Below are 121,593 nucleotides of genomic sequence, written 5' to 3'. Positions count from 1 at the left end.
ACAAAAGCAGATATTTTAAAGAAAGCTGAAACACAGTAACCACTTGACTACAGCTGTTCAGCTTACTTCAAAATATCTTTTATGTTCAACAGAAGAAAGTCCAATAGGTTTGGAATAAGTAAAATATAAGTGAATGATGACAGAATTTTCAGTTTTCTGTAAATTATAAGCCTTTAAGACCTTTAGGGCTGGTTTAAACAGAATTTGCATGCAGAGATGAGGATTCTTGTTTAAATAGTAAAATGATTTGTTTACAAGCGCTGCACACTAGAGTTTGTGCAAACGAAATTCTGTTGTGCGGCACTGCGAAAAGGACTGGATTAAACAAGATGATTAGACATTTTAAAAAGTTAAAAAAATGTTTTAAATTTCAATCCAGAGAGGTCATGTTTTAATCAACGATTGGTCTCACGCTGTCAAGTGATGCGATTTTGCAGTCAGAGTTCATGAAGCTTAACTTTCCAACGCGGCGACCTGCGAAACTTGCCGCATGAGCTTGCGTCTCCAGTCTGACGTATTTGTGTGTATGAATGGAAGTCTATGGGGAGAAAAGTCCAGTGTGACCGCAGTTTTAACCTCAAGCTAAAGTTTAGGTATGATAATGGCCAGTTTGTTTACAATACACACTATAAGTGACAGCTCAATCAGAATAGACTGATACATCTCATCTCAATCAGATCAGAGAAAGCTCTCTGTAGTCAGCTGATTCAAATGTTATCACTTGATTGAATGGGCGTTATCAGTGGTTATCAGCTGATAGATATGGGCCAGTAGGGGCCTTCTACTCCTACTGGTAGGCTCAGAAGGCTGTTATCATCCATCCACTTGGTTAATCAGCTATAGATCACATACAGCTGCGGCAGGAAGTTAACAAGAAATATTTATATTATTTATTAAATTTCCCATAATTTTTAATATTATTAAAGTCTACCCCTATCCCAACCCTAAACCCAATCGTCACAGTAATGTAAAGACAGGAGTTTTTTTCTATTAGTATAGCTGATTAACCATGCGGATGGATGATAACAGCCTTCTGAACCTACTAGTAGGTGTAGAAGGCTTCTACTGGCTCATATCTATCAAATGATAACCAGTGATAATGGCCATTCCATCAAGTGATAACATTCGAAGCAGGTGGTGTTGTTGGGCGCTATTTGTAAATGTAAAGATTCTTTTTTTGGGATAAATCTATAATGGTCTAAATTGACTTTTTAAAATTTAAATAAATTTGTATAAAAATTTTATACTCAACTAAAAGTTTTTTTATTGACTTATTCTATCTCCTCTTCTGGGCTGTTTTAAAAGAGTCAAAATTTTGTTTGCAGACAAATACTTTAGACTGGTTTCTGAATCAACCAATGTGTTGAAAAGGTTCAAGAATCAAATGAATGATTCATCCAGGAAATGGACATGACCAATACTTTCAGGAATGTGGCAAGGAAAATAATTTTCAGTACATAATGATCTAAATTTTGGTCTGTTCCAATGCTAGGCTTGAGCAGATGTGGAATAACGATTGACTCATGTTTTAATACTTGTTTTTTGTCATTTTGGAGATTGACAGTCCTTGTTCTTTTCATTATTATGGTAAAATGTGACTGGATGGATGTGTGTCCCACAATGAAGAAAGTCACAGGTTGGGAAGGACATAATGGATTGTTTTTTTTGCATGTCCTATCACTTAAAGTTCAGGACTATCAGCTAAAGTCACATTGAGCATCAGAGTAAAACATGGGAGTTTTGATGTTTCGTTACATTGACTGAGGTGGTTAGAAGACTGAATAACATTACGGCTCCCCAGGCTGTTGAGGTAAACTGTCAAAATATTTCACTTGGTAACCCCCAGGAAATCATGCAAGCAGAGAACAAACCTACAGCCGGGTTTTCTTATAAGGGGTCCCTCTTTGGCTTCTCCGCTCACCATAAAGCAAGCTCTTGGGACATGCCAGAGCCAAGTCGGGGCCCATAGAATCCAAATAGATCTCACGGTAAGACAATAGCAGCTTTACAGGTAAAACACTATTCCAGAGTCTCACTGATGCCGTCTGGAAAATAAAAATGATCCAGGGCTGAAAAATGCATAATTTTTCACGCTTAAACCAGGGTCAGCCTGAGATTCATTAAAATGTATAATTTTGTGGTTTTATGAGGTTCCAGGTCACTGCTGACAGGACCAAATTTGACCCGTGCTAGTGCAGACATTTCCTGCAATATTAACACAATTTCTCTTTAGGCGGAAATCAAATCACAGGTAACATGTTCTGAGTGTAAAACATTTAATTGAAACATATGCAATGTACTAATGCTAAAACAGTATTCAGTATACAATAGTTTCTCTTTAATTACTCAATATTCTTTTTTCAATTTTTTTATATGAAATTATTATAGAGATATTTAAAATACAAATGTGAATTCAGAAGATGTATAAATATGAAATGTGATTTTTCTAAAACTTTCAGAAATTCATTGCAAAAAACGACTAAAACTCGCTAATTATATTAATCACATTTTATTGATACCGCTGCATGATTTTTGAAAAAAAAATTCTTTGAACAATTTTGGTCCTTTTGGTCTTTTAGTATTTTAATTAAACCATAGCAGATGCATTTTCTATCTTATTCTATTTTCTGTCTTATGTTTTTTATATTTATATATAAAATTATATAATTTTTTGCTAATAAAAAACTTCCCCACATTCAGAGCACAGTGTTTTCATGTCAGGCTGCGGAATCTTTTTAATCATGTTATTTTTTTAGCTTAAGAAATTTTAATGTTGAATAAAAAAAAAAAAGAATAATAACAATGAATTGATATTAATTAAGGATGCTCCACGCTACATGCCATTTCTTCACTTCATGTACTTGGTGTTTGCTGCACACTGTTGATAGATGAGGATTTGTATAGCGCTTTAGCCCCAAAAAATGATACTTAGCACTCCTTAAACATTTAACATTAGGTCTATTGAGTTGTACACACATTTGTAATGGATTTAGTCCCCTTTAAATGTAATATAAAAATGGAGGCAGATTTGGGCTCCTCTCCATCTTTTAGCTCATTCTTCATTTAATCCACAGACCTCAGCAGCGCAGAGCAAATAAATGTGTGTGTTTATCAATAAGACTGTTATATTATCTGCATATTCGCAATTCTTTATTATAGATACAGCTTACTGTCATGTCATGGGGGAGCCCTCTGAAAAATGCTGGTAAGGTATGTTTTGATGCTTTTTTCCCCAATTCAGGACCACTCACAGGTACTATGAATACATTTGTACTTTTTAGCTTTTAATATACACCTTTAAAAGAACACTCCATGTTTTTAGAAATAGGTTCATTTTACAAGTCCCCAACAGTTTTTCTTTTAATAATTAATATTTTCAGATGTGACTGGAGCACTTTTAGCTTAGCTTAGCATAAATCATTGAATTGGATTAGACCGTTGGAATGCTGTTTTAAGGTAGAAATGTGGACCTGTTAGGTACTAAAAGTACCTTTTTAAAAGGTGACAGGTTTTGTACCTTTAATACTGAGAGTGTAGTGGAAGAAATGATTCGTCAAGTGCTCACAGACAATGTTTTGATAATTATACTAGGCTGGAAAGCTTACGTATAGCAGCCCATAGAAACAATCGATAAAGAGACATATGTGTTTATAAATCTATGAGTAATGTTCTTAAAAAACTCATAGGGGGCCCAGGTACAATTTATAGCCTGCAGACATTAAAGTGGTTAAAATGCTAAATGTTTAGCCACTGTCAGAGCGTCCTGAGGTCATCTGAGATCCACTCTGCTGTCATTTTAGCCATTTCCTCCCCTGCATCCAGGACGAAAGCATGCCGGATGCCTCTTTCACATAGTCGAATGTCCCCTTCAGGAAAGTCCTTCCTGATATCATGGCAATACTTTACTGGACACCAGTGATCCGTGGCTCCATAGTAAAAAATAATCTGATGGAGGAAAACACAAAACGAACAGCCCAGTTAAGACTTTAACTGACGTAATTTAGGTTTGTTTTATAGCGTTTGTTAACAAAACATTAAATAAATCATAAGGTTTTCTGTTTTTCTGTCAGCCACTGTAGAGAGTGCTGCTTAATAATAATAATAATAATAATAATAATAATAATAATAATATTATTATTATTAATAATAATAATAATAATACATTTCCTTTTTAAAAGTACAGTATGTGATGGCAGAATAAAAAAAATTAAAATAAAACAAATCTGCCCTCAGATGTTATTTACACAATAACTTTAACCACCACTGGAGTATCTTCTTTTATAGCACAAATCAAGATGTTAGAAATAAATGATCAGTGAATGACATAAGTCTTCATTTGAAGCTCCAAACCTTTTTCTTTGAAGAAAATAATTAAAACCAAGAATGTCAAATGATTTAATAAATCACATTATCAAAAATAAATGTAAACTTTACTAAATAAACTTTATTAAATAAACTTTAATAAAAAAATAAAGACAAAATTAGTAAATGCCCTTCTAAAAAAGACTTTACATTTATCTTTTTAGACAATAACATAAAACATTTATTAAATGCAATAAAAGCCTTACCAACGATTTAAATGCATAAAATAAAAAATAGAAAAAATAGAAAAAAATATGAATACACTGTAAAACCCAACAGTCAACTTTATGAAATGAAATGAGTGTAGTTAACTCAAACTTTACTGAAAGTTAATTCTACTCATTTGAAAAGTGTTTTGAACTCAGTGTTGAAGGAAATCCGTTAATGAATACCTCATTACTTCAACTTAAATAGAGTAAGTTCACAGTACTCATAGAGATTAGTTTTTTTTACTGAAATGGTTTGTAGCAATCGGTTCCCCAAATGGTTTGAGTTACCCTAACTTATTAGGTTTTACAGTACTTAGTTGGTTTGAGTTCTCTTCATTTATTGGTTTTTACTGTGTTCAAATTGTTTCTTTAAACAGTTCACAGTACTCATTAGGATTAGTTTTTGAACTTAAATGGTTTGTTGCAATTGGTTTCCTCAAACGGTTTAAGTGGTCTTAACTTATTGGGTTTTACAGAGTAAAATAAAATAAAATAAAGTAAAATAAAATAAAATAAAATACTTTGGTGGTTCAGACGGCACGAACAAATCTGTCGTTTTTATGAAATTATATTTTAATTGTATGAATTAGAAACAAGAATAAATTATTAAATTAGAGACTTTGCATAAATCTTAAATTAATGAGAAAAGTCCCTACATAAAATACATTTAACATTAATTAAACAATTTTAAAAGTAAAATACGCTTTTACAAAACAACAAAATATTTTTTTTTGTACAAAGTAATCTGCAAAAAAAGCAACCAAAAAAAAAAGAAAATACAAATTTGTTTGGTAAGTCAGTATTTCATTTCATTTCATTTCATTTCATTAATTGTACCAATTAAAGCAAAAAAAAAAAAAAAAAAATCTCTATAAATCATCTTGTTATATTTAATTTGTCCAATAAACATGAATTAAATTAGACCATCCATCATGTGCCATGAATCTGTAAAGCGGAATAACTTCATAAATCACGGAGAAAATCGTCAGCAAAGGCATAGCAAAGCGAGTTCTTCACACGGGATCCAAATGGGAAAACAATCAAGATTGCATTTCAATAAAACAAAAATATAAGAAAGATTGACATTAAATCCGCCACGTCCCCCCGGACAGAAGAGCGGGACACTTGAAGGGTATTTCCTTCAATAACCTCTGCTCGATGGTGCCAATAACATCAAACCACCCGTGCTGATTTCTAAAGGCTATTTATTGGTGAGACCTCAAGAGCCGGACACAATAGAAAGATCAAATTCTCTTGTCAGCTGCTTTGCATGATTTCTCTGACAAACTGCATAATGTTTGGCCTTTGCCGACTGTACCAGTTAATCGTGATGGCTTCTACATCTGTCGGCCTGATCGATTTCACCACAGCCCATAAATCTAATCGAGGAGTCAGATGCATGCGGTTTAAGGCTGAGAGGGGTTTAAACGTATGACCTCCTGTCTTCACCTTCGGCGTTTCTCGAAGAAAATGATTCTAGCATCGCTATTGGCAAGCAGGACGGACTGCAAAGCTGATACCAAGGAACGCTACACACTCTGACACCCATGCAGACCAACAGACAGTGGATGTTGGATGGAAAAGAAGGAGCTTCCTTCCTCTGTGGGATTATGGGTGGGATGCACAGATCAGACAGGGCTAACATTCGATCAGTTTGCGGGCTCAAGAGTTTTCTAAAGCTTTGACAAGGAATGGCTGTTTCCATCCACCTATTTCTATCTGCATTTTAGGATGTTACATTAAAATATGGCATTTGAGAATGAGGTATATGTACATAGACTTTGATTATTCAGAAACCAGCTCACACACTTCCGGTTAACTAAAATTGCTGTTTAAGATCTGCTTTCTTCAAAATCACTGATCTTCACTGCCTGACTGAGATACGATATAAAGTGTGTATCAGACCGTAGAAGAAGCACTTAATTAAATTACATTGTTCCTAGACATGTCTTTAAAATATAACCATTTATTTTATCACAGTATTTTCAATGATTTAATTTGATTTGATTTATTTATTTTCGAACAGAAATATCATACATAAAATATCATTAACAAAAAATACATTTCAACATGGTCTAAAATAAAGTGGGATGAAGCACAAGCTTATTATTTTCCAACCCCATTACCACATACATCATTCGTCTATTACTTAAACTTATTTCTTCTTTTTCTTATCTCTTCTTGTAACATTGGACATATTTATCCTTTTGGCAACTTTCACAAATTATATGTTTGATTTCATTTGTACCTTTACATTTTGTAACATAGAATCTAGAATCTAGAATTAGTCACAAACAAATTGGAGACTGCGCACAGTACAGTTTGTTTAAAGTAAATTGATCAGTTATAATAATAAATTGTAATATTGTATTCAAACAACATTCTAAATAGTGCTTCTTCCTTCCTGCCGGCCAAAATCTGTTAGTGGAAACACTTAAAAGACATTTGAATAATAATGATGATAAAAGAATGATAATAATATTACAGGGAAAGAAATAACTTTTCCCAATTTTTTATAGCTTTCATTAAGTCCAGAATTTTTAATTCCTGTTTTTTTTTTTTTTTTTTTGGTTTTTCGCTCTGGTCTGCTGTTCAAATGGTTTGTGGTTATTACCTTGCTGAGGTGTTGATGTATGGTTGCGTTGTCTCTTTCAACAACCAATCTCATTTCTTGGCTCCCCATGTACATACCGTTGGCTGCAGAAACAGAGACAAAAACAGCCATGTGGATTAGCATGTTGCAGAATTGCAATAAATGACAACTAGGTAAACATTTGCATAACACAGCAGCCATGAAACTCATCCAAAACAAAAAAAAAAGCCGTTACTAGCTCAAAGGCCAGTGTTTGTACAAACACAAAAACAGCAATCATGAAGATTACATCAGGTCCCATTCACATTTACTGGACATACAGTCCTAAAAGTTTAATGATGGACAATAATGTCATTGCTTTGCAATTCAAACTGTTTTAGGATTTAACTGGAATATACTGTTGGAAGTAGTTCATAAAGAGTGTGTTCCTGGGTGCCTAGATACACAGCAAATCCCTGTGAATTTATAGTTGTCTATATACCCTTATATACCTTTTTTAAAACAGGAATCATTTGGTGTCACTTTAAAATTCTTTATTTAAAGGGGTAGTTCACCCAGAAATGTATATTTTGTCATTTACGCACCCTCCCCTTGTTCCAAACCTTTTTACGTTTCTTTTGCTGGACACAAATGAAGAAATACTCAATAACGTTGGGAAAAAACAACCACTGACTTTCATAGTATGAACAAAAAATACTACAGTGGATGTCAACGGCTGTTTTTTTTCTAACATTAATCAGAAAAAACAGAAGAAATTTCTAAAAGTTTAGAACCACTTGAGAGTGAACTATTTTACGTTGTGTCAGTTTAGTGGCTAATTTGTATGAATTTATATGAGTTCAGTCATATGAAAATGTAGGTGTGATACCCAACCCCACCCCTAAACCCAAGCGTCATTGTGTGATAAGCAAACCATACTAAATTTTAAGAATGAGATTGTACAAATTCATACACATTCATTCATCCCACAGGTTTAAAATATCCTTATGGTGGTAGCTGGATTGAAACACACCTTTTACCCACGGCACATGGTTACCTATATGCAACAAAATAAGTGATTTTTAACAATATTTGTATTTATTGTACACTATTTCTTTTCAATAGGTTGAAGTTTTTTTTAATAGCTTAAAATAATAAAAAAAGACATCCACTATTTGTTTTACTTTTATTCTATTCAGGAGCCATGTGCACCCACTGAAAGGTAAAATCTGCTGCTGACATTTTGTACAGTAAATGAGAAACAAATGACTTAATGGAATAAAAACATCTATGGAATAAAAATCCAGTAATTACAAGAATAAAAACTGTAGATTATTTAAATAAGGCAAATGATTATATATATATATATATATATATATATATATATATATATATATATATATATATATATATAATTAGCCATTTCTAATAGTGTACATACTTTGCTGTTATATTTTTCCAGTTTAGATGTAATTTCGCCCTCTCTAAGTAAATAGAAAAGTTTATCTGAGTCGTTTAGATCAAAGAATCTCAGTCTTGCAGCTGTGCACGCACTTTCAGCTGTGAAGGTAAGTGAAAGTAAATCAGGGTTAAAATAAAAATGATGTCATTATTGAGCTTAGAAAGCTAACCCAAAAGCCGAATGTTGGATATTTTAGAAGATTTTTAGAAACCTTGAACAAACAAATTTTTAAGTTCAAAAAAGGCACGTCTCTGTCGGTCTCTGCAGAGCACTTGAGAATGTCTGTGGAAGTGATGACAGATCTTGCGCACAAAAAAAAAAAAAGTAGGAAACGTATAGGGCAAGACGAGATTTTCCAGTAGTTAATTGATCGTGGATGCTTGGCTATTGGGCTTATACATAAAAAAAGTGTAAAATATAAATAATAATAAAAAGAAATGTCATCAAATATACTTGGGCGGTCGTCAATATACAGTGCATACAGAAATATTCATAGCGCTTCACTTTTTCAGATTTTTTTATGTTACAGCCTTATTCCCAAAATGGATTAAATTAATTTATTTTCTCAAAATTCTACACACAATACCCCATAATGACAATGTGAAAAAAAAATAAAATTTAAATTGTTGCAAATTTATTACAAATAAAAAACCTAAAAAAATCACATGTACATAAGTATTCACAGCCTTTGCTCAATACTTTGTTGATGTAACTTTGGCAGCAATTACAGCCTCAAGTCTTTTCGAATATGATGCCACAAGTTTGGAACACCTGTCTTTTCTGAATTTTTGCCTATTCCTCTTTGCAGTACCTCTTAAGCTCTATCAGGTTGGATAAAAAGCAACAGTGTATAGCCATTTTCAGATCTCTCCAGAAATGTTCAATACGATTTAGGTCTGGGCTCTGATTTTCCAGATGCACTGTGTGTCTGCGGTCGTCTGGGTCTATTGGCCCGTTTCCACTGAGTGGTTAGGTACAGTTCGGTTCACTTCGGTACACTTATATGGCCATTTCCACTGTCAAAGGGTACCTAAAAGCAAACTGAATCATACCACTTTTTGGTTACCCTTTGCAAAGGGTACCTAGCATGAAAAAGGGTACCAAAAGGCGGAGCAAGCTATTGATTTACAGAGATACGTCACTCGCACAAGCAGGAGAATGAAAACAAAGAAAGTGCCATTTTATAAAATATACATGTAATAAAAAGTTATGGTCGACCTGAGCTCAAACAAACCTTGTCGTCGTCTTGATGAACAGCCACAAAGCCAAGAAGAACAAAATCTGCTGTGTCATGTTGTTTTTTATGAGCCTGTCTATGTGCGGGAAGCATTGCACTAAATCAAAAAGTTACGAATTGCTGTGAGATAGAATATTGTGGCTGAAGCTGTCAAACATCAACTAAGAAGAACCGCCACTCCAAACGAAGAAGCAAATGGTCAGACTTTGTTTGAAGATTACCAAAACAAACATTTTTTCAATTAACTTGCATGGATTAAATGTTCACCTAAAGAATGACAAAGTGTGCTAAAATTAAAATGGTATTAAATTTGAAATAAAATTTGTAGCTTTGGTAGCTGCTCCACACCACCACTAAGCACACACACACACACACACACACACACACACACACACACACACACACACACACACACACACACACACACACACACACACACACACACACACACACACACACACACACACACACACACACACACACACACACACACGCACACACAGACATACGTACACGCACACACACGAAAATACGAGCTGCTTGACCTTGATGACCTTGGCAACTATTCAAACAGGCTGATTCTGATTTTGCACATGGCTAAAGATTTGGCCAAGAGATGTGTTAATATCCTTTCTCATCAGGACATTCCTCGCATTGACGACTGTTCACCCTCAAACTGGAGGAAGTGTGTACACATGTGTGCGTAAGGAAAAACCGCTCAAATGACTTGCTTCCACTGAGTGAAGAGGAAGTGTGGGTATGATCACACATCCGCACGGCTCTACCGCTATCATATTAATCACGGCCGGTGCACTATATCATCCAGCCCTGTTAACACATTTCACAAGACCGAGAGCCTCGCACTAAAAAGGGAAAAAGGGCAAGTAATCAATTTCATCCCTTTCTCATAGAAGAAAAGCATGGAGGAACTGTTTTAAATAATTTCAACTTCCGCCATGTTTCATTAGCAAACTCATTCTTAATGTTTGCTTGGAGAGTTTAATTCAGCAAGGAAATGATTTTTGGAAATGAGAAAAAAAACTGAATGAAAGCCTTCTGTGTACAAAATGAAAGGGGTTTTCCCAATGTTCATGAGTAGTGGTGAGTTCACTACAAAATACGGATCTATGATTATTCATTAAAATTGTTATTTATTATTTTAATACATTAAATCATAACCTGCATTCAGTGACACAAGAAAAATGATCCCATTCATTTCAAAGGAAAGCTGGTGATCTCCGGTGAGCATTGGTGACCAGAAGGAGATGTGTGTAGGTAAGAAAAACATTAACATTGTGCAAATTAGCAGCACATTTTACAAGAAACATCCAATAGGATCGAAGAGTATGTCAGAGGAGCTCACACATTAATGTCTTGAGTGCAGCAAGAGATGACATGCTTGTATGATTTACTGTTATAGATACAATAAAATGATGCATGGAAAAGAAGCTGTTGGCAGTCATTGTAACTTTGATTTATATACTGACTAATATGATTATCATTTTATTATAAATGTAATAAAATGATACACAGAAAATAAACTGTCGGCTGTCATAAAGACTTTAATTCATATTGACTGTGTATAAAGCAAATAGCAGTTAGCACTGCTGCAGTTTATATTACAGTTTTCTCTGCATAATCGCCATCATTTATCATATTCAAACAATGTTTGAAGTGATATGTTGTCAGAGTTCTTATTGCTAACTACTGTTTAAGTAGTTTACAACAAGAAAACCTGTTAATAAACTGAAAAAATATAAAGATTAATCACAATTAATAACATCCTAAATTAAAGTTTGTTTTGAAACAATATACTGTATGGATATGTATATATATATATATATATATATATATATATATATATATATATATATATATATATATATATATATATATATATATATATATATATATATATATATATATATATATATATATATATATACACACATGCATGCATATATTTGAGAAAGTATTTATTTATATTTAGATATTAAAAAAATATATGTGTAAAATATAAAATAAATGTAAATATCTATGTAACAAAATTATTTTATATAGTTTTGTTTATATGTATGTGTCCCACAATAACAAATAAACAAAACATGTATATACACACACACACACACACACACACACACACACACACACACACACACACACACACGTGTATATACACTCACTAGCCACTTTATTAGGTGCATTTGTCCAACTGCTTATTAACGCAAATTTCTAATCAGCCAATCACAATCAGATTGACATCATGGATGTGCAACTGACAAATCTGCAGCAACTGCGTGATACTATCATGTCAATATAAACCAAACTCTCTGAAGAATATTTCCAGTACCTTGTTGAATCTACTGTATGCCACGAAGGATTAAGACAGTTTTGAAGACAAAAGGAGGTCCAAACCGGTGCTAGTAAGGTGTACCTAATAAAGTGCCAGTGAGTGTTTATGTATATATAATATACACACATATATTACAAACTTTTATTTTGGATGCAAATAATCTGAATAAATTTTTGCCCAGCACAAAATACGGACATTTTTTTTATAATGTGGAGTATTTCTAACAATCCCTACAATTTCTGATAATATTTTGTACAGAGATGTCCAGACATTCATTGTAAAGATAATGTTCACTCAAACACAATGAATGAATGAATGACATGAGACAAAATATTTTTTTTAGTAATATGAACAATTCCCAGTATAAACAATTTTGAGTATTTGAGTAATTTACCATCATTTATTCACTCATTCATTTTCTTTTCGGCTTAGTCCATTTATTAATCAGGGTTGCCACAGCGGAATGAATCGCCAACTTATCCAGCATATGTTTTACGCAGCAGATGCCCTTCCAGCTGCAACCCATACACTTAGCCATTCACACACACTCACACTACAGCCAATTTAGTTTAACCAATTCACCTATAGCGCATGTCTTTGGACTGTGGGAGAACCGGAGCACCCGCAGGAAACTCATGCAAACACAGGGAGAACATGCAAACTCCACACAGAAATGCTAACTGGCCCAACCAGGACTTGGACCAGTGACCTTCTTGCTGTGAGGCGACAATGCTAACCACTGAGCCCCCATGCACCTAAACACTGATGTCCAAGGTAGAAATCAAAATTGAGTAAATAACTTTTTGAAAAGAATTCATCAAATAATTACTTAATTAATATGTACATAATTACAATAGTTCATCTGGTGGACAAAACAAAATGAATGAAGAATATCTCATTCGAGAATGGAACAAGCATAGACAAAAAATAAAATAAAATAAAATAAAATAAACAAAGAACCCTTTATTATTTGGGTCAGCCTTCATTATGAGATCATTAATCCTTTTTTCAAAAAAAAAAAAAAAAAGGAATCTAATTCTGATCATTAAACTTGCTAAAAGCACACTTCACAAATAGTAAAAACGAAATAAAAGGAAAACAAATAGTGCCAGTCATATTTCAAAGAAATGTCCAAGAGGAACTGATGGTATAATGTGTCCTTTATTCCCAGCATCAGAGAGATTTCAGAGTCATTTAAGTGTTTGGGTTGGCTGCTGTTGGCTTCTAAATAAATGTTAAAGTTATATGCCAACTTTCCTTTGCATTTTGATGCGTGCCAAAGAGAGACTTAAGTCACTTGAGATGAAGAGCAAACAAATATTTACTACTGAACACAATGAACAGATGGAGACGGACTAAGGCATCTAATTTTATTACACTAAACACATCCATAACAACATCCAGCCACCGAAGTAAACTGCATTAGAGGATGTTTAAACTAGAGGGTTTCACAGAAAAAGAACATTCACTGCGCTTCCACTACCTTTAGCCTTGACTCAAAGACAAGAATCTTTGTCTGTAAGTACATACTCAGGTAGGCAAGATATTCAGTCAAATTATGATTATGGGACACAATGTATTGCACACTTCAATATTGATTACTTTTAGAGTACTGTATATCCAAATATGTTTAAGTGAAAATATTTCTGCCATTTTCCTTCAGCTTACAAAAATGATAACGATGTTGTAAAAGCACAGAAATTAATATCTAATGAAAATATAAAATGCAACAACTACAGTACAACTAGAATGAGTTGGTCAGAGCATTTGTCTAGAATTGACTTATTTTCTTAATGGGAAAATAAAACAAAACAAATTAAAAACAGAATTGCTGCATTTTAATCTTATTTTCAATAACTATATAAAAAGATATAGGATTCTGATTAGTCTGATTGCTAAAAACACAAAGCAATCCACTTTTTTACATTCATGAAAGCTAACAAATTAGCCAATCAATCAATCTTCTATGATGGTAAAATTCAGGTGTGTATGATACAAAAACTAAAAATATGAACAATTAAAATATCACTCAGAAGTTGTAATATTTATTTATTTATTTATTTATTTATTTATTTTTGTAATTTTATGTTCTAAATAAATTTAGAATACATTTGTTGTAATTTTCCCCATTAAATATTCATGGGAGATCATAACTACCACATCATAGAAATAAAAGTGTGCTTATGAGACAAACTTCAGACTTTTAAACAATCTATAATATATCTTACAATTGCAAATTTAATTTTCACAAATCTGACTTTTTTTAAAAAACTACTTCAATTCATGTAATCCTCCTAAACAAATTACTTTGGTCACACTTAATTTTGATGGTCCGTTTGTTGAATTTAAGGTACATTGTATCTACTGTACATGCCAACTAATTCTCATGATAAGACTGTTAGGTTGGGGTTGGGGTTAGTGTTAGTTGACATGTACTTGCAAAGTTTCATCTAGTCAGTTAAATGCATGTTGAAGGAGCAGTATCAACAGATATTAAGCAGACAGTCTACTAATACTCAAATGGACCATAAAAACAAAGTGTTACCAAGACTTTTACTCAAGATGTAGGTCTGTGTAGTGATTGTGATAAGAGAGCCACACAATTTAATCCTTATTTTCATCAGAATATTATTATTACAGTCATTTGATTTGAGGAATAAAAAACTTGTGTTCTGGTCTAGGCTCCAGTGCAATTGGAATTGAATTATACACTTTAAATAATAACTTCACATTGAAATAACCTTTAGCAAAAGGTATGATGACAGACAGGAGGACAGTCCTTCAGGGAGAAGGCAGAGGTTTGGTGATAGAGATGGGTGTGCCAGTCTTGGGGCAGTGATCTGCCAGACATCCCCTGCTCTATCTCACTTATCTCCAGGGGGGCATCGGGCTGGGGGGTTTGGCGGGGCACAGCATTCCAGTCAATTTTACACATCCTCACACATGCACCTAGTTAACTACTGACTGAAGAGGTAGAAACGATGGATCCGGGGTGCAAAAACGCAGACACAGACGCACAAACAGACAAACACTTGCAGATATATCAGAGTGTTCTGGATGCAGCAAGGCATAAAATCAGGACGGATTGTTTCATTTGTGATTATGTCATAAAAGCTAAACATGCAATAATTATGAACCTTTTAAATAGCTTTAGTCATGTATATGCTGAAATATGTGACCACGGACTACAGTCTTATGTTACACGAGTTGCACATTGTATGGGTCAAATTATTGTTTTTAAATTTTATTTAAAAAAAAAGTAATTTTCAGTAAAGATCAGGTTTAATGAAGATATTTTATACATTTCCTAATGTAAATATATCAAAACTTTATTTTGATTGCTATTATTCACTTTTAAGTACTTTCTCAGTATTTTGATTTCAGAATGTCAAATAGTAGCATCTTGATTGAATATTGTCCTCTCCTAATGAACCAGACATCTAATAAAAGTTTATTTATTCAGCTAATGATGTATAAATCTTAATAAAAAATGTAAATAAAATACAATTATGACTGGTTTTAGTCACATGTGTTATGTTAACAATATGTATAATGCAATTGTGGATTATAATTTCTCCTAATTAGCCAAGTGCAAGCTTAACGACTGTCTAATCATCAAAGATTTATAGAAGAAAATCAACTGTAAAAGCCTGTGGTGATTTAAGGAGCAGACTAAGCCTTGCAAACAAACAAAAGCTTTTAAATGCTTCATCCTGTTCAGTTCAAGATGCAGATGTGGAACAAAAAGGTTTCTTCTTCCACTGGGCCAAATGTGACTCTTTATGCTCTGTAGTTGCTCCCCAATTGTATTGTTGATATTCATTTTACACCACACAATCTTCTACTGCCACTAAATCCCATCTATTTACGTCTTTTCACCAGTCACTTTTCATTAGTAGCACAAAGAAGACAATTTCAAGCTCGCGTAATTTCAAAGTGCAGCGTATCATCCAGTTTCTCCACCATTTGCACGGACCGAGGCAAAATGTGCTTCTCTTTATTTCATTTCCCTTTAAAAGAGCTAAACGAATGTGACAATTATATTCTTCCTTCCAATTCAATAACATATGTTGTAATAGAAAGCCACATCAACTTTTTTTTTTGCATTAAAAGAACACAAGGTGGGTGGCCGTGATCAATTGCACCTTAAATAAACCCAGTTTGGACAGCAGAAATTTTGGAGAGTTCTACTGATAAAGGAATAAACAAACCTTACGTTATCATCTGTCAACACTTTTTCATTTGTACCCCTAATGAACAGGATATTCCTATTCGGCCCTTTGGGGGTGGTTTGTGCTTTCTTTTTTTCCTGACAGATCACACCTGATGTCTAGATCATGAACTATTATTACTGTGGTTTTGACTGTGCAAACAAGTTCTAGAGAACATACAGTTTCAGCATGGCTCTGTTATTAGGAAAGGTCAACTATATATCAAAAACCACAATGCGAAAATAACTGTTGTTACATACTGGACGAGGGGGAAAAAAAGCTCACATTTTTAGGGGATTTTTACTACCCTCTGGGCAAACACAAGAATCGCAGATGTGGTTTTTGGATCTCAAGTAAAATAATAATATAAAAATAATATAAATGACTAGCCCATGGACACAATGTCATAAAATGACAAACCTTCAATATCAGGCAGCAAGGCACTTTACAAAGTGTGGAAAATCAGGAATCTATGTATTTGGATTTGACATGATCAAGTCGCAACACTCTATTTTATTGTATAACTATTTTCCAATGGTAAAATGTTTTAAAAATCCTTATGTTTTAAATCTTTAACAGATATATAATCAAACATCAAACAACATAACAATAAATACCATCCAGAGCAGGATATTCAAAAAACAAACCAAATACACAGCAGTATAAAACTGAAGATGTAGCAAGTTTACACACTGTAAATGCAATCAATAAATTAATTTACGTTTAAGTTTGAATACATTCCTAGAAGTCTCATCAGAGAAGCTCATTTGAAGCACAATTGCAGGAATTTTTCAGCATCATTTTGAACACAGCATGTGTTTGATTGTATCCTGCTCCATCTAATGGTGATGTTCAGGCAAATACTAGCACAGATTCTATGGTTATATTTAAGAGTACATCTTGGTTTGACTTCTTCAGTTATTTAATCAATTTGTCTGCTAAAACAAAATGCACCATTTGAGCGGTTTTCACGTCTGCAAGGATATTCAAAATCTGTGGTGGAGCATTATAGTTATCATGCCTGATCTTGTAAAATGCAAAATATTTGGAATGACTGCTTTTTTCATTTCTTTTATACATATACAGTTGAAGTCAGAATTAATAGCCCCCCTCCCCCCTTTGATTTTTTATTCTTTTTTATACATTTCCCATATACTGTTTAACATAGCAAGGAAATTTTCACAATATGTCTGATAATTTTGTTTCTTCTGGTTAAAGTCTTATTTGCATTATTTCGGCTAGATTAAAAACAGTTTTTAATTTTTAAAAAAACATTTTAAGGTCAAAATTATTAGCCCCTTTAAGCTATATTTTTTTTTCGATAGTCTACAGAACAAACCATTGTTGTACAATGACTTGCCTAATTACCCTAACCTAGTTAATCTAGTTAAATCTTTAAATGTCGAAAAAGCTGTATAGAAGTGTCTTGAAAAATATCTAGTCAAATACTATGTACTGTCATCATGGCAAAGATAAAATAAATCAGTTATGAGAGATGAGTTATTAAAACTATTATGTTTAGAAATGTGTTAAAAATACTCAGTTAAACAGAAATTGGGGAAAAAAATAAACAGGGGGGCTAATAATTCTGACTTCAACTATATGTAATGTGTTCTTAAATAACATGAGTATATGATGACAGAATTAAGGAGATTAATTAAATAATTAATTATTTATTGTTTGGATAGAACTTGGATAGAACATAACTAATATTTTTTTACATTTACACATGCACAAAAAAACCTAATAGAAGTACACTTTTGAAATGTTTTGCACATTTCTTTACATGACACACATTTGCACGTTTCTTTTTTCAATCTGAAAATACAAAATCTTGAAAATGTGTTTTAAAAATGTATGTTATAAATGGATGTTATAGTCCCCTTAAACTAGATTTTAAGAAAATAATGATTCAAGCACATGCATTTTACACATTCAATATATATACTGTGTGTGAGCACTTGATAAGAAAAAATAACAATGGCTGTCTACAGGCCTGTTCATGTTACATTTACACAACAGACATCGCCACCTGCTGGACTGGCATCCATATGTTTTGGTGTCATTTTGTGTGTATATACACGCTTTTGACCAACGCTTTCCACTTTTGATGGCATTTCCAGCAAGAACTGCCTAAGCTTCCGGACACAGCCATAGATTACCATCAAAAATGCAGTTGCCATTCACAACCATTTCCTTTCCATGCTTTCCAGCTCGTTCATGAGCCACTTTAGGTGGGTTCATTTAAAAGCATTTGCAATTGCAATTGATGTAGAGCATAACGAAATAAGAGCAAAGGGTCTCAACAAAATCTGAACACAAGTCTTCCCAAGAGATGCACTTGAACCCAAGTTAATACCAGGTGGATATAGTAATGCATCATGCCTGACCACTTGTGATTGGATTACCAAAAACACATGCTAATACCAAGTGGAAACAGGTCCAAAGACACAATTTGATCAATGGCCAAATACTTTGTATTTTGTTCAATTTCAAGTCTACCAGTGTAAAGGTGTTCCACATATTGGCCGACTTTCCAAGCAGAAACAGGTGGCCGGAGGAGGAAGTGAATGTGACTCAAACGTAAGGTGGAAGATAAAAAGTTCATGACTTTAGCCTCTAGGTTCCAAAATCAGGTCGAAGTTAACTTAGTTCCATGATAACAGGAAAGGGAGCCATTTGCCGCTACGCTCTGGTTTCCCACCTTTCCCCTGTGAGACAAATGATGAACAGCAAAAGGCACTAAAGGAACTGATGCAGGGACGAATCTTCCGGTTCTCGTAAATTAGGCCAACAGAAGCCTGGATAGAAAAACGCAAAAGTGTTCAATCATAAAAAACATGGCATAAGAGGTTAGGTGAGTGAAAACAGAAGCTGTGTGAAGTGGAGTGTTGCAGCCTACTGAAAGGATAAAGCATATTAGAGAGCGTTACAGCGGCATGATCCCAGCGGACCTCGAGCAGGCACGCCTTATTGACGTTTACGCTCCTAGATGCAGAACCTTGATGTCTGCATGACAGACATTGTGTGCATGCTCCACATGCAGTTAACATCAAAATATCAACATTCTCAGTTTCAAGGAAAGGGATTTCTGAGCAAATAAATCCTTAAATGTGCCCAGGAAGTTCCAGCTAATAGCAACATGCTTTCTTAATTAAGTCTGTCAACTCACCATTAATTACGGACGTAATAAAAGACAGAGCTGCTTTTCGTATGCGGTCACGGGCCAGCACTCAATGGTACAAAACGCACGCATGCACATGTGTACATACAAGACCACCTGGCCTTTTCGATGAATAACAACGGATTAAACTCCCTCGCGGAAACGTATTCCAACATTTGATGGTATTTAATAAGGAACGGGAAAGAGAGCTGCAATTGAACATTTTGTTCAGAAGAAAGAAGAAACTAAATCCATTCCAATTGACACTCCGAGAGATGTGCTAATGATTAAAAGCATGCTTACAAGCCTTGTCAGGAGCGAAACTCCAATTCCCTGCGCAACAGGGGGAGAAGAAAACTAAAGGTAAAACTGACAAAACAGACAGAGAGGAGAAAAGAAGAGCGAGCGAGTGAGAAAACTGGTTCTTCGGAGCGACTAGAGAGTGGAGCTCACACTAATGCCTCTGGGCTCTACTGAGGCCTCTTTGGCAGAGACTCTCCGGCCATCACAACATCCATCACTCTCCCTCCAGGACAGACAGGGGAAACACTCAGCCTTTCACCTAGAGAGAGAGAGTCTAAGCTAGCGGTCCCTTCGCTGGAGAGGCCTCTTAATTACTCCTACTCACAACACTTCATCTGCACCATTAGTTCATGTACTGAACGCCCAGGAGATTATGTATATGAGTTATGATAAATAAAATCTTAATTCAAAACATTGTGAGGCACCACACTCTTGGCTGCCACTCAAACATTATTTGCGTTTACCCCCTCTTCTCTCTTTTGGTCTTGATTTTTTATATTCAGCTGAATCATCTTTGAAGTGGTGATATACTTCTTCTCGTCTGATAAAAAAGAGATAGCTATGCATCTGTACAGTGGAGGATTGGAGGGATGCCAGCATGTGAACTTTTGAAAGGTTTCAGCACCTCATTGAAGTGAGGATTAGATCTCTGGAGCAGAGTCCAAACTGAGAGATGGAAATGGAGACACGAGGGGACATCGCTGATGGGAAAACTTAAAAGTTGCCTGAGAGTTATGCTTTAGCTGTGTTTATTAGTGCTTAGAGTATTGAAGACTGAACTATTTTAGATAAATCATAACAAAATGAAAATATGGTCACTGCTAAAAACATATTATTAATAAGTCTGACACTTACAGCACAAGAGGCAATACACTTATTATAGGAAGAGTAATCCAGAAGGAACTTGAGATATAACATTTTGTGGACGGCAGGTGATAAATAAGCTTCAAATAAGGTCCAAGATTAAAATTAAAATCACTATCTGTACAATCACACAATCAAACAGACATTTGTCTTGATATTTTCTCATTCTGAACAAATAAATTTAGTCTCCAGCTATAAGTATTTCGGCTTTTTACTTGATTAGGAGCTTTCCTTCAAAGCACATGTAGCAAATTTGATTTGCAAACTAAGAGTTAAGCTTTAGTTTCACCATTGAAATGAATCCCGCTTTTCTCTTAAAGCTCGTAAACATTTTGGTGTCTGCAAAATGTTAACCATTGCTTAACTATGGTGATGTTCTATATTTGAATGCTTCAACCAAATGTCTTCAGCCTTTATACTTTGTTTATCATAGCGCTTGTTGCAGGCTGTCGTAGACTAACTCACCATTGTGAACTGTATGCCAAAGCTGAGTGGCCTTCTCTGAATGTAAGAAGGTACACCCACTGGATGACTCTGGTCTGCAAGGCTCTTCTGGGTCTGGTGCCTTTATACCTATGTTCCCTTCTTCATAGGTCAAAAAGCCAGTATGCCCTACATTCAAGTGAATCTTATGATTTGCCTGTTCCCTGGCTTTAAAATGAAATAGGGAAGCGATACTTTAGTCATGAACTAAAAATGTCTGAGCTCATACCAATTAAATAATTTCGCTCCTTCCTTTATAACAAACAACAACAGTCCATTTGTCAATGCATGTATTTTTAGCATTTATTATTATATGTATTATTATAACTTTTTCCTTATTATTATCATTTTCATAAGTCGTGTGCTGTGGAAGGTCACCCTTGTAAATGATATCTTTATCTCAATGTTTTTGTTTTTTATATGGTTAAATAAAGAGACGCACATATATGCAGCTGAATTCAGAATTATTAGACCCCCTTTGATTTTTTTCTCTCTTTTTTAAATATTTCTCAAACAATGTTTAACAGAGCCAGAAATTTTTCACAGTATGTTTGATAATATTTATTTCTTTTTAGATAAAGTCTCTCTCTCTCTCTCTCTCTCTCTCTCTCTCTCTCTCTCTATATATATATATATATATTTACCTCTGTATATGTATGATTCAAAGTAAAGTGCAAAGATTTGTGTAAAGTGACACAGTTATTTTTAATATAGTTTAAAGACTACACTAAATTACTAATACTACAGAAAATATTAAATTACACTGAATTAAACATTCATTCAGTGGATACGTTCAAGAGATAATTTAGAAATTTTTGAAAATATTTACATAATACTTCCCAAATTTCATTTTCAGATGTATTGTTCTATAAAGAAACCCCTTGCAATTCAGTGCAAATAAATGTATCCATAATATATAACAATCATATGGAGCTGTATAATTCATCTTTATATTTAATATAAGTTATTACTAGCCATTTATAGGCTATCCATCCACTTTTGCCTTTTTGTTGGTTCTACAAGAAATTGACGACACATCTTCTATACAGTCTCTATTGTAACTGCATGCCCTGCAGACCAACAACACCTTGATTTGTGATGTCATATTCTCTATGCGCTTGTTAAGTCGTGATGTATGGAATACTGTTTCCAAGTCCAAGCCGCTACTCAAATAAATTGGGAAAATATAAATTTACGTCCATTTTTTCATCATATCACACATTAAAGTGAATTTTATATAAAATCATGGTGTACACAACAGTATTTGGACTTGCTGCATCACTGACACCAATACTTTTACAATTTATGTATTAGAAATGCATGGATATATATTGCGGCCATGATTTTCTGAAGTATTACATCGCTTTGTAAACGTTTGTTATTACTATTTGTTGAGCCTGCCTATACAGTTTGGTATAGCGCTTGGATCTGGAATCTGCATGATGTCACACTTAACAAGCGGATAAAAATACACCAAGACATGTTAAAGTTACTTTTTATAGCTTGTTCTATCTAAATAATAGAGTGCAAAGTTCACTCACCAGCACAGTCTACATTGATCAGGCTGACGGTGGCTGGGATGATGGAGTTGTCCAGTGCATATAAATTCCTCATGGCCAGATGCACTATGCCGACCTTCAGCCTCTCTGGAAGGAGAGAGAGCAGGAAGATGGGCAAATAGAAGGCATATCGCAGGCGGCAGAGCACAGGGGTCATGACTTTTCCTTGAGGACTGCAGGCCATGCGCTCAATTGTGGGGAAGAGCATCACCGCCTTCACAACCTGAGGGTGACAATATAGATTTCAATTACTGCTTTTTCTCTTGACACATTTTGATTTATCACGTAATTGACACAGAAAAAAGAAAAAAAAATGTTCAGAAGTGCATATTTATGACAGGAAAGTGAGCAGTTTTAATCCTAACCAATTAAGTATCTTAATTTCAATGCTTAAGAGATATCAAGCTATAAAAATGACATGTGCTTTTGCTGTGCTGTGAAATCAATAGGATAGACGAGAGTAGGAGGGAACAGAGAGAGGGAGAGAAAGAGAGAGAGAGACTTCCAGAAACAGGAAACACCTGCCTCTGTTTGGCCATTGAGCAGAAGGCAGCGAGACTCATTCAGTGAGTAAGACAGAGTGGATGTGCTTCATCTGTCTCTACAATCCTTTGCAGTTTCGGCCAAGTATTTTTCAATGAAACTAAACAGTGCAATATCTTCAATTCTCCTGTGCAAAATAAGTGATAGCCAGCACAATTCTTTGTCAGCAGTGCCAAGTGCAATCTATTCAGCTTCAAACCACGAAACTTCAAACTCAGCTAGTTCTGCAATCCTGAAAGAGGGCTGGTTTCATCCCGCCCTGACAACAGGCGAACAGGCAAAGTTCTGCTGCCGCTGAATTCATCATCTAAACGGGCCTTAAGGAGCTAAAAAATATCCATTTCTGTCAGTGGGAAAGATATCAGAATCCAAATGAATGAGGAATTCTCATACCAGAGTTCCTCTGTCTAAACAATTACAACGGTACAACACTTTTAAGTTAGTTGTTCTGCTTACTTATACAAAGGAAAATATATACAAGTTTCTGACATCTAAACCTCACCTTCTGTAATGAATGTGAACGGAGCTTGTAGTGCAGAGTAAATCCAGCCACTTAGATACAATGGTATTCAAAGTGCTGTGCTCAAATGCTGTTAAGCAGGTTTTTTGGTTGTTTGCTAGAGGGTTCCAAACATTTGCTACCAAAAAAGGGTTGCTAAGTCAGTTCCTTCACAATTGTTATGATGTTTGTCATTTTTATGGTGTGGTATAATATGGTAGTTTTTAAAACCTTTTATCAAAGTTGACCTAAAGTTATTAAACAAAGCCCATTGTCAGAGGACAATTTCTTAAATCTTTTTTGATCCACTTCAAATGACTACTGTATATATACACTGCCTGACAAAAGTCTTGTTGTTGTTCCCAGTTGTAAAAGCAACAAATAATAACTTGACTTCTCATCATTTGGAAAGTGACAGAAGGTAGATTTTTCTGATGAATCATCTGCTGAACTGCATCCCAATTATCTCAAATACTGCAGAAGACCTATTGGAACTTCCATGGACCAAGATTCTCACGGAAATCCGTCAAGTTTGGAGAAGGATAAATCATGGTTTGGGGTTTCGTTTAGTATGGGGCACTCAAGAGATCTACAGAGTGGATGAAAACATCAACAGCCTGATGTATCAAGACATTTGTGCTGCCCATTACATTACAAAGGGCAAATTATTCAATAGGATAGCGCTTCCTTCTCATACTTCAGCCTACACATCAAAGTTCCTAAAAGTAAACAAGGTAAAGGTGCTCCAGGATTGGTTAATCCAGCCTCCAGACATGAACATTATTAAGCATGTCTGGGGTGAGATGAAGGAGGAGGCATTGAAGATGAATCCAAAGAATCTTGATGAACTCTGGGAGTCATTCCAGATGACTTTAAGTTTTTTGAGTCATTGCAGAGATGTATGGATGTAGTCCTCCAAGCTCATAGGATTCATACACAATATTTTTTTTTTCCACTGCACCATGACTTTCTATTCTATACTGTACATTATTTCTATTAAGTGACAAGACTTTTGTTTAAGCAAAGTCAAACCTTACTGTCCAAATTCATTCATTTTCTTTTTGGCTTAGTCCCTTTATTAATCTGGGGGCGCCACAGCGAAATGAACCACCAACTTATCCATCATGCCCTTCCAGGCGTCCATACACTCATACACTCTCATACACTACGGACAATGTAGCTTACCCAATTCACCTATACCGCATGTTTTTGGATTTGTGGGGTAAACCGGAGCACTCGGAGGAAACCCACACGAAGGCAGGGAGTACATGCAAACTCCACACAGAAATGCCAACTGACTCAGCCGAGGCTAGAACCAGTGACCTTCTTGCTTTGAGGCTGGGGCAGTACCTTTTCAAAGAGTCCATATTGGTACCTCAAAGGTACATTTGGTTATTGATATATACCACTGAGGTACCACTAAGCACTCTTTAGGTACAAATATGTACCTTTTGAAATGTGATTAATCAAAGGCCATTTTCATGCCATTTTGTCAGTTAAGCCAGTTCAAGTAAATCTCTAGCAAGTGCTTTCAGGTAGAGCTGGGTTTACAACACAGAGTCATAGTACACTGACAAGCTACAGTGCATTTAAAATCAAATAATTCAGACCTAATGGGATCAAGATAAACATTCTGTGACAATGACTGAGGTTTGTGTAGCTTCACTCAATTTGTCCAAATGTGTATTTACTGTGCTTTGCCTTTGGATGACAGTATAGTGTATAATTGCAGAGTATGTCTTTTGGGAGTCGACTTTTGATTTTTAATGACAAGTTGAATGTCTCGAATGTGTGGAAATAGATGTTCCAAAACAGTACATACAGAGGGTATGCATGCAGCATCAAAGTGGGAGTGTACAGGCATGTTCACCTACCCTCTTATCAGATTACCATCAAATACCATCTATGAATACATTTTTTATAGTTGTTAGAACATAGCTCTGCATGTGCTAAGGTAACACTACTAGAAATAGAAGCCCCTACAAACCCATATAGTGCATATAGAGCTCCAGGAAGTGCACAACCTTTTTACATAATGCTTTTCATCTGCTATTACACTGCTCATCCTGATGCTCATCATTTGTCAGACAGAGAGAGAGAGTGGAAAAGAGGCAGTGAAAGAGAGAGGGAAAGGTGAAGAAGAAGGAGTGTGTGCTGAGCAGGTGATTTTTGATGTGCAAGCAGTGCTTTTGACAAGAAGCAGTTCCTCTTCCTGGAGGTCACAGGAATGTAACAGAGAACACAGAACAATCCGACAGAGTCTCTGGGAGTGGCTCTTTAATCAGAGAGACAGACGGCCAGTCACACACGCTTCCACTTCGAGAGGGTTTCTTCTCTGGTACTGCTGAGGTCAGGAAGGGGGAAGGAGTACTCTGCATCTGGAGAAGGGGCGAAGAGAGTTTAAACGTCACAATCTGACTTCCACGGATCTGAGATGTGAGAGTGCGATCTGATAGTGGAGGAATGTTAATGATGCACAGATCTACTGGAGCTTCAGACAGCATGATGGATCATACGGCAGTCCAGACCACAGCTCTTTCAACTCAACCACTTACAGTGAAGATGGGAATGTGATGCAATGATCGCCTTCCCCTCACGTCAGCACCGTTTCGTCCTTTCCATCACTACCTTGCAGCCAGGCTCCTGATTGAAACGAACACAAATGACGAAAGGCAGTAGCTGGAAGTGTGTTAAAGGCCCATCTGATGTTACTAACTTCAAACGGCAAGTGTTTCTTGAGATTAAAGGTGTTAAGGCACTTTCAGAATTCTTCTTTCTCAAAGTTCCTCAGGAAAAGAGTGATTATTTCCATACAGGTCCATCGGGAAACAAAAGAAAAATCCCACAACATCAACACTATGATGACAGGTCAGAATCTCAGCTTTGGAACTTTCCCAATCTTGCCCCCCTCTTATAATGCTTCTCAAGCCTCATTCACACAACAAATGACTTGCAGTGACTTTTCAACGGAGAGTGAGCGACTTCCAGCAACCGTTGGTAACCAGGTGGGCGTGTTGAGTGACACTACAAAATTGAAAATCCTTCAACTTTATGCAAATGAAGAGCGACAGCCAATAGGAACACCAGTAGAGCTCACGTAATCCTCTCTCAGCTCGCTCAGAGGCAGGTTGTATTTGTGCTGTATATATCTACACAGACCTGAGTTTGAAGCAGGTCGCCACTCAGAGCTACAGGCAGCTACAAAGTCACTGCTAGTCTGAATGAGGCATCATCAGTCCATACCCTGGTATCACACCTCACTCCTGAAAAGATTCCAAAAGAGTTTACTTGTGCGGGTAACCGGAGCACCAGAGGAAACCCACGCGAACACTGGGAGAACATGCAAACTCCACACACAAATGCCAACTGACCCAGCTGAGGCTCGAACCAGTGACCTTCTTGCTGTGAGGCGACAGCACTACCTACTAAGCCACCGCGTCACCCCATCATCATCATTATTTTTAATATTATTTTAAAATTTCCTAATAAATAATAAATATTAAATTTAATTTCTTACTAAATAGCCTCATTATTCATTTATTTAAATGATTTATATATGAGATTAGAATACGTGTTAGCTTTTGTAAGTGATTTTATGTTTTAGAATAGAATATGTAATGTTCTCAATAATGTTTGTAAAGGAAACATGGGCTCTATATGTGCCATTTACATATATTTCAATTACCATGGAAAACGAGTGAATGTTTTTACCAAAACTAATATTGGAAGTTTTTTTTTTATGTGTGTAGATGTAAAAAAAAATTATGGGGTTCTTCTCTAAAGAAGTTGTTACCACCCCATTTAGAGCATTATTATGGGCGTTTTACATTATAATAAACGCTAATGTGGTTCAAACGATGGATCTGCGACAGAGAAACTACGGGTTTTGGGAAACACTCGTCACTACATAGTTCTTTTCCCAAACGATGCATCATACTATGATAGTTCAGCTGCGAGTTATGTCGCTGTTTAGGAAACACATGCAAACACATTATTGCGTCTAAAAATGCAATACACAACATTTGGGAATGGATTTTTTTTTAAATTAATGATCTTGTGACGACTTTGCTAATGTCAAATAAAATAGTTTTCTTGCCAACTACTAGAAACAGAAGCTTGCAATGCTTTCCCCAAGTTATTCATTCAAGTTATCCCCATCTTATTCTCTGTCCTCTGGTAAAATACAAATAGCCTTTTGGTACATTTAAGGGCACATTGTGAAAGAGATGCCATTAGTTGGGGCATTACAATCAAGAGTAGACATTTTAATCGCTTCATGAAGGAGCCTTTTAAACGCCAGTTAATGAAGGAAACATCTAATGGTCCTGTCTTACAACATTGAAAGACCTCACCTTAAGGGATCTGTTGTTAGTAGTGCATGAAGATGCTCACTTCCATTTAGAATCTGCCCTTAAAAGCTGCAGCCAAATTAGCCTTTAGTTGGCCCAAAGCCTTGGCCTAAAGCCCTAGTCTATACTGTCTTATCAAAATAGCAGTAGAAAAGGCAAAAATAAAACATCAGTAAATAAATTTGAGGATCACACTTCCAGGCCAAGGAAAACCATTGGCCATCATATTTCAGATCGAGTGATAAAAAAGATCTTGTAATAGTTTTCTCAACTGTGTGTCTGCATGTCCAATGGGTTGGACGGTCTGTGGTCACGTCTGGGAGCTTTAAAATCTGGAGAGGTTGTGAGGGTAATCCGAGCCATGGCTGTGTGCTGTAATGTTTATGCTTGTGTTTGGCTCATGCTGTGACTGTAACGATATTTTATTTGAGAAAAGTATGAAATCACACCAATACTTCAGGACTGTCAGTCTGACCTCTGCCCCCTGAAATGAGGCCCACCCAGAATGCTGTGACACATCCTCGCCCACTTAACACACACACTGTACAGGAAGAGAAAGACACAGTGTGTCGGGGGAACTTGAGCATATCATTGTTTCACAGAGGAGAATGACAAGACTTGTCAAGAATTGTTTCTTGCAAAAATTTGCCAAAATCTTAAAGAATGTCTCACAGAATGCATCTCTTTCAGATTAGGGGGTATATTTTTTAATATCTCACTGAATGTGTATCTCATCACGATGTTATGATTTGTGACTAAAAATTAGAAAGTTGACCTTAGAGTAAGAATTTGTGACTATTAGGGATGTATCAATTCACCGTGAGATGGTAAAAAAACGATTCATGTGATGACTCAAACCGGTAGAAATGTTGAAAGAATTGTGATATATTTTTTGAACAGAGGGGGCGCCAGACAAAACACAAACTGTGTGCAAATACTGCAAAAAGACGTTTACTTACACTAACAGAACAACTAACATGATGCACATAAACCATCAGCACAGTGAAAAACTACTGTCACAGACGTCTATACATATATACTGGATGATTTGCAGCTCCACTTGCTCCGACGAGTGCTACAGAGATCACACTGTGCATCAGTGTTTTATAGCGAAAGTGTGAAGATGTTTTTCAGACTGAAAGAGAAAGTTGTTCTGTTACAGAAGCAGGTATTAGATTATTTTTACAGTTTCTTATTATTACTGAATAATTAAAAATATTCAAGATGATCTCTTCTTAAGTGTAACACACTGATACTATTACTAATTAATTAAACAAGTAATAACAATCCTGTTTAACTCCTGTCTCTCCTACTAGATAATTAGTAATTTTATAATTAGTTTTTTAAGCCAGTGCCAGTCCCCTGGATCAGAGGGCCCATTGACCACCTCTTTACACACTGAGCTCTGGTTTGGGAAAGGTTTACCTCTCCACACCAGCCATCTAAGTCCCCAGTGAAAGAGTTTTTTTTTTTTTTCAGCTTAGGTCTTTGTAAATGAGCAAAGACCTCAGCTTATGCCAGAAATGTTTTGCTGATATTTCTTTTAAAAATTTAAAATCCCAGCAGAGTCACTTTTAGTTTGTTTATATTAATCAGTCTTCTTCAGATTGTATTTTTTATTTATTTTTTGGAATTTGTTTTTAAAATAGCAATTTAGTTATGGCAGAAATTATTATTTTGCAAAAAGTGCAGCATCTAAGAAAAAAATGAAAGAGCTCTTTACCCTCAATTTGTTTTAAATAATTTTGTTAAAAAGTTGTGACTAAACAGTATCGTGAACCATATCGAATCATGAGTCAGGTGAATCATTACATCCCTAGTGAACATGGACACAAATTCTTATGATTCACAGGTATATGTCAGACAAAAACTGTATTGGTCAAAATAATTGCCTTTTCTTTTATGCCAAAAATATGTTCCAGGAATACATTAAGTAAATTTCCATATTAAAGTGTATCTAATCTCAGCTTTTTATTCGTAATTTAAATTTTAATTTTTTCAACCCTCACATCCCAGCACTACCTACTGCGCCACTGCATCGCTTCATTCCAGATGTATAAATTTCAATTTCAAACCTGACACTTTTAAATGGTTTTGTAATTCATGGTAAAAAATTTTTTAAACAGATCAAGAGGTTTTTTTTTTTACTTCAGAAGAATTTGAGATACACTGATTATTTAACAACTATAAGATGATGATGTGTAATGTGAAATGACAATAATTGTAAGGGTAGTGTTCACTCAAACACTGAATGAATGAATAAATGAATGAATGAATGAATGAATGAATAAAAGATTTAATTAATGACATGAGACAAAATATGGATTTTTAGTAATATGATCAATTCCCAGTGTAAACAATTTTTGATTAATCAGAGTATTTGACCATCATTATCTATGACACCAATAAAAGGCAAAGCCACACTTTACAGCCAACAGATGTTGAACCAAACTATACATCTGTGGAAACTAGGAAATGACATCACCTTCCAAGGGCACATGGCAAGATAGCTGCTGCAGAAGGAAGCATAAAGCACTTCCTCACCAAAGCGCTCGACCTCAGGCTGAAGCGTCGACTGGAAAACAGCCTGCAGATTTCCAGCCCCTGCTGTGGCCTTGCATATGAGCGACAAATCAAAAGCTCTCTTCGGACTGTCTATTCTACAACTGGCACATATACGGCATCACTTTGTTAAAACGACCAAGTACTTCAAACGCAACAGGGAAGGCTACAGTGAACTGGACTCATGACAGAGACAAACAATTGAGCACCTCCATGTGCAGTGAATCAAACTCTTCCTCTGGTTTTAGGGAGGCTTCCAGGCTACCTCATGCTGCTTCTGGTCTAAAGCTGAAATCTGCAAACCTTCTCCTCCAGAAGTGCACTAAAGAAACCCCGGCCATCATTTACAACGGCTGCTCTCTTCTGCTCCAAAAGAAATATCAAGTGCAAATAGTAACAGTTTCTGATTATCACACATCATATGTTACCAGACATAATCGCTAGGTTGGCTTCCTGGCAGCTAGCAATCTAGAGCAAGAGAGGAAATCTTTCCCTCCTTCGTGCATGTTTGCTCTGAGCCATGCCATATCTGACTATATCATACAGGGATTTAGCAGGCCATCATTTGAAAAAAATTTTGCTGAATTTTTAAAGAGACAAAAGGTCAACATGGCTGGCAATAAAACATAAATAGATCACATTGATGGTGATTTCTAAGGCTGTCACCATTAACTCTTTCCCCACCAATTTTCTTCATTTTTTAGTTGCCAGCCACCGCAAGCATTTTTGATGACTATGGGCTCCATTTTGACGGTCCATGCGCAAAACGGAAAGCGCAGGGCGCAAATGCTTTCAGGGCATGTCAGAATCTATATTTGCTAATTTAAGGATGGGAAAACCCGCTTTGCGCCGTGGCGCAAGTGTTGAGTTTATTTTCTTAATGAGTTATAGGTGTGTTTTGAGAATAAACTAATCAGAGTCTCATTGCCCATTCCCTTTAAGAGCCAGCTGCATCGCACCATAAGTGCATTTGCTATTTACATGACGTAAAGTAAGTGTAAGTGGAAAAACTGAGCATTTCACAAGCAAACTGTTAACAGTGAACAGTTTAAAATAAAAAAAAAAAAAAACAGTTAAACAGAGCATCTACAGCTCAAGAATGAGAGATAATCGATCTACTTTCACTTTCGCTCTTGGATAGGGAAACCTTTACGCACAGACATCAATTAGCCTATAAATAATTAATTTCACTTGTTAAGCGCAAATATTTGTTTCAAAACTATTTCTAAATTCAGTTCTAATTTCCAGCAAACGAATAAATGAACAATAATAACGAAGTGTGCTCAAAAACTTGAGTTATATACTAAAACACATGCTGTGCCCCATATGGTCTAAAACCTGCAGGTGGGCAAATCTAAGCTTGACTTTAATAAAAAAATATATAAATATGGATATAAGAAATAATACTGCTAATAATAATAACATTATACAAAAGCAAATTGTTATGAATGAACTGAAAAAGCCTCCCGAGATGCAGAAGGATTTAATGCAGTGGTTTTTCATATTCATGTAGGCTAGAAAATATGAAAATATGATAGAAATAGAAAATATGTTTTGTAATCCTTTAATCCTTTATATTTATATCCTATATATATTCTTATTATATCCTATATATATCCTTAATATTTTTATTTTTTCATATGTAAAGATATTTGCGTACTGCTCTACATCTTGTGTGTACGCTATTAAGCAGTGTGTAAGCGAGGCGCAACTCAGCGCTGGAGTTTAGACCGGGTTTGTTTTGGTCTAATGAAAAATCTATTATAGTTTCTCAAAATAGCAACACGCCAGCAGTGCGCCTCAGAACGCCTTCCTTTTTAGACCAGAACGCCTAGGGGCGCACATATGAGCGCAAATGCATTTGCGGTTTAAAGAGCGTAGTGCAACGCCTCAAAACGGCTCTTGCGCCAAGCTGAAACTAGCAAACAAGTATTGCACCACGCTTTGCACCACATTGCGCTGGGTGTATGATAGGGCCCTATAACTATATGACCATAATATATACACTGCTCAGCAAAATTGAGTACACCCCATTATAAAAATTAATATGTTTCTCCATTTCTCAGTAAATATAGGCAATGTATTTTGGTGCATTTAAACAAAACAGATTTCTTAAACAGATATATTTATTAAAATAATATTTTAGTCACCAAACATATTTAGAAATTTAAAGATAATGCAATTAAATTCAAGCTAAATATTGCAAAAGTAAATTACAACCTATAAAATTTCAAATAAATTTTTAAATTTTTTGATTTTTTACATTTTTCTCTTTTTTAAAATTTGTATTAATATGTTTTCATAACATATAAATTTCAATGTATTAGTTTTGGGGCCGTTATCTTTCATTTATTTTGTTAGATAAGCTGCAGGTTTGGCTTCTGTACTGACTAATCTATTGTATATGCACAAATATAATATTGTATAGCTTCCTATTAAAAATATTAATGTAAAACATAAATTTGCAAGGGGTGTAAGAACAGCATTTCATTATATCGTCACTTGTTTGTGTTTAATCACCACTTGAATGCAGATCAGTTTAATCAAAAACACAACAATTTTGACAAAAAAAAAAGTTTTTTTTTACCCAAAAAATAATACAAATAAAATACAAAATATATATAAAAAGATGGGAGTACGCTGAAGAAAAGTTGTATAACTCATTTTTATGTGTGATCTGATTTACATTTACACTGATTCTTTGTATTTTACGCACAACTATCTGTCCAGGTCAGTGTCCTCAGCAGTAAATACATGGGCCACTTTTAAACAAATGTTATTGTAAAGAAAATAATTAAACCATTATGATAAATAGTTAAAAATTACCCATTTAAACAAAAAGTTTAAAGTTTTATTAAGATGGATTGTTGGTGATTGTTTGGCCAGACTAGGTAGCAATAAATGAGCAAAGGAAAATTAAGGTTTGTTTTAAAAAGATTTAAGACCTACAACACAATATCGCAGTAAATTTAATTTTTCTTTAAGGCCTAAGATCTTGGTTTTAGGATTTGAGACATTTTAATAATTTTTAAGACTCCACGGAAGCCCTGGTGTCGCCACGGGCTTGCTTGATTAGGGACTTGTGGAGCTTCACATCGATTGATTTGCTCTTCAGTGTTTGGACTTTCAGCAGTGAAATTTAACCCACACTGAACTGAACTAACTGAAATCTGAAAACTGGACTGACACTGTTCCAATTTAAAACTTCAATGTTAAGCTGCTTTGACACAATGTACACTGTATAAAAGCTCTATATAAATAAAGATTAATTGAATATACATAAAACACAGATTGCTGTGTATCTCTTCAAAGGCAGGGAAAGAGTTAATGAGAAAAAAAAACAAACTTTCAGATTTTTAAAAACAAGTTTATTGATTCACATTTCAGAACTAAATCACTAAAAGTGGTTGGGAAGTGGAGTGTCTCCAAAAGTATCAGAACATATTTTCATCAAAATTTAAAAGACTGCACTGGCCCCATTATTGAAGCTAAAATACATTTCTCTTTGCCAGGAGGAAAATACGCCCCTCAACCAAAGGGAAATACTAAATAAGTGGTTAAGAGAGAGAAAAAAAATTATTTTGGGGTAGAAAAAAATGCTTGAAAGTAAAAATGATAAAGAGGACATCTCAGAGCAGGAAAACCCCAGAGACAGAAAAAAAATCAAGGTTCTTTTCCATGTTATTTAATCTTCTGACCTTTTACACAGCAAGTACAGGGAACAGAAGTATCTCATTATGCTGCTGATTGGCGTTGTCTCGCTGAGGTGACAATGCCAAGTTGCAAATCTCTGAGGTGGTCTGTACTGAACTGTAGCTGTTATTTATACAGCTTTATGTGGGGAATCAGACAGACCTCAGATCTCTAGAGAGGGAAACTCTGAAACTCTTTAGATATGGAACAGGGAAGATGTTGTGGGTCACTGGTCATTGGGGACTTGTTATTTAAAACAAAAGAAAAGAGTCCAACTACTGCAGCAAAAGAAATAATAATAATTTAAAAAATGCTTTTCTTATGCATTTTCTAGACAAGCAAAAAACTTTGACTTATTTTCAGAAACATTATGTCATGAATGTCATATTATAATGTTATTAATTAAGTGAGGTTTTTTCTTAAAACAAGCAGAATAATCTGCCAATAAGGAAATCAAAATAATCTTGTTTTTGATTTGAAATATGTTTATTTTGCTTACCCCTTTGGAAGATTATATTGCTTGTCGTCTAGAGCAGAAATATACAGTGCTGTTACAAATACAGGTAGCCTCCATAAAATATGAGCAGTTGAGGTTTTAATACTAAAAGCTTTCCCCCAAGATTTCATTAGAAAAAGAAAATGGGGTAAAAGTCCATTGGTATAATAAATGTTTTTCTCAAATTGATGCTGACCAAAATTATTGGCCCTAGAAATTATGAAAATATCACTGAAGTATATTCATAGGTACCTAATTAATTTTGAAAATAATAAATACATTTAACAGATGAGGAATTTCTACAGAAGAAATAATATAACATAATGTAATGTAATAATGTAATATTGTGCATTTTAATGTCCGATTGTGAATGTACACTGTAAAACCCAGAAAGTTAAGGTAACTCAAACCAACTGAGTAATGTAAAACCCAATAAGTTAAGGCAACTCAAACTGTTTGAGGAAACTGATTGCTACAAACCATTTGATGTAAAAACTCATTTATATGAGTACTGTGAACTTACTCTATTTCAGCTGAAGTAATGAGGTTCTTTTCAAAAGAGTAGAATTAACTTCCAGTACATTTTGATAAAGTTGACTGTTGGGTTTTATAGTAGGATTCAGATAAAAGTCTTTATTGGTTAAAATGCAATGTTATTAGCCCTCCTGTGAAATGTTTTTTTTTTTTCAAATACTCAAGGGAAAAAGAGCAAGGAAATTGTCAGAATAAATCCAATAATATGTTTTCCTTCTGGAGAAATTCCTATTTCTTTTAATTTGGCTGGATTCAATGCAGCTTTTACATTTATTAAAACAAATACAAGGCAACACAGTGGCGCAGTAGGTAGTTCTGTCACCTCACAGCAAGAAGGTCGCTGGTTTAAGCTTCGGCTGGGTCAGTTGGCATTTCTGTGTGGAGTTTGCATGTTCCCCCCGCATTTGCATGGGTTTCCTCCGGGTGCTCCGGTTTCGCCCACAAGTCCAAAGACATGCGGTACAGGTGAACTGGCTAAGCTAAATTGTCCGTACAGTATGTGTGTGAATGAGTGCGTATGGATGTTTCCCAGAGAAGGGTTGCAGCTGGAAGGGCATCCGCTGCATAAAACAATATGCTGAATAAGTTGGCGGTTCATTCCGCTGTGCCGACTCCAAATCAATAAAGGGACTAAGCCGAAAAGAAAATGAATGACTGAAAACAGATATTAGGGTCAATATTATTAGCCCCCTTGAGTAACTTGACTGACTACAGAACAAATCGGGTTAGTCCAATGAGTTGCCTAATAAACCTAACTTGCCCAGTGAACCAAATTAACCTAGTTAATCTTTTAAACTGCTCTTTAAAACCAACACTACTGAATACAAGTATCTTGCAATATACTTTTAAAGAGAAAGAGAGATAGAGAGAGATAGAGAGAGAGATATGATATATTATTTATATTTTTATTTAATTATTATATGTATATATCTTTTTTTACTACTACTACTGTTTACAGTGTTTTTTTTTATTATAAATGTATGTTCTTTTATTTTTATGTAAACTTTATAACTGCATTGGCAATACATTTGTAGCGTTTGTCATGCCAATAAAGCAGTTATTGAATTGAATTGAGAAAGAGAGAGAAAGAGAGAGAGAGAGACTGAGAGTCAGAGAGAGAGAGAGAGCATAATGTAAATTGCTAGATGATGTGCAGAATAGCTTTAACTTAATGTTACTTTCTCACCCAGTCGCTCATACCTTTAGTTCTGGGTCTCTCTTCATCATCTCTAGGATGATATAGCAGCCAATAGAGTGGCCAATCAGAAGCAAGTTGGTGCCCTGAGGCACATGCTTTCGTAGGAAGGCCAGCTTGTGTTCAATCTGCCCGTCTAATCCGAAAACATCCTCCTTCTCAGTCACAGATGCATCTTTGAAAAAAAAAACAAGTGGAGAAAAAAAATAGCTTTCACCGCAAATCCAGAGCACATCATCACATGGTGGTCAGGACCATTGCCAGCGCTTTCATCATGACCTAGAACTAATAAATACAGCAAATAATATAATTAGACAAAGCTGCCTAGTTTGATCGATTGTGGATTTCCGATCACAGCTGAACGTGGACTGTAAAAGATCCAGAAGGCACTTTAAATTGTTAAGAGCTCCATATAAGACATTTTCTTTCATCATCTTGATCTTGTTCTTCATTATTTCTTTGGAAAGGAGTACAATTACGCTCTATTGAACTCTATCGCAGTAACCAGAGATCCCGATAACGCTTGGAGGGCTTTGATATGAATATCTTTCTACAGGTGCTCAATTCACCTGCATGAACCTGAGAAAGGCTGAGAATTAGAAAGACAATGGAGAGTCCAGAAACAAAAGGCTGAGAGAAGAAGCCGGGCCGAGGTGAAGCTCAGGCATTTATCATTGTGATGAGTTATGAGAGCAGAACTGTTAATGATGAGACAGGGGGAGAGAGAGGAGTACCAGAGGGGAGAGAGAAATAACTCATTTTAGCTTCAAGACTTAAAGAGACAAAGTGCTCCTTCATGAGACATATCGCAATATATGGTTCTTGGAGCACACAGCATCTTCTCCTCTTGCTAAAATAATAAAGATATCTCAACTGACGTAGTTGCACATGGCTAATTACTTAGACCAGTTTTATGATGAGAAGTGCTGGAATAACAAATCCTAAGGGCCCCGTAGATTATCTAGAATTGGACTATTGTTGAAAGGCAAATTAATGTATTTTTAAGCGTCTTTTGTTTATTTAGAGTTTTTGCTTTTAGAATTTATTTTATTTGTTTTTTCCCAAGGAAATTTATGTTTTTACATTCATAAAAAATAGAGTGCAACAGAGTGAAAAGATATGCTACTTCCTTATTCACACAAAGATATACACTCACCGGCCACTTTATTAGGTACACCTGTTCAACTGCTCATTAACGTAAATTTCTAATCAGCCAATCACATGGCAGGAACTCAATGCATTTAGACACGTAGACATGGTCAAGACGATCTGCTGCAGCTCAAATTAAGCATCAGAATGAAGAAGAAAGGTGATTTAAGTCACTTTGAACGTGACATGGTTGTTGATGGCAAATGAGCTGATCTAAGTATTTCAGAAACTGCTGATCTACTGGGATTTTCAAGCACAACCATCTCTAGGGTTAACAGAGAGAAGAATGGCCAGACAGACATAGAAAGGCAACAGTAACTCAAATAGCCACTCGTTACAACAGAGGTATGCAGAAGAGCATCTTTGAACACACAACACATCAAACCTTGAGGTGGATGGGCTACAACAGCAGAAGACCACACCAAGTGCCATTTCTGTCAGTTACAAACAGGAATCTGAGGCTACAATTCACACAGGCTCACCAACACTGGACAATAGAAGATTGGAAAAACGTTGCCTGGTCTTGATGAGTCTTAATTTCTGCTGCAACATTCGGATGGTCATAATATCCCATCAACAACATGAAAGCACAGTGTCTCTATATTCTGATGGCTACTTCCAGCAGAATCATCTCAGACTGGTTTCTTGAACATGACAATGAGTTCAATGCACTCAACTGGCCTCCACAGTCACCAGATCTCTACCCAATAGAGCACCTTTGGGATGTGGTGGAACGGGAGATTCACATCATGGATGTGTAGACAACTGTGTGTTGCTATCATGTCAATATGGACCAAAATCTCTAAGGAACTTTTCCAGTACCTTGTTGAATATATGCCACAAAGGATTAAGGCAGTTCTGAAGGCAAAAGGGGGATCAATCCGGTACTAGTAAGTTGTACCTAATAAAGTGCACGTATATATATATGCATTTCCAATATATTTTTCTAAGGTTAGTATTTTTAACCCCCATAAAAAAAAAAGAAATTTGTTTTAGATTAACTACTGAGTAAATTAGTAATATACCATGAACAAGGATTAATAACTTGCCATGTTAACCTAATTGACCCGCACTTAAGCTGAATATTAGTATTTTGCAATATACTGTAACTAGTAAAATGTTATGTACTGTCATCATGGCAAAGACAAAATAAATTTGTGATTAGAAATTAGTTATTAAAACTAACATGATTTAATAATAAAATATGTTAACTCTTAACTTATATATGTATCTCAACAATATGTGTATAGATATATAAGATAAAAACATTCATAAGATAAAAAAACAGCTCAAAAAACGGAAAAGGGTGAAGGAGCAAAGAAGAAATGCATGTGACCTTAAGGTACAGACACATGCAGGGGAGATAAAAAGGAAGCCGAAAAGAGGAGGAACTAATGAAACCCATTCAGAAAGTTCAAAACGCTAAATCATTTTCATTGCATAAAATACCAGTGGATGAACATGAATGATAAGATAAGACAGAAAAAAAGACATGCACATCAAGAGGGGCCTGAGACAAAACACAAGATTCAAAACTTTCTTTCCCATATGCAGCACAGCTTAAAGTTGGGTTTGATGCAGAATTTCTGTTAACTATAAGGCCAGATTTACTGCCAAATATCAATATGTAAAGGTCATATGGCATGTGATTTAAAGAGAGAAAAATAAGATTTTATTATATATTCATAGACATTATTACATTTTTAAAAATATTTTATTTATTTATTTATTAAGACTTTATTAAATGTCTCAGTCATAAACGTTAATTTAGAGATGTTTTCAACACAAGAAAACCTCATAGAGCCAAGAAAACCAGATAATGTATTAAACGTTATGATTATTTTACAAACAACTGTCTGATTGTGCTCTATTGGGCCCTGGTTACATCTGCTATAAAGATGCATTTTGCTCGATCGCATCACAAGCAGATTTGGTAGATGCATTCCTGTTTACACCTGGTGTTTTAATCCCCCTCTTCTGTCTGTGAAACAAATGTGTATAAAATGTTTCTGATCTTTTGATTGATCTGTACAAATTACTGACAATGGAAAATAAAGCAGCTACAAAAAGTATAGTCTCTCGTTTCTGCTCTGACAGCCATAAACAACACTAACATGTCTGGCCAAATGTGCTTTACATTACTTCTGTATGTTTTTAAAGGTGGACAAGCTTAAAATTACAGATTAAGTTTACAACTATATTTACACCCAAACCCTTTTGAACCCCATCTTCTCTCCCTACTGCATGACAACCTCATAACATGTGCAGTTCTGAGTGTGCCTCACACAGGTTAGTGGGCTTGACAAACCACCTGTAGGAATCACTGTTTCATCTCGCGGACACTTGCACCAGTACAATTTGCACCAGTTTTACACATTTGCACACTTTCTTACAATCCAAAAAATAATAAATTGTGCATTTATGAAGTGTGCTTTACATAGGTGAGTGGGCTTGACAAACCACCTGTAGAAGCACTCCTTTTTTCTCTAAAAAAAAAAAGCACTTGCCCCTCCTTACACTAGCACTTAATTCTCTGAGCATTAACAGTTTGTATCTCAAACTTTGTATAATTAGCACTTCTTGTGTTTATTGCTGTCTTGTTGAATTACCGAATGACTCAATTGTAAGTCACTTTGGACAAAAAGGTCTGCTAATTAACAGCTTCAAAATCATGTTTAAATTTTTTGACATGCACACGCTGCACAAAGTGCAGAGTTTACCTACTGTGTTTGTGTTCTTCCATCCTTATTTTATTTGTTTTCAAAAATTAAACTTCATATTCATCTTCTTGTGTCCTGGCTATAGGAGACAGCGAGCACACAAATTTTTGCAATGAAGTTAATATAAATCAAGTAGTAAAAATGCAAATTCCTATACTGAAAATATTGTTTATCACATCCCTATTAATCTGATTCATATCTTTAGATGTGTATTTCTTTCACATCAATTGTAATGTAAATACAATGCTTGGTTTAAATGCAACTAGGAACTTAGCTAAAACTTAAAAATATTCAAAATGATTATTGTTTTTACATTTTTTTCTGATCAAATAAATCCAACCTTGGTGAACATAAGGGTTGCCGTTATGATAACTATTTATTAGTTATGACAGTTTTGGGATGCGAAGTAGGACCATAAAAAGGAAACCCAGCTCTACAGCATACACATAATTTCCGAAAATCTATTTAACCAATAATATTTTCGTAAAAGTACTGACAGGCTCTCAATCCAGGGCTATTTTCATTCATGAATATAAGCGAGAGATCAGACACTGAGCCGTGAAGTCAGTGACCTGTGCAAGCACACACATTTAGCTCTCCCCAACCACTCCTTACACCTCATTTCCCATTTTCCAAATCTGATCTTGATTTTTTCCCCCCAAGTTTCCCACTGAAGTTTGCCTACAAAGGGGCCCTACATGTTTATCTACCAGCACAGAGGGGCACTATGAGCTCAGAGCCAAAACACCAACAGCACCAGTTCACACACTGAATGGCCTCTCAGGATTACCTCATGAACATTTAAGACTATCCTATACACATTAAACATACTGTACAATACGTGCCTATGACCTTGCTCACCACCTATATTAAAACAATTCTTAACTGTGGGAAAGATGCTTTAAAAAGTCATTTATATTATATTATATAATATTATATTATATAATATTATATTATATTATATTATGTTATATTATATTATATTATATTATATTATATTATATTATATTATATTATATTATATTATATTATATTATATTATATTATATTATATTATATTATATTATATTGTATTATAATTATGCTATATTTTATCATCTTATGTTATGCTATGTTATATTATATTATATTATATTATATTATATTATATTATATTATATTATATTATATTATATTATATTATATTATATTATATTTTATTTTATTATATTATGATGATATTGAGATGATTATAATAATATATACCATTATAATATTATATTAATATGACCATATGAGCATGATACCACTGTAAAAATGCTGGGTTTCACACAATCAATTTGTGTTGGGACACCATAAAAGAAAATAAGTTAACTTATTAGTTGTTACATAATTAAGTGGACTGAACATAAAACAAGTTGGTGGGGGGAAAAACCCTCAAGAATCGTAATGTTTCAGCTCATTTTGAAAAGTTTAAACAAGCAGCAAAACAATTTTTTGATTGTATAGCATCATGCAAATCTATATTCAATAATGATTTCTCTTTCTTTTTTTGGAGTCTGGATCACTCTCTGTAAACCCTAAAAATGTTTTGTGCATGAAAATCTCAGCAGTAATGTGTCATTTCTGAAATATTCCTGTCTGGTACAATCAATCACATTTAAAGTTCACAAATTCATTCAATGATGTGTTTGGCTAATTATTCAGTTTTTTTTTGTATTTGATTATGTGCATGTTTGAATTGTGCGCATTACGTTAAAGAATGTGTATTGAGAAATTGGGCTTGAATTTGAGACTATAAAATACTAGCAACACAAAAGACATTCTATTTGGTAAAGAAGAAAAATGACAGCAACCTGTAATGGGCCCGAAAACGCATTTATGCAACATATGGCAAACACAAATTCCTCAATATAAAATAACGATCTGTTGGCAGGAGCGAGCGATGTATAGGGAGCAGACTGTTAAGTGATTATATCCCCCTCTCAAAAATGTGCAATAAATATGTGGTGTATGTTTCATCTAGGGATCAGGTTGCTGAATATTAATGTCACAAGGAACCACAATAAGTGGTGTTACTGATTAAAACTGGCTTTATAGAGAGGGCTTTTTGAAAGTATTTTTTAAAAAGGTACATATTTGAAACATATGAATGGTGTTTGCATACAAAGAATGCATATATGCATAAGTATAGAACATGTACAAGGCTCCGTGAAAATGGAGTTGGTTTCATCTTGGTTTATCTGGATTTAAAATGTTTATTTATTATTTTAATAATGTAATAACCCAAATTTCAAATTTTGCCAAGAGCCATTTTTGAGGCAATAAGACCATTGATCAGGATATCAAATGTTTTTCTTTATGTCGTAATTGAAAATCACTGGTGTAAAGTAACAAATTACAGACACTCAAATTACTGTAACTGAGTAGTATTTCTCAGGAATTGTGATTTATTAAGTAGTTTTAAAAATGTGCACTTTTACTTTCCCTTGAGCACATTTTAGTGCTGTATCTGTACTTTTACTCCACTACTTTCCTTCAACATGCAGTTACTACTTTATTTAATCTTGTCTACAGGCATTGACTGAGTAAAAATCAGTCCTGTGACTCCTGTCCAATCAAATCACACATAGAAAAGTAAATCACATCATACTAAACAAACTCAAGGCATGGGCGCTTTATAAATTCAGCAAACCATTAGGAAGCCTTAAAAGTGTCCAAGAAGATGTCCAAAATCTTTACAATCAATGACCCAGAGGCTGTTACTGATGAGAAGATGACTACTGTATGACGAATGAAATTGCCAAATAGCCTTAAACAATCACTAATGCACTACAGAATGTTACGTTTACACACACACTAACAAACATAATACATGTAAATGCATCACCTTTTCACAGCATAATACTCAATGCTAACTACTCTTGAGTGGTTTTAAAAGGGTTACTTTTAATTCATAGCTTGAGTGATATTATACAGATACTTTTACTCGCAGTACATTTGTGGGCAAGTAATGGTATTTTTTCTTGAGTATGATTTTTCAGTACTCTTGCCACCACTGCTAAAAAAGAGGGTTATTCCACCAAATACTGATTTCTTAACTATTCTAAAGAAACAGTGGTGTTGTGTGGTCTAAAAATAAATACATAAAATAGTTTTTTGTTATTTTATTATGTTCTAATTTTATATTTTTATATGCATTGCTCTAATTAAAACATTTTTTATTTAAAATTACCAAAAAATATATCTGCATCTTACAGAATAAAACAAAAGTATGTTTTACTCAAACACATAACTATAGACTGTAAATTCAAGTGGTCTGTCATTTATCCCAGCTATGATGTAAAAAAGTGATTAGTTACTTTACTTAAAAAATGAGTAAACCTGTTGCCTTAAAAGCAACAGACTTTTCTTTTAAAAAATGAGTAAAGCAGTTAAAACTTGGTACTGCTAAGTTAACTTAATTTTAATAATTATGCCATGCTTTGTTTACTTAAAAGTTTTAAAGCAACATGTTAATTCACTTTAGTAAAGTCAAGTAATTGCTTTAAAAGCTGGAATAGTTGGTGGTTCATTTTGCTGTGGTGACGCCTGATAAATAAGGGACTAAGCTGAAGAAAGATGAATGAATTTTATGACCATATGGAAATACAAATTTAAATTGAATGATTTCTCTTTTTTGGAGTCTGGGTCATTGTTTGTGAACCCTAGAGATGGTTTGTGCATGAAGCTCTCAGCAGATGAGTAATTTCTGAAATACTCCTGTGTGGTCCAATCAATCATATTTAAAACTCAGCAATTCACTCTTTGAACATTAAAGAGCATCAGAACAACAGAGTGATCAATGAGTGTGTATGGCTAATTATTATAACAGGTTTATTCACTCTTTAAAGTCAACTAATTGCTTCAAAATTCAGAATAGTTGGCAGTTCATTCTGCTGTGGCCACCCCTGATAAATAAGGGACTAAGCCGAAGGAAAATGAATGAATATTATGACCATATGGAAATGCAAATTTAAATTTAATAATGAATTCTCTTTTTTTTTTCTAAGTTTGGGTCATTCTTTGTAAACCCTAGGGATGCATGTATGAAGAGGTGCATGAAAATACTCCTGTCTGGTCTAATCAATCATATTCAAAGTTCAGCCATTAACTCTCTGAACATTAAAGAGCATTACAATAACAGAGTGACCGATGAGTGTGTATGGCTAATTATTATAACAAGTTTAAAGTCAACTAATTGCTTTAAAAGCAATGGGATTACTCTCTCTTTTTTAAAGTAAAATCAACTAATTCTTATGATCACACAATCTACATCAGTCTCGAAAGCCAAATGACAATCAATATCCAACTAAACTGAACAATATTATCCTACACACAAAAATATGAGACCAATTTATTTAAATATAAGCACCCATGTGCAGCCTGCTAATGTATATGCCTCTAATCAGCAAGACAAACATGAAACCCAATATGACTATAACTGGTCATAAAGGGTCATACCAACCAAACCACTTGGAACAATCAATTTCCTTTTTACTACACCCCAGGCAGTCCCACAAGAACGATGGAAATTCCTTTTTTATGCATGCTTTAATAGCCTGGGCATAAACAGAGGGTAATTGAGTCATATCAGAGAAGGGAAAGTAGATTTTGACTAGTGACTCTCTTACAAAATGACTGAGACTTGTAGGTCTGGCGGACAGCTTGACCCAGGGCAGGGTTATTGACATTGGCAGAGTCCAAAATGTTTCCCCCGTGTTTGCATTAACAGATATTTTTACTGTAATCAAAAGGCATCAATCACAAATCGCAAAACCACAGAAACAGTTCCTCCACAGAGATTTGGCATGTTTACCCCACTACCGTTTCCCTTTGCTTTTGTTTATGTTTCCAAAACACGGGGATGTAATATCACTTAATATATGCCGTTAAATACAACCAGGCCTGTAATGCCAAAGGGACTGAAGTGTTTGGCGGTGGAAGTTTAAGATCTCATCAATGAACTCTAAGTCTCTCTGTGGCTGCGCTGGACTAGACCAAAGGAGGTTTCTGCGGGTTCCCGAATGGCTGTGCTGGCTGCTGACCGCTGGCTGACCAAGTGCTCTTTGAACAGTAGTCCATCAATGGGCAGCATTCACATGAACAGCCAGTAGTGACTTCTGGTGGAGGAAGTTGAATTTGAAAACTTTAAGTTGTTTGATAGGTCAGCTAAAGAAGAAACCGCAAACCAGATCTGATGCCACCGGGTTACGGAAAACAGCAAATAGAAAGACCACTAATTCTACTACCAGCTTGGCTTTTTAAACCCTTAAATTATCACAATGTTTTGGTCAAATTTATTAAATAATATTTATTTTAAGCCAGTGCTATTTTAATGTTTGTACACTATAATCGTTTAAATACGCTTGTATTTTTTTTTCAAAGGAAATGAAACATAAATATAAAATATTTGTTTTTAAACTATAGTGCTATTTTAATATTTGCAAATTAAACATTATAGCTTGTGTTAATATTGTTAATTAACGTTTATTTTTATTTGTATGAAATAAATTCTAAATAAATTTATTTTTATATTATTTTATTTTAGCCATTTTTATTATAGTTGTTATTTTATTATGTTTTTCAAAATGTCAATTTTTTTAATTACATTTTAATTAATCTAATATTTATCACTATTTATTTCAGCTTTATTTAAATGAATAATGATTTTTATTATTATTATTATTATTATTATTATTATTATTATTATTATTATTATTAATTCATTCATTCATTCATGTTCTTTTAGGCTTAGTCCCTTTATTAATCTTGGGTCACCACAATGGAATAAACCGCCAACTGCAACCCATAACTGGGAAACACCCATACACACTCAATCACACACTACACTACAGGCAATTTAGCTTACCCAATTCACCTGTAACTCATGTCTTTGGACTTGTGGGGGAAACCAGAGCACCCGAAGGAAACCCAACACGGGGAGAACATGCAAGCTCCACACAGAAATGTCAACTGTGCCAGCTGAGGCTCGAAACAGTGACCTTCTTGCTGTGAGGCGATTGTGCTACCCACTGCGCCACTGCATCGCCTTACTATTATAATAATTATAATATTTTTTTATGATTTAATATGAGGATTATCTACCCCACAATTCTGCATTTGATTGTCTTTTGTTATTGTATTCAAGCTTCAAAAAGAAATATTAAGATTTGTATTTATCTGCCTATATACACTTGTTTTCGCCTTTTCAATATCAGCCAAAAATTCCATATCAGCGCATTAGTACCTAGTTATTAACGTTGTAAGTGTTTGACTCTTCTAAAGCATTAAAAATACCATAATATGTTTGCAGATATTTAAGAAACATGCAAAGTGAACATACAGTAATTATTATCTGAAAAACAATGCTGAAGTCAGATATTCTGCTTTGAACATGTGCATTCTGTGCCAGAAGGTCTGTCTTGTTTTGGTCATTTAACCCACCCAATGCCAGTTTAGCCAATTATATTTTAGTACTTCAGGTTGCCTTGTTGGAAAACCATATTTTATTCTTTCAGTCTGGAAGGCTGTCAGAGTATGCGTTCACAACCGAAAATGTGACCTCCAGTGGACAGTAGCAGCCCCCAAAATGAGATGCAGATTCAGAGTTCCACATGAGGTGGTTATTAATTAGCAAATAATATAAATATTACAAATTTAAACAATAGGTGGACAGTTTAAATTGTAACCCCTTGTGTTAACAATACGCTTTGAAGAAATTTGCAGTTACAAACAATTTGGCTGTTTGCACCAGACGAAACTCAACAGAAATTTAAATACAGCCGATCAGAAGCACAGAATATACACTCACTGCACTTTAATGAAATGATTTATAATCTAATTAACACATATTAAACTTCTTTACCACTATTAAATGTACATTCTGAATCACTATATGTTGGTTTTGAGTCACAGCTCTAAAGTTCAATTTCAAACCGTTAATTTTATTTCCAAGACCTGGGGCCTCATGTACGAAGACTTGCGTGGAAATCTTACTAAAACATTGCGTACGCACAAAGCTGTAAATGTGCGTACGCAGAAAAAAATTCAGATGTATGAAACACTGGGTACGCCGAATCTCACGCATATTCTTTTGTACATCCGAATGAACGTGAAACTAAGCACAACATGCACGAGCACAAAACCCCTCCCTGCCTCCTCTCCCGTATGAATATGCTAATGACTCTACTTTGGCAAAACCCAAAGAAAAAGCAATGGCAAAAGCAAGCAAAAAGAGTAACTTTGAACAGAATGTGAATTGGAGGTGCTGCTTTCGGAGGTAGACCCTCAACAGCCTTAGTGGCGCAGCTCGTAAGACGCATGTCAACATGTTTTGACACGTTCGAGCATGAACTTGGTTCGAATCCAGCGTCTGATGAACTCTTTCTTCTTTTTTCCCCCGCTACATATCAGATTTTGCCTACTATTTATCACGAGAAAGACAAGTAGGAATCATTAATAAGTCTGTACATCATATTTTATTTGCACATTTAATGAATGGAAATGTTTCTGATTCACGCATGCAAATTCATCTTCAGATAGTGTCTTTATAGCAATGTGCGTGCAGTAGATAGCTCAGATTACATTGGCAAAACAGGCGACCGCTGCAAATTGTGCTTTAACGTTTAGCTGGTCAAATGTATGGTATGGAAACCTTATATACCTGCTATATGAACCCGTCTCATACAGCTGCCATTGCAAGGCTCAGACACTTTGTAGAGAGGAATTTAACACAACTGCCTCTAGGAGTTGCCAATGGAAATAAAACAGACACGCACAAAAAATCTGCGTACGCCAGCCATAAAGCTGGCGTGGAGCTGCGCACATTCCCACGTTCAGTTCATTGTTAGTAAATCCAAACGTGAGTGATTATGAGCGTGAAACCTGGCGTACGCAAAGTTTTTGTGCATACGCAGCGTTGATACATGAGGCCCCTGATGTAAACTATCTACTGCTGCTTTCAGTAGTATTGCAATAAATGTCATGTAAAATGACTTTCAAACTTACATTCTTAGCATTTAACACAGAATAAAGCACATGAGGTTTAACTGAGTTGATCCTTGTCAGTTTTCTGTTGTTCAGCTGCAAGAAATATAAGGCATTTCTAAAATATAAATTTCAGGTGTTAGTTACGATAAAAAAAATCCTATTAATATGGAAAGTATTCCTTCTATAGCATGCCATTGCTTTTATTTATACCAGGATTTAAATCAGCCTTAAAGGCTTGAAACAGTGTCGTCAGTCTGTTAACCTGTGCTTGCTTGTGTTTTGAACCAGGAGTGCAATACCTAGTTCAACCACTGGGTGTCAAACTTAAATAGTACATCTTTAATTAATGATAATTGACAATAAGTGCATAATAACCAATTCATTAAAATTCTAACAGCAAATAAAATTCAAAATAAAATAAAAAATAAAAAACACACCCTTGAGCATATGGCCCCGTCCTCAAACCATGCAATTGGTTGATCCAGCACTTATGTTAAAACTGCAGAGAGCATCTAAGTAATTCCAGAAAGAAACACAGGAATATCCAAATTATAAATCACTAAAGCCATTTGTTTAATCTAACATTATAAAAAAGGTTCTGCACATGCCCGCATGATAAAAACAACGTTTCTAGAATCTATTTAGCAGATTTTACTTGATTACACCCTGATATGCTACATCTTGAGAAGCAACACGAGCAGCTATTTCCTTAAACAGGGGCATCTGCGAACCAAATGGCAGAACATGATGAGGGATGGATCATTGAGATGAACAAGACAATATGGCGTGGAAAGAAAAGCCCAGCATATCTGATACCTCAGCCCCCTGATGGTAATCAAGAATGTCAGTCAAATAGCGATATTGAGGAAATGAAATATAACTTTTAATTGCATCCCTTCTTTCATCTTGGCTGCTTTGGCAAACGGCTGCCGCTTTTTGTCATCTCTTGGCACATTTGAATCCGCTGCTGAGTTTTGACTTTTAATCATTCAGCTCATGATTGCATGACATGATATGAACAGCAACGGATATCATCATCTGTTGTGCGAGCCAGAGATCAGCTGCGTGTCACTGAATACTTTAAGACTGTGATTCTGGTCAAAAGTAGTCCACGTGTTCACAATAAATGAGCAATTGTGTGATGCTTCAGTTTGATGATTATTCATATAAACAGGATGATTTAAAGGGCACCTATAACGCCCCTTTTTACAAGATATAATAGTGGTCTTCGGTGTCCCCAGAATGTGTCTGTGAATATTCAGCTGAAAATAAACCACAGATCATTTATTAAAACACATTTTTTTGGGGGGGTGTATGTCTAAAACAGTGCATTATGAGTATTTAGAACATCTACTATTCAATTTAAATCATCTTTATTTCTATAGTGCACTTTTACAACATAGATTGCGTCTAAGCAGTTTTAAAATAGATGTCATAGTAAGTTGAAATTGTGTCTATGGTATGTGGAACTATGATATAGTACATTTTATAAGGTTATATGGGGGCCAAAATTGTACAGCACAATCAAACAACTCGATAATTGCAGTAAATATACCAATGCAGGATTGTCAGTCATTGGCTTGTAGGTGGGGCCTAAAAATTGTGATGTCACATTTCTTACAGAATCAAAACTGCTTGTTTAATAAGGCAGTTTAGGAGTTTTTTTTTATCAGTGTATAGGACAAATGTAGGAAATATTTATCTCATTTATTTTTAGGATGTTTTATTGTGGATCTACCAATTTAATTCTGGCTTTTTTGGTGATCTTGTGGTAACTACACTATAAAAATGTTTATTAATGGATGTGAATTGCATTATGGGACCTTGATCTTTACTCTGTCAATGAAAATTCAACTCTACAGTTTAACAAAGTCACTTTTATTGACATTTTAATAATTTCAAATGATATTAGAAATAATATTTATAGAAATAAGTTTGTAGAAAATGTAGTGGCAGTTTGTTACAATGCTTTTGTACTGTAATATACACCAACCTAGACAATAAATTATTTTAAACTATTAAAAATGTTAATAAAAGTCACCTTTTCAAACTTTTCAAGGATAAAAAGGTTAAAAGAGAAGAAAGATCAAGGTCACATAATTCAATTTAAAACATAAACAAACGGTGGTAGAAACATGAGTCACAAAATACCTAAACCTACAGATATTTTTAGAGTGTATAACACAAAATGACATACTAATAAGTGCAAATCTTTGTATGTCGTTTGTCCAGATAATACAATCGATGAGTCCAGTGTTTATCTTTCCAATCCATCAAGCAAGCCAGAAGAATTGCTGTTTTTGAGATGAAGACATCTGCATGTGGTTTGTCCTACAACAGGTGAGGGCTTGGTAATGTTTTTCCCACGTAGCAAGTTCAATAAAAATGTCCATGCTGCTTTATGGATGAATATGCTGGACTTTTATACACTGGTTCAGACAGAGGAGGAGGTGCTTGGCTCTTTGTCAGTCTTCAATGTATTCCATCATACTGTGCATCTCGCATCTGACAGACACTACTGTACAAACCAGCATATAAGACAGAACACTCTATTTATATGTATAGCTGTGTCTGAAACTCTCAGTCAATGACTTCACAGGAAGTATTTGTTGGAGATTTGGAGATATAAAGTTATGCAGTTGTTTCAAAGAGGCTTCATAATGTCCAGTTAAATTTTTAAATCAAATTAAACGGAGGTCTAACAATAGCTAAGACTGGTTAAATAAATCATAAATGTAAAAATTAAATAAAAATACTAATAATATGACCTTAGACATCAATGCAATGCTGTAAAAAATTAGAAGTGATTTATTGCTTATCCTACACAAAAAAGTAACAGTAATTCAAATGTTATATGAATAAGACTAGCCATTAATAATGGCATTTAATAATAATTAAATTAAACTATAGGACTATTACCAACATAATGTTTAAATGAAATAAAAATAAACCCCTCATAAATATTATTAGTGTAAAAGAATGATGAATAATTTATCTCTGAATAACTAAAGTCACTTAATTATCTGCTGCCATCTACTGACTCAATTATAACAGTGGTGACGACATCACACTGACTCACTGGACAGCACACCGCCAGTGGTTTCTACAGATGACCTATGATGTCACTCTACACTTTTACACTGCTTTCACTATGACATTTATGTAAACACAAGTTCAAACTGTTTAAAGAAGTCCATAACTGTAAGCTCACTATCTGCATACAGATATTTGTGATAACACTGACACTCATTTAAGTTACCCTTTAAAAAGGCAAACTCTTTTAAAGTCCATGGACAACTTGGAGAAAAGGGGGCAGATGATACAGTAAGTTAACCAACTACATGACTATCCACCTTTTGCCTCTATACAGTTGATCAGTAAGTTTTACATCTTCAGAATGACTTATATACAGTGAACTTGTTAGTAATTTTACAGCCAAATCTGGACATTTATAAAGGCTGTCCACATACTTTTGCCCATAGTGTATGTAAAGAGGAAAATGTCTCACCCTCAATCATATCAAAGCTTTCTGGAGGCATACAGTGTCCAGCATGGCTCACAGCCCACACTGGATATCTCTGGAGAAACTTCTGATACAGTGTCCACATGTATGTCTTGTAGAAGCCCACCACACCTGGGTTACCTGTGCAAGGGTGAAAACATCATTTAGCCAAATTGTAGTTATTCTCACTTCAATATAAGGACAGTGAGACATTGCCGTCATACTATATATAAAGCACAAACCCAATCGTATGTTGCATGAAAGATTTGTAGAAATAAACAAAATACATTATATGAGTAAAATTATTGACTTTTCTTTATGCATAAAATCCTTAAGATGTTTAGTAAGTGTTCCATTAGGACATTTGGTAAGTTTTGTATACAGTAAACAAATCAAAACTCAATTTTGGATTGGTAATATGCATTGCTAAGAACTTAATTTGAACAACTGGCAATTTTTGTGATATTTTGAGTTTTACTGAACCCTCAGATTTTAGATATTTAAATATATGTGTCTCAGCCAAATGTTTTTTCTATCCTAACAAATCTTACATTAATGGAAGGCCTATTTATTCCACTTTTGAATTATGTATACATCTCAATTTCCAATAATTGACTCTTAAGACTGCTTTTGTGGTCCAGGGTCACATATAGTTTATTTGTATTATTATTGTGGCATATGGTTCTCCTAAAAACAAAACTAAAAAAAAAAACTAAATTGTTTAAGCAACTGGACTGCATTGTCTTGAATTCTCATTTAGACAAGAGCAGACGTGTGTTCCAGGTCTGCTGACGCAGCTCTGCTGGTTCTCCACAGATGAGGTTAACTGCGAGTGAGGGGAGATAAGGAGATAAATGGCATCTCCGATACCCAGCTGCCTCCAATCCAGAACAATGGGCACTCTGTGTGGTCACAGGGAATTCGGTCTCTCGCTGTAAAAGTATCGACGGGACGCAGCCTCACAGACCCTTTCATTTACCATGCTGTTGTATGTAGTGAAAGTGAAGTGAGATTACACATCTGAGGTGAGAATACACAAACACTTCACACTTACGTTTAAATATTAATGTTTGAAGTTTTACACAGATTGTTAAGTGTTAAAGATTCCAACATCCCTTAAAATTAACTAACTTTGGGACTATTGCAAGTTATGTAAATGTAAGTCTGAGGATGTAAAAATCAGGATAAATTGTAAACAAAACTTATTTGCTATGCTGTATTCAAACTAACAAATAAAACATAATATGCTCTGATTAACAAAGTAATGTAAAGCCTGTATTTTCCTATTATTAGTTAAATTGACCAGTTAAAAAAATCTGAATAATAAATTGTGCTCCAATTCTGATCTTAATTCTAGATTTGTGTAGAGCAGACATTGTAGAGCAAAACAGCAAATTCCTCTATTAGGCTTTGATGTCACGTGACAGACTTTTCTAAAAAACTTTTCGTAACATTTATTTAACGTTTATTTTGATGGTCCATTTGAGTATTAGTAGACTCTCTGCTTAATATCTGCTGATACTGCTCCTTCAACAGACATTTAACGAGAGGGTGCTCGCTGCAGAGCCATTTGAGGAGAGGTGAGCTCCAGAGAGGGGGAGCATGAGCTGTCGCTCCTCCTCCTGTAAGCTGTTTTAATGCGTACACCAACCCCACCCCTAACCCTACCCCCAGTGACATCACTCGTAGAAGAAGTGCAAAAAAGGTGGAGCTCAAGCTTATGCTCCCCCTCTCTGGAGCTCACCTCTCCTCAAATGGCTCTGCAGCGAGCACCACTTGCATTTAACTGACTATAAGTAACTTTGCAAGTACATGTCAGCTTATACTAACCCCAACCCTAACCCCTAACAGTCTACTTATATTAATAAGATATAATTTAATGAAAATTAGTTGGCATGTAGATACAATGTAACTTAAATTCAACAAACGGTCCATCAAAATAAAGTGTGACCAAACCTTTAGCAGAAGGCAGAAGGCATGTACGCAACATGTTTTTCAGCACAATTCATTAAGTTGATCACTTAAAAGCCTATAAAATTCATGTATCAAATAAGAAACAGTAGGCTTTCCAGTATTAAAAGAGAGCTTTCTATCGTGCCGGTCCTCACAGCAGGGGCAGTGTACATTGAGATCTGCTTCACCGATACGAGCGGCCAGGGCCAACAGCAGCCCTTCCGAGCTCTTTTCAAACTGATTAAATCCATTTGTATGTTTTTATTCATGCTGAGGGTTCCCAAATCTCTTTCATATGGGACTTGACATGCTCAAAGTCCGAACTGCTTCAAGCCAGCGTTATTAGAAATGGCAGGTTTTTCCCAACCAGTCACCACAATAAAGTCCCAGACTCTCTCGCTCCAAAGGCAGATGTAGTCAAAGAATGCACTGTCACACATGGCTTCGCAGATAGATTTCATCCATAGGGGCAGAGGAGGTGGAAGAGGAGACAAGTGCTCTAGCTTTAAACACTGCTGCACCCTTGATCTGGCTGATAATTACACAGCTTTCTCATTTTTCTGTCCACGCTGAAGGTGAAAATGCTGCACAAAGTTGAAAGCAAATGAACCACAGACCGTCTATTTCAACTTTTTTTGGAAGGACCGTAATAAGATTTTACTGTGGACAAGATTACTCAGCTTAAAGTGACACACAGAGGAACCAAGCAACCAGCTAAATGCTTGTCTCTTGATATGATGCAGATTTTAAGGACAGAAAGTCAAATTCAAGGGAAAAGTTTGTCATTGTTTATTCACATGTTCCAAACTCAAACTCACTACTTTCTCCCATGCAATGAATATTGAAGGGAACTGTGAAGCTCCATTAATGTCGGAAAAAGAGAAAAAAATACACCAATAAATAAAAGCAGGCCACAAAGATTCTGTGGTATAGCAAGTCTTTTGAAGAGGCTCTTTAACTTTAATGTGTTCAAAAAGTAACTGGCTGTCTAGTGCAGTCACAACAACCTGGAGCTCAACACGCTCAAAATAGTGGAGATGATAGTGTACTTCAGGAGAAACCCCCCTGGTCTCCCCACTGAGCATCATGGACAGCATTGTGGCAGCAGTGGAATCATTCAGGTTTCTGGGCACCATCATCTCTCAGGACCTGAATTGGGACACTCACATTGACTCCATTGTCAAAAAAGTTGACAGATAATATACGTTTCTGGTAGAATGTCCAACCTACATTTTTTCAGTCTTAAACAACAAAACAAAAGTGAACTAAATCAAAAAGAAAATAAGTTGACAAACTGAGCATCCACACCAAAGGGGTATATGCACACAAACTTTTAATTTTCAGCCAGGCAGACCAAGGGCTTCAGGTGAACATTTCATTACAAAATTGTCACGTTTAAAATCAGATTTCTTTAAAATTCAGCGATCTTTACTGCCTGTTAGATATACAATATGAAGTAGGTCTCAGACTGGACAAGAAGCACTGCATTAAATTCGTTTCCCCCCACCATGTCTTCAAAATATGACAGTTTATTTTACCCCAGTATTTTCAATGGAATTTCTGTGCTAGCCTGTTGCTACTGACAATGCCAGCGGTTACAGTGGTCTTTCATCTTGTTTTACACTTGAACAACTAAATGAAGTCTATTTAACTGAATGTATTGTAATTACATTACAACATCGATGCTGTAAAAACAACCGTGTGAAAATAGTCACATTAAGCTTTCACCGGAAGTTTATCGTTGGCTTTAAAATTCTAGCTAAGCATAGAGCCCATTGACAATATCATTCTGTTTATTGTTTATCTTATGGTCACAGTTATCATCATTATTCTGGCCCTTAACTGATTTGTTAATATCTATTTTTTGGGAGCATTAACACACATTTTTCTACTATTTTTCTGCATTGCTCCGGGTTAAGAGGCATACATCAATAAAATTTTAATGAGACACAGCGATGACTCTATTATCCCTTTTTTAGTGTGTTTGTAACACCAGAAAGGTAGAAAGTCTCCTCCTTTTTGCGTCATGTCTGTTTCATCCCTATCCATGTAAAAAAAAAATATCATAAAGCTAAAAGTGCGGCCAAAATAAAAGCGTCTGAAAGAATGCAAAGGAGGCATTCCAAGCAGAAGAAAAGGACAGAAGCATGAGCGATCCTCTCCTCTCCCACACGTTATCATTTCCCCCTCTCCCCGAGTTCATAAATTCAGGCCTGCTCACCGGGACATTAAACAGATACCCTGCCTGCTGTCTCTGACCCCAAAACTACCACACCACTGACGTAGCCCTGCAGGTGCAGAACACACACATACACACTCTTGCACACATACACACACATGCCTTTCTCGCTTAAACATACGTCCTTCTTGCTTACCAACCACACAGACTCACAAATACACACGAGGGAAGCCACTAAATCATACATAAACACCAGGAGTTATGTAGGGCCCTAGTGGATATCATAAAAATAAAATACTGAGTTCAATTTGGCAATCGGATAAAGACATGCCTTCTGGTTTAGTCAGTGAATCAGTGTCATTTTGTTTTACTGAGGAACTTTTATACTGTGAATTCGCTTTAATTTAAATTTAAACCTGATTTAATTGCCATATTTAATGTTTTGGTTGTATGTTTTTGCCATTTTTATTAGTTATACTGTAGGGTTAGGTTAATATAGTGCATTCAAAAAGTATTCATGACACTTTACTTTTTCCACATTTTTTATGTTACAGTCTTATTCCAAAATGGATCATTTGTATTTATTTCCTCAAAATCCTACACACAATACTCCATAATCACAATGTAAAAAAGATTTTTTGAAATTCATTAAAAATAAAAAAAACTGAAAAATCACATGAACATCAGTTTTTACAGCCTTTGCTCAATACTTTTATTGATGCACCTTTGCCAGCAATTCCAGCCTCAAGTCTTTTTGAATATGATGCTACAAGCTTGGCACACCTGTCTTTAGGAATGTTTGCCCATTCCTCTTAGCAGTACCTCTCGAGCTCTATCACGTTGGATAGGAAGTAACGGTGTACAGCCATTTTCAGACTTATCCAAATATGTTCAGTAGGATTTAGGTCTAGGCTCTGGCTGGGCCACTCAAGGACATTCGCCGTGTTGTTGTGAAACCACTCCATTGATATTTTAGCTGTGTGCTTTGGGACACTGTCCTTCTGGAGGATGAAGTCGTCCCAGTCTGAGGTCAAGAGCACTCTGAAGCAGGTTTTCATTCAGCATGTCTCTGTACATTGCTGCATTCATCTTTCCCTCTATCCTATAGTCTTCCAGTTTCTGCTGCTGAAAAACATCCCCACAGCATGATGCTGCCATCACCATGCTTTACTGTGGGGATGGTATTAGCCTTGTGGTGAGTGGTGCCTGTTTTTTTCCAAACGTAATGCCTGGCGTTCACTCCAATGAGTTAAATTTTAGGCTTATCAGACCAGAGAATTTTGTGTCTTATAGTCTTAGAGTCCAGGGCCTACTCACACTATGCCATCCGTACCATGCCAGGCCCGTTTCCTGGATTGTTTGAGAAGTGCGAGTGCGCTGAATCTGGCTCAAGCACGGTTCACTTGGCCGGCCCTGCTCCGGTTGGAAGAGGTGTGCCTGAGCCCGGTTCACGCTTGTGTGTGAGTGCAAAACGCGCCAAAGCCCGAAACTAAAATCGAGACGTGACTTTTAAGGGGCTGTTTCATATGGATTTATTAATCATTCTTACTGTTTAGTGAACGCAAACTGCCGTAGTTTATTAAAGACGCAAACCTCTCACTGCACGACAGCTGCGCACCTTCAGCAGACCTCCTCATTCCTGCAGCATGAGAGCATTATGATTATGAGCACCAAAAGTGGCGGATCTGTTCGGCGAAATATCTGACTGCGTCTCACCGCATCTCTAAGGACTGTTTGGCGAAATATTTGACTGCATGTCACTGCATAACAAACGACTGAAACAATATAACTAGAGAAATCACCACTGTGCTGCTGAGTGAGAGAGCGCTTCTCACTGAACAGCGCAGCAGCGATGACGTAAGCGTGCCGAGGCCCGTTTGTGGTGTGAGTGCGGGCCGTCGGGGGAGACGGGAGGGGGGACAAGCGTGCTTTGGCCCGGTTCGAGGCAACTGTACCTAATGTGAGTACGGCCTTAGAATCCTTCAGATGCCTTTTGGCAAATTTCAGATGGGGAGTGGCTTCCGTCTGGCCACTCTACAATACAAGGCTGATTGGTGGATTGCTGCACAGATGGTTGTCCTTCTGTAAGGTGTCCTCTCCTCACAGAAGAAAGCTGGAGCTCAGACAGAGTGATCATTTGTTAATTGACCACCTCCCTGACTAAGGCCCTTCTCCCCTGATCACTCAGCTTAGATGGCTGTCCAGGTCTATGACAAGCCCTGGTGGTTCCAAACATCTTCCACTTAAGGATTATGGAGGCCATTGTGGTCATTGGAACTTTCAGAGCAGCAGAAACTTTTCTGTAACCTTCCCCAGCTTTCCAATCCTGTCTCAAAGGTCTACAGACAATTCTTTTGTCTTCATGCTTGGTTTGTGCTTTGACAATCACTGTCATCCCTGGTACCTTATACTGTATAGACAGGTGTATCTGTCCAATCATGTCCAATCAACTAAATTTACCTAAGGTGAACTCCAATTAAGCTGCTGAAACATCTCAAGAATGATCAGTGGAAACAGAATGTACTTGAGCTCAATTTAGAGCTTCACAGCCAAGGCTGTGAATACTTGCGTACATGTGATTTTTCAGGTTTGTTTTTTTTAATAAATTTGCAACAATTTCAAAAAATCTTTTTTCACATTGTCGTTATGGGGTATTGTGTTTAGGATTTTGAGAAAAATAAATGAATTTAATCCATTGTGGAATAGGGCTGTAACATAAAAAAATTTGGAAAATTGAAGCGCTATCAATACTTTCCAGATGCACTGTATATATAATATTTATATTATTTATTTTGGTAATAACATTAATAATAATAATAATAATAATAATAATAATAATAATATGCATTATTTTAAAGATATCTATATAGGTTAGTGCAGTAAGATAAAATAAACTAAATTCAGGTTTCTTAGTTTATTTGTTTTTTATAAAACTGAAACATTTGTATTTTTATGGTTTAGGGTTGAGTGTACTATAATACCCCTGCAATAAAGCATTTCGAATTTTGATCTTTCGTAAAATGGTCAAACAAGAGACCCCCATTTAGTAGCATATAAGTACAGACAAAAAAGGGAATGGAGTTAAACAGGTTAAAGAGACCTGCCTTAAGGAAGGCATTAGCAAGCACTGGAATTCGTTCATGCAGACAGTGTGTGAAGTTGTCTTTAACTTATTAGCTCCAACATGCCATAAAGCTGATCCAGTCTGCAGAGGGAGAGGAACAAGTGAAAATGCTTATTGACTCTGGCAAACATGCAGACACAAGGGTGACTATAGCCAGATCTCCTGACAGATTGCCCTGTGAGGCTTGTTCCAATCTATTCAAGAGGTACAGTAATCCAGGATAAAAGGCAGTAGGGGAGTTGTCAACCTCAGGAGGTGGAAAAGTTGAAAAGCTTGGATGGATGAAGAACAATTTAAGAATCAATAGAGAATACCACTCCAGGTATTTTTAATATAACAGAGAGCTTTAACTCAACTGGCCCAGTAAACATGCCTTATTGTATTGTTTTATGTTAGAAACATTTTACTAATTAAATGTACATACACAACACACACTCACGCAAGCACACACACAAATAAAAAAAAAAACTCACTAATACTTATAGGTCCTGTTATAAATGAAAATTGTATGTTTTCAAAATTATCAAAAAGATGCACAGATGAAATAGATAGATGGATGGATGGATAGATGTTAGCAAATGATTTACTATATACCACTCCTTGTTTGTTATTTAAAATGAACAGCTCTGCACTTATGTTTCTTAACTGCATTATTCTAGTTCCGGGGACAATTCTTACTATCGGATATAATGAAAACTCAGATCCAAATTCACCCATTACTCTTTGTCCTGCTGGAGAATTCATCACTCCCATTATCTATTAACCAAAGAAGGATTCTGTTGGTTGTTCTGACTGCTACTGCTGCTACAAAAATGAAATGATGGCTGGATCCATCTACTCCAGTTGAACTGACTTGAAGACTCTACTTTTTGGACATTAGGGGCCATATCATACAGTACACCCAGCGAAAGGCGCGACACAATTGCTGTTTGCTAGTTACAACTTGACGCAATGAAAAATAAAATGAAAAGTATCATTTTAACGTTTTGCACTGTTTAAATAGCAAATGTATTTGTGCTCATATGTACACCCATAGATGTTCTGGTCTAAAAAAGGAGGTGTGTTAAGGCGCATTGCTGGCACGTTGCTATTTTGAGAAACGAAAATAGACTGCACAATAAACCAGCTGAGAACAGGTCTACAGTACAGTGCAGAGCGCGCTAGTTGTGTGCCTCTACGTAAATATAAAAACCACTACCTCCATGCCTTTTTCTTTTTATTCATGACAATTTGCTTTTGTATAATGTTATTATTATTAGCAGTATTATTTATTAAATGCATATTTATATTTGTTTTATTAAAAACAAGCTTTGATTTGCCCGCCTGTCTGGTTTCAGACCATATGGGGCACAGCATGTGTATTTGGATAGAACTCAGTTTTTTGACCACACTTCGTTATTATTGTTCATTTATTCATTTGCTGGAAATTATAACTGAATTTAGAAATAGTTTTGAAACAAATCTTTGCGCTTAACAAACAAAACTAATTATGTAGCCTTTTGGATGTCTGTGCGTACAACATGTTTCCTTATCCATGAAAGAGAGTGAAAGTGAAAGTAAAGAATGAGGAGGCTCATCTCATTGTCAGGCTGCAGATGGTCTGTTTAACTGTTTTCTCCCCAGTGAAGAGCTCAGTTTTTCAACTTACAAAGTCTGCCATATAAAATGGCAAATGCGCTATGGTGCAACACAACTGACTCTTAAAGGAAATGGACGATGAGACTCTAATTGGTTTATCCTCATAACACACCAATAACTCATTAAGGGAATAAGCTCAACCCTGTTAGACCATGCGCCACGGCGCAAAGCAGATTTTTTCATCCCTAAAAAAACAAAAGTGGATTCAGACATGCCCTTAATGCTTTGCACCCTGAGCTTTAGACTATGTGCCTAGACCGTTAAAATAGAGCCCTACTAGTTTAGAATAAACATCAGCCAAAATAAACAGAGCCAGCAAGAAAACTATACACTGTTGGTCAAACTTTGGTGAGACTGTAGACATGTTTCAATCCTGATTGTGTACCTATCATATCCCTATTATTGTTTTTATTATAATCTACCTTTCTCTGGCATGTTAGACACATGCAAAATGTTGCTGAATAGTATTTGAACAACTATTGTGCATGCAAAAAAAGTGATGACTTATCTGGATGATCAGTTTCTTAAAAATAAATTAATTAAAATAAAGCATATAGATAAACATAAAACATAATCTGATGTCCCCATTCATTTCTGTTCTTAAAAAATTCCCAGACACCTGTAGAAACAACAAAATCTAACCATTTAACAATTAAAATGTGTCAAAATTTGACAATTGTCATGACATTTAAATAATTAATTTACACCAGTCTAATAATATGGCAATATATTTACACTACAACACATAGTAATAAAATTTTCAGCACATTAAAGGTCACTCGGTCTCATTTTGCCCATGTGGGACAAGTTGCAATGTGTGCTTTGGCCATTGAGTTAAAGGACTCGCGAGACTAAAGTAAAGGTAAAAGGTCAGTGCTGGACCAGCAATCAAATACAACCTCCGGGTAACATTCCTAAAAGCATTATGCCAGAAATCCCAGAAATGCATGAAAAAGCAAAAATAATAACCTCCCTTAGAAAGCCCATCGTAACTCCTGATCCACCTGCTCATCAAATGCTAGCAAGAGAATCATAATTGCAGAACATTCATATAATTTTATATAGTTGCAAGGTGGTCAGTGGAGTTGGCAGGAGTAGGCTTGTTCCTTGCATGAGCCATGAAAACTGACATAAATATTACATTCCATTTCCAAAAAAGAGAGGGAAACCCCATGGAAACATTTGGTGATTAAAAAAAAGGCCATGTTATTGGGAACATGAGTTAAGTCCACACAGATTATTCTTCAAGCTCAAGTAGAAACCAACACACTGTCTAAAGACGGCAAAGGAAAGGGGAATATTTGTAAGATTGTAATGTATTATCAAACAATGTGATACTGTGAGCTATTGGATGCAGCTGGTGGGACAAGCGGAGTGCTTTGCACAGCAGGTTCCTATAAATCAAAACCATCTGGATAGTCATCCTTGACCCATTGAACATCACTGTGCTTTAAATAGTGCTCATTACAATCTTTTTCTTCTTTTCAGAATTGTTAAAGGGCAAATTTCCTTTATAATTTTAAATGTAAAATATAACTATATCCATGCTTGTATTATTCATCATTACACATTCTTCAGGTCAATTTCTGGATATAGATTAAGTCAAAATTATTAGCCCTCCTGTGATTTGTTTTTTCTTTTTCAAATATTTCCCAAATTATGTTTAACAGAGCAATAACTTTTTTACAGTATTTCCTATAATATCCTATAATATAATGTTTCCTATAATTTTTTTTTTCTGGAAAAAGTCTTGTTTGATTTATTTTGACTAGAATAAAAGCAGTTTAAAAAAAAAAATTTATTTAACCATTTTAAGGTCAATATTATTGGCCACAGGCAACATTTTTTGGATAGTCTACAGAACAAACCATCGATATACAATAACTTGCCTAATTACCCTAACCTGACTAACCTAATGAACTTAGTTAAGCTTTTAAATTGCATGTTAACCTAAATACTAGAGTCTTGAAAAATATCTAGTCAAATATTATATAATGTCATCATGGCAAAGATAAAATAAATCAGTTATTTAAAAATTGTTAATAATTATTAGTTATTATGTTTAGAAATCTTCTTTCCGTTAAACATAAATTGGGGGAAAATATACAGGGAGGTTAATAAATCAGCAGGGCTAATAATTCTGATCTCAACTGTATATATTTCTAAAATATAATAGTTTATAATGGTTTAAAGTACAATAAAAATTGTCTGTGTGAAATTGTCTGCCTATGAATTGAAATTTCAAGTAGAGAGTTCATTTGATACAAACCAATTGCTAAACTGGGCCGCTAAACTATTTATCATCCTGAATATTTTTACTACTTATCTGTACTTCCATTATAAAGCTCTGAAAATGTGAAACTACATAAGAAATTTAGTCCTCGAGAGAGACATATGAAATGAGCAAAAACACAGCAAACCTGCTGCCATCCAGTGGTTTTATTAGTTAGCACTGTTAGCATGCTATACCAGCCAAAGAGTTTCAGCCTTTAAACATAAATGTCAATGTGCCTGCACTTTTTTTGAGACACCTGCCTCTATAACATGAAAATGACAACAAACAATTGTCTTTGTAAACAGTATGGCTGAACAAAGTAGTAACACTTTGGCTGCTTTAAACATTCTGTTGACTATAAGTAACTTTGCAACACTAGTATTAGTCAACTGTTTGATTTATACCTTATAACACATTATTAAGATAGTTTATCTATGGACTGGTTCAAGACTCAATAGACCAGCCCAAAACTGGTTACTCACTGAAGCTAAGCAGGGCTGAGCCTGGTCAGTACCTGGATGGGAGACCACATGGGAAAACTAGGTTGTTGTGGGAAGTGGTGTTAGTCAGGCCAGCAGGGGGCGCTTTGAGTTCTAATACCCCAGTAAAACTGAAGGGGACACTATACTGTCAGTGGGCGCCGTCTTTCGGATGATCCGTTAAACCGAGGTCCTGACTCACTGTGGTCGTTAAAAATCCTATGGCACTTCTTGTAAAGAGTAAGGGTGAAACCCAGTTGTCCTGGCCAAATTCCCATCATTGCCTCTCAATCATCTCCATCCACCGAATTGACTGTGCCACTGTTTCTCCAATCCACCTATAGCTGGTGTGTGGTGAACGCACTGGCACCATTGTCCTGTGGCTGCCTTCACATAATCCAAGTGGGTGCTCCACACTGGTGGTGTGTGGAGAGACCCCCTCCCCATGATTGTGAAGCACTTTGGGTGCATGTCCATGCGTGATAAATGTGCGATATAAACACACATTACATTACATAAAACCCAACCTAAAATGACTTCTAGTTTTAACTTCTACTAGTCTATTAAGACTCTACAAATTAACGCATAGTTGCAACTTGATAGTTAACAAAGAAACTAGGGGGGATCATCAGAATAATCACTGAGCATCATAAAATATCCAGATATTTAAAAGTGATATGTTCATTGCTTTGTTATACCATGCAGTATTCTGTATAATTTACAGAAAACTCGTGTAATGAAACTACTCAGATTTTTTGTTAATATACTGGTGCCAAGTAAAACAAATTTTGAGTTTATATCCATATACTTAGCTCATTCGGTATCGTTATTGTCTCAATAACGCAACACCATCCAAAGCCTATTAAAACAGTAGCACCTGTGCTGGCCTGGCGGATATAAGAGCCAAGGGAGCCTCTGGCCAGACTGCAGAGATTATTGTCGTTATCTCTGAAGAAAAGGGCACAGGTTCTACAATAACAGTGCCGGCGTATGGGCTCTCCGTTTCCCATAAAGAGTCTATTGAGCACAATGCTCAGTGACATTCAGAGCCCGGTGAAAAGCCGCCCCTCTTTAAGGTCATCAGCTTGACCGTGCTCTCTCTCTCCAGGACATCTGCTGTTTAGTTCTTTTTTTCTAACAGATTACGTCAGGAAAATTTGTGGTTAATGTATTTAATTGTTTCATCAAAACACAATACACTTTTATTTAGCAGGGATATGTTAACTGATCTAAAGTGATCGTAAAAAAAACGTGTATAATGTTTATAAGATTTCCATTTTAAATAAATGCTGTTCTTTTCATAAATAGATTCCTAAAATATTTCGAAAAGATATATATGTCAATATTGAAAACAGCTGCTTGAATTTTGTATATTTTTATGTATTTATTGTTTATAATAAATAAATAAAATAAAAAATTAAATAAATAAATAAATAAAAATATATAAAAATCTAAAATAATTCAAGTTCAAATATTTAAATTCAAGCTATTTTTTTTTATTCTAGCACACCAATTCATAATATTCAAATGATTCAAATTCTGAAGGGTCATGTGACACTGATTAAAAAAAATATTAGAAATATAGTATGCAAAAATAGGACACATAAAAAATACTTTATAATAACTACAATTTTTATATAATATATAATGTTACAATGATACTGCAATCAACATCAAAACGGTTTCTACTAATTCTAAATATATAGAAGTGAGGAAATATAAATCTAAATATAGAGATTGAAATCTTCTGTGAAAGTCTTTGGCGCAATAAAAACCTTTTACTGTATTTTACACCAAATATATGCAGGTGGGCACAAGAACATTTTTCTGAAAACATTTTACTTTTAAAACGTATAGTAAAACGTTCAAGTGTGAAAACAAAGAGATGACTAAAACTGCCTTTCTTTATTTGGAGATACACAAAGGGGCATTAAGAGATGAGGGTTTGCAACTCTGAGATCTGATGCCATAACAAGAGACGTTTCACTAATTGCTAAATTGGTTTGAGAGGACAATTAAAGTGAACCTGTGTGATCTATTCGATAATTGTAAATACATGATGAATGCCTGAAGCTGATGACTTTCAGCTAAATGACTGCAATCTGTCTTTATAATAAACTATCATATCTGTGGAAAATGCTTAAGTTTTTATATGAAATCTTGACATAACATATGACACAATATATCTTCAGCCACATTATACCAAACACATCTAGCCACTGAATTTAAACTAAGAATGAACCAATAAAAAAGTGTCAGGTCTTTCTGACTAGGTGTAATAATCTGAACAGTATTTTTAGTGCTTAACATCTGCTCCTGGTCTACATAACTTTTCCATGAAGTCAATGCGCTAGAAGCTGCTGTCAGGGGAAGAGTGGTGGCCCATACAGCCATTTTCCACTGGGGTTTTCTAGTTGACCCTGAGCCAAGTGTAAAAAAAATAGTAGATTTCCGACCATGAGCTTTTTCTTCATAACCCCTGCATCTGCTGGATGGACTGTGTTATGTCCAGTGCTTAAGATAGCTGTGACGCACTCACACACCTGTGTACCAATCAGTGCTAGCTATGTTTATTTATGTATTGGCAACAAAAACTGAACACAGCTCAGTCTGGGATATTTTGCCCCAAGACAGGTTTATTTGGTGCTTGTTCTTAATTGTGGAAGTGAGGTCATAGACTCTGAAGCTAAGCAAAACCCATAAAAGGCTTAAAGTTCATGTAAATATCACTGACTTTAAAAAATTTCTAAATCATAAAATGAAACTTCAAAGCAAACTGTAAAACATTCTGTGTACATTATGTTGGCAAGAGTCAGATATTTCAGCCTGCCTCAAGCTAAAAATTTAAATACAATAAAAAATTATAATAATATAATATAATATAATATAATATAATATAATATAATATAATATAATATAATATAATATAATATAATATAATATAATATAATACTATTTTGACGGGTGAATGTGGGATTTTTATATAAAAAAATTTTTTTGCAGAATTTCTGAACCAGAAACACTCCCCCATTAGCTTAAGTAAAATTCCTTACATTTATATAGCGCTTTTTTCTGGATGCTCAAAGTGTTTTACACACTTTTGGGGGAAATCTTCTCATCCACACCCAGTGTGCAGCATCCACCTGGATGACACGTCAGCAGCCATAATGCACCAGACCGCACACCAGCTGATTGGTGGAGAGAAGGCAGAGTGATGAGGCCAGTTATGTTATAAGGATGGACAGAGCCCAGGTTAAACCCCTACTCTTTCTCAAAGGACATACTCATATGTTTAACAACCACAGAGAGTCAGGACCTTGGTTTAATGTCTTATTGAGACTCGTACTCACTGAGTAATATAGATTCCCCATCAATATACTGGGGCGTTAGGACCCACACAGACCACAGGTTGAGCATCCCCTGCTGATCTCAGTAACACCACTTCTGGTAGCTATCTAGCTTTCTCATGTAGTCATATAGTCCCAGCCCTGCTTAGCTTTAGTAGGTGACCATGTGAGAGTAGCAGAGAGCTAGCTGCCGGAAATATAGTAATCAAACAATAAAATCTGTTTTTTTTCCCCATTATTAAAAAAAAAACTAAACAAATAAATGAATATATATACAGGGCTTTACATTAACACGCACCAACCCATCAAATACGGGTAGATTTCAGCTCTGGCGGGTTAGACAGACACTCCACTAGCCACTTTGGCTGGTTGGAAATCTGCTACAATGTGTACAGTAGTTTTCTTAAAAGCAGGGTTCGACAATAAGCGTGGCCCAATATTCGTGCAAATGTGATCTTAGAATCGAGAAGCAGCACGACTGACAAAAATAAATGTGTTCGCACGAGCAAAACAGCAAAAAAGAAGGTAAATACCGAACGAGAGGATGATCACTCGCGCGCATAAGTGATGTGATGCAATGCGCACGACTGTTAAAAAACGTGCACGCTCCCGTTTACTTATGCAAAGCAACCGTGCCTAGAAGAAGCGCAACTGGTGCGATCTGAAATAGACTAGACGAAGAGCGATGATCATTCACCCATAGACAGTCCTGCTGCTTTCAAGAGCTCAAGATAAAAAAAATACACATTCTTTTGTAAGCAGCAGCGGTCACTGCTTTCATTTAAATTTTTTCTTTGAACAGATTACTAAAAGGCCTAAATTAACCTTGTGCACATGAACATCCTCTCATTATCAAACACTGTATGTTTCACCTGGTTTCTTTTGCTTACAGTTATTTTTGTAAATATAATTTAATTATATTTTGTTTACAATAAGTTTGCTTTAATGGGAGATTACTCCCTGTTTATGTGTAGTTAACTGCTGATCTGGGACTTTTAGCCAGGACAGATTAGTGTGCATATTTTAGATTTATGACAATAATTATTTTTTAAATGTAATGTTTTTTAAAGAAAAGGTTTGTTGAATTAAAAAGTGAACCTATAAAGCTATATTTTCCTTGTTTTGACACATTAAAAATTTGTGGCTAAGAAATACTTATTTGGTGTGGTCGGAGATAAATTTGGGGAATCCTTAATTTTGAGCCCTGAAAAGTGGTGAAATAAAAACTAATTGTATTGCGACACAACCCTTTTGCTCGTACACACTGAGCAAGCTAATACATAATGCACACAAGAAGTTAAATGAAAGAGAAGGCATGTGGACTTAACACAATATCTAAATCAAGTAATTTTAGCATGTCAAAGTCAAATTATGCATATAAAATATATTTCCCAACAAGAAAAGTGTGGCTAGTGAAAATGGCAAATGGCTAGTAATGTTGGAAATCTACTAGCCACAGTGGCTGGTGATCAAAAAAGTTAATGTCAAGCCCTGTATATATATATATAGCCATTTTCTTTAAATCCTATTCATTCAACTTGCCTTGTTTTTGGTTTAGCTGCATTTTAGCTTAGTATTTTAGACTAGTTTTACTACACTAAAACTTTAGTCAAGGTACAGCCGAAATCAATCATTAAACAATTATTTAATCAATTAGTTTTCACACTTGAACCATGATTAATTATTTTGATTGTTGTCATTAGAGAAACCGCATGAGAATTATTGTACTCTCCTACACAGTATGAATAGTATAGTGCATTTACCTCACTAGTTTCCCGTTTTATTATAATAAATATAAACACTTCACACATTACAACAAATGGTAAAAAAAGAAATGAAAAAATGTGAAATTCCTAATATAAATCCTAATAATTTCAAATCAAAACACCCTGTAATCACTGTGGGGCAGTGGCTTTATTGTGTCAGAGACGTGTCTTTTTACTAACAGCTGATTGGTCCTGAACATAACCTGACCCCGAGCACGATATTGTGGAGCTTAACTATGCAATTAAAAGCCTAAACTAAGTAAACTATATACAGTTGAAATCAGAATTATTAGCCCCCCTTTGAATATTTTTATCTTTTTTAAATATTGCCTAAAATATGTTTAACAGATCAAAGAAATTTTCACAGTATGTCTGATAATATTTTTTTTCTTCTGGAGAAAGTCTTATTTGTTTTATTTAAGTTAGAAATTCACCTTTAGGGCAATTTTTTTTTTTTTTTGATAATCTACAGAACAAACCATCATTACACAATAACTTGCCTAACCTGCCCAGTTAACCTAATTAACCTAGTTAAGCCTTTAAATGTTACTTAAAGCTGTATAGAAGTGTCTTGAAAAATATCTAGTAAAATATTATTTACTGTCATTACGGCAAAGATAAAATAAAACAGCTATTAGAAATGAGTTATTAAAACTATTATGTTTAGAAATGTGTTAAAAAAAATCTCTGTTAAACAGAAAACGGGGAAAAATAAACAGAGGGGCTAATAATTCTGACATTCTAATGCAAGGTGAAAAAAGACACATCTTACCTGGAATGACAAGAATGAGTGTTTTGGGAGAGTTTGGGCCTTTGCTGGCGGTATGCAGGTCTTTTGGTCCATATTTGAGCAGCTCTGTGACTACCCCTCTGCAGTAGACAAACTCCACAGAGGCATCTTCTCCAGGCCCTTCCGATCCTGAGCTGTTCATCACATCAACCGAATCAGCTCCACACAGTTCTTGGCCTAAGATAACAGTGACTGATATTATTATATACAGTAAACCAAAAATATTAAAGGGGACCTATTATGCCCCTTTTTACAAGATGCAAAATACATGTCTGATGTCCCTAGAGTTTACATGTTAAGTTTCAGCTCAACGACACAAATGATGTTTTATTGCTCTTTGAAACTGCCCCTTTTAGGTTTTAATCATAATTGTGCCATTTTGGTGACTGTCTCTTTAAATTTAAATGAGATTGCATTATTTTCAGAAGAAGGCGGAGCTACAAATGTATGTGTCAGTGATTCAAAAACAATAAACTTTCTATGCCAATGAGGGAGAGATCTTCACTAATGGGCGGGGCTTTCACCCTCTGATGATGTGTACAAAAGGAAAATCTCAATCAAAGTGTTTCTGCAGAATGTTTTTACCAAGTGTGATTTTAAAGAATAAAATGTACAATTTTTTAGCATTGGAAGCTGGTTATATTGACAGATTGTTGCCACAGAGCTGTGCTTAAACCCCTTATAAAAGTGATTTTTGCTTAATAGGTCCTCTTAATTTGTTTAAAGTGGATGGTTTTGCAACTGCATAACCTAGTAATATGGTTACTAAATATGATGATTGATACACTGTAAAAATGTATATGATCAGTTAGTCACTGTAACTAATTAAATTAAGTTAATCATGTTCTATCTTAATTTTATAAGTTACGCAAGCTGTTTTAAGTCAGTTCAACACAATATAAGTTCAATGGATCGGTAACCAGGATTTTTTACAGTGTAGATTACAGAATAGTCACTTAATCTAATGATATTTGCCGTTTTAACAGAGCCTACAGTAAAAGACAACCGAATATGGGGAATTAGTCTGTATGAGTTATGATCACATATGATGTTATGGTTAAAGCTTATTAATTCATAGCGCACACTTTTGTACACTAGGGCTTAAAATAAAGCTAAAAAAAACACTTGTCCTATTCCTTTTAAACAGACAATCTATCACTGGAGCAAAGGCCATAGAAAGCCAGGAAGGCTATGGCAAGCTGTTTTGTTTCATTTGCAGAATATAAATTAATTGATGTCAACAATTCAATATCCAATAGATGAAATGTTAATACTTGATATGAATAGCTCCAATAGCGAAAATGCAAATTCTTAATATTAATAATGACGTTATTTATCACAGAAATTGAACTCATATTATCAGGGATTAAATTTCAACTAGGTAGAAAAAAAAAAAAAAAAAAAATATATATATATATATATATATATATATATATATGTATGTGTGTGTGTATATATATATATATATATATATATATATATATATATATATATATATATATATATATATATATATATATATATAATTGTATTTTCATTGAATATCACTTTAGGTTACCATTCAAACTCATTTGATGAAATCAATTCAATTGCTCATTTTTTTCAGGTAAATTTATTTGTTCTAGGTATTTCCAATAACTAATAATAGATTGCTGAAATCAGGAATAAATATCCTGAAAATAAAGTAGACAAGACAAAACGGCTTGCCATGGCAGTTCTGACGTGTAAATTAACCTCTGACAGAATGACAGGTTGCAACACACACTGCACATTGAGATTACGTTATCGTGTTCAGCTTAAACTAAATGTCACAGTGACTCAATAACGAGACAGAAACAGCACAAAGAATAGAATAGAATAGAATAGAATAGAATAGAATAGAATAGAATAGAATAGAATAGAAGTCAAAAGTAGCGTAATGAAATATTTGCAATTAGCCATCACTGACAACTTTCTGCTATGTTAAATAAGACCATGTCATTGTATAATTTCTTACCGATATGTCTAATATGTGAAGGTCTTTGAAATAATCTAACGTTTACACAGCCATATAACGTTCATTCATTAGATTAACCTCCGACTTTACAGACAAAGATCAGCACTTTGATATGGTTTATGATTTTATTGCAAGTCTTACCGACAGATGATATTCTTTTGAGTTTTTGTGAGCGGAGAATGTTTGTAAGAACAGATGAAATGACATTTACTGGTAATCTTCCTAGGACAGGTACCATCAAACCAACGGAGCGACTGATTCGCTTTCTACAGGACTACTTCTCTTGATGTTTAAAGTCATCCAAGCTTTGGAAGCTCATATCGCCACCTACTGTACTGTATGTACTGATAGTGTCTTTTTTAGTGTTTTTTTTTATCCCAAATATTATCTTAGCAAAGTTTTATTTATGAGTGATGCGCGGGGTAAAAATCTACGTTTAGAACGAATACGATGTTTTACTGTGCTTTTACGGCATTTATAAACTTGTATTAAATAAAAAAAAATTAGAAACTCTTTGAAATTACAAAATGCTGTATAGGGCTTATATGGCAGAGTAGGGACGGTTGCAACATGGGGAAGTTGCAACAGGACTTATTCCGTCATGTAGGAATGAGCTAGAGTGATGATATTCATACTATTTTCATTTAGACCCTCTTTAATCTGAGAGAAATCAGCCATAGGTAGTATAAAAAGAGGGTTTTTTTTTTCAGAATATTTCTTATACTGTTTAATTTGTTTTTGTAAAACATTGTTCATTAGTATAATTTAAATCACTGTTTTCTTAGCCTTAAATAGGCATAGCTATTTAGCGTTAAAGCTATTTTATCTCCTTAGCGTAAACAGTTTAATCAGGGTTGACAAACTTTGGACAGTTGCAACATGTGGTTGCAGCTTTCCCCAATTACTAAATTCATTTAAAACCTTTCCACATTACACAATGTACGATTTAAATTTTATTACAGTTGCAATGTAATTTAATATAAAAAAAATTCTTTGAATAATTCATTCATTTCAATGATCAAAGAAGTAGTTTAGTAAAAGTTCAGTCTGGATTTCTCAGTTTTTTTCAGCCTGGTTGTTCTTTTAATAGTCTGTATTTATATGGCCAATTTAACAATTACATTTAGTCTGTTTACCAAAGAATAAAAATAAAAATCCAACCTGGTGTTTATAATTTTTTAAATATTACATTTTATTAAAAGTTCCTATGGGTTGTTGCAACCGCCCTCCTGTTCAGGGTCAGTAACGTTTGACTTTGTCTGTTCAAGTTAAAATTCTGCATAAATTATCATATTTACACATATATTAGCAATGTGGGTGGGTGTCTAATATATGTCAATTTATCATATAAAAATTTTGGTTTTCCACAAAAAAAATTGTCCCGGAGAAACTGAAGGAAATACAAAAAGTGTTGCAGTAGTCCCTGCTCTCCCCTGTTAATCTAGACATTTGTTTCTATCAAAACAACACTGAAACATGGTTAATATTAATCAGTAAAGTTTTCAGACAAAGTAAACAAATATTGTTTTGTTTTTTAATGTCAAACAATTGCAGTCGTGCATCACCAAAAGTCTGTCCCAAAAGCGTTTGAGAAAAGATTATTTAGCGAAATTTATGACACTAATTTTACTTTTCTATCAACATATTGAAACATTAGCACATAAACATGCTCCATACATGCACTCTAAAATGTTGGGTTGTTTAAACTGTTATTTGAGTAAAACATTGTAAATAATTAAACCTATATATCTACAGTATGTAGGTTTATATACTTATATATACCTACCAAATATGTACAGTATTTTTCCTTAACTTTCATCCTTCTTGTCTCTTGTTAATTCACATTGCAGTGTATAGTGAAAAACAGGTAACTTCTGTAGTGATATTTGTCTAGAATGAGTTTAGCCTCTTTTTACCTACATCTTATACTATGTTTATATATATATATATATATATATATATATATATATATATATATATATATATATATATATATATATATATATATATGAGATATTATTTTTTTAACAAAGTAGATGACATGGTTTATAAAAACACCCCTTATCATATTAAACAAAATCCACCCACATTTGCCCATGTGTGACAATGCATTGACTGCTGTTGATAAAGTGGACTGTGCTATCAGGTTCACATCGTACATTCCAATAGTTTGCTTCATCCACAAAACTATGCTGGAAAGTCCCCTTCGCATGCATTAGGTCATCTGCGTGTGAGAAAGTAGAAACACAAAATGTAGTTTTCCATACATATTTGGGCTGGGGGACTGAAGGAACAGATAAAGCATGAGCTGATAGGAGACAGGGTGCTTATAGATCTATATTTGATCATTAAATAGATTTTAAAACTGCATATGGTTTGTAAATTCAAGTGACGCCCCAAGTGACACTATGTCACTGTCATGACATTATGACAAAACTCTGCCTTTGACTTCCCAGAACCATATAGTCAACTTCAGCAGATGTCCAGGATCACCGAGGACTCAAACCTGCAGGGTCATGAGGGCCACACACACTGCAGTGTTACTTTTGGATATCAAATGTAATCTTTATCTAGTCACACGCTGTGAGCTTTCATAAAGATGTCCACAGAGGAGCAAACAAACTGCCCTCTGTTGCATATACAAATAAGCTGTCCAATAAGTCTCGACTGCAACTGTTTTAAATATCAGTTTTATCCATCCCGAGTTCCATAGTGATATCTGGATATAATCCATTCTCGTACAGAAATATGTTGAATCTGATTTTCTGCCGTGCTTCTAACGGCCAGTAAAATGTCAGCACTAAATCCAAGCAAAGCACAAAAGGCTCCAACACTGGCTTAGGCAGTAATCTCAGTATTCTTTCAACACACTATCAGAAAATCACGAGTCAATCACTGAAAAAAATTGAACTGATTAGAAGTGGTAAAAATAAAGGACTAAGAGCCAACATGGGAGGAAAAAAGTTCCATGCTTTTTTTATTAGATCAAGATTAGTTTCAGGAAAGAGCATGTGATCTGACATGATGCACATGATACCATTCACAGTACCTGTGTTTTGTCATGTTGGACAGATGCTGTGACAGAGGCTTAGATGCAGGGTTCTCATGCAGAATTAAGTGTCCTGTGAGTTCTCACCTGAACACAAACCCGCATGCAATCAATAGACAGATCAGCGTTTGATGTATTTAGTCCAAACGGCCAGTGCACATGTACACTGTCGCATAGCAACATAATTTCGAAAGTATCCAAAGAAGATCTGGAAAGTGTAGGTCATACTCAGTCTAATAAACCGTTACTTTGTCAAAAAGACATGTTTTGTGATGGCTAAAGTCTGGTTTGGCATATTAATGTCTAAAACAATGTTTACTCATGATAAATGCTTGCAGAAAAAAATATGGAATAGTAATAAAGAGAAGTCAAAGTGTTGCCAACTTGTGTGTGTTTGATTTTAGCCAGAGAGAATGCATAAATAATGCATGTTTTTAATAATACTTATTTATTTGACTAACAAGAAAGCCAAATCTAAAGTAAAATCTTATTTTTTAGCGCACAAGTTTGTCTAAAGTTCAGTGATTCTACAAGTGCACAATTTAAAGTCCCAATGAGACTCGTGTGCTCTTGCATAAATCGCATAATTCCATAAATTTGCATTTCAATAGATATGAGAGAAAAACTGGTTGGGAAAACAATTGGAACAATTAGGAGGGTTGCAGTCCCATAGATTAATTGCTATTAAATCTTATAGAAGAGTAGTATATGTGTGTAAGATTTAAAACATCATTTTTGCACTTCAGAATTTCACCACAAGGTCAATTGTCTTCTGGGAACCTTACATGTAATTCATTAATTATTTTTTTTCAGCTTAATTCCTATATTATTCAGGAGTCACCACACTTCTCCCACACACACTGGTGCAGTCAGTGGTGGTTTTAACCAATAAGCGAGGCAAGCGGCCACTTAGGGCCCCAGGACATCTGGGGGTCCACAGTAAATATCTAGAAGTGTAAACTATGTGTAAACTATACCTATAAACTATATTGTTTTCCATCATATTTTGTATAGTGAGACTCAAACAAATAAAATGTTTACATCATTAAACGGTATTTAATATACAATAAAACATGACATTATCATAATAATGTAATGTTATGTAATAATAATAATATTATACAATATCTACCACCCCAATCATGGAGCAGTCCAGCAGTCAAATTAATTATATATATATATATATATATATATATATATATATATATATATATATATATATATATATATATATATATATATATATATATATATATATATATATATATATATATATATATATACATATATATATATATATATATATATATACATATATATATATATATATATATATATATATATATATATATATACATATACATATACATATATATATATATATATATATATATATATATATATATATATATATATATATATATATATATATTGTTTTAGTTGTAAATTAATTTTAAGAAAAACTAATATTTTAAAATGAAGAGCTTGCATTACATTCTTAGAAAAAAAGGTACATGGTTTAGTTTCCTCAGTTTTGTACCTTTGTAAAAATTTGACTTTATATGGTACAGAAAATACCTCTTATGATACTGTTCTGCACCTTTTATGGTACAATTGAAATGAAGGTACACAATTTTTCTCATAAAAAGGTACAAAAGTGTCTCCTTCTTTATTGCAATACCTATGAAAAAATTTTTATTGGAAAGGCTAATTAATTGTATAAATAATTTCTATATTCAAATATAAATCATCATTTAAAAGCATACAGAATGTTTAAAGAAACTCATAAACATGAATTATTAAGTTCTATAATACAAAAATAGATTTTTTTTAAATTTATGTTAAAGTATTTTTATTCTTTATTGTGGTTTTTTCTTCACTTTCGCCAATAGGTGAAGTTTTTTTCTCACCGCTGTCGCCACTAGCTTGCGTGGTTCAGAATCTGTGGAGCTGCGCATCAATAGATTGCTCTTCAGTGTTTGGACTCTCAGTAGTGATTATTAAACCACACTGAACTGAGCTAAACTGAATTGAACTTAAACTTTGAAAAATGAACTACACTGTTTCAATTTATTATGATCTTTTATGTAAAGCTGCTTTGACACAATCTACATAGTAAAAGCGCTATATAAATAAAGGTGAATTGAATTAAATCATAACTTTAATGGAGTCAGATTACTTATAATGGAATCAGATTAATAACTTATTTAAACACGCCATCCTTCAACTACGTTCTGTTTCTGTATATTGGTTCAGAATAGCAGCGTAAGCTTCAAGCCCTCCACTCTTTTGTGAATAAACATAACAAAAACAACTTCAGGAATTGTTGGCAAAATTAGTAACTTTGGGTGATTAAAGGATTACAAGGACACATAAAATATTCATTCATTCATTTTTCTTCAGCTTAGTCTCTTTTTCAGAGGTCGCCACAGCGAAATGAACCGCCAACTATTGTAGCATATGTTTTACGCAGCAGAATCCCTTCCAGCTGCAATCCTGCACTGGGAAACACCCATACACATTCATTCACACAGACACACACATACACTACAGCCAACAGAAATTATTCACTTCACCTAGTGCATGTCTTTGGACTGTTTGGGAGACCAGAGCACCCGGAGAAAACCCACGTGAACACGAGGAGAACATGCAAACTCCACACAGAAACACCAACTGACCCAGCCAAGGCTCGAACCAGCTACCTTCTTGCTGTGAGGTGACAGCCCTACGGTGCCACCACGTCGCCTGCACATGATTTTAAAAAAGCAACTTACAAATGAGGATAAAAGCACTTCGAATAAATGTATATAAATGCTATCACGAGTGTCTGGTGCATATGGATAGGTAAAAAAGTGTCACCAGGTGGTTTGTCAAGCCCACTCTCCTGTGTGAAACACACAAAAAACATGAGTAATTTAAATAAAAGATTGCAATAGTTTATACAAATATTGTGAATAGTGATATTGAATTGTGAATGGATATTATATATTGCTTTAGCTTTGGGGTTTACAAGTTTTATCAAGTCCACAAACAATTTTACAGTATAATTCAACAGGAGCAAATATTAACAATATTAAATCATTTGTTTTAGCAGGTGTTAAGATTGTCAGTTCACCCCTGCTCCATAAATATTTGGCTCTGGCCATTCTCAGATGTTTGGTCTGAAGAACATTTCTCATAAAGATGCTAGTTATGCTCGTGGTATGCCAAGCATTCCATGCTTCTTTCCTGACATTCTCACATCTCAATCTAATCAATAACAATGATATTTTACTGGAAACACATGTAACGACTAACCACACCACACAGTCAAACACATTTTCGCCGAGCTGTTTGAGGACAACAGGGAATACTTAGTGCACCTGTGAAAACACAGAATCAAAATATTGGTAGAGAGATCTGTTGTTTGCGTAAGAAAAAAAGAGAGATTATAATTTTAAGTATTTCCTGAATAATCTTGATGCATGACAATATGTATATCATTGATTTATTAACAAATGCATCTATCACACAGCTGTTTCTCTTGGTATTTTTGCTTTTTAACTGAGAAAATTAATCAAAAGCTTGACATGAGTTCAGAAGCAATTAAGAGAAATCATCAGTTATATGTGAAGTCGATAATTAAACCATAAAAGGGTTGTGGGATATGACATTTTGATTAGTGAAGCAAAATATAATGAAAACAATATTCATAGTTAAATTGAACTTAATTAATTGATTTCAGGATAGAAAAATGAATGTAACGGCAAAAAGAGGAAGGAATTGAAAGTAATAAAGAAAACAGATCAACAAACATTTGTGAGCACTGTTTGATCATATTACACATTAAAGCTATAACTCTTTACAGTCTTCACGTTAAACGTAATGAGGATGGTCAAAGGGCAGGCAGCAAGCAACGTAAACAAACAAAATAACATGAAGCTCAGAAACAAGGCAAACGCATCGTAATGTTTACAGTGGTAGTATAATAAGCACTGAGGTGTGTGTGTGTGTGTGTGCGCGTGTGTGCTGTATTTAAAGTCCATCTAATCAAACTTTGAGCAGCTCCCAACTGTGTGAGTGTAATCAATCGTGATCTGGAACAGCTGTGTGTGTGTGTGTGGTGCATGACTAGAGCTTGTAATCCATATACCAGCAGATTTGTTGTCCGTTAGGGATCTGCACAGGCTGGATAGCTGGTAACTGTGACAAAGCAAAAATCAAAAAGTAATATGGAAGTGCATGGCAGCAGTGAAGACTAGAAAATGCACTTGAGAAATCAGTGTTACATCGTTTACAATATTGTGTTTGTAAGTAATACTGGTAGAACACATCGTGTCACATAAATAGCTTTTTCTATGGTATATCGCAGCAATATGCCAATTTAGTAATACAAACCATGATTCTTATCATTCCTGTTATTAGCATAACTTTACAAAACAAGAAACGCCATTCTACATGATGTGGAAATAACCAACTAAACACCACTTTTAACATCCATGGTTGTTAAAACACATTTAACAGAACGATTAAAAATGCAATAAAGCTAAAAACAGAACTTACCAAAAAATAGCAGGTTAACACTGTTACGATCACCAGCGATCTAACCACCAGAGGTCGCTGGTAAACACTCACACACACATAGGACTACAAATCTGCTTCTAAATGGACTACATATTCAGTCAGGCCACATACACACATACACAACTGCTCCAAGTCTCCACTGATTAGACTCCCACAGCTGATGCTGCTTCTAGACTGATTACTGCACTACATAAACAGCACAGAAACACTCACTGTTGATGAGTCTTGTTATCTGTCACAGTGACATTACAACGTGTTTTCTTTGTCTGCCTTTGCCGTGTTTTGATCCTTGCCTTGCTTATTTATTTAATTTTGTTTGCTGCCTGCCTCTGACCATCTGCCTGTTATTTTGACTCTAGATTGCCCTCATACATCTGTTTGCCCCTGTACTGACCACTGCTTGCCTGACTACTAATAAACCTGCACATGGATCCAAACTTCTGTTGTTGGTGTCACTCACCGTGGTTACAAATACGTTCCTCTGATTCACTTCTCCACATCCAATGTCGCATCGATCCTATGATTCCACTTTCGCCAAATTCAAATATTTACGTCTAAATTTGGCCAGCATTTAACCCAGATCAAAGAGCACAGAATGACCAAGAGGCAACACTTAATAGAACGTTCCATTGCAACAGCAGCGCCCAGCAACAGCCCTGTGATCCCACCGTTTGGGAGTAAAAGCGATCGACTGTAAATTGTTTTCGCGATGGCAAGCAGCTGCTATTTATTTATTTATTTAAAATGCGCATTAAAGCTGAGATACAACCTGAAAGACGAAAAACACTTCCTATCACAATCATCAACACTTAATAGTTTATTTTACAGACTTATAAAATGCTGTTGTTCTACTGGAATTTTTATTCCAAAATGGGCGCCGCAGCATCTAATGGCTGTTTCCCAAATCGCACTATAGTGTAGCCTCTTAGAGATACTCTGCTCTGTGCTCCAATTGAGGCACTGCAACAGTTTTGACCTTGGTTAAACCTACTGTGGGCGGAGTTAGTGTAAATAGCTTCTGCCAACAAGGCAGACTATTTACATTTAGTGCAAATACCCACTCATATTAAAATAAGCATTGCTGGTATAAAAAAAAAAAACCTCTATTGCTGAAGGTTCAGCCCAATGAATGATTGAAATTGATACAAAATTGTCAAACGTAATTTATCACCATTGTGCTGATATATGCTAGTGTCGTTAATGCACTTTTATTCGCTGTGTTTATGTGCATGTCTGTCACTGTAGTGTAGCTGAATGAATAAAACATTTATTTTACTGTATAACATTTGTTCTAATATTTTTTTAACAAATATTTATTACATCCCGGCAGAAAAAAACAGCTTGAACCAGCCTACACTGGTTGGCTGGTTTTAGCTGGTTTTAGATGGTTGATCAGCCTTAGCTGGTCAGGCTGGGAAATAACATGGCTGGTTTTGGCTGGGCTCCCAGCCTGGCTAGGCTGATCAAGCTGGTTTTAGCTGGTTTTCTCCCAGCCTGACCAGATAAGACCAGGCTGGAAATGGCTGAAAACCACCCTGGAAATGACCAAAACTGCTCTAAAACTATAGCCTTGTTGACCAGCTTTTTTAGTAGGGATTTGAATAAATAAATCACTGTTCAAGTAAATACAACATACATTTTGAGTTATTTAGCTTAGTTAGCTCAAAATTAAAAATAAATAAAAAGTATGTTATTGAATCCTCACCCTCACGGCAAATTCCCTGAAACTTTTGTTCATCTTCTAAAGACAATTTAATATATTTTAGGTGAAATGTGTTAACATTCTCAATGAGCTTTACTGAGATGTGAAGAGACTTTTAACAAGCATAAGAAGAAAAAAAAATCAGTTTGAGCCTACTTACCTTTAAAAAAAGAATCACAATGAAGTTCATCATTAACTGTTTGTAACCTTTTGATCTTATTTAATTTGTCATTTTTATGTGTGTTGTCAGATTTCTTAAAATCAATCTAAATCTGTTAAAATTAAATACTATTAGATTTAATCTGTTAAAAGATATAACTATAGTAGAAATATAGCTAGCTGTAGAAAAATCTGATCCATTTAGTTACATTTTATGAGACTGGTTTGCTTAATATACACTGAAAAACATGATGTTTGCAAAATTGTTGCAAACAATTTATGTGTTGAATTTAAACACACAAATTAAATTTAATAATGTTCAACTTATGTTTTTGTTTAAATTAAAGCCAAATAAATGGTTTACAACCACTTGCCTAAAAAAAGTAAATCCATCATCTTTGAATCATCTTTTTTTCAGTGTTCTCCATACTCAACACAATAGATTGATTATTAAAAAGCAGATTCATAGATATTATTCCATAAATCTTGCTCATATTTCTTTCATTTATGTTTAACTAACAAATATGACAGTTTATTAGTTCAGTAATGTTATGTAATCCAAGTTGATGGAAATTTTTAAATGCAGTAAGAATACATAAATCTTATTTGTTAGGCCTTATTATTTATTTGTACCCTGTCTTTAACTAAGTAAAAGTGAAAGCAACAAGCCTGATCCCTAAACTTTCAGAGCAAGCAACTGTATTTTTATTATTTAAATCTGTATCAGTTTGCTGAGAGTTTCGATTCTATATGGATGTTATTGCTACTCCAGAGGAGAAATTCTATTGTTCTGTTTAACACATCACCCCCACTTTAAAAATGGTTTCATCTGATGCACAAGTGCCTTAAAATGTCTCAAATGTAGAAGTGCCACACAGAAAGGATTCCCCCTGGCATATCTTTAATACATTGCTCAGTCAGCGAGCAGCTGTTGTTTTATGCTCCAGCTTGGCCGTAAGTCATCACAAGATTTAGAGAGACACTTTGAAACCTGCTGCAGTGATTTACATGTCTGACAGACCCAACAGGTTGAGGTACATTATCTGAGCTCTCAAGGGGCAAACCGCCATCCATTAGAAACTCACACACACACACATACTCTTTAGTCGAGTGGTTAGAAACAGATGCATCCAAAATCTTCAGGTGCCCTGTGTGGTTAAAAGTGCATATTAGTGTCTTGCTCCTGTGGGGCCTTTAGTGTGTGCGTGTGTGTGTGTATGTCTGATTTACACATGCAGGGTCAGAAGGAAAAAGGGGTGCTGTTTTTTGGTGTAACACCTGGCCCATCGTATCTGATCACATCAGTTTCTTCTTTTTCCCTTTGAGACATTCATCAAACAAGTTCTTCATCACTGCAAACCTTAAATCCTGTCTGAATACACTGAGCAAAAAAAAAAAATAACATTTCCAATCCCATCCAACCATCTGGGCTTCTGTTCAGTCAATTTTTTTACATTTATTGTTAACTTGAGTGAAAAAAAACTACATAATTTACTTTGAAAATGTTTCACTTAAAAATTGCCTCCTCAAAAATTTACTTTTAAAATATAAATTCTATATTAATATATACCATCATCTTTACTTTAAACATTTGTTTGTTTAAACTTTTTTATAGCAGAGTAAAATACCCTTAAGTATGTCTACTTTTACTATTTTGTAAAAAAAAATCATAATTGTTTATAATTATGTACGTTGATTATTCCGAAATTATTATGGTATGTTGTTTTAATATTGCTTATATGTATATTCCTAATATATTGTAGAATAATATAAACTAATTTGAAGTCATTTATTTATATATATATATATATATATATATATATATATATATATATATATATATATATATATATATATATATACATATATATATATAATTATCATATTATTATAACATATCATAATTATATAATTTATTTTATAAAAGGTATGAATGTAGTTGTTTTATGTATATTATTCATAATTTCATAATAATTATATTGTTTTAAATTTTTAACAAGAGAAAACAGTAAAACATATGCTGGATAAGTTGGGGGTTCATTCCGCTGTGGCAACCCCAGATTAATAAAGGGAATAAACCTGAAAGAAAATGAATGAATGAATGAATGAATGAATGAATGAATGAATGAATATTACTACATTATACGATACATAGCAAATAATATGACATTTAAATTAAAGCTAGTTGTACATTTCATACATTGTTTCTATACCCAAAACTTATTTTGGGTAACCTATTTTAACCTAATTCATGATTGCACACTTTATATTCTTTAACAGTAACAACTAAATATATAGAACTTTCATTTAATAATTTAAATCTGAATAACAAATGGTAACCTATAAATTATGATAAACATCAGTATATTTTGCCACCTGGTTGACAACGTGTATACAGTCCCACACTCTCTGTATGGGTGTGTGTTACTGAAATTATGCCATTTCCTGCCTTCATGTTACATGTGACAAATTCATCCAGGAGCTTTCATTGCTGTTGACAGTTTAAACGGAAAGTGTTGGCAGTGCTGGGTGTCTGGCATGCCGCCTCCAGCATCAGGTCTCTGTTATGAGGGTGTTGGGGAAAAGTGGTTTAGGGTCACCCTCTGCTGCCATTCACTGAACACAGACTGACAGACCGTCAGCACTGCCAGCATGAGGCTTACAGCCTTTGCATACATCTGAAAACCTGTATTGTAATTAAACCAATGTCCATTTTACAATGTAGCTATACTCTGCATGCAGCCAAAAACATTGTAGGTGTTAACATATTTAATTAAATTAAAAATACATTAATAAAAAATACATTAACTTTATTTTTTTCAATCTAATCTGCAATTTAAAAAACACTTTATTCATATTATTAAAGGCTTTTAATAAGCATTCATTTTATTTTACACTTGTCCCAGGCACAGTCCATATTAAAAATATTGATTGTATTGGCAACAACAAAACTTTTCTTGTTTTAAACATATCTCATTTCTGAAGGTATGCATTTTGTTGAAAAATGCACATTTTGCTGCTAAATAAATTAATGCATAAATAAATTAATACATACATACATAAATACATCGAAACACCAATGTGCTTTATATATTTATATGTTATATGGTATGAATTTTCATCAGGTGACTGAGCAGCATATAGAGGAAATGTAAAACAGGCTACTAGCTTCCAAACTTCTTGAAAATATCAGTAGATGGTCGAGAGCCACATTAAATCATTTTATTAACATGTGGAAAGTAATACATCATTTCAGGCCTGCATGCTCTCATAACTGTGATGCATTCAATAAAACAAATTTGAAGAAATGTTCACAAGTCAATGCAGTTTAATATAGATGTTTGCACAAACTGAGACAAAATAAAATTCATACTGTACATCCAAAAACATGCAGTCTGACAACAATTTGTCAAATCCAGACAAAACAAAATGTAAAAAATGAAATAAGAAGTGAATATCTATGGAATGCTGAAGAAATCTCAGACGTTTCTCCACAGGTTTAGTATGAGAGCATGTGATAAACAGATGAGTGACTGTACAGATGGAAAAAGACTCAAATCCCTGTGATTTATGAATAGACAAAAGCATAGATGATTATAAAAGACACTTTTTAGCTCTCTGGTGGGCTCAGAAAATGATGTGAAAATTGTAAAATGCATAAATAAATAAATACCTGTATATATATTTACATAAAAAATTCACTTAGCTCACCAATTCCAAATGGTATAGAATGGTATAGCCTGAAAAAAAAACACTACTTTAAATTTGAAGACCCTGGCACAACAGGGACTTTTTAATGCAAAATTCACATTTATAAAATGTTTAAAAACAGATGTGTGTCTACAATGTGTCTAAACAATCAGCAATGCACTCTCATTTTTCTAAATGGACAATTCCAGATTTTCTCCTCCTTCTATAGTCTATAATAATGGTGCTCTTTTGGTCCGCTGGCAAAAATGTGACCTCTTGAGAACAGTAGCAATGAAATGAGATGCAGATTAAGAGTAATAAAAATTTTCACAAGCTGGTTGTTATTTAGCAAATAATACAAATATTTCAAGAATAACCCTTAGCTAAGCAGTTTACAGTGTACTGCTCGATCAGAGGGGTTTGATTAATAAAAAAAACTTAATGATGATTTGAATTTGAACTGCAATAACTACTTCAACCACTCAATCCTACATACTTTACCTTTAACCGGCTAGCCAGCTAATGCAGCTTCATTTACTTCACAACAATTACAGGTACTATACATAAATATATTTCTGTCACCACTTTAGTATGGTAATAAATATGTTTATGGCAATGTGGATGTGTTTGGTCTTGGCGGAATAGATCTGTTATGCTGCTGCTGCTGCTACTTTGATTATTATGGAACAGTAAATACAGAAAATTACTACTGGAAATAAATTCTCAGACCTGCAGTCTATAAATATTATAATAAATATAACTCACTGTTGCTGCCAGTGTTAAGGGTAATGCAAGTTTTGTAATAATACTACTTTTCAAAGTAACAAGTAAAGTAACACATGAATTTAAAAATATTAAAAAAACAATAATTAAGTTACTTTTTTTGCAAATGTAATGCTATAAAAATGTGCATATTTTAAGCGTAAACAACATTGAGGCATTTAAAATGTTTAGAAGCGAGCTTATTGGCTGCTGAGACAACAGCAAACAATCGGCTGCGCAACATAGCTGTTGTTCATAGAAGCAGGTTAGGAATGACCTATCAGCCTGTGCCCGCAGTTTCACACCAGAACTTGTCCATTAACCATTCAGAGACATTCTAGTGCACCTAGAAGCTTCCTCTCTGTCATTATCTGCTCCCCGCTACTGGTCAAAGCTTATGTTTTGTCTGCATTAGATCAGTTTATTTTTGTTGTTTCAGCAGTGTCAAAGAAAAGCTTCTGGAAAATAGCTCATTACCATTGAAGGGGACACACATAAAAACTGTAATCTGTGATCAAAATAGTTGCAAATGTGACAATTAAGCTATAATAAATAACATGTGGGATATTTGAAATGAAACATCATTTCACAGAGTTATATGACTTCACAAAATAAAAATAAAAATAAAACAATTGACATTATTTTAAACAATTAAATACAACAAGGTTTACATCAAGACAAAATGTAATTTATATATAACTGTTGCCAATTGGTCTGTGTCACTCTGGATGAAAAGTTCACAGAGGAGTGGACAAAATAAATTAACCTTTGGATTATTATTAGTAAAATGACGTCGACATAAGGAGATGATGATACACAAATGCCAGCAACTAGCAAAAAAGAAAGTCAGCATTTGATCTGTAAGGTCAAGTGAAAAGCAAAACAGCGAAGGAGCATGAAATCCTCCGTCCATGTGATTTTTATCAGTGTCCAGGCTTCTTCCAGCTGCAGCAGGTCTGGATAGCAGAGCGGGCTGAGCAAAGCATGCTTTATTGCCTTTTTTACACCCTGTAAATCACTGACATTTTGTTTTCACTTGTTAGCCTATTCTTAGGTGGAAATAAGATTACTTAACCAGCTCAGATATTTGACAATCAGATGTTGTGAAATATTGTGTTGTATATCTTGTTGAGATCTGTGCTTGTGCTACTGAAGCTACACAAAGCTCAAGCATGTTGCCTTGTTTAGACGTCTGTTTTGCTAATAACTTGATGCTGATTAAATGTGCAAAGATATATGTAAACATACTGGATATAGTTTTTTAGAAGCGAAATGGAATTCAATACTTATTTTAAACAAAAGATTTACAGTATTTTAAGACTTAAGATGTTTTCTTACTGCATTGTCATTTTATTCTAAAACATGGAATACATTGTCCTGGATTTACAGTGAGGTGACATTCCATGTCCCAATAGCCAGTTTCCTTGCCCGACGATCCGGTTGTCATGGTCCTAACCTTCGACCACCACCTGTTCCACTGTTGACTTCATCAAACATGGACCTTCAGCATGCACTGGGGTGGTTTACTCCCAAATGTGACGTGACTGGGATTTGAATCAGCACCTCAAGTCCGAGGCCTTGATGCTTCACTGGAAAATAAGGGTTTGTAAAGTCCTTAACCCAGGTGGAGGAGTTCAAGTATCTTGGGGTTTTGTTCACAAGTGAGGGAAGGATGAAATGTGAGATTGACAGGCGGATTGGTGCAGCGATTAATGTACCGGTCTGTTGTGGTAAAGAAGGAGCTAAGCTGAAAGGCAAAGCTCTCAATTTATCGGTCACTCTACATCCCTATTCTCACTTATGGTCATAAGGTTTGGGTCATGAAAGAACAGACAAGATCTCAGATACAAGCAGCTGAAATGAGTTTCCTTCGCAGGGTAGCAGGGCGCACCCTTATAGATAGGGTGAGGAGCTCTGTCACCCGGCACATACAGAGAAGTCAGCTGAGGTAGTTCGAGCATCTGTTTTGGATGCCTTCTGGACGCCAACCTAGAGAGGTGTTCCAGGCATGTCCCACCGGGTGGAGGCCTCGGGGAAGACCAAGGACATGCTGGAGGGACTATGTCTCTCGGCTGGCCTGGGAATGCCTCGGGAGGAGCTGGAGGAAGTGTTCGGGGAGAAGGAAGTCTGGGGTTCTCTCCTCAGGCCCCGTTTACACTAATGCGTTTTAGTTTGAAAACGCATAAGTTTTGCTACGGTTACGCCAACCGTCCACACTACGCCGGAGTTCTCGAGCGCCGAAAACGGAGCGTTTCGAAAACGCTGTAGAGGCCGTTTTCATTCTGAAACGCTGCTGCTCCGTCTCAGTGTGGATGATGGAAAACGGAGACATATGAAAACGGAGGCGGGGCTGCAGACATTCGTCTCTCTGATTGGGGCTTTTCCTCAATATTAAGTAGCCCAACACACAGTTCAGTCCTGCATCTTCTCCGTGTAAGTTCAGACTTCGCAAGTTTGATCAAGGCTGCAGTCTCTTCTTCTCAGTTTAATATGGTAAATACCGAGGACACGGGTAAATCTTCAAAGGGAACAGTGTACTTTATAGCTTCATTCACATCACCCTGGCTACGTTGTTTCACTTTCTCAACAATGACATGTAAACATGATTTAAGGAACTGCCTATTTTCATTTTCATTTTAACAACTAAACAGACAGCAGAAATGTTGAGGCGTTGTGCTGCATTTATGAGCGTCAACGTCACTGTGTGGATATTTATAACAAAACGGAGCCGATAACAACTGTTTCCTTTCAATTTCAGTGAAAATACGAAACATGCCCTCTCTTTTGCTGAATATCAGTTTTAATAATCGATAATGGCCATTATAAAAGTATAACATACAATAAGTGTATACATTGTAGGAAATAAAGGCAAGCGATCAGTCAACATACAGAATGTAGGCTACGTGGTTACATTAATCATTAACTTATCTTTGCGCTCAGCCAAATCACGTTACCTGAGAACAAGTAATAGATTCCAATGACCAAAGTCAGGGAATATGTCGTTAGATAAAAACAACAAGATGAATGAAATAGCCCGTTTAATAAATATAGTGAGATTAGATCCAGCGGGGGATGCTTGATGAGAAGTCCGACTAGCAGAGCTCTCATCTGGGTAGATGAAAACGGCCTCTACAGTGTTTTCGGCGCTCGAGAACTCCGGCGTAGTGTGGACGGTTGGCGTAACCGTAGCAAAACTTATGCGTTTTCAAACTAAAACGCATTAGTGTAAACGGGGCCTAAGACTGCAGCCCCCAAGACTAGGCCCCGGAAAAGTGGATGAAAATGGAGGAATAAATGAATGAATGAATTTACAATAAATAAATAAAAATTAAGATTATTTAAGATGCATTCTCTATTATTGTACTGAATTGTGTTCTGCAGGTAAAGTTGATGTTGTTTTACAGAGAAATCAAAAATGCACTGAAAATAATTTTACATTGTTAGCATTATTGTAAAATACTGTTGTTTTGCATTATCAAACTAAAATAAAAATGATTAAACAGTTATTATTGTAAGTGCTATATTATTTATGAATCATCCAAGATCAATGAAAAACAACATAAGATATTGCATTGTTGCAATAAGCAAAAAATAATAATAAAATAAATAAACATACAAAAATAAGTAAAAAGACTGACTGCCTTAATAAATGAATGCATGAATCTTTGACAGTATGAGTGAAATGTATATTCACGAATCGTCTGAATAGCATGCAGGTGGTTATTCCAGTACATTCTTGTTTAAAATATGATTTATCTAAGGGTCAAATTCAAGCACGCTTAAAAAAGAATGAATCTTCACTGAATGAACTAACCACATACGTGTGAACACTTAGGGGAAAAAAGCAATATGTTATGTCTGGATGATCACACACTAAAAAATGTTGGGGGTCACAACTGGGAGGCTGATTCTCCATATCCTGAAGTTCATCTTCACATGCTGAGGGACCACAGTGACTGTCAACCTTGAATAAAACTACCAACAAACTACCTTTCATTCACAGCACTGGCCAATACATTGGGCTTTTTAGGCCGAAACATTATATATGAATGTCAGAATTGGGAAACACCAGTTGTGAGCATATTTAAACATTGAAGGTGACCAATTTTACTTTCTGCTCCCATTTGGAAATTTTTTGGAGAACAGCAGACAGCTACTCCATGCTACTCAGTTACTTGTGAAACATCAACTGAGTTGTTTTGCCAAGTATCCATGGCTAAATAATAACTGGCATACTCTTCGGAGTGTTACTTTAAGCCTCTGACATGTAAATGAATGGAAGCCAAGAGAGATGGAAAATGTCTTTGCTAAGAAAGCACTTCATCATGAATATGGTAGCAGGCTACTGCTTTATTCCCTTCATTCAAGGAGCAGATGCGTTAATGCTGATAGGACATCTGGCAAGACAATAATAGCACTTGATGCTCAGACATTTTGTTGTTTATATATGTTACTATGCAACTCAGCTACTGTAACTCTCATTAGACTATATCGGTACTATATTAGTAGACCAGATTAATCCTGGAATAAGAGTTGACATACTTGGAAAGTTACTTGTAGTTGGTTAAATGTCTGTTGAGGGAGCATCAGAATAAGTGCTAGCAGATATGAAGCAGACTGTCTGTTGTTACTGTAATGAATGCTAGGTCACTGCTTAAAATGAGCTGAGACAACACAACCCTTGAGATTTTTTGGGGGGACAACTTAATTGTTTTAGGTTCAATCCACTTACATTTGTAATACTTAATACTCTTCAATACTTACAATCGATTTGTGTTGGGACAACATGTATGAATTGTGTGGAACCCTAATTTTTTTTGCAGTGTACGATACTTTGGTTGGGTTCATACTAGCCAGAATTTGTGTTGACTTGCTCTATTAGCATGGATCATCTGAGTAAGTGTGAACCCTGCCAATGGAATCGGTGTGTATATTAGAGTTTAGTAAAGATGTTGTGTTCATATTTAATTCAAACCAGCTGAGCAAACAGAAATTCATCTTTTCAGAGGTCTCAGTTTCTTTTCAAGCAAAATCTGGTGATGCTGGACTGAAATAGGAACGCAACGTGGACCAGAGACATTTAAACAAAATAAAAACAGGACATTATGTGAAAAGAATGCTATTGGATACCTGTTTTACTTGTCAACTCATGATGTTGCTCGTAACAGTTCAGCAAAGCATCAGAAAAGTGTTGTCTTGCAGCAGAATATGTCTGAAAGGGGAATTTCTGCTGCTGTTTTAGCTCCTTTATACATTTAACAAGATTTTCAAAAGATTGTGCATATAAGTTCGTATTGTATGTACACAAACAATTGTTTATTTGGTTGTTCACTTTGGTTTTTGAGAAAATGAAGGACAGTGTGCACATATTTTTACTTTTTGGTTGCTACTTTTTACAATTATTGACTTTTTATCCATAGGTTATCATATTATTTTAATTGCTTACACTATTTACCAGAGTTGTGCCAGTATATTATTAAATGCAAGATGTGGGCCAAAAAGTATTTTCAAGAAGTGCACCTTAAAGGGTTAACTAAGATCCACAGTGTCAACTAAATATCTTCTTTGATGAGATACCAACAAAAAACGTCACCTACTGTACATCTTAGATGGCCTGAGGGTGCAAATTACAGAATATTTCTATTTTTACATTACACACTTATTGTGTTTTATAACGTAAACAGAGTATCTAACCATAAAAATAATGTGTTATCAAAAATAATTGCCCTCTCTTCAAAAAACAGGCATTGAAAATCAATTTAGGCTGACTATTTTTATTACAAATAATATTTATTAAATGTCAGGTATCTCCATATTAATCGGGGGTGAAAGAAGAAAAAAAGGGATTTCTGCATCAGCAATCATAAGCAGATATGTTATCCATCTGTTGCGTGAGATTTAGACTGAGAAATGGATATTTTAATGTGTCTGGAATAGCTCAAATCATCTATTGCCATACCTGCACGTTGCTTGGTTGTTAGCTAAATATTGTCAGGAAGTTCCTTGGAAACAACACAGATGAGCAATAAGACATTTTTTTGGGGTCTGACCACCAGTCAAATTGAAAGATAAAAAACACACATAGGGCAAGTTCAGGTAGCCTACTAGGGAAAAAAGCATCTAAAGAGCCAAATGAGGCCTACATCCTATCTGTCGCACCCCCAAATTCAGCTCTAACGACCTCTGACCTTGAATGAAAAGACTGTTGTGGGAAAAGCAGCACACACTTGAACACAGCGCAGGCCCAGATTCCAGACAGGTGGCAGTCTCTCTGCTTAGCAACATTTGTTTTGAGGCTCTTTTGATGAGGTTATATGAAATAACGGCAGGAGGGAACTGTTCCCCACCAGGTAACCAGGGGCAGTATATGGTGGGAATGTAACCTACTATATTAGACTCTTGTGGCCGTGCACTGAGTGGAGTGAAACGGCAGAGCCGGTTAACCATTTATGATCGTATGATGAGCTGGAAGTGAAATCCACGTGCGGCGCAGGCAGGTGTTGTCATGAAGACATCGCCCTCTTTTGGTCGAATACTGTAAATACGTTTATTTGTATTTTCAAAGAAGCTTAAGAACTTTAAAGTACAATATTTGATATCAAGTGTCTGTAAGGGTTTCTGCAGGTATCTTCAAATCAAATTTAAGACCTTTAAAGACCCTTTTAAGACCATTATGAATGAAATGTTATACTTATACAGGGCAAAACACCAAAATTTGTTTTTCTAATGGCCCAGTACATTCTTTCATTTATTCATTCATTTTCTTTCCAACTTAGTCCCTTTATTAATCTAGGGTTGCCACAACGGAAGACCGCCAACTTATCAAGCATTTGTTTTTACGCAGCGGATGACCTGCCAGCTGCAACCCATCACTGGGAAACATCCATACACACTCATACACACACACACCCATACACTATTGGCAATTTAGCCAACCCAATTCAACTATACCACGTCTTTGGACTTGTGGGGGAAAACTCTCAAACTCTGCAAACTCTCACACAGAAGTGCCAACTGACCCAGCCGAGCCTTGAACCACGGACTTTCTTGCTGTGAGGTAAATGTGCTACCCAGTTACTTCTGTAAATAGTTATTGTATTAATAGAATATCATGTAAAGGGATGTGTTGCTTTAGTTTTCTTTCCCTGATTAGGGAATTTAATTTGGAGAATTTACTGTAAATTGTCTAACAACTCTTTGCAATAAAAATGTTAAATATAAAAAGTAAAAAGTTTTGAAATGGATTATAGGTGATTGGTTGTCGGACACAACACTATATTTTAGGAAATGTAAAACTTTTTAAGGCCTAAAATTTGTTTTTGAAATGTAATACTTTTTAAGACCCCGTGAACACCCTGATCTGTAGATTGATCTTGATCTTTATGTTAGGTGGTTTGCTGCACTAACAATCCAACAATTACAATAACACTCACATCTTCACCATCATTTATGGAGAACAAAATGCTGTTCAGCGTAAAAATTGTTTAAATAACAAAACAAAAACATGTCAGGTATCTTAAGAACAAGAATGTACTAATTAATTGTAAGTTTGTATCTTTCAAATTTAAGTAATACCTTTTTTTTTAAATATCAGGCTTACTAGTTGAAGATTTTATTATTATCCCTTTATATAAATATTCCTTTATATGTTCTTAAATACAGGTTAGTTTGTTTAAATAAGTAAATATATTTGTTAAAAGAAAAGGGAAAGAAACATAATTTTTCCCTTTTATTTTGACATTTTGTTTTCACAAAAGTTCTTCTAAAATAGATAAAATATTTTTTGTAAATCTTATTTTATTTATACACTAAAATGGGTTAAATAATTCAAAACTGTAACAAGTATTGTTTTTATTACAAGTCTTTATTTACTGTATGCAATTCCATAAAGCAATTTAGCTGAATTATATTCTCAAAACATTTTTTAACAGGACAGACATGATTTAAATTTTAATTTACTACAACCAAAAAAAGATCATATGATAAAAACGACATTCAAATAACACTGTTTAGGTGATAACAATAACAAAACATGTCTAATGCAGACTTTTCTATGCCATGCTGGGCCATTCACTAAAAGATTTCCAGTAGAAAGGAAGAGGAATATCCACGTCCGTCTTTTTGTTTGAAACCCGTACGTATGGCTCTGTATATGATGGCAGGGATTTCATAAAGGCAAGGTAGCTCTTAAACAGACTATCAATATACGATTCTACTGCCATGAGAAGATCATTCAGCTTTGAGTTGAGCTTCTCCATTGACATTTGATTGTACAGCTCTTGCACTACACCCTTGCTGAAGTCTTTGAGCTCAGTCAAACCTATTTTAGCCTCCTTCATCCATTCACGAATCTTCATCATCACTTCTAAGTTCCCTGCCTCTTTGTAAATGCCACTGACGCGTGAGGAAATTTCTTCCAATTTTTCAGTCTTAAGAGAGTTCAGGAAATCTTCTGCTCTCTGGGTGTAAACCTTCAAATAGTTCATCAGATCCTCGAACACTTCCTCTGATCTGAGCTTTTCCCATTCCTCCATCGCCTGCATTATTGTATCCTTTGCCGATTTCATGGCAGACCTAAGATCCTTCAAAATCTTCTTCCCGCTAATAACCTCAGTGGTACCAGGAAGGGTAAATTCTACTTTGTTAATGTGACCTGAAATTGTGTCAACAATGGCTTCCATGAGACTATAAAATCTTGTAGTAACTCTATCGATGGCCTTTGAAACGTACTCCCTGAACTTGTTGTATAGCTCCTGCCCTGTAAGCTTCTCCTCAAGGCCTGGAAGGTGAAATTTTGTGTTCCTCAAGAACTTCAGGGCAGCATCTAAGAGAGCTCTCATGTTTGACTCATACGTCCTGATGAATTCATTAGCACTGCTGAAGAACCTTCTGCTGAACTCTTGAAGATCATCCTGGGGAAAGCTCTCCAACATCTTCCTCCACATCTTATTACCGTGTTGTTTGACCTGCTCGAATGAGGTATGGGTGGCATCAAACATGCGAGGGATCTCTAAGTAAGCTTTGTCAATGCCATTGGAGAGTGCGTTCTTCAGCTTTAAGGCAGCACGATTTATGTCCATGCCAAGGTGATCAATGTGGTACTGGTTTATGAACTTTTGAAGTGCTGCTAAGATGGAAGGAAGTCTGTCTTTCAGGCCATTTATCATGTCTGAGAGTCCACTGAAATGATATCCAACCTGAACGCTCAGCTTTTCTGAGTTCTTCAAAGTCATCTTTAAACTCAAGAGGTCTGTGTCTTTGTCAGGTGTTGACTGGATAAACCATACAAACATTTAGTTAATTTATTTTTAATAGGCTCTACAAATGACTGACTAATAATTATTACCCACTTACCAAATATCTGCTGAACAGTTTCGCATAAAACTGAGATGGTGACCTCCTAGTGAACTGGAACCCAATGAATCCAGCTGCTGGTGAGGATACTGAAGACGTGATCCCATTGTTGTGTGATGCATAGCGAAAGCTCACATCAGAAAATGTCTGGCTTGCAATGTCAATGCCCAGTGTATGTCGTGAGGGACTGTGGAGTAAAAATGCATTAACAGTAACATTAGTTTTGCAATACTAAAATTAATAAAATTTTATGTCAATTAGAAAGTCAGGAAATTACCGGGAAACTGAAGACTCATCGCGCTTCATTCTGGAAAAACAAAAAAATTATTTAAAAATTATTTCAGGAGACTTTCTAAATGTGTAGGTTTGAGAAATACATGTTATTTTATTACCTTAGATTCTGACGCAGATCATGCTTCCAGTTTATATTCATATCACGATGGTTGAAAGTACTTTTTGCATCTAGACCCAAAGCCCCATTCTCAAGAAGGATTGTGGCAATTGCTAAAAATGTAATGTTACATAAAAATAAATACACAGTAATATAGATCCTTATAAACTTGTAAAAGTCTTTAAAGCTTACCATCTAAGTTGTACTCCAGGAAAACCATGGTGGAAGTGCAGGTGGACTTCAATGTGCAAACAGTTCCTGCCTCTGTGTTTTCTACATTTCCAGTCCATGTGTTGTTATAAATTGGGGAAACCATTTTGAAAGTGGCTGATAGGGCACCGAATTTTGGAATAAACACACCGGCTGGGAGATGGAGAGATATCTCTGGGACATCGATTTTTTGTTCAGGGATAATAATAGTTGGCAATTCAAAATGATATAGTGTGTTTGTGATGTCATCCAAACGTATTGGGTAGTCGCCAATGTCGAATGCTTTGGGAAGGTTAAATGGTGATATGGTGATTTCATACTGTGGCAAACTGACAAACAAATGAGCCATTTTGTCTTTCAGGTATTTTGTTCTAGCATTAATGCTAGGGATTTCCACTTTTGGTAAACCCGGCAACATTATGTCAAAGGAAGGTGTGCTGATTTCATTGGGGACTTCTAGATTTGTCAAATCAATAACAAAGGATGGCACATGGAGAGTAGTGAATGGTATTGAAAACTCTGGAATGGTTATGACTGGTGGTATTGAAATATAATCAGGCAGGTCTGGCTCTTCAAAACGCATGTCCACTTCCCTTATCAGTTGTGGAATCGTTTTAAGCAATTCTGGAACTCCAAATGTTATTTGTGGAATATTAAATGACACACCATTTTCAAACAATTTTGTAGGTATTGCAAATAATGTTCCTTCCATGCTCTTGGTGTATATCACAACAGTTGAAACATTAAAGAACTGCAATTCACCAGTACTGCTGACCTCACCAAATTTAAATATGTCCCATAGACTCTTTTGGTAGACTGGCAATTTGATAGACTTCAAGAATGCAACTTTCCCCTCAACAGATTCGGACATTTCAACACGGATTTCCGACTGAGTGTTCGATAGTATCAGATCAGCAGAATGGATAAGAGTTGCAAGTTGTTCCTTGCCACTCCAAAGAAATCTTTGCTTGTCTGAAGTGATGGAAAGATCTATGTTCTCCACTATACCAGCATGACCATAGTTAGTTGGCTGTGAAATGTCAATATCAAGATTAGCAGACAAAGTTGTCAATGGAACAAACTCAAGTGTAGCCCTCACGTTTTGCTTTCCATTTGTTGAAAACGATGCAATACTAGCTGCATTACTACTTGTGTAGGCCATTGTAGCATAAATACGTCGCAGAGAGGCCTCAAGGGCAAGGTTCTTAGTGACATCAATATTCCAGGAACCAGCTTTTTGGTGGTAGACTTTAGAGTTCACATCAGTTTTCAGCGTGGAACGAAGACCATTGGCATTCAAGTAAATGGTTACTTCATTATTCAAAGATGCAGCCAGATTTCCACTTTCCATGATTGTTGAATCTGTTGTTCCTTTCCAAGCGCTCTCCAAAGAGATATAGGATGACAGTGCCTCTAGGGCAAAATTGTGATCAATGCTTCCAGTTCCCTGTGTTTCGATTATGGGCAAATCATAAGAGTAGCTCACTTTAATATTAGAGGCGATATTTGGTTTAGACTTTGTATTTCCGCGAAGTACTTGATTTAAGTCCATCATAAGAACCGGGCACTTAATTTTAGCAAGGTTTGTTAAAGAAGCTTCCATATTCCTCTTTGTGAGACTCACAGTGCTCTCATGACTACATTCAGCACACATGTGAACCAAAGACAGGCTAGTTGCCATCTTCAGTCCTCTCCTTTTGTTGATAGTGGCACTGCCATCAAGTTTACCTTTGAGAACATCAAACACAGATGTAGACGAGACATCAAACTTGATCACCATGTCTGAATGATTATATAGGCCACCATTGGAATTCAGAGATAATACTGGAGATTTGATTGAGAATTCATAGGTCATATTTCCAAATGCAGGTATCATGATATTATTCTGAATATCTGGTATTGTAAATGTGGGTAAGGTCAAGTCTCGAAGTGTCTCAGGCACATGCAAGACTGGTAGCGCCAAAGACGGAAGCACCAATGTGTATGAAGGTACTGAAAAACCTAATAAAGGAGTTTTAAAGCTTGGTGTGCTTACCTCCTTTGGTATGAAATAACCAAATGCAGGCAATTCAGCTCGGAAGGCTGAAACCTCAATGTTTAGTATGGGTATGGTGTATCCAGGAACAGTGAAATATCTTGGCGGATGGTTTGATGTATCAATTTTATACTTTTCATGCTGAATTCTGGCTTGGTTGTAGGAATTAGTGAGGGCATCAAAAATATGGTCTCTTCCAAGTTCAAAATGCAGTCTTAAAATCTTGGCATTTTCATTGAAGGCTTCATAAATTGGCTCAAGGTTTAGATCAAATGTGTGCTTCTCTGGGTTTTTCTGATACAATAGTTTGAAGTCAATATCAATTGTTTGTTTAGGAGTGGTCAGAAGATCTTTCAGTCTATAATCCTCCCAAAAAGAAAACTCATTGATTTGAGATGTTTTTATACCCAGGTATGGGATTGGAATTTCTGGGATACTGATGGGAACAGTCAGGAATTCAAGATTGGCTTCGCAATCAACTGAAGTGTAGATTCCAGCTTCATTTTCATTGTTATCAAAGGTCAAGTTGTGTTTGTATTTGTACTGGTTGAAGCGAGCGAGACCTACCCAAAATGCATGTTGCTTATTGGAATTTAAAGTAAATCCAAAGTCATCCTGGAGGTCAATTTTTCCAGTCAGCTTGAGGGGCAAGATAATTTTACTGTTTCCTTTATTTCTGCAGTCAAGTGTGACTTCAAATGGCTGAGCCAAAAAGTCACACGTGTTGGATATGCTTCCACTTACTTTTCCAATAAGATCAGCACTATGTGAAATTTCTATTTCCATTCGGACATCTTCCATTTGAGCTTTTACTTTGAGTGTCAAAACACTGCCCTTTAAGAAGGGCGCCTCGGTTTCAGCCCTGGCATCGATGGTTATGTGGCTTAGGATTACAGACTCTGCGCTAACCGACTGCTTCATTTTAAGGTTTCTGCTATTTGTTTCACCATCAAAATTCAGCTTTGCTGTGCCAGCATTGACAGTGATCTCAAAATCGCTCTTGTGTGTAATTTCATCAGAATAGTCATCAATGGACTTGACGGTTCTTGATGGATTAGATGGAGACCACTTCCCGCTTCCCACTGTTCCAACGGTCAAAGATATAGTCCCTGATTCAAAACGAGCCTTTGCTGTTCTGGTTATTATTGCCTGACTGGAAATATCTAATCTGGGGATGTTCAAATTATGGTTGTAAGATGTATCCATATATGCAGATATTCCATTCTTTAAAGTAATACCTATGTTGTTAATCAAATCAGCTGTGTACATATGAGTGGTGACCTTGACAGCAGTCTTGGCTGTTGCTTCTGCTGAAGGACCACTTAACACAACAGAACCCTCATGTTCTGTTCCAAATGCCATGTGACTGAGACTAACAGTCTCACTAATAATCATTTTTCTCATTTTAGGAGCTTCAATTTGAAGCATCGCATCCAGAGTATAGTCAAGAAATTCAAGGCTTGACTTGGCATTTGATTTCAAAGTAGCTTTGAACTGTGGAAATTTGAGTGCTGTTGTTGTGTTCTCAAAAGCTGCCGATGTCATCAATGTATAATAAGGAGAATCTACTTTAAATTCTCCGTAGAGTTTGCCAAAAGCTGGCAGACATGGCTCAAAAGGAATCTCAGGAAATTTAACTTCAGGGATTGGCAGCATTGTAATCTCAAAACTGTCCAGTTTTAGTTTAGGCACATTAATCTCTGGGAATTTGATCTCTGAAAGAGTAATCTCTGAGAATGTGAAATCAGGCAAATCGGAAAGATAGAGAGCTCGTAAGTCCCCAAATATGGCCTCTGGATCCACTTCTGGCATTTCTATCTGTCGAACTTTATCGATGAAATCAATGATGCTCTGTTTTATTTTCTCAAAGTCAACTGTGATAGAAGGAAGACTGATCAAGTCTAAAACAGTGAATTCTGGTATTGTTATCATTGCTGGAATTGTAATATCATGTATCCTTGCCATTTTAATCTTAAAGGCAGGAATCTCAAGAGTTGTGAATGGAAGCATAAAAGCGGGTACATCAAATTCTGCTGTTTTTAGAGCATTGAAAACTCCCTCCACAGCTTGACTGATTTGATCAAGAATTTCCTTATCTTCAGCCATCTTCTTCATTTCATCAATGAGTTGTGTGAACTGTGTTAAGATGTATTCAATCATGTTAACGTAAGCTCCACTTGCCCTTTCTAAGTAAACAGAGATTTCATTTCTGATGTCCATGTCACTAATTCTCTGCCTTACATCCTCGATAATGTCCTGAATCTTTAGTTTTATGTCTTTATATGCAGTAGTGTCGATTACATCTTTAATGTTCCTGCACACCTCAGCTATCCGTGTATTTTTCAGTTTCTCCAGATAATCAAAAACAGTCGCCTGCATCTCTTTTATAAACTCCCTGGATGCCTCTATTTTTCGTGGAATTTCATAAACTTCATTTATCTGCTTGTTAATATAGTCGACTACATCTCTGACTTTCCTATTTACTTCATCAATATATGTGTTGTAATCAAACGTTCTAAAGGTCTTTATAATCAACTGAATGTAATCATTTAAGTCATTTACAATCTTCTGGAAATCCATACGCTTTAACAGAGAAACTATGCTATCCATGATTTCCATCATTTTATCTGAGATGTACTCGAATTGAATCGATTTTAAAGTGTCCACTACAGCCTGCACCAGCTCTTGGATTCTGTACTGTTTGACTAATATAATGGCCTGCTCGACGATCACTTCAATTTTCTTGTCAATCTCATACCGTAAAATAAGTTCTTGTGCATTCAAATAAACTCTATTGATTTTCTCAGGGACTTCATACTCCTCTATCCAATTGAGAATGACATCTTTTGCAGAATCCAGCACTCTCTCAATGTCCTCATATGGGATTTGACCAGACAGTTGATCCACGTATTCAGTCAAGTCAATTGAGGTTATATATTGTCTCAGATCTTCAAGTAACATGTTGATTTCAAATGTCTCAACAACCTTCCTCAGTTCACTCAGCTTTTCCAGAAGTTTGGTTTTAATTTCATATTTTGCATCCAGCTGTTTCAACCAGGTAACACTGCTGTCCTTCAGTTTTTCCAAATCGATCTGTCTTATTACATCTTCAATACCATCAATGCCTCTGATTATTGTTTTAGTTATTTTATATTTCTCATCAAACGCTTTAAGTTCACGTCCAATCTGCGCCAAAATGTCAGAAACAGAATTGGCCCATGCTCCACTTTCAATGCCATCTTTGATTTGAATCGACAGATCTCTAATTTTGGTCGCAAAATCAATAATTTTCTTTCCTGTAGCCTCCTTAAATCTTTCAGCATATGCATCAAGGTCATCAATTGATATTGTATAGTCATGTATGAGGGAAATCAGCTGATTCTTGACATTGTTGATTTTGTTCTCTAAATCCAAGTCCACTATGATGTCATTCACTTTTTGAGGGAATTCATCCAACTTGTTCCTAAATTGACCTATCAATGCATTTAAATCTAAACTGTTGAGGTAGTTTTGAAGGGATTCAAATTTATGCAGAATTGCGTTTTTTATACTTTCAAAGGCAGCAGGGAAGCTCTCTATGAATGGAAAATAAATGATGTGACAGTCGCTGTTCTTATCATACTTGACAAACCCAGAAGTGCTAAACTTTTGATTGTCTAATGGAATGTCGCTAGATTCTCTTTCTGTGTTGAAGAGATTAGTTTGAAGAACTCCAGAGAACTGTACTCCCATGTCATTTTCTTTGTTGTAAATATTTACGTCCTGGTTATAGGCATGATTATTTAGCTTTGACTTAAACTTCCACAACACACTCTGTTCATTGGGTATCAGTAAGCTGTCAAATTTGTTTTCAATGTGTGTTTCAGCAGACTCTCCATTTGGCAACATGTGTACAGCAGAAGCTCTGCATTCATGGGACTTTGCAATAGCCAGTGGCTCAGCTTTTAAGAGGAATTTGCTGGAGACCTGGCCACTGTGTTTGCCGTAAAAATTAACAGTGCCATCACTGTTCAAAATGGCATCAACTGTAAGGCTAAATGGCATGGCCATTGTGCGGATGTTATTTTCAAGACGTAAAGATTCGCAATTTACTTGCGTCTTGGTGTTCATTACAGAAGACAGTCCTGCGAAATCCAAGTCGAATCTGTTACTTATATGAGAATCGAAGACTTTTACAGCTGTATCACATTTGATGGTGCCAGCCAGATCTGCGTAAGTAAATTCGCAGCCGTGATTAAAGCTATCATCTTCTCCATACTTTCCACCGAGACTGCCAGCGACATCCATCTTAAATGGTTCCATCTTAAGGCGCCCATCACTACTCAATCCAAAATCAAAAAGCTCAAGTTCGTTATTTGCACTTATCGATGTGATAAACGGCCTCATATTAACCTTGATGTCATGATTGTAGGAAGCTCCATCACAAATGAAATTGTCCATTTTGGAACGGAAAGCCAAGGTCCATAAAGTTATGTTCAAAGTTTGCATGCACTCTGATCTCATTTTTTGCAAAGTACCCCTCATGGTATTAGACATACTCAGACCTTGCTTATTAATACCAATGTTCATTGTGTTTCTTGCAGTTCCATCAAAGGCATTCCCTTGAAAAACACTGGTTAAAGATGCTTCTTTGGGTGAAATCTTACCCTTTGCACTGAGCTCAATTGTGTTATCCTGTGATGATCCTTTCGAAACAACAGACACTGAGGCTCCTTCACCATTGATGCCACCATTGAAGGCATTCTCAAAAGTCAAAGAGTTTCCCTCAATAGTTGTCATGCAACTAGTGCTCAAGCCATTTCCTCCAAAAGAAAGTGTGCCTTTGTGTGTCCCACGTCCACTTTCTAAATTCAGCAAACCTTCCATGTTAATTTTGAGGCCGTTACTGTTTAGTGATCCAGTAAGGAGAGAAAATGCATCATGTGTTGCATCATTTGCCTGTGATTCAACTTTCAATGTAGCTTCTCCATTCTTGACATCAAGTTCAGCTTTACAGCGCAGAGCTTTTCCAAGAGCCGTTGCGCTACCATCGGACTTCACAGACAGCTCGCCTTTCTTGTGCTTTAACTCCACCACATGTTTCAGAACATCATTTTGAGCATTTGTCTTGGACAAAAGTGACAGCTCTCCATTGACATAGGATCCTTTGATCACATTCTGACCCTGGATTAATGAAGAGTCAAACTTTAGTGTAGACTCTCCTTTTCCTTCTTGTTTAGGAATATTATATATATAGGATTGGCTAAGGGTTGAGTTGGCATATAGAGAGCCTATCTTGATAAATCCATCTAAGTTTCCATCTCCAATCACTTCATCACTAGTGGAAGCTGACTGAGCCGAATAAAACAAAGAGGTGTCCAGACCAAGTGGACTAGATGCTTCAAGCCGGTAGTTGGTCCTACCATTGATTTTATCAGCCAAACTCATAGTCTCAAAGAAACTTATACTGGCGTCGAGTAAACAATGGTTGATGGATCCATTTACGAGGTACTTCAAAGTATCATCAACTGTACCAGAGATCATTCCCATACCTATGTGAAGAGAAAAGAAAAACAAAAGTTTAATATATGATGAAAATTGATAGATAAATAAATGCTAAATAAAATGTAATAAAATGCATAAAAAGTAAACAATAATAATAATGATGAAGTATTCAAATAGAAAAATAAATATTAGTGAAATAAAATGATTTCTATTTAAAATCCGATGATTCTTACCTTCAATTTTGTATGACAGGGGTGTTAAGGGGCAGCTGGCCATTATTTTGTACTTAGCAATGTAATTGGGAACATCAACAGTGTTGTTGCCCCCTAAGATAGAGCCCTCCCATTCATAAAAGTTGCTGTTCATCTTAGCTGACAGCTCTGCTACACCCAACATGGGTAAGGAGAATTCCAAAGTGCGGGGAATTGTGAACGATGGAATCTTGTAGCTGTTCTCAGGAACTTCCAAGCCAAGGAGGGGAATTTGAATCTGTGGGAGCGTGAGGGTGGGAGGGATGTCGAGTTCAGCAGATGACTTTCCTCCCAGGAGAAGAGGAAGTGAAATGGAGATTCTGCCTTTGTTGAACTGGTATCTCAACAGTGCATCACTAAACATAAAGAGGAAGAAAGCAAGATTACAGTCAATATCAATGTATGTAAAGTTACTGTATACAGACATTAGTACATGTCACTGTATTTTTATTATTTTATACAAAATGTTAGGCAACTGTTAACAGATTATTATTTTGCAATCAATGCCTTTCAATGCCCTAAAAGTGGTCTACAAAGTAGAGAAGGAAAAAAAATACAATTTCACTGAATTCAGAAATCAGTGAATAATCTAATCTGAAAATATCTTGACAGTAGGAAAAGGTTTGTTTTCAAGCATATTTTAGCTACATATAATCTGAAAGATAGTATAAAAGCTTAGATGAGATTTAAAAAGAACATTAATCAGGTACATTCCTCCATTATCTGCAACTGCTGGCAATTTTCTTCAAACCTGTTTAACTGGCAGCCTAAATTTCCAATTTTCACAAATTTTGCTTGTTTGGAATAACAGCAAACTGTTGTGTAGACAAAGTTAATTAAGTAATTTATAGAGATTTCATCTTAATAGTGTCACTCATTGAAGTCCCCCCCAAATATTGGTCATCCATTAAAGACAAATGCACTAGACACAAGGATAATGCAGAAGACAACCTCAGTAGAGAAAAAGTTCAACACTGCAGCTGGAATTAATCACCAGGGGCCTCATGTACGAAGACTTGCGTGGACATCTTACTTAAACATTGCGTACGCACAAAGCTGTAAATGTGCGTACGCAGAAAAAAATTCAGATGTATGAAACACTGCGTACGCCGAATCTCACGCATATTCTTTTGTACATCCGAATGAACGTGAAACTGAGCGCAACACGCACAAGCACAAAACCCCTCCCTGCCTCCTCCCCCTTATGAATATGCTAATGACTATGCTAATGGAAAAACCCAATGAAAAAGCAATGGCAAAAGCAAGCCAAAAGAGAAACTTTGAACAGAATGTGAAATGGAGGTGCTGCTTTCGGAGGTAGACCGGAGAAAAGTGGTGTTATTTGCAAGTTTGTTCTCCGGAATTAACAACAAAAGAAAAAAATAGAGTGGGAGAGTTTAGCTGATGCGGTTAACACAGTTGGGTCTGAACATCGCACTGAGTGCATTAAAAAAAAGAAATAATGTGGTTTATATCTGTAAAATGTTGCAGCATCCTTAGCAGTCTCTGTGGCGCACCTCGTAAGACGCATGTAATCATGTATTGACGCGTTCGAGCATGAACTCGGCTCGAATCCAGCGTCTGAGTAACTCTTTCTTCTTTTTTTTCCCCACTACATATCAGATTTTGCCCACTATTTATCACGAGAAAGACAAGTAGGAATCATTAATAAGTTTGTGCATCATATTTTATTTGCACATTTATTGAATGGAAATGTTTCTGATTCACGCATGCAAATTCATCTTCAGATAGTGTCTTTATAGCAATGTGCTTGCAGTAGATAGCTCAGATTACATTGGCAAAACAGGCGACCGCTGCAAATTGTGCTTTAATGTTTAGCTTGTCAACTGTATGGTATGGAAACCTTACATACCTACTAGATGAACCCATCTCATACAGCTGCCATTGCAAGGCTCAGACACTTTGTAGAGAGGAATTTAACACAACTGCCTCTAGGAGTCGCCAATGGAAATAAAACAGACACGCACAAAAAATGTGCATACGCCTGCCATAAAGCTGCCGTGAAGCTGCGCACATTCCCACGTTCAGTTCATTGTTAGTAAATCCAAACGTGAGCGATTCTGAGCGTGAAACCTGGCGTACGCAAAGTTTTTGTGCGTACGCAGCGTTGATACATGAGGCCCCAGGTCAGTCCTGAACAGTGAAAGGACAGTGTCTTGATGTTTAAGAAAATTTGGGATGAAAGCTCAGTTTGCAGAGACCAAACCTCTCATCAGCAAAAAAAAAAGTGTAGGCTAACTTTTGCTAAGCATGTCATGTGGAAAAGAGTAAAGAAAACTGGTCTAAAGCTCACTCTAGTTATTAAAGCAGTCAATTTATTTTGCGTCCGATGAAAAAACCTTAAGAGTAGTTCATTCCACTGTGGTGACCACAGATCGATAAAGGGACTAAGCCGAAAAGAAAATTAATGAATGAATTAAAAAAACCTAATGTTCATTATCAAACTAGGAAAAGACTGAATTGAAATTATGTTGAGAAGTAAAAGGTGTAGGAGGAAATGTCATGGTTTTGGGAAGGTTTTCTTTAGCAGGAGTTGGGCTTTGTTATTAAGCTACATGGGCCTTATACAGTTAGCACGGTACAGCCACAGATAAAATAAAATAAATGTTACATAAAGTGCTCTCTAACTCCACTGTATATTGCCAGGGACCTCTTCCTCATGTGACTACCCCCGATCTCCCCTATATGTGAACAGATATTGTTAAGGAGTCCATTAACGTGTCACTTACGATTTAAGATACAGTTTTTCTGGCAAAGATGGCAATATGAGCTCTGGGGTGCTTCTCTTGTTCCTCTGTACATCCACAAATGAGCTGCCTGCTGCTATTTTATCCAGCCAAATATTCACAGCCTAGAGACAAAAAGACATCATTCAAATAAAATGTTCATCACTTAAATGGAAATGGTCAAATTAGTGTAATTTAAATATAATCGACATACCTCTAACCCTTTTGAAACAATGTGACGAAGTTTCATGTCGGTCTTGGTGACTTTCTTGTCGAGGATTTCATCTATACTTGCCTGCAGCTGGCTACGATACTCCTCCATATTTGGAAAAAGTTTCTCAACCTCAGAGTTTATGTCTGACTTCATTTCAATTTCAACCTTGTTATTATCTGCAAAGTAAAAATAGTTCAAATCTCAGTGACAAATTCATTACAGGAACGTTTGTTTTATTAACAGCGAGTGCCATCATTACCGTATCTGAGAATGGCTTTCTGCACAGATGTGGTCTCTGGCATGTTAAAGGCTGTTTCAAGCTGCAGGACGAGCCCATTGTTTTTCTTTAGGGTGGCAGTGGCAGAGGTGTCCATCTGTAGAGCTGGCACTGACATCTGAAGCTCGATCAGACCATCCCTCATAGACTCCAACCTACTCAGAAATATACATAGCTAAAATAAAATCAAACTAAGACTGACCATATACAGTATGTCATGTGAAATAAAAAGTCACATTTCCTTTCCCACTATTGAGCATTTACTGTGTTAAAAATAAATAACTGTTTATACTTTACCTGGCGTGTCCAACTATGGAAAGCTGTGGGATGTCTCGATTAGTAACATCAATTGTGATCCCACGCATCTTCTTCCCTTTAGCATTGGTATCTGTAACTGCCAACTTGATGCCAGCTTCAAGATCATAATCAGGAATCTGGAGGTCGGTGGTCAGAATGCTCCTATTGCGATTGTATTTCACAACGGCTGTTGCTTCAGTTGGCTCAGCACCTTAAAATAAAAAGAGATGTTTTCATAAATTTTTTACATAAATTGTTAAAAGAGCACATTCATTTCTTCGGCAGATATATTTTGAGCTAAAAATAACAACTAATAGGTGGGCCGGTGAAGCTAATCTTCAACAGTGACATCCGTTTTAACTTAACTGAATCAGTGTAAATTTAACTAGAAATACAGCAGCAGCGTACCACAACTTTCCTGCCAGCCTGACATACTGGAATGTTCCACAATCTGAAATATTGTTATGGCTTTTTATTATCTTTACTTATGTTAAGCTGCTTTGACACAATCTACATTTTAAATGAATTAGAAAAATAAAAGCAGACTTGATTTGACTTGATATTTTGGTGTCCCAGTGATTAACCTTGGTTTGCTACTGTGTTTATTTGCAGTATTTGAAAATATCTTAAATTTGAATTTATTTTAAAAAGCGATTTATTCCTAAAAAAAAAGCTCAATTTAATGTTATTACCTTACTTTTCACTGTCACATAATTATTCAGAAGTCGTTCTAATATGCTGATTTCAATCAGGTAAGGGCTTAAATTTATTATCATTATCAATGTTGACAAATGCTGCAATATTTTTGCTGTCAGGATTCTTAGAAACCTCAAAAAACGCACTCAATAATATTCTGTAATATTTTAAATGTCTTTACTATCTTGTTTGATCAAAGTTTCATGTCCTTTCTGAATGAAACATTATTTTTTTTCTATTTTCCATTTCATTCTATCTGACATTAGTATTTTGACCTGAACAAAGAACTCATTGAAATACTCATTGGAAAAACCCTGGAGAGGGGGTTATTACAAGACTTTTGAAATACTACAACTTCTCGGTAAAGTTACCATACATGGTGCTACACCTAATAAAGAGTTAAACATTAGTAAATCTTCAAAAAATATGTCCAATATTAGGATATACTGTAATGATCTCAAAACAAACACATAAATGCCATAAAGCATTTGATTGTATGGGTCTTAAAAGCTAAGCTTCTAGGCCACTGTTAAAAATATAATAAGAAACAAGTGGTATAGTTAAAATAGTGTGAGAACCTACCCTCAGCCTTGAGGACAATTTTCACAGAGTCTACTTTTTGGCGCCCCTCTTTTCCCTCCCTTAGCAGAGCATAGGAAATGGTTGCCGTATACTCTCGAACTTCTCCTGTAGGCTGAAGTTCCAGAGCGAGCCTGTAATTAAAAAAGATTATTTTTATTTTTGTGCCTGAGTGAACACAACATTTTAATTTAATCAACATATTTCTTGGTGACTGCAGATGATAACAAGATTGAAATGAAGACAGAATTGCAAAAAAAGTTTTTGCAAGAAATCTGTTATATAGTCATATATCAGCATACTGTACGGGTCCTTCTCAAAAAATTAGCATATTGTGAAAAAGTTACTTACTTTCTGTCATGTACTGATAAACATTAGACTTTCATATATTTTAGATTCATTACACACAACTAAAGTAGTTCAAGCCTTTTATTGTTTTAATATTGATGACTTTGGCATGCAGCTCATGAAAATCCAAAATTTCTATCTCAAAAAATGTGCATATTTCATCCATATTTGCAGAATGGACTGCTTCAATGCGGCGTGGCATGGAGGCAATCAGGTTGTGGCACTGCTGACGTGTTATGGAGGCCCAGGATGCTTCGATAGCAGCCTTAAGCTCATCCAGAGTGTTGAGTCTTGCGTCTCTCAACTTTCTCTCCACAATATCCCACAGATTCTCTATGGGGTTCTGGTCAGGAGGGTTGACAGGCCAATTGAGCTATACTTGACACTGGACTTAAGGCATTTTGGCATTTCCCTCTCCCCAGTTTTCCTCCAGACTCTGGCACCTTGATTTCTGAATGACATGCAAAATTTGCTTTTATCCGAAAAAAGTACTTTGGACCACTGAGCAACAGTCCAGTGCTGCTTCTCTGTAGCCCAGGTCAGGCGCTTCTGCCGCTGTTTCTGGTTCAAAAGTGGCTTGACCTGGAGAATGCGGCACCTGTTGCCCATTTCCTGCACATGCCTGTACACGGTGGCTCTGAATGTTTCTACTCCGCTGCTTCCGCAGGTCCCCCAAGGTCTGGAATCGGTCCTTCTCCACAATCTTCCTCAGAGTCTGGTCACCTCTTCTCGTTGTGCAGCATTTTCTGCCACACTTTTCACTTCCCACTGACTTCCCACTGAGGTGCCTCGATATAGCACACTGGGAACAGCCTATTCGTTCAGAAATTTCTTTCTGTGTCTTACCCTCTTGCTTGAGGGTGTCAATGATGGCCTTCTAGACAGCAATCAGGTCGGCAGTCTTACCCATGATTGCAGTTTTGAGTAATGAACCAGGCTGGGAGTTTTTAAAGGCCTCAGGAATGTTTTGCAGGTGTTTAAAGTTAATAGGTTGATTCAGATGATTAGGTTAATAGCTTGTTTAGAGAACCTTTTCATGATATGCTAATTTTTTGAGATAGGAATTTAGAATTTTTTTCATGAGCTTTATGCCAAAATCATCAATATTAAAACAATAAAATGCTTGAACTACTTCAGTTGTGTGCAATAAATCTAAAAAGTCTAATGTTTATCAGTACATTACAGAAAATAATGACCTTTATCACAATATGCTCATTTTTTGAGAAGGACCTGTAGACAAAGTTATATATTTCATATAAAATATCATATTTGAAAATATGTTGTATGGACATATTTGCAACTTGAATGTAAATGAATATATAAAAACCTACATTTTTGCTTTATCTTGAAATATATGTTGCAAATATTGTATGTACAAATATTTTTTTTATTTCTGTGAAATATATAATGTGTGTAAAATATGTGATATGAATATATCTCCATTATCAAATTTCTATATACCAATTCTCACCTTGTCTCGCCAGTGAGAGGATAGTACGGGGCATTGTTAGTTGAACTGGCATTTGAATAGCGTAAAATAGTGCAGTAATTCATCCCAGGAAAGATGCGATTACACTCTGTAGAGTCAATCCTGTCCTCTACCATGGAGGGAACAATCTTAGTCTGAGTTGAGGTCACAGAGAGTATTTTGTTGCTGTTGTTGAAAAGAGAGAAAAAACATTAAATTTGTGATGTTCCATTAAAATCTATTATACTACATCACAAAGAAAATGTGACCTTAAAGACACTGATGTAAAAATAGAAAAACAAATTGTAGGAAGGTCATTCTAAAAAAAAAAATGAAAAAAAAAAAATCTAAATTTAAGTTAGTTTGTAGTGCATTTTCAGGAGTTCAAAACAGTTTGCTGGAAAATTTACTTTGGCTGTTAAACTACCAGTTGTTTGTAGCAATTAGGTGTGCAGTAAGCACTGAATGGAAATATTCTGTAAATGTCAAATATACTGTAAATCTGCTGTATAAAGCACTGCATACAGTATTGTTAGTGTGTCAAATTGCATCGCTTGTAAAAAACATAATCACACTGCGTAATTGTATATTATGTTATTAAGACTAAAATGTGCACCACATTTTTTAACATATTTTTCAAAACACTGCCCTAATTACTTAATAGTAAACTACTCAGGTTTAAACTTTAACGCTAACCAAAAAAGAAAGAACTTCCCAAGGAGAACACTGGGTCTTATAAACATACAAAAATATAGATGAATAGCCCACCTGACACTGAAAAGCTGGATGTTTCCTGACGGTGCAGGGATGGAGAGCTTGATCTGACTGTCACTTAGGGTGACCCTGGCATTCACAGCACTTTCATGGTACAAGTTTGTGTGCGTCTCAATGCCAGCTATCACAAATTCTGGGATATAAACTCCCATTTGGGTAATAAACTCAACTCCCACAGATGGCATGAATGAGAGCTGTTGCTGTGAATAATAACAGAAAAACATCAACAATATGCAAAAAAATCTAGACATTTCTTCTTCTAGTAAAATTAATTACCATCATGCGGTCAATGGTCAGGCCTCCTTTGGCTCCAGGGGCCACAACTCCAGAAAGAGTAAGCTTCAGGGGAAAACCAGCACTTGTAGGCAGTGTAAAGGCTTTGTCCAGGAACATATAGTGGACAAAAAACTCATTCTCTAAGCTAGATATCAGCTTTCCCATAAACTGCAATCACAAGAGAATATCACATTTAATGGAGTTGATGAACATTCATAATTTCAGAAAAGAAATGCTGTATACCGAAACACTTACATTCAAAGACGTCGATTTAAATGTTTCTGCACATAGATTAATGTACTGAGTGACGTGCTTGAGGTCACTGGTCTTCAAGTATCCCAATTCTGTTCCCAATAACCGTAGGTAGGCCAAGCCTTTGGGAGCATCTTCGACCTGTTCAAGGCGGTTTTTGAATTCAGAGATGTATTCTTCCATGCTCTTCATAATATCTTGAGGAACCTAAGCAGGTTTTATGCATATGCTTGTTATTTAGGTGCATTTTTTTGTTATTCAACTTAAAATTACTTTATGTTCTTACCTGTCTTTTCATCCTTTCACCATTTAGTGGGGAAATCCATTTTTCCAGAACCCGTTTGACCGGATGTGGAATTTTGTCATTAACCCAGTACATTGCTTTCGAGATAGTATCAGGGAAGAACCCATTTTCACCAAAGAGAACTTCAATGACTGGCTCAAGGCCTTCACCTTCAAGACCAATCTGAAAAAAAGTGAACACATGCATTCATAAACGATACCTAAAACATAACAACAATAGAATACTGATGCATAAAGTATGTCTTTTTTGATCAACTTGTAGAGTACCTCCAGTATTTCTGGATTGAAATTGTCAAGTGTAGTGGCTAACATGACTTCTCTGGGCATGTAATTGGCAGAGTCAAAAATGACATTGCTTTCTACAGAGCCAACCAGTGGAACTTCAGTTTTGTAGTTACGGGAGAGCTTTGTGAAGTCCATAGGGGGAAAGCTCACATCTCCTTGTACAGCTTTAAGAATGTAGTCCTTTGCTCTAAAAACATATACAACAAAATTAGGAATGCAATACATATTCTTTGTCAACCAGTATTAGAGATTGTGAGCCATATTCATCAACAGCTTACACCAGAACAAAAGTTTTGGAATTAAAAACTACTTTCTGGATTTACTAACTAAACTTTGTGACAATTAGGTGTGTTATTTTATGGCTTCAATGGAATCAGATGCAACATTTATGGGTGGAGAGCATTTCAATAAATCATGCAATGCAATTTACCAAGTTTTGGAATAGTCAGTTGACTCATATTTGTATCATTATTAAATTTATTCTGTACATTAGACATTATTTTGTTATGCCTACATTTATTTCAAGATATATCCATTTTTTTTCTAAACTACAACAATCACACATATATGTTGCTAATATTTCACTGTTGAAAATACTAATAATGTGCTATGTGTAATGTTAAATCTAGTAATAAGAGTTTTTCACATTATTCTAAGGACTCCAAAACCCCCTTAGACCCCCAGGGTTTTTCTCCACTCGCACTTTCCAAAACCCATTTAAAAAGCCACTGAACAACATCCACACTATATGTTCTATTTATACTTTCAATAAAAAACATCAAGACAGATAATTTCGTATTAGAAGGCCTTAATAAAACACATATTATACAGTGTTTGAATAGTATTGTACGTACATGCTCAGGTTAGGATTTTCTGATTCCAGTATGTTGGCTATATGGGAAGAGACAAAGCTCTTAACCTGCTCATTTTGCTCACTCTTAAGTGTCCTCAGCACATTCTCTGCTACCTCAGGGTTTCTCATAAGCATCAGATATGCTGCAATACGTTTTTGGGCAGGTGCTTCGACATTCTGATATTGTTGAATCAGAGCACTTCTCACCTAGAAACAAGAAATCACAATATCACATGAGTTAAAGTGAAAACCAGTTAGTCTGTTTTTGATTAATTCAAAATCATTCAAGCACTAATTTTATTTGGGTGACCAATGATAGCACAATAACATAATTTAAGATACTCCTATTTTCTGTGGACAGTCCCATTTTTTTTGTCCTGTCTGACTGTTTTCATTTGCTTAAAAATAATAGCATACAATACATATACTGTACAAAAATGTAAAGAAACCATAAATCATATTGAATTGATTGAATGTCTTTTTAAAAAGTTGATTTATTTACATCTGAATCCATTTCCATGAGTCTAAAAGCCTGGATAGCTGCTTTTTGCACAGGCAGAGGGGCATATGCCTGTTTCATGCAATTTAGGACAGAAGACTTCAGAGATGGGAATCCATCCATGTATTTTCCCATGACACCAATGACCTGTACAACAAATACATTGTTTAATACAGAATAAATTGTGTTAATTTGTATTTATGTACAGGATGGACTGACAAATTTACCCTTAATGTTAGGAAAGTACTGTCTTCATCTCCAGAACAATCGCCTAACATGAACTCCATGAATTTAGCTACTTCTTTCACTTCAGGCGTGGATGTTGCTTGATCTTGAGGAAGCCTGCAAAATATAGGTTAATATGTTAATATTCCATTTTTAAAAAGGAAATCACAAAACCTATGATAATAACTCAGAAACAAATGGAGTAAACATGAACAAACATTAAAAGCACTTACTGTTTCACTGTGTTGGCCAGAGCATACATGATGGGTTTGCTTGGCTTGCTTTGGGCCATACTCAGCATATCTCTAAGCCTCTGGGGGCTGCTCTGAGGTAAAAGACTCAAAGCATAAACTATAGCATCCACCTCTCTGTCTGCCTCATCGAATGTCCTGAGGATCTGCATGATGGCGCTGGTACATTCATCAGTCCCACACTGAAAGAGTGTCTGCCATGTGAGCCACTCTGAGAACTTCATCATCTCATCGGCAGCTCCAGACAGAGTCTCATTTTTCAAACCACGGACTTCAGATACTAGTTTGTGGAAGAGGCTGGCTCTCTGTTGACTCTTTCCTGAGCTGCTAAGCGTAATCAACTCTTTCATTGTGGCAAGCACATCATCCTTTGACTGAACAGGATGTTTGTCCTCCACCTCCTCTATAAACAGCTTCTTCTCAAGAGAATCTGGTTATAAGAAGAGAAAGAAATGTTGTTTTCCAAAACTTCTCAGCATAAGAGTAATTATTGGAGGATAAAAAAAAATATTAGTAAATTACATTAAACGTGTTACCAATTTTAAAAAAAAGCAACAACCCATTTCATATTTTAAAGAACTTGTTTAGAGGAATTCTTACCATCTTTGTTGAAATATCTGTTGTTTATTTTCACCGAATCCTGTAGCGTTAGACTTTGTTTTACTTCTGAGGAGATACCATACTGCCCCCTATAGGAAAAATTATAACACTGACTGTGAAAAATGGACATTCTGTCATAATTTTTTATTGTTCCCACCCTTTACAAAAATATTAAACATGTTTTTTTTTTTTCCCCAAAGTAAAAATATAGTATACCTTAATTGACTAATTATTATCATTTGTATAACCAAAATTTTACTATAAATGCCACTGTTAAACAATGGTCTGTGTGCCAAACTGTGCCAACAACAATCAACGTACCATGATTGATTTGATGTTCCCATATTTTAACTACATTAACTAACTACATTTTTATTTTCTCTGACTTACTGAAGTTGTTATTTAGATTTTTTTTTATTTTTGTGCCTCATACTTAACTGATGTCTGTATAATATTAAAAATACATACATAAGGTGTATCACATTCACATAATTCTCATCAAATGTCATTTTTTTGCCACACCATCAACTTACAAAAATCATAACATATAATAATAATAACTAAAAACATAAGTTTTGTTTCCTGAAGTTATAAATTGTGAATGAGACTTCAGATTATGAGTAGGCTACTGACTATACTTTACCATTTGTTCCCAAAGTGGGGATCGGGACCACCCGGGGGTCGCGGGGCATTTTTTTAAACCATCAGAATGACCATAATTTATCCATAACCTACTGAAGATGAAAATAGTAGTTTATGATTACAGCCTATTTGATTGCGACCCTTGGGGTTATTACGTTACATTAAAGACACAGCAACATCATCAGATGCAGCGGATTGATTTTATGGCACCAGGTTAAACTTTCTGATACCTTTACAGCACTCACATACGTTTAAAAAAAATTAAATGAAGAATAAACTTGATTCTATTGGTGTGTGCACGCTGTTGCGTGCTAGGTTTCTATATATATAAGCACCTTAAAGGATATTGAGGGTTGCAAGTCACAGGCATTGTCATTTTGGGGAACGTGAGCTGAAAAGTTTGGGAACCTAAAACTAAAACTATTAAATAACACCCAATCTTGTCTTAGGACAATTTAGAAAAACCTTTTGGATCCATTTCAAATGCTGACTACTGTACATGTATCATTATTTTGATTATCCCATTTAAAGATTGACTGTAATTAACTTTAAGTTGCACTCTACCCACAACTCTAATGTTGTAAAGTTATTTAAAGTGCCTTTTTGTGTATTCAGAAATTGTAACAACATTTGGAACAACACAAGCTTAATAAATTATTAACAGAATAGCCCTTTTGGGTTATTTTCTGATCAGGTCACTGAACCCAAAAAAAAAAAAAACTTTGAAAGAAAAGATAACGCACTCATGTGAGAATGGGATGAAAAGGTGCTTCTCCGTACACTGGGCCTCAGTCATGTGCTTCCTCCTGTTATCAAACTGATAGTTGCAAGTCTGAGTGCTGCGGATGAGCTTGGAAAAAAGTCCATTCTGCAAAAGAAAATGTCAAAAGTTGTTTGAGTGACATTTTTGAAGGATGTAAAATGTAAAAAGGATGTAAAATGTGGATATTGAAAGAAATGTGTCGTACCAGCCCAGGCATAAGGGACAGAGGGCTGGTGGAGAGACTGTGAGGTGAGAAATGGCTGCAGTCTGACAGGTCTCTGACCACACTGACATCTATATCAATATCCTTTCGGGAGTTTACAGTGACTTCAGTCTTGCATATGCCATGAATTGTGCTCTAAAAAGAAAAGAACGGAGAAGAAGTTATCTATATAAACAATGTACACAGTTGAATCTAAAGCAAGAAACCACACACTGATAATCTGCTAATTTTCATGTATTTTTGTAATTATATTCAAAGGTATAATATAGAATGTAGGTACACTAATGAAACATGAAAGCTAATTTATGATCCTTGAACTCCACTTTATACAGTACATTAAAATATATTCTGTGGAATAACTAAAGAACACAATATATTATAAGTTAATTGCATAGACTTTATTTGTGTGCAAATTTTTATAATTAACTTAATCCTGTTCTTTTTTTTATCTCACCATTCTTTCATTGTGTTCTTCCTCCAAGACTGGCACGAGAAGAGCAGATATGATTCCTCTTTTGATGTTCAAAATGTTTTCTGGTTCATCCTCCTCTGGATAAATGGAAACACTGGTTACCTGCTCTACCACAAAATTGAGGGTGTTCCTGAAAAAGGGGGTTTCAGAAGCCATTTTTTAATAAAATTAAAGATTCACTTTTATTACTGAAAGCACTGATGTTCTATTTAATTGCAGGAATATCCCATGATGGGCTGCTCCACATACTTCTCCATAGCTGCCTGAAAGGCCTCAGCTCCAGCAGCCTGTCGGTAAACAGGTTGACCCTGAGCGTCGATGACCGAAACCTCGCTCAGGACACATTCTGTGGTGCGGAGGACAAAACTGCATGTCTGTGGGACCTCAATTTCAACCTGATGAGCGAGAGAAAGAAGTATATACAGTACAGTTGATTACAGCATACAATACATCCATAAAATATTCGTATATATACACTTTCCTGGAAATGTTTGAGAATAGTAGTATTACATTTAAAGGAAATTAATAGTTTTATTTAGCAAGGATGAATTAAATTGACAAAATTATATAGTAAAGATGATTATAATTATATAAAATATCATAGAAATACTTTATCTCTATCTAAATACTCTATTATTTTATTATTATTAAATTATTACCATTTGCCAAAACACTTTTTTCCTAATATTACTTCATTTTCAAAATCTTGCAGACTTTAAATTAAACAATATATAACATGCTTTCGTAAAATTAGGTTAAGCCATGTTTTTGTACCTGGCAGGAGATCTTTGGACCGTTCTTGAGGTTAGCTGTACCTGTCACCCCATTTTTGCTCTCTGCTGTGTACTGATAAACATATTTTCTGAGGTTCTTGAACCTAGCAGACACTTAAAAAGTAAAAAAAAGAGCCCATTTTAACATCAATAATAACACATAAAAAATTGCTGTTGCAAGACTTTCACAATTTATCTTGACTTTTGCAGTATTTCAGAGTTAGTTCTAATCAATCAGGGGCACTTTGGACTCTTTATTGACAGAGTGACATTTCTATCATTCAATACTCTGGATACAGGGTCCATGTACCAGGGTTCAGTGCTGCTATCTTCTGCAGCCGATAGAAAAGTATAGGCCAGACTAAATGAACTCATGAACTGCAGATAGAGATATAACATGTCACAACCTCTGCAGCTAACTTGAGGTTAGTTAGATGACAGTCAATACGTTGCATGTGTATTGGTTGCTTACATGGGCATTTTGATAGTCCTTCAGTGTCCTCCTCAGCAACCTCAGTGCTTCCTTTAGAAACATAGAAACAGAATAGAAACTGAATTAATAGGCGGCCTACTAGGATAGTGTGATGTAATTCATGTTGAAACGGAGATCTGTAAACAGGAAAACATGTTTCATTGACTTCTATTCAATCACTGTGATATCATATTTATCTTAAACTCACTCAATTACGTTTGCTGCTTGTTTTTGGGACAACTTAATTCTTTTATGCTCAATCCACTTAAATTTATAAACAACTAACAAGTTAATTTAATTGCTTGATGTTGCCCCAGCACAAATTGATTGTGTGGAATCCAGCATTTTCTACAGTGCTGCTATATCTTGATGTATATTTAATATACCAACTCATTTCTCATATAGTGCAAAAAATGACTTTTGGGGGTTGTTTATTAGCCAAATTAATGTGTGACTAAATTGCAAATTAAATAAACTAATTAGGTTAAAACAGAGCAATCACTTGAAAGCCAAATAAATTCAAGTAAATTCAAGTAAAAAAAAGTTACATCTTTTTTAAACCTTATAAAAATCTGTAAAGTTGTTCATATAAAATACGAACAAAATATATCATGTAAGATAATGCATTTGAGGGACAGACATAAAACTAAATTAAAATAAAAAGATTGATGTAAAGTCTTACCTGCCAATAAATGTGCACTGAGGAGAAGTAATAGACACAACTTAGTGTCCATTTTTATCGGCACAAAAAAACGTTATTCTTTCTATTTTTATACCTTACAACTTCTCTTAAGTACTCCCACTTTACAGCATGACCCCCCCCCCCCCCCCCACCCCCACCCCCTGAATCCTCCTCCAATCAGTCAAAAGACCAGAAAATGACAACTCTGATTTGTCACTCAAAGTTCAGCACATTTGAGAACAACAAAAGAAATGAAGGATTGGAAAATCTTTACATTTAATACATTCAAGGGCACATGTTCTTGAAAAAACACTTTTGCTATATATAGTTAATATAAAACAGATCAATATTTAAAATTATACACTTCCAGAATTGTATCATTTGAAATGATAGATTAAAGGTACAATATAATTATTGCTGAAGCAGTACCTTTTCAAATGGTGCACTTTTATTATACTTTTATTGTAATTAACACACTGGGTAATAAACTATACCTTGAAGGGACCAAAGTTGTTGTTTTTTAAACGTTATAGTTTTAATAACAAATTTTTTGTTTTTAGTGACGGTGCATACTATATTTATACTTTTATACTTTGCAAAATATTAGTATTCAGCTTAGATTGCATTTTAAAGACTAGGTTATTATGTTAATTAGGCAAGTTAATAAGCTATTTAGATAACAGTTAGATAACAGTGGTAATCTTAAGGGGACTAAAAAGTTTACCCTTGAATTGTTTTTAAAAAAACTAAAAGCTGCTTTTACCCCAGCAAACCTAAAAAATAAAACTATGCGCAGAAAAAAAGTTTCAAACTTTGGAAATGTCCCCCATTATGTTAAACACTTCACATGGGAAATATTTCCTTATAGGCCTACTTTATATATTAAGTATAAACATGGTGAAATGGTGGTACTTTAGTGACAGCTCATTTCTGAGAGTGGTTAAATGGTCAATTAAACCATAAGTGATCATTTCTGGGCTCCCACCCCCTTCATAGCCTTCTGACTGAGTTTAATGTTCTATTTTAAAGGGCAGGATGGCGTAAGGCTCGATTTACAGATCTAATCAATATGTTAATTAAGGTACAGTGTATAGGAGGCCAAGCTGATATGTCAAACACGTAAAGCAACTTTCATAGTTACCACATAGGACTGTTACATAATATTCACAATCATCTTGACAGCTTACAGAACTGCATTTTAGGCTAAAAAAGGATTCTTTTCAGCATACAGAAATCGTCATACTATATGCATTTGCAAATAAGTTAGTGCTGATGATCACAAAACTATCATGAATAAATTTTTATATAAAATACATTTGACAATTAAGCTATGACTTACAAAACATGCACCATCACAAAAAATGTATTTAATAAAAACTAAATAATTAATTATTTCAATAAATACAGTAATATTCAGTTGTAGTGGGGAAAAGAACCTATATTATCTTATGTACACACATATTAGAAAATACATATAAACTTAGTAAATCCCAATATATTTTAATGACAATGAAACAGCAAAGGTTGTATTCTTTTTATTGGCTAGATTCAGTAAATTATTGCTAAAATGTTATTATTTATTTACTGTTTGACATAATCCACTGAACAAATTCTGAATATCGCTAGCTGAACTTTGCTCATGTCCTAGTTAAAAGTCATCAAATTATGTAAATGTGTTTTATTACTAAGTAAGAGGCGACACTTACTGGATACCAACTTCTGAAATGCGCATGCGCTGAACCATTCAGGTGAAGTTAAATGAACTTTGGACCTGACTCATTCAGATTCCAATGGACGTTTTTAAGTTGTGAAGAAAATGCCTCGCAAACGTGTCAAATACAAGCGGAGATCAAAGAACAAAAAGGGGGACAAATGTAAAATTGTAGCTACTAAGGGCGATCAGCCACCTGTGGAAGGAGTCAAGGCTCAGGATCAGTCGCATGTGCTGGATCAGTCACTGAAGTCCGTCAACAAGAAAGAAAAGTCCGCCAAACAAGTGCACATCGCTTTTCTACAAGAGAAATACGAGCCGCTGGTAGAAGAGGATATATCTGACCAACCACGAGATGACAATAGCAAGAACAAACAAGACAAATACAAAAAGTTAAGAAAAGTACGTAAAATTATTTGTTTGTATGACTGTTAACACAAGACAAAAATGCTAAATGTGGCCTAACAAGGCACGAAGACCGAGTATGTGTGTGTGAATATGTATATATATATATATATATATATATATATATATATATATATATATATATATATATATATATATATATATATATATATATATCAATAATTCAATAAAATCAGGAATATATATATATATATATATATATATATATATATATATATATATATATATATATATATATATTCCTGATTTTATTGAAGAACACATTTCTTAAAAAAATGAACAACACAATTTCTTGAACTAAACAATATTATTCAGTGTCTTTAAATAGAAAAAAAGACTGAAAAAAAAAACTTTTTGATAGCAATGCCAAAGATTGAATAGCCTATACATATTACATATTTACATTTCTTAAATGTAAAATATTTTTTTATTAATTACAATACACTTTAAGTACATTAAACAATGTTTTGTACTTATTTTAATTCTACTTATTTTAATTATTTTTTTGCAGAATGTGCGAAAAGCTTTTCGTTACAGCTGGAAGTGTCTAGTGGTTGGACTGCAGAATTTGAGCACAGCCTATTCAATGCCTTTAGGTGTCTCTGTCGTGCCAGAAGTTCAAAGAGCCAGAGCTCAGGTCTAACATGTGTCTCCAGATGGCGTGTTACATCAGGAAGAGTGCAATTGCCCATCACTGGATTTTAACAGCCATGATATGCAACTCTTAATTTAAAAGTGCATTGGATGTATGTTTATTTATGTGTCATTTTCTCAAATGAGAATAACAGATTAGAGACTAAATTTGAGATACATTTTGCTTTTAACAAGTTAAAGGTGCTGTGATGGAGTACTAATATGAGTGCACATATTATTCTGATGTTTCCCAGCACTGGATTGCAGCTGGACAGGCATCTGTGTAAAACATATGCTGGATAAGTTGGTGGTTCATTCCACTGTAGCGACCCCTGATAAATAATGGAAGCTGGAGGAAAATGAATGAATATTCTTCTGATAATAAACCGAGAAATTATGGATGGTTAATAGGAAGGGTTAAAAAATTAGAATAGTTTCGTGGGTGTTTAGTGAGCTGAGAGTGTTTTTTTTCTTTCCTTTTTTTTCTTTCAAATGTAGTACACTCGGTTAAAGGACAAACTAAGACAGGACACAGATATAAAGAGACAGAATTAAGGTTATGTGGTATTTTATTAGAGATTATTTCATTGTTTCTCAACATTCAGATATTCATAATTATTCTGAA

General features: G+C 35.3%; 3 protein-coding genes across 5 annotated transcripts; 1 reads left to right on the top strand and 2 right to left on the bottom strand.

Annotated features, from left to right (window-relative positions):
• Positions 1-3,263: 3,263 nt before the first annotated feature.
• Positions 3,264-71,833, bottom strand: ldah (lipid droplet associated hydrolase). 3 transcript variants are annotated; one of them, XR_015512699.1, is made up of 8 exons: positions 71,719-71,833; positions 69,564-69,758; positions 52,037-52,171; positions 36,655-36,824; positions 26,376-26,463; positions 22,761-26,198; positions 7,186-7,268; positions 3,264-3,945 (listed from the first exon to the last, which is right to left on the bottom strand). XR_015512699.1 is itself a non-coding variant. In NM_001130785.1 (7 exons), exons 1-7 carry the CDS (start codon positions 71,813-71,815, stop codon positions 3,754-3,756), a joined length of 1,113 nt encoding a protein of 370 aa, NP_001124257.1. In that variant the 5' UTR covers positions 71,816-71,833; the 3' UTR covers positions 3,678-3,753. The 3 variants fall into 3 exon arrangements, 1 of the variants encoding a protein (NP_001124257.1); NM_001130785.1 differs by lacking the exon at positions 26,376-26,463 and having other exon boundaries at positions 3,678-3,945; positions 22,761-23,001; XR_015512700.1 differs by lacking the exons at positions 3,264-3,945; positions 7,186-7,268 and having other exon boundaries at positions 23,304-23,664; positions 23,824-26,198.
• Positions 71,834-93,347: 21,514 nt separating this feature from the next.
• apoba (apolipoprotein Ba) lies at positions 93,348-118,260 on the bottom strand. The gene is made up of 29 exons (XM_087290679.1): positions 118,199-118,260; positions 117,517-117,567; positions 117,046-117,158; positions 116,521-116,666; positions 116,254-116,401; positions 115,782-115,934; positions 115,557-115,681; positions 114,172-114,260; positions 113,554-114,001; positions 113,323-113,437; positions 113,099-113,242; positions 112,598-112,803; positions 111,726-111,930; positions 111,442-111,621; positions 111,159-111,362; positions 110,904-111,071; positions 110,622-110,827; positions 109,857-110,039; positions 108,041-108,171; positions 106,763-106,973; positions 106,448-106,620; positions 106,189-106,364; positions 105,978-106,099; positions 103,210-103,583; positions 95,440-103,023; positions 95,249-95,360; positions 95,134-95,163; positions 94,857-95,043; positions 93,348-94,774 (listed from the first exon to the last, which is right to left on the bottom strand). Exons 1-29 carry the CDS (start codon positions 118,248-118,250, stop codon positions 93,554-93,556), a joined length of 13,257 nt encoding a protein of 4,418 aa, XP_087146805.1. The 5' UTR covers positions 118,251-118,260; the 3' UTR covers positions 93,348-93,553.
• Positions 118,261-119,971: 1,711 nt separating this feature from the next.
• zgc:194392 lies at positions 119,972-121,010 on the top strand. The gene is given in 2 exon segments (NM_001128802.1): positions 119,972-120,311; positions 120,847-121,010. Coding segments are annotated over 2 exon segments (429 nt in total). The 5' UTR covers positions 119,972-120,014; the 3' UTR covers positions 120,979-121,010.
• The last annotated feature ends 583 nt before the right edge of the window (positions 121,011-121,593 follow it).

The sequence above is a fragment of the Danio rerio genome, chromosome 17 (assembly GCF_052040795.2).
Source record: "Danio rerio strain M-AB ecotype USA chromosome 17, GRCz13ab, whole genome shotgun sequence".
Lineage (NCBI taxonomy): Eukaryota > Metazoa > Chordata > Actinopteri > Cypriniformes > Danionidae > Danio > Danio rerio.
Note: the sequence above shows the minus strand (reverse complement) of the source record. Positions and strands in the feature narration are given on the sequence as shown.

Excerpts from the sequence above, each read along its gene's own strand:
- ldah (NM_001130785.1), bottom strand. The coding sequence starts at position 71,815 with ATGGTACCTGTCCTAGGAAGATTACCAGTAAATGTCATTTCATCTGTT. Across the intron at positions 69,759-71,718 it reads CAAAAGAATATCATCTGTCG|GCCAAGAACTGTGTGGAGCT; the intron begins GTAAGACTTGCA and ends CTGTTATCTTAG. Across the intron at positions 23,002-36,654 it reads AGAGAGACCCAGAACTAAAG|GTTGTGAAGGCGGTGATGCT; the intron begins GTATGAGCGACT and ends TGTCACCCTCAG.
- apoba (XM_087290679.1), bottom strand. The coding sequence starts at position 118,250 with ATGGACACTAAGTTGTGTCTATTACTTCTCCTCAGTGCACATTTATTG. Across the intron at positions 115,935-116,253 it reads AAGAACACAATGAAAGAATG|AGCACAATTCATGGCATATG; the intron begins GTGAGATAAAAA and ends TTTTCTTTTTAG. Across the intron at positions 110,828-110,903 it reads TGACCATTGACCGCATGATG|CAACAGCTCTCATTCATGCC; the intron begins GTAATTAATTTT and ends TATTATTCACAG.